At 36.2% G+C, this 144179-nt stretch overlaps 6 protein-coding genes and 1 pseudogene across 13 annotated transcripts; 4 read left to right on the forward strand and 3 right to left on the reverse strand.

Moving 5' to 3' along the window:
* The first annotated feature begins 6551 nt into the window (after positions 1 to 6551).
* LOC114278457 (interactor of constitutive active ROPs 1 pseudogene) lies at positions 6552 to 7191 on the forward strand (annotated as a pseudogene).
* A 2665-nt stretch (positions 7192 to 9856) lies between these two features.
* LOC114278492 (uncharacterized) lies at positions 9857 to 20536 on the reverse strand. Of its 3 annotated transcripts, none has more exons than XM_082891886.1 (9): positions 20167 to 20536; positions 16559 to 16771; positions 15044 to 15193; positions 14790 to 14924; positions 14295 to 14360; positions 13511 to 13561; positions 13298 to 13405; positions 11169 to 11247; positions 9857 to 10158 (listed from the first exon to the last, which is right to left on the reverse strand). In XM_082891886.1, the coding sequence occupies exons 2-9, from the start codon at positions 16754 to 16756 to the stop codon at positions 9956 to 9958; spliced, it is 990 nt and encodes a 329-aa protein (XP_082748012.1). In that variant the 5' UTR covers positions 16757 to 16771; positions 20167 to 20536; the 3' UTR covers positions 9857 to 9955. The 3 variants fall into 3 exon arrangements, with proteins under 3 accessions (XP_082748012.1, XP_082748013.1, XP_082748015.1); XM_082891887.1 differs by having other exon boundaries at positions 16559 to 16774; positions 20167 to 20532; XM_082891889.1 differs by lacking the exons at positions 13298 to 13405; positions 13511 to 13561.
* Positions 20537 to 32169: 11633 nt separating this feature from the next.
* LOC114278491 (auxin-responsive protein SAUR15) lies at positions 32170 to 32811 on the forward strand. Its single transcript, XM_028220552.2, has one exon. It carries the CDS (start codon positions 32241 to 32243, stop codon positions 32643 to 32645), a length of 405 nt encoding a protein of 134 aa, XP_028076353.2. The 5' UTR covers positions 32170 to 32240; the 3' UTR covers positions 32646 to 32811.
* Positions 32812 to 34085: 1274 nt separating this feature from the next.
* Positions 34086 to 42560, reverse strand: FAS1 (chromatin assembly factor-1 (FASCIATA1) (FAS1)). Its single transcript, XM_028220551.2, has 12 exons — positions 41233 to 42560; positions 40170 to 40269; positions 39201 to 39348; positions 38997 to 39120; positions 38127 to 38494; positions 37710 to 38030; positions 36755 to 36836; positions 36544 to 36684; positions 35846 to 36262; positions 35582 to 35719; positions 34567 to 34612; positions 34086 to 34483 (listed from the first exon to the last, which is right to left on the reverse strand). The coding sequence occupies exons 1-12, from the start codon at positions 41740 to 41742 to the stop codon at positions 34308 to 34310; spliced, it is 2571 nt and encodes an 856-aa protein (XP_028076352.2). The 5' UTR covers positions 41743 to 42560; the 3' UTR covers positions 34086 to 34307.
* A 7831-nt stretch (positions 42561 to 50391) lies between these two features.
* LOC114278488 (V-type proton ATPase subunit H) lies at positions 50392 to 70433 on the reverse strand. 4 transcript variants are annotated; one of them, XM_082891891.1, is made up of 12 exons: positions 70165 to 70433; positions 68637 to 68688; positions 66479 to 66604; positions 60630 to 60732; positions 60482 to 60554; positions 58870 to 58935; positions 58644 to 58752; positions 56098 to 56259; positions 55740 to 55865; positions 54497 to 54622; positions 53283 to 53462; positions 50392 to 50867 (listed from the first exon to the last, which is right to left on the reverse strand). In XM_082891891.1, exons 2-12 carry the CDS (start codon positions 68670 to 68672, stop codon positions 50619 to 50621), a joined length of 1356 nt encoding a protein of 451 aa, XP_082748017.1. In that variant the 5' UTR covers positions 68673 to 68688; positions 70165 to 70433; the 3' UTR covers positions 50392 to 50618. The 4 variants fall into 4 exon arrangements, with proteins under 4 accessions (XP_082748017.1, XP_082748019.1, XP_082748018.1 ...); XM_082891893.1 differs by having other exon boundaries at positions 70124 to 70433; XM_082891892.1 differs by having other exon boundaries at positions 70137 to 70430.
* Positions 70434 to 74083: 3650 nt separating this feature from the next.
* LOC114307328 (protein CYTOSOLIC ABA RECEPTOR KINASE 5) lies at positions 74084 to 76816 on the forward strand. Of its 3 annotated transcripts, XR_014342369.1 has the most exons (5): positions 74084 to 74346; positions 75443 to 75575; positions 75931 to 76079; positions 76166 to 76210; positions 76644 to 76816. XR_014342369.1 is itself a non-coding variant. In XM_082891885.1 (3 exons), the coding sequence occupies exons 1-3, from the start codon at positions 74099 to 74101 to the stop codon at positions 75946 to 75948; spliced, it is 399 nt and encodes a 132-aa protein (XP_082748011.1). In that variant the 5' UTR covers positions 74084 to 74098; the 3' UTR covers positions 75949 to 76086. The 3 variants fall into 3 exon arrangements, 2 of the variants coding, with proteins under 2 accessions (XP_082748011.1, XP_082748010.1); XM_082891885.1 differs by lacking the exons at positions 76166 to 76210; positions 76644 to 76816 and having other exon boundaries at positions 75931 to 76086; XM_082891884.1 differs by lacking the exons at positions 76166 to 76210; positions 76644 to 76816 and having other exon boundaries at positions 76019 to 76063.
* A 10921-nt stretch (positions 76817 to 87737) lies between these two features.
* Positions 87738 to 88235, forward strand: LOC114278456 (uncharacterized). The gene has a single exon (XM_028220502.2). It carries the CDS (start codon positions 87738 to 87740, stop codon positions 88233 to 88235), a length of 498 nt encoding a protein of 165 aa, XP_028076303.2.
* The last annotated feature ends 55944 nt before the right edge of the window (positions 88236 to 144179 follow it).

The raw sequence follows: 144179 nt of genomic DNA on the forward strand, positions 1-144179 counted from the left end.
GCTGTGTTGGCTCGAGCGGTCCTTCTTGTGCTCGAGTGATTCAAGAGTTGGTATTCTTCGCTCTATTCTTGGTGTCTTTACTGGTTTTTAGGGTTAACACCACTTGTTCCAAGGGTCAACCCTTGTGTGCTGCTGAATCTAGAATTAGCTGGTGAAATTTAGGGTCGACACTAGGAATTCCAAGGGTCGACTCTTGTCTACAGCAAACATAAGTGTCTCATCTTTTCTTCATGAGGGTCGACACAACTGTTTTAAGGGTTGACTCCTGTGAGGAAATTTTCAGATTTTTAATTCGATTTTAGACCCTACTTTTAGGGGTTTTGATTTATTATTTACATTAACCTTGGAGCTATTATTCTATTATTACCTTGCTACTATAAATAGGCTCCAAACACTTGTTCATTTCACTTTTCCTCCTCTTTTCTCTCTCTACATTGTGAGTTTCTCTTCTCTCTCTCTAAACTCAACCTTTTTCACTTAGATCTTTAGATCTACTCACCTACAGTGATCTTATTGGATTAAACCCATGTTTACATAAATAAACCATTTTGCTTGACTTTTGCTTGAAATTTCTTAACTCCTTTTTTAAAAATATGTATATAAATGTTGTTAAAACTTATATCTATGATGAAAGAGAAAAAACTCCCAAATTTGGTAAAACCTTAAATCCTCAATTTTAGAAGAAAACACTAAATTGAATGGAATTTCCTTTGATTCATGGAATATTGTAAAGCGATGAAAGATGTGGATATTGATATGGTAAAGGAATTGTGGCTTAGATCTTATGTTTCTTTGAATGTTGTGTTGTATTCCATTCTTTTGTAATGTTGGATGTTTGTTGATGGAATAAAATGTGATTGAATTGTTAATTGTGCATGAGTTCACGTAAGAGTCAGTTTTGGAAATGCGGTGTTGTGTTGGTACCCGCACGGGGAGTTTAACAGGTGCTCAAATGCCCTGTCTAGGCTTATCGCTAGACAAATATGGGAAAAATGTTTTTGGGTGTCCACACAGTTCTGCCATATTGTAGTCAACGAAAGTGAAAAAATGGATGGTTTTCTTGGGTGCCCACTTCCTGCCGTATAATAGTCGGCAAATGTAGGGATGGTTTTTAAAACAAAAGCAACTGGTGTTGGACTCTTATAGAGGACTCATGGTCTGTCTTCTATTGATGTGATTGTTTCATTGTTTTGTTGTAAGGAAGTGAAAGGTGATTGATATCGTGCAATTGACATGTTATTTACATAATTGATGAAGATTATGAGTATACCTAAACTCCTTAGATTATTTTGTCTTGATGAAGCCATAAGCTTGCTTAGATAATTAAATACTTAAATGTATTCCTACTAGGCAAGTTGCCCACCCCTATTTTATTTTTCAGGAAATAATGTTATACAACTATAGTAGTGACTTAAAGTAAGCTGTGTTGGGATTAACAGTTGAGAATATTTTGTTGTAAAGACATATCGATTTGTACTAGGACTATTAGATCTATTTTGTTGATGTCTTGTATACCCAAAAGGGTTCTTCTTTTGTAATTGTCATTTTGTTTGTTGAACTTGGAGTTGGGTACAACGTTTCAGGGACATGTAAACATGGAAATTGTAAATTTAAATCTTAGTTCAGTGAACAGGATGGCTTTTGGAGTAAATTGTTATATTGATTACGATGGATTCATGTATGAAACAGCAAGGCATTACAAGAGGTGATGGCTTCCATGGCAGAACAGTTGCCATTTTGGGTTGATGCAGATTGTGCGAAGGCATTTGCAACAGCAAAAGCGGTGGACTTGGCCTACGATTTGGGTTTTCAAGCTATCAGGTTGGAGGGGGATTCGATGTTTGTTATTAAGGCTATCAATGATGAATCAAATTCCTTATCAGGGTGTGGATATATCTTGCAACAAGTTGTTTTGAAATGTAAACATTTTCTTCATTTTAAGGCTACTCATGTGTATGGAAAAGGTAACATGTTGGCTCATGAGTTAGTTAGGAGGGCAAGTCTTAGTAGCGATATGCAAGTGTGGATAGAAGATGCTCCATCTCAGTTATCAATGCTTGTAGCCAGTGAGGCTGCTGTCTTTGGTGTAGTACTGTTTCTTTTGATTATACCATCGAAAAAAAAGTAGTCACCTAATGTAAGTAAAATCATAATTGCCTGGACACCCTTAATTAAGATTAATGTCATTATATAATTTTGACAAAAATTTAATTTGCAAAAAATAAAAATGAACAAAAATAGGGTCTTCAAAATCAATGCTCATGCCTGATCACCAAAAAAATGAAAATAGACTTAGAAATTCCCAATACTATCCGTCCCCCAATTGCTCCTGACAATCTCTCCATTGAGACTTTCGCCTTCCATTCGACACTCAGTCATTGAACCTGGAAGATACATAGTTTTCGGCTGTGGAAATCAAAATCAAGGCTTTTCTAGGAATGAATCCTTGATGTAGGTATTTTGGGAATGAGCCAGTCTCTTCTTTTTTTCATAAACTAATTAGGTAATCGAGTCATGAACCGTTTTCCTTATTGCTTTTTAGCATTTACTACCCCTACAAAAAACTTCATTTTTAAGATTTAGTAATGACATTGTTAGAAGTGGAACAAGAAACATGCAAGAAATCTCATTTCTACCACGCCTAATGGATGATATGTACGAATTGAATTTAATTGATATAAACATTGGATGACATCGACTTGGATTCAAATTGTCGTATTTTGTAGGAAGCTACATTATTGACACATGATTTACATTCAGTTCTATTAGAAAACAGGCTTATAATGTTGTATTAAATGCATTTATTAAACATTTTAGTCAATTTAAACTCAGAAAAGTTTATAACAAACTTATTTGTTATGGTTTGCCAAGAGGGTTCAACAATTTTCCAAACATGACATTCCATTTGATGAGCATAGCCAAAATAGATGGCCCAATGGGCCATCCAAATGATTCCTAACCAAACTTAGGCCCAGTGGCCAGACAAAAAGAAGAGATGAGCCACCTCCTTCCCTTTCGTGATTTTTGCTACATGACAACACTGCCATAGCAAGTTACAGATAAGCTGTAGGCTTACAGCCAATAAGACAGGGTGAAAAGACAGAGACATAAGAGCAATCATGAGAGGGGCACGGTGGGCGAAGAGGCAAAAAAAGGTATGAAAGATACAAGTAACTCTCTCTCTCTCTACTTCCATTCCAAGCTTCCATTCCTGCTAGATATTTATCTAACTTAACCATCGAAGGGTCCTCAAGAAGGAACCCCACCCCTTGGACTTTTGTAGGAAGCTACATTATTGACACATGATTTACAATCGGTTCCATTAGAAAACAGGCTTATAATGTTGTTTTAAATGCATTAATTAAACATTTTAGTCAATTTAAGCTGAGAAGAGTTTATAACAAACTTATTTGTTATGGTTTGCCAAGAGGGTTCAATAATTTTCCAAACATGACATTCCATTTGATAGGCATAGCCCAAATAGGTGGCCCAATGGGCCGTCCAAACGATTCCTAACCCAACTTAGGCCTAACGGCCATACAAAAATAAGAGACAAACCACCTCCTTCCCTTCCGTGATTTCTACGACATGACAACACTGCCATAGCTAGTTACAGATAAGCCGTAGGCTTATAGCTAATAAGACAGGGTGAAAAGACAGAGACATAAGACCAATCATGAAAGGGGCATGGCGGGCGAAGAGGCCAAAAAAAGGTATGAAAGATACAAGTGACTCTCTCTCTCTACTTTCTCTCCAAGCTTTCATTCCTACTAGATATCCATCTAACTTAACCATCAGAGTGTCCTCCATCCCCTGGGTCCTTCCGATCGGACTTGGTGCAGGTACTACTGGGAAGACGAAGTTCAGCCAACCCGTAGAGTATTCAGATCTTGTCTGACCCATCTCTCATCCGACAAAACTACATCATCAGTTGGCGCCATCTATGGGAAACTCTTCTGGTTGGCAGTTATGCTCATTGTCACCGGAAATAGTTTCCTTTTCACCCACCTTCAGTGTTGGAGTGAATGGTTATGACACGATCCGTGGCTTCATAACATACAACAGGAAACCCTCAAGCCGAGCCCTCCAACCCAAATAATCCATCTCCATACTTCACGGAGAACACCAATAGCATTAACCGCCTGATTGAGCAAAACCATGCCCTATTCAACGAGAACTACCAGTTTCTACCCATTCACCTCTACAAAACATCCATCAAAATCAAGATCAAGTCCAAGATAACCGTCTTCAGCAACACAATAAGGTCAACTTCTTCCACCACTCGCCCCGCGAGCACCTCTGCCAAATCCGAATGGCCTACCTATCCCTCCTCAAGATTCACAACTCAACCAAAGACCCAGCTGAGGGCAAGTTAGCAACCAAAGGGGAAGGGCCATATTGTCACGTCTAGACCACGTCCAGGCACTTACCGTCTACAAGATATGAAAGGCAGAGATCTCCTTCATTCATGGAATTTTGAGCACTTGAAGTGGTATTTTCAATAAAACGGAGCCTTTTTCTCATGTCTCGTTTATCTTACTTATTTAATTCCAATCACTTGTTGTATTTTTTCTTTACAATGCAATGTATAAGCTAACCTTGGCAGGACTTCATGAGTAATATATTCAACTTCGTTTATCTATGTTGCACATTTCCTAAGTTTAAAATCAAAAAGCCTCAACTAAACTGAGTATGAAGACCTAAATCAGACTGAGGCCAAGTTTGGCATGCTTGAAAAAAGATAAAAAGTCAAAAAGTCACTATCTTATTTAAGTCACATCATCTTATTTAAATCACATCACTTCAAACCCAACCCAAACCTAACCCATATTTCATAAAAAGTCAAAAAGTGCACTTATTTAGATCATCCCCAACAACCCCTGAGCATGAAGACCTCATCCTCAACCAGCTAGACTAAGCAAAAAGCCTCAGCCAAACTGAGCATGCCAACTAGACTGAGTTTAAAAGGCCTCAGCCAGACTGAGTTTCAAAAACCTTAGCCAGACTGAGCATGAAGACCTCAGCGAGACTGAGTTCAAAAAAAGCCTCAGCTAGACTGAGCATAAAGACCTCAGCCAGACTGAGTTTGAAAAGCCTCAGCCAGACTGAGCATGAAGACCTCAACCTCAACGAGACTAAGTTTAAAAAAAAATCCTCAGCTAGACTGAGCATGAAGATCTCAGCCAGATTGAGCATGAAGACCTCAACCTCAACCAGACTGAGTCCAAAAAGCCTTAGCCAGACTAAAATAAAAAATAAATAAAATAAATATAAAAAAAAAAAGAGCACCATGTGGGAGACCACCATGTGAAAGACCTCCACGTGGAAGACCCCATGTGGAAAACCTCTATGAGGAAGACCGCTGAGCAGAAGACCACCGCGAAAGACCCCCATGCGGAAGACCACCATGTAGAAGACCTCCATAAGGAAGGCCGCTGAGCAGAAGACCGTCGTGCAGAAGACCGCCGCGGAAGACCACCATATGGAAGACCTCCATGAGAAAAGACCGCTGAGCAGAAAACTATCGTGCGGAAGACCGCCTCAGAAGACCTCTATGTGGAAGACCATGTAGGAGACCCCCATATGGAAAACCTACCTGTGGAAGACCATGCGGAAGACCCCATGTGGAAGACCTCTATGTGGAAGACCACGCGGGAGACCACCATGTAGAAGACCTCCATGCGAAAGACCCCCATGCAGAAGATCTCTATGAAGAAGACCGCTGAGCAGAAGACCACCATGTGGAAGACCTCCATAAGGAAGACTGCCACAGAAGATCACCATGTGGAAAACCTCCATGAGGAAGACCGATCCCTACGGAAGACCGCCACGGAAGACCAACCCCCACGGGAGACCAATCCCTATACGGAAGATAAACCACCATGCAGAAGACCTCCATATAGAAAACCTCCATGCGGAAGACCACCATACGAAAGACCATCATGTGAGAGACCACCAGCTAATCAACAGCTTGAATCCCATCAATATCAAATGAAAACTAAGGAAACTGTAACTAGGCATATGCTACTTTCATGGCTAAAATATTGGCAAAAGCCTCTATCGCCACTCTATTTCGGAGCTTTTCATCGTCATTGTCCAAATGTTGAGACCAATTATTGCTCATGATATTATCATAATTGACCGACGAAGTACCTTCTTCAGCAAGACCCGTTTAACCCCTAGTGGGCGTTGGTCCGCCATAGCCCATGGAGCAATGAACAAAGCCATGAAGTGCGTTGGCGCACCCACAACCAACAACCTCACACTCTAACGTATTCCTCCCTCTCTCTACACTCAAAACCAAACCTAGAAAAATCGCAGGCTTCCATGCTTTTCAAGTACATGGGTATGTAGATATAGAGAGAGAGAAAGTGAAACAATTTTGCCTCTCTCTCTCTAAATAAGTCGTTGTGATTCAAAGGGTTGTCGTAGTGGGTCTCTTAAAATTTGAGAAAAAGAAGAGTTTTTATGGACTACTTGACAAAACATCAATCAAGCATACCATTCAAAAAATCAATTGGTGGGGCCATGTCAATTCAATAATTCCAAACATGGAGATAAGTATTGAATTTGGAAAAAGACATGAAAACCAACCAAGCACATCAGTCAACAGTCAGAAAGCTATCGGGTCCTATGGTGATCATGACAAACAACAGTCTTGCATGGGCTCCACCCAAGAGAAAGAAAAGGAACTAGAAGTGTTTGGTCAAGAAACTGAGAGTTTGAAAAATCAGTTGAACGAAGGGGCATTTGAGATGTCAACAAGCCAACCCAAGGAAGAGGAGATGGCTTCAAAGTTGAGCCAAATAGAACAAGAGCTGGAAGCAAGTAAAGCCAACGAAGTTGAGCTGAAGGAGAAGTTGGAAGCCATTGAAAGAGCAAGGAGGCATTGGAAAATGAAATGAAGAAACTGAGAGTGCAGACAGAGCAGTGGAGGAAAACAGCTGATGCTGCAGCTGTAGCGCTAGCCAGGGGTGTGGAGATGAATGGGAGAAGAATATCTGAGAGGTGTGGGTCCATAGAGAAGCCCTTTGGAGCCATTTTTGAGCCACCTGTTGGGGGGTACGCGGGCTTTGTAGGTTCACTGGGTTTGGGTGATGATTCGGATGACGATTTTGGAAGTGGGAAAAGAAAAGGTGGTTCTGCTATTAGAGTGTTTAGGAACTGTGGAAGAATAAGGGGCAAAAATGACAATCTCTCTTTGCTAATAGGACTTCGAAAATCTCTTTCGTTGTTGATGTTAATGTTGTCTTTTAGTAGGGAAATGGTTGTGTTGGTTTTAAGTTGGCATTGTGTTTATATAGTTTGATCACTTTTGGCCGTCTTGAGTCAAGTTGTCACGACCCGAACTTGCCCCTAAAAGTTTAGGCCATGACCGGCATGTACTTATGCCTCAAAGACAAATTTTCAAAATATTTAAATGACATCGGGGCCAAAAGCGGAAGCAAATCCAATAGTAATGTCCATTGAGCTTGTGCATACATGATAACTAAAATAATTAAAACAATGTAAACACACTAATATAGATATATATATATATATATCTCATGCACATATACATAAAACTTAAGTAAATACAAAATTCTAACAATACAAGGTTAAAGCCTCAACACGAAGGCGCATCTTGGGTGGCTTGACTTAGCAAGTTCACAAAATAACTCCTGAGGCTGACCTAAGAATGGTCTCCGGATTGATCACATACATAAAAATAAAATACGGAGTGAGCAAAGCTCAATGAGTAATAATAAAGTAAAGTGAATCAAGTAAATAATCTAGATTCAAAAGAAGTATAACACAATACTCTTCCACATTTACATCATTCACAACATTATCCATAATCATATTTGCAAAATGGCCTTAGGCCCACCATATAGCAAAACGGCCTCGAGCCCACATATAACAAAACGGCATCGGGCCAAATCATATATCAAAACGGCCTCATGGCCAATCATATATCAAAACGGCCTCGGGCCCAATCAAATATCATATTATAAATAATTCACATTTCATATCCATATTCCATATCATAGGTCTTGCAACTCATTCATTCGCATAAAACATAATTCCAGAACATCGCAACATTTACATATTAAAGTAAATATAAAACAACATGTCGTTACAATATTATTACTCACAATGGTTTAGGTGAGTAACAGTCTCTGTCTGCAAGTGACCTACACATAGCACACATACACAAATGGATAAATAATGTATTATTTCCTTAGTTTATCTTTTTAATCTTTGGTTCGATTCGTTTACCTCTTACGCACTTCCAAATATTGTAGAGGGATCAGATAAACACATTAACAGTTTCAGAGGGTCAAAAACAAGTAACAAAAGTGGACAGAATTGCTCTCAATTCCCGCACGTGCGGAGAGATATGCCGCACGTGCGGCCCGCACGTGCCTTTATTTCAGAATGCCAAAGTTGCTTTCCCTGTTTTCCGCACATGCGACTGTGAGCCCCGCACGTGCGATCCTGGGCTCTATTTGAGCAGTCTGAAAATCCAACAAATTCAAGCTTCCTAAACTCCATTCCAAGGTTCAATTCAAGCAAATTTCATTTCAAAACATCATATATGATCATAGTAAACATAAATCTCAAGTTCAATTAGATCACAACTCATTTACTTCGTTTCTTCATCTTTTCATAGTTTATACAACATATCTTCATATATATATATATATATATATGTATATGCATGAGCTCTAAGCATGCAAAGATGCAAGACTAAAATTAACAATAAGGCAATTGCTCATAATCTAAGTCAATGTAACTCAAAATATGAGAATCAACTCTTTAATTAAATGAATCCAAAGATCACATGCTCAATTTCATGGAATATACCCCAACCAAGACCATAATTCATAAACCCTAACTTCAATGAGTGTAAGGCTTCATCTTAAGACTTTATTCTAATCAATTTAAGAAAGATTAAGAGAAGTTTAATGGATTTTCACTTACTTTGAACTATATTCTTGATTCCCCCTTGCAATTTCTCAAGTCTTCAAGCTTTGATTTGTGCTCTCTTCTTCTTCTCTCTTTCTCTTCTCTTATTTCCCTCTCTTGGGTGACTCTCCAGATTTTTCCACTCCCCCAAATGAGAGAAGATGGACTTAAAAGGACTTTTAGTACATATATATATATATATATATATATGTATATGGCTAAACATGCTTGCCAACATGCCTTAGTAGATTAGACTGAATCAAATTTCAATTAAACCTCATAGATGACTCTAAAAATTATACTGATCAAAATTATGTATTCCGTTCTGGTTTCTGAAGCCTCTAAAGCCTTCAATTTGCAGTGCAAAGTTAACCACCCAAACATACCTTAACGAATCAGATGAAATAAATTTTCAATTAACTTTCCCAAATGGCTCTAAAAATTCTCATTAGCATATCCATGTATTTAATTTTTGTTTCTGAACCCATGAAAGTCGGCAATTTCAGTTTTAAAGTCGTAACTCAACAGATAATTTCTCAATTCAAACAGATATCATTAATTTAACACACATTAACCCATAATTACATAAAGACAATTTCTGATACACATTTTAGAGTCGTTACACAAGTACAAGGTGAACAATTTTAAGCTGAAGTTAGCTCTCCAAATCTTCTAAAATGGTTGTGTTTTTTGGGTGAGGTTTAAGATGCCACTTCTGTAACGCATGGGCAATATATTGCCTTTAAAAGGTATAAACGCTCTCATTTTATCTTTTGAGATTTTCATGTTTGATTTAACTCACTTCTTTAAAAATTAAGTTCTTGTTTTTCTTTTCTTTTTTTTTTTTTTGGTTTAATATTTTACTCAATTTTTTTATTTTTTAAATTTATCTAATTTAAATACATTGAAAAAGTACAATATTTTTTATTTTATTTTTCTTAAAAGCATTCCTTGAAACAATATTACAAAAAGAAGAAATTTTGACGTAGTCATTTACAATTGCTAACTAATCATCTTCATCGCTTTCATAGTTTTGACATAGAGACATTAGTCCAGAGCTAGAAACATTTGCTTTGCGCTCCTCCTCATGTTTTGCCGGTCCATTGCTGTTGGAGGCTAATGATGGCTTCCTAACAACAGAAACTCTGACTGACGGAGACTTGAAAATGAATCTACCGTCACCTAGTGCCCGGGAATACCCTTTGTTTTCTATCAATAACCACAGAAAAACAGAAATGAATCAGTACAATTATGAAAAATACTGTCCTCCAAATTCACATAATATCAAGTCAACAGTTACATTTATACAGAGCAGACACAATTAGAGCAAAATAATATACTACTTAATTTGCATATAATTGCTTGTTTAGCCACGGCGCAGAATGAAATGGTGCATAAGCATAATAAACAAGTTTCGTCAAATTTTGTACAGATGCAATATGCTTTAGCAGACTAATTGCAATTTCTTCACATTACTTTCATCACATTAGATTATGAAGTTAACAAATCATGAGCCCATATAGTTATCGATGTTATTTTGCACAATATTTTCAATGTGCATAGAAAATATATCGTTTAACATCCCAGACATACAAAATTAGGATTTCATTACTAGAGGAAATTTTAGCAAATGCACAAAAATTCCAACACTTGCCAAGCAACACAGAATTTATAGGGTCCATTTGGCATTGTTCTCATTATTTTTGGTTTTCAATTATTCTTTTTTTTTTTTTGTAATGGAAAATACAAAAACAAAATTATTTGTATGTCATTTTCATTGAAGTCGAAATTTTGAGAACTCAAATAAAATAAAATAAACAATTCCTGAAAATGGCGCGTTTTCAAGAAAATTCTTATTAAACATGTTTTCAGTATCGTTTTTATTTTTTCAATTCTTTAGAACATTACCAAATGGGCTCTAAAATTTATTTGCTTGCGGAGAAAAAAAAAATCCTAGCCTTTTAAGAGTTCAAAAAAAAGACTTGCCATTCAAGAATGGCCATGCACCACACACAAGAAAGGGGAAGGTGAAGGGCGTTTGGAACAAAGAGCAACTAATTATTTACGTACCCTTAAAAGTTCTAGAGAACATATAACTACAGCAGTTGCTAACTTGCTACACATGCATACTAAGGGATAACAGACAACAATCAATCAAATGGAACTTTGCAAACATTAAAAAAACAGAATCTAAGAATTATTTGAACCAACTTAACAACCTTCATTCTTGGAATTGTAACTTGTTTCCGTCAGATGATCTGTTGGCTTAGTGGGAAGTTCTTCAGAAACCTTTCTCCTCTGCACAAGAAACATAATGAACTTAGTATCAAATGCATAGAATTCATAAAGTTTACTGATTTATTCATTTTTTGTTTCAGGTACAACAGTATTTTCATTGTAAACACCAACTTTGATTTCCATGAGTGCTCCTTGAATCTGTACGATAGACCCTTACTTGGAAGCATGAAAAGAAATGTGCGTGTGGGGAGAGGAGGCAGGAGCAGAAGAAAGAGTGTCTGCCAACCTAGATTTATAAGTTTAGGAGCAGAAGTATGTATGCTGCATCAGTTTATGGCATAAAAGAAGTGTCCAATATATTCAGCTTTCAATAAAGTATCACACCATTTTTGCTAACAGCAACATGCACAGGGTTAACTAGCAATATCAGAAGAATCAAATTTGCTATCAGGAGGCTCCTTTCACACATATCGTAGAAAATTTGAAATTTCAAATCTTCCTCATGCTGAAGTTAATGCCTAGACTTTTTCTCTATGCCGTCCTGCTGTGTGTTTTTAAAAACAAATTTAGCCCAAGATAACCTTAAAGCCTACATTTAAAAGTTTAGCAAGGGGCATGGCACAAATAAAATGAATCCATCATAAAGCGTAATTATCAAAATGTTACAATTTGTAAATTGAATCTAACAATTCAGATAGTTTGAACACCATTTTCGATACGAATGACTCGTTGAATCTCATATCATAGAGATGACACGTGAAACTATGTGACACAAAATAATTTCACAATCTGTATGGTTCATTAGCCTCTCAATGTCAGAAATTGTAAAAATAGCTTTTCTGTAGTCTTTCCCTCTACTCCTAAAGTAAGCTTCCCAAAAGCCTTCAGAGTTAGAATATATTGAAGGCATTTGGAACTAGCAAATGTGGTTTCCAATTGTTTAGATATGCTAGATGTTAGAAAGTGTCTTTAGGAAGCTTTGAATGAAATAAAAAAGAAAGAACTGTTAACTTCTTCCTTGGTTTCATCCTAATGGATATCCTTCAAAACAACATAATGCGTTTAGTTAATTCAGCCATTACTAAGGGAAATAGGTAAGGAGTAATTGAAAATTCACTAGTTTCCCCTGTAGGTTGTAGGTGATCTAGAAGTAGCCACAACCCCCATCATACATGTTTTTTATCGCATCCTTATACCCTTTGGTCACACTCTTTTTCTCCAACACCAACCATATTAATTTTTAGGCACCCTATTGTAAACTTTTTCTAAATCTATTAAAAAATATATATATATATATATATGTAGATCCCTCATTTTCTCAATGTACTTTTCTATTATTCTTCTTAGTCAATATATTGTTTCTTTAGTTGATCTACAAGACATAAACTCAAATTGTTTAAAGGACATTGTCGTTGTAACCCTTAAGAGATGCTCAATCCCACAATTTCATAGTATGAATCATGAACTGAATGTCTCTATAATTGTTGCAATTTTGGATATCTCATTTTTCTCCACTCATCATGTATTTTCCTAGTCATTAGAATCTTATTAACGAACTTTGTTAACCAAGACACCCCTCCTTACCTAAGCATTTTCAAGCCTCAATAAGGATACAATTTGATCCTAATGCTTACCTAATTTCATCTTCTTCGATGCAAGTTACACCTCAAACTCTCTTAGTCAACAATAAAAACTATTTTCTCTAGTCCCATCAAAGCTATCATATTCCTCTACTCTTAGATTTTCTAAATGATTTTTATTTAACAGTTTCTAAAAATAATTTTTTCACCTTTCCTTAACCTCCTCATCCTTGACTAACACCTTCAAATCCTCACTTTTATATACCTAACCTGATTAAGTGTCTCGTTTCATTTCTCTCAAATTAGGAAATTTATATATATTATTTTCTCCATCTTTACTATCTAATCTAGAATAAAGATTGGTGTAGGCTTTTAGCTTAGCATCCCTAATTATCCTTTTAACCTCCTTATGTTATTCGCCAATTTATACCACTTAAAATCTTCATCCTTTTTTATCCTTTTGTCATTTTTCAAACCATTCATTAGATACATATTGATCATACAACCAAATTATTAGTAAAGGATCATACTTTTGAATTATTGTTTGATGTTTCAGCATTGTCAGTTGAAATCTGAGATAAATCTTCATCATCATCAAGAATATCATCATCGATCCTGCGAACGACCTCTCTTGGTGCCTGAGAAAGAATTTTGACACCAAGTAAATCTCATGAGTACAAGCTACCAGAAAACAGAGGCAGCAATATAGCAAAGTAGCAGTAGTTTGACAATGATATACTCACTCCAAATAATGATTTTATGAGTGCTTCATCCTCTTCTTCCAACTTCTTTTCCTGTTGACAAAAAAAATCCCATGACTTAGTAAGAACTGATGGTGATAAAATAGTATCCACATTCACATGTTTTGAGTTCCTATGCTGCCTTGACAAATTCACACTGCAGCTATGATGTGGTCAAATAGCTATACCTCTGGATGATTTGTTATGACATCAATTGGTCCAACAGTTTAAAGTATAGAAATACTGAAGCTCAAATTCCAGCAAAATTATAGTTTGCTTTTGAATTCGAGCCCCATCAAATTCTCGTCAGATCAGTACAGCCAGTGCCTAGCCTTAACACTGAACAGATTTTAGGTAGGCATGCCAAACCAGCCATTTAACTAACTTATCTCAAAAGAAGAAAAAGAGACAATCAAAGGCTTTAATATATATATATATATATATCTAGAACTTATTACTTGTGTTAATTTTCAGTTCAATGAGTTAAGGAGGCAACCTGAATCAAAACCTATTATGTTCAAAAGTGAGTAGGAAATTACTTGAATGCAGCCCATCCAAAAAAATGGTCAAACTACATGCTTACTTCAGGCAGTTCTGCAGGTATAAAATAGTATTGCCAGCTAAACATAAATTAAATCCCACATTAGATACTGCTGCTGCCATTCACATAAATCTAGTACATCACAAAAGTGACCAAAATGGCAATTGGGCTTCATTGTTCAAGGCCTACACAAAATGCATTTACACCCAAAAGGCTGAAATAATGAACTAGCATACATGACCTTACCTTTTCCTCAGCTGAGCGCTGCAAGACCTCCAGCATTGCATCTACACTGATAGTGGCTTGTCTTGACTGAAAAAACAGAAAGAAGACTAGTTTTAGTCTGCTTAAAATATAAATTCAAGTTCACATCTGAGTAAAATGAATAAAACAACAAACTTTCACACACTTGGCTAATGATCCCATATGTCAGGCAAATTAACATTTTAACCCAAAATAAGTTTACCAACCTATGAAGTTAACAAGGCCATGAATTCAGTAGCTGAATCATTAAGTTATTCTCAATACATCTAGAATCCCAGCCTTGGCCCTGCCTGACTCTATTGGGCATGAGTTGGGGTTAATCGGGGTTGGGGATTAATAAAACTAATCTGGTCAAGGTCGGAAATAGGGCATCCCCTCCCTGAACCCCCAGATTTTTTATATATCGATTATCAATATACCCTCTTAATATATGTTTATTATGTTCACTACGTATTAGTTATTTCACTAAGCAAGTACCCTCATGGACTTCACTTCATCCAGGGCAGCAAGGATGTCCATCTCTCTTTTTGAATCCAAGGTTCTATTCTCCAAGGATTTCATTGCATCTCCCATCTCTTCAGTTTCCCTTTTTTGTTTTTCCTTATCTGCTTCCTGACAAAGAGAGCAATGTACAAATTATATAAGAAGCCAAAACCAAAATCATGATTGCAACAAAATAAGGAGATCTAAAGATGAAATAGAAAGCTGTATATGGCATGCCAACTTAATACCTCATCCTCTGCACGCCAAGGTTCGAAATTCCGTGATGCACCCGACTCAACAACATAGTCTGAATTTTGCGGGTCGGTCTTTATTGTTAACTCAGCAGAGCACTTAGTGCATTTGAAATAAAACCTAAATATTTGGATCCCCAAGTATGTCTGCAAATAGTTTTAACATTTCAGTCAGTTCACTGAACAATAGTAATACATATCTCATAATCGAAGTCTGAAAAGGATGTATTTTACCGATCACAGAAATAAGGATAAATTGAGTGAAGATAACAATATTATAACCATAACACGGGTATCCATCTTTCAAACAGCATAATGTTGATATTTCATCCAATGCCACCTCATGCTTTTACATAGAATATGTTCAGTCAGGACATCACTTCATCAGGTTAATCCCTATGTGAAAGTAGAAAAGATAAGGTAGATGGTAAAAATCTGGCATCACAGCTTGTGTTAATCCTCTAACCTCAATTGGAGACATCTACCATTCGTCACTAGTTAGGAAATAATAGGTGACCCACAGAAACAGGGGAAGAATAATAACTTCCAATAAAGACGAAACATAGGGAGATCCTGAATTTTTGTGCAAAAAATTTCAAGTTTTTTTTTTTCCCTTCCTAGAACAAAAATAATGACTTTCTAGTTCATATGTAAAAACAAGTTCAAAAACACAAGAAGTTATGCAGACATTTTGATCAGTTAGAAATCGTGGTAGTTATGCACAATATTCTCTTTGGATAAAAACCTACAAAATAGTTTAAGGCCTGGATAATTAGTCCTTATCTAACATCAAATTAAAAAAAAAAAATTCTACGTGACTATAAACTAATTAAAATGGTTTTCCTTATCAATAATAAGCAGATTGATTTTCGATGTCAAAAACATGTATTTAAAAAACAAAGAAAAATAATCATCACAGTACCAAGTGATACCGTCCCAAAAGGTTAACAATCAACCAAATGTTAAAACAAGTAACCGGTCCCATAGAAACTAGTTTTGTAAACATCATAATTTATGGGTGGTTTGGGATGATCTAAATAAGTGCACTTTTTGACTTTTTTTGAAATATGGGTTAGGTATGAGTTGGGTTTAAAGTGATGTGTTAGAGAGGTGATGTGACTTAAATAAGATGATGTGACTTAAATAGGATAGTGACTTTTTGACTTTTTTAGATTATACCAAACAAGGCCTTAACTTAAAAATTAGAAAGATCATAAAACACATCATATCCCACTATACATTACATATGGGCAACCTATGACTAGAACGCTTGATATGCACAATCATCAGCATGGAACCAGGCCCTAAAACATACATGAACTAACAGCTATTTTGTCAAAAAAGCACAGATAGATAACGATACAAATACACAATACACAATATGTAGAGTCTCCAATTTAGAGAATTATAAAAAATTAAAAACAAAATTCTCAGATAGTGTAATCAAGGACTATGAAAGAGATTAACAATTAACAATTACGAATAAATAGATACACACACATATATGTATACCTCACCGATGACGTCTTCCTTGCGGGAGTTGAACTTGGTACCTTTGTAGATGTAATTGCCGCAGGTGCCACAGCGAATGCTCATGGGAAGCATCATTCGCACCTTCATCTGCTGGTTCTTCGGCTGCCTCCGCCTCGGAATCTTCGCCGGATCGAAGTCCGGCGGGTAGTATTTGTTCAACACCTTCCTTTCTCCCATCTCTCCTTACCAAAACTACTAACAACAAAAAAAAGTTGATAGATCAATAAATTTGCTACAAATTCAACTCTCACACACACAATGTTAAGTTATTGTTACTTGCAAATTGAGAGTTTATTTTTGTTAATTCTTTATTTCTTCATTAAGAATGATTGATAAAAAAAATATCTAAAAAATAGAAAAGGTAATATGCTAATCTTACATGTGAACCATGTTAACTTCTTACCTATTAGACCATATCATCATCATCCGAAACAACATTTTCATTAATTTAAGTTTAAATATTTCATATTTATCAGATATATTGAACATCTAAGTGTAGATATTTTTTTCCAAGTAATTTAAAAAAAGTGACCGAATCTTTACAATTCACGATTCGATTCAATTATCGATTTGGTACAAGGTTATTTTAACTCACAATTTGAATCCCGATTTGACAAACATACTTTTAGAGTACACAAAGTTACCAAGAAAGTAATGTGCCACATGATAAAATGTGGTACATCCCAGGAAAGGTTTTATCTATTACATAGTGGGAACTTGGAAGCTTGTTAATCTAATTTTGGAACTAGAATTAAATTAATCGTATTCCACACATTGAGTCCCTAATATATTGTTCCTTGGTCTCTTGCTCTAAAATAAGTCTATTGTATAAGAATTCGCCTTGCAACTCTTAATGTTTAACCTGGTAATTAGAAAAAAAACATGGACAAAACTTAGAAGCAATTTTCTAAAAGGGCTGCAACGTGGCAGCATCCATATTGGTTTGGCCTAACCCAACCCCGATCCCCCAATTACACACAAAGCATCCCAACCCATCCCTACCCCTGCCCCACCCTGCCTAAGCCAACCGCATTTAACAAGGTTGGGGTGGGTTGAACCGACATAGATGCAATTAAAAACACAGCTCTTATTCTTTTTATTTTCCTTTGACATACACGCTGCTGGATTCCAATTATATTTTATTTATAGTTGATAATACCAAAGATGCATGGATAGGTACACAATATAGACACACCAACCATGAAGTTTTCGAACAAATCAATACAAAATGTGGCAAGGATACGGCAACAAATAAATATATAGTTTTATTTGTATTCCTGAAAATAATAGCTATTTCTTCATTTTTGTATTACAAATACAATTTTTTATAAGTACAAATATCATTAACCAAAAAGGCACCAAGGAGGTGCCAAAGGTCTCATAACCTTAAAATTTATAAAACAAAACCACCAATGTATACTTCCGAAGCTACTAAAAAGGAACTACAAAATTCAAATTTTGGCTAAAAAGATTGGTATAATCTACCCAAAAACCAATTGTACAAAATAGACAAAAATGAACTCCAAATCTTAAAGAGTGGCACCTCACCTCTTTGAAGATCCTATTATTCTACTCTCCAAATGATCCACATAATAGCCAACAACACTAAGTTTTACACATTTTCCTTCCGTTTATCCACACTAGCTTCTCACATGAGAAACACAGACACGGATATGGATGTGGATGCAAACACGGACACGGACACGGATGCGGACGCGGACACAGGACAAAGTGATTTCAAAAAAATGGAGACACAGGTACGGCAAGGACACAACGATAAAATATATTTTCATATATTTTTATTTGTTATCTAGATTAATATTACATCTACAAACAATTAATATTAACAAAAATTAACTCTAATTCTATTTTTTTTTTAAATACTTTTAAATTAATTAAATAAGGGGACACTGTGTGCCCTACATGTCCCCAAAGTGTCCGCATGTCCGACGCGGATACAACACTTTTTTTTGAAGTGTCGGTGCTTCATAGCTTCTCACCAAGATTAAAGGAGACCCACCACTTCCTTTGGGAAGACCGACTCCAACCAAACCAAGAATCAAGGACCACAAAGCATTAGCCACCTCACAATGAATAAGGAGCTGACTAACCAATTATCCATCCTTCTTACACTTACACATCAAACATTAGATTTGTCGCATCTTCCTCAAATTATTAATAGTGAGAATCTTACCATGAGTTGTCGTTCAAGTAAAAAAAAAAATATTAGTAGGTATTTCACACCTCAAACACCTCTCCACAATAAAGTCCCACCACTACTACCCAACAACCTCATAAAAAGAATTGACTACAAAGCTTGCAAATTTTTCTTGGTCAGTTATAAATGGATGAAGAAGTTCAAATATGAGAGAGCTAGAGGGAGCCATTAGATCTTGCTCAACTCTCCAGTCCCATTGCTTATGGCTTTGGAGGGTTAAAATAGTTTAGACTTCTTTCCCTAAGTATAACAGCGCAGGCTTCTTTTGCTAACAATGGTTTGGGGTTGGGATTATAAGTTCAGCAATGACCTCAAGTTACAAACTATTTGGGGATACTAGAAAGTTAAATTGGACGACATTAAGTATCATAATCAAACTGTATGTTCGATAAAGTATCATTTTGTTGCTTCTCATAAAAAATGATAATAATCAGACTGTATTTTTGCAACCTGAAGGTGTTCATAGCAATGGAGAAGGATCTGAGGGATAGAGTTTGTTCTTGGAATGGGGTGGCCGATTAGCAGCCCAATTGGGATATTTTCCAAGCATGGAATCTTCCTTTGAAAATCTTGAAGAGCATTTATGGTTTTACTAGATTTTATTGTGTTCATTTTTATCTCCATTTTATTTGGCTTCGGTTCTTGCTACCCCGTTTTTTTTTAGCAATTCTTGTGTTTTGTACTCTCCACTTTTATAAGGGTTCTGACTTTGCCCATAGGGGCCTGTCGCTATTTGCTTTGTTTCTTCCTTTTCTTGGTTTATGAATCTTAAAATTACCACACAAAAAAACCCTGAAGGTGTTCACTGTGGAACAATCCCGAAGCTATGCTAGTTCAGCTCTAACATTTCTCATTGTTAAGATATGACATATATATATTTCAGCACAATCCCTAAATGCAATGGATCCCATCACCCATTATCAGCCCGATTTTGTTCAAGAGTGTGTGACCAATAAGACCATCCACAGTGGACTACCAAAGGAACTGTCATTGCCAAATTTTGACAATAGATGACAAAAGCAGTCTCCACTGGCATGCTATATTGGCTGCCAAATTATAGCAATACCAAAGCTTGTGCCAAATTTAGCACAAGCATTGGCAATGCCAAATCTGCCGGATCATCATCCCCAACTGCTTTCCTTCCTTCCTTCCCTCCTTCCCTTCTTCATCCTTTCCCAGCAAAAACTCCCCCAAACAGAAACTAATAACATATTTTTCAACAAAATTCACCAAAAACACAAACAGACTAAAAACAACAACAACAATAATCAAGCAATCTCAAACAAATCTCAACTAATCTCAAGCAATTTGAAGCAAATTTTAAGCAATTCACCATAATCAGAAAGAGGATTTTCAGAAAAATAAATACCTGAATTTCAAGATGCGTGATGAATTTCAGACGATCTCAAGCTTCGTGCGAATTCAAGGAGTCTATTTCAAGGGTTGGGGTTTCTCAGATGGATCGAAGATTGAGAGAGATCCAAAGGGTTTAGGTTTTAGAGAGAGATAAAACAGAGGGAAGAGAGAGGCAAGGAGACAGATGGAGGGATCGGCGCGAGAGTCAGGGATGATCGGGTGGATATAGAGATGGAGACAGATTGAGACAGCCCGGGAAGATAACAATTGCAATACCTGATTGGGATTTGGTTTGAGCTTTTTGTAAGCTATGCATAGCACAATCCTACTTCGACGAGGATGAGGGGTCACTGCCGTGATCCCCTCACTGCTGTTCCTGCTGTGCAGGTAAAACGGCAGCGTTTTATGAGTTATTTTCTTCTTCTTTTTTTTATTTTTGGTTTGGATAAACCGGGGGTCCTTTACTTTTTTTTTCTTTTTTTTCTTTTTTTTTTCAGAATTAAACCTTAAACCCTAAAATAAAATAAAAAATAAATTTTCAGAATTAAATCCTAAACCTTAAACTTTAAACCATAAATCTTAAAATAAAAATAATAATAATAAATTTTAAAAATTAAACCTTAAACCATAAATCCTAAACCCTAAACCCTAAAATAAAAAAATAAATTAAATAAATTTCAAGAATTAAACATTAAATCCTAAACCCTAAACCCTAAAATTAAAAAAAATAAATTTTAAAAATTAAACCCTAAATCTTAAACCCTAAATAAAAATTTTTTTTAAAAAAGTATAATTTATCACGTCAAAAAATACAGTGGAAAAAAAAAAAAAAAAAAAAAAAAACTAAAACGACACAGCAGTGACCCCACTCTCTCCTAGAAATCACATTCCTAAAGGTTAATATTTATCCTTTTAACATCCTCCTCGCAAACTAAGTGAAATATCACAACTCTTTGGACGGCTTCCCACCAAGTATCTAAACTATTTTACTTTGTCCGCCACTAACTTAGCCGTTCAACATGCAGCATTATGCAGAGTTTGCACGACGCGCTACATGCTGACATTGCGCAGCTCTTTTCCTAGTTCAGTCAAAGTTTCACTCTCAATTTTTGTTTGACCGTCTTCCCTTGTATCTCGGTCAAAGCGTTGGCCGCCTCTAGGAAGTAGCTAGGTCCAAGAATATGGGCATTTACTAGTCCAATCAAACATCTTTGACTACCCTGACCTCTGCTCGGCCCAAACCAAGCTTAGCTTGGCCAATCACACAGTTCAAACCTTAAAGCCACTTCCAACTAGTTCGACCCAATTTGGCTATACAAATTACCCTCTCAATAACTAAAGAAGAAAATTGATTATAACTAAAAAAAAATGGCATAACTGATGGTGCATATGGTGCATCCTAGGTGTGTAGGTTAGAATTTCCTTTTTTCAAAAACAGTCTGTGGATGAGTTTTTCTTTATTTTTAGTAAAAAAAATTGGGGGATTGACCAATAATAAATCTTATATTTTGAATTTGTGAGTCATGTAGTTTTTTTTTTTTTTTTTTTTTAGATCCAATTAATCCTTTTGGATATGTAATTACTTATTTGGCCATCATATTGGAATGTTGCGTTTGAAAAAAGTATAATAGGAAATTTTTTTAGTGTGTTATATCATACCCATCACATTGTATGTCATATCATACCCGCTACATTGGAGTTTCACATTTGGGAAAAGTATACTAAGGAGTTATTTGATGTGTCACATCATATCCGTCACTAGGGGTGTGTGCGGTGCAATTCAAGCAATTTGAGAGTAAAATTATAAAGCAAATGGCGGTTTGGCAGTTTGGCAAATTGTGGTTTGGGTGGTGTGAAGCTGACTAGCAGATTGAAAAATATTCTTAACAAATTATCAAGCATTTACATAATATATAATACTAATTTGCATAATATTTTTCATATATAACACAAACTAATTTTACATTATATTTTTCATACATATAACTACTAATTTGTAACAAATTTCTTATCTTAAACCTCTCTCACACTCATTTTTATTTTGATATTTCATTACAGGTTAAAAAATATATATGTATTAACTATAGTAGAGCGAAGTGGTTTTGAAAACGGATTATAAATTTTAAAATTCAAACCGCATCGGTGCAGTTTTAACGGATTGGGCAGTATTTTGCACAATCCTACCCGCCACATTAGAGTATCACATTTGAAAAAAGTATATTAAGGAGTTATTTAGTGTGTCACATTATATTACATTGGAGTGTCACATTTGAAAAAAAATTACTAAATTTTTTTTTAGTGTGTCGTATCATGCTTGTCATATTAAAGTGTCACATCATATGTGTCATATTAATAAAAGGGTATAGTCATCCATAAAAAAACTACCAAAACCAAAAACAGGATCACACAAAAAGAAATTCTTTATTGATAGGACTTAACAGATCAACAAAAAAAAACTTTGAACTAATTGAAGTATTTGTTTGTGAGATGGGATTTATTGGTAAATATTTATATTTTAATCAATTTTTTATATTCTTTTGATGTACTTAATCAAGATGAATTTAAAAAATAAAATAAATGGATTAAAGTATTAAAATAATAATAAAAAATGATGAAAATTTCAACACAAATGTGGTCATTTTTGTTCGAGTTTTTATTATTTTTAATAAAAAATTCATATTTTAGTTATACTTTTTTACTTTTTAGATGTTTCTAGTTTTGATGTATGTATAAAATATAAAAATTGATTAAAATATTAAAAAAAATTAATAAAAATAAACAAAAATCCGTTTAAAATTAATTTCTGAAAATTATAAACCATTCAAAATCAAAGAAATAACTTGTTACGGTTCGTGATGAACTAATGGATCAAAAACTTTATCCATTTATTTTTCAAAATCATTTTGCTTTTAAATTTTAGTTCATCTAAACTGATTGAGTAATGTTATATAAATAAAAAAAATTGAGTAATCAGGTGAAAAATCCAATTCTGTATTTTCTATGCTCGAAAGTCCCCTCGTTATTTTAGCATGTCCACGAGGACAAGCCTTTGTGAAATGACAAAAATACCACGTATATATATATATATATACATGGTTCTCATTTCAAAACCCTAACCAAACTATTTTCTCTCTCATTTCTTCCTCTCTCCCGACAGCTCTCTCTCTCTCTCCTTCCTCCTATGACGGCGAGCTCTCTCTCTAACTCTCACTCATCGTCGTTGCCACTTCCACTGCCAACCACCACCACAGCTACTAAACATGGCCACCACTATAGAAATACTTGCAATCCATGAAACCAGTAGAGAATGTATTTGACTGAGATCTATGATTCAACATATTAGGGAAAAGTGTGGAATGTCTGCAATCAAAGAAATACGGACAATATTATTTGAAGATATAATGTTCCATGCATTACATAGATCAAAGGAGGCTATATAAAAATAAATAAAAAAATAAAAAAAATCAAACCAAGCATATTTTTCTAAAATTCTTTTATACCTGCAAGCTTCAGTAAAGTGGAGATATTTATGTTCAGCAATAAGGTCAAGTGAAAATCTGGAAAATTTATTCACAGAGGCATTACCACTGACAACGTTCACTATGATGGTACATCTCATCGGAATGCGTCGACTCAAATATCAATTATGCAACATTGAGAGGAAGTCATTAGATTAAAGATTTTTCCTTCAACTATGGGTTTTTTCCATAATATTTTCCTTAGTAAGATTTTAACTAGACAATTTGAAAGTATCCAACATCACCCCATGAAACACAAGAATATTATACTCTTTTTCCTTCACGTAATTTTTTTTAATTTTTTCCATAATGTTTTCCTTAATAAGGTTTTAACGAGGCAATCTGAAACTATCCAACATCACCCCACAAAACACAAGAATATTATTCTCTTTTTTCTTCACCTAATTTTTTTTTTTCACTGAGTTTTTCCTTAGCAAGATTTTAACAATGCATATTTTTGTGTGTGGTCGTCTAAGGGAAGTGTTATGAATGCAAGATTGGTTTGGTGGATGACCACCGCCTTACCGACTTGCCTCACCAATCATTATTTAATGCTAATAGCAACTTAGACACCATAGTCTTATATATTTGCAAATCCCGTCCTTGGAACTACTACTATAAATATAAGCTTTTAGTTCTCAGTTGTGATATAGATAGAAGTGAAGAGAAGAAAGAGAGATATATAAGAGATTGTAGATAAATGTATGAGTGGGTTGTTTAATAAATAATCTTGGTTGGTCCTCAAGATCAATCCTTAATACTGTGTTTGGTTGGGAGATTTGGAGAGGGATTTGGAAAAAGAAATGGAAAAAGTAGGCGAAATGTAAGTAAAACATGTCTATATTTCACCTAATTTCACACACCTTTTCCCTTTCCCTTTCCAAATCCCTCCTCAAACCCCCCAACCAAACACAGCATAAAGATTTATAAAGAATAAAATATATGTTTCTAAAGAACTTATTTCTTTATTTATTTTTTTTATTTTTTATTTTTATCAGCAAAGAAAATTTCATTAAAAAACAAGAAATTAAAGGTCCAGAAAGATGACTAACATGGAGAGAGATTCGAGAAAGTAAAAACTAACCCTACTACTACTACTCGCAACCATCTAACTAACCCCCCAGCTTCACAATTTTTTTAAAACAAGAAAACAAAAAAAACCAGAAACAGAAATAAAAAAGTTAAGAACAAACTTAACTCTAACACACCAAACCCAGAACCCCCTTTCACACCAAACAGGCCAAACACCAACCACTGCTTACCAACACAACCCATGAACCGCCTTAAGGCATGTTTGATTGGGTGGATTAGAGTATGGGATTAGGATTATTAATCCGTGGGCCCAATTATACTATGTTTATTTTAACATTTTAGTTTAAGATTATTAATCCAATAGATAATTAATCCAACAAATTTGTAGGATTATTAGTAATGTGGTAGGGGTGGGATTATTAATCCAATTGGATAGTGAATACCACACTAATTTAATAGGATTATTAATACTTCACTATTAATCTTGTGAATCAAACATAACCTTATTTCTTTATTTTTGGTGTTATGTTTTTTCTTTATTCTCTTGAACATCTCTTGTCAACAATTTTTTAGTTTTATAACAATATAGGCATAATTTTATTTATTTTTATAAATAAATGGATGATTTTCATGAATAGATTTCACAGTAGTTTATGTTGTTAGCAAAAAAGTTTGTAAAACTTATATTTATTTGAACTCAGATGATAAAAAGCAAGGACGCAATGCATCTTTAATCCTTGACAGCATGGTTGTCCTCAAGCAATGGTTGAATATCTTTATACTGTAAAATTAAATCACACAGCAAAAGGTTAGATCATTGAAAATCATATTTCATGGCGATCTAAATTCCTGAGGTTGAAATCAACATATCCATCCTATCCGAGATGGTCCACCAGTGAATAAACTTGGCTGAGGTATTAACCTAATGACTCCCTTAAAAATAGAAAATAAAAAAACCTTAATTACCCTAGCTAGATTAGCAGATAAGACAGATTAATGGTAGAAAAAAACTTTTGAAGACCAGCTCAACTGATATATTACCAACAAGACAGCAATTTCACCATCAAATTACTTGCAAAATTTACCTAGTCATATCTATTCATTAATTTGACAGGAAATGAGCAACGAGAAGTGAACATTTTTGCTCTTCATTATGTAAGCAGGCTCACTTTCTAGCATGAAACAAGCTATGCATATATTGTACTTCCTCAGATAAACAAGTACTTATATTCTCCATTTGCAAGTAAGCAAGGCTGATTATAGTTGTACATGTCTGCAATAAAAGATGGAGAAAAGAAAGTCAAGTAAAAGCAAATAAGATTAAAAAAACTCCTCCATCAGATAAAAGTATAAACTACACAAAACCCAAGGAAAAGAGATCTAAATCAGTAACCTCGAGGTCATGTTTGTTAGGAGGAAGTGGAATGGATATGATTATCAATCACTTTAGATTGAGAATCATATCCCATGTTTTGAATTGGCTTAGAATGATTGACCAAATCCTATCAATTTTACAATTTAACTAATTAGTCCAACTTCTCCTTGGTCTTTCATTTTTAAACCCGCCCCCCTCTTGCGATTCAATAGTTCTCCATCTAGGGTGTCCAAATGAATTACTATATATTCAATGACAATAGTTAAGAGATTAGTTTTAATTCACCTAATCCTCATGTAATTTCTACAACAATCATAGCTATCCTTCACCGATAGCACAAAGCAGATATTTCTAAACAGATATACAATCTCCAAGACAGATAAATTATCCAAATTTTCATAAATGAAAGATTATACACATCCAATTCCACCATATATATAAATATTCATCTAATTTCATATTCCCAATACCAATTTCATTATTTATACAAAATAATTATTTGAAATATTTCAGGGCAAAACTCCATTCTCTTCCAAATCCAACCCATGTATCAAAACCAATAAATTTATCACAACACATCCTCATATCTATACTCATAACCATTTTTAATACCTTCATTTGAAAACCTCTCTTTTGATTTTAAACCAAAACCCTAGGTTTGTCTAAATTCCTTCAACTCCCAATATTTCTTACACAATCAACCAATAACTAAGTTAAAAATCATAGGAGAGTGTAGAAAGTCCTTACCTCAAGCTTAGAAGACCAAAGCAACAATGGAGAAACTTCAAAAACGCCGAAACCAAATCTTGTTTGGGCCAAAATGGAGCTCTTAAGACGCTCTACCTTTTTAACAAAGGCACATGGGTAGAAAAACCAACAGATCTAGGTGAAAATGTAGAGAGAATGTAGGTTTTAGAGAGAAAGAGACTCTAGATCTAGGGTTTTTGAAAAGTAGAGAAAGAGAGATGTAAAAAAGTGATGTAAAAAGTCACTCTTACAGATTAAAATACGCACAGTCCGCTCGAGCGTAAGAAGTGACGCTCGAACGTCAAATACAATAAGTTGTTCCGCTCAAGCAAAAGAAGTGATGCTCGAGCGCAGAATGCACACTCCCAGTAGTTTTGCAGACAATAGACCAATGCTCGAGCGCAAGAAGTGTCGCTCAAGCTGAGCCCGCTCAAGCGTAGAATACACTCTCCCAGTAGTTTTGCAAACCTGCAAAAGTACTGAGAGTTTGCAAAGCCCACTTAAATGCAAGAAGTGCCGCTCGAGTGGAGAAGCAAAAATCTAGGCAACAAAAGTTTGAAAACTAAACAACTAACCTGTCCCAAATGCAACCACAACAATCCAATAGCCAAATTTAAAGAGATACAAGGGAGGCAAGATGTGAACAACAATATAAAACCATAAAACCCGAGTCCGGGATACAACAAGAGTCGTGTCAAAACCGAAATCGCTATAACACTAAACTCTCACAAGATTGAAATGAATGTGTCTTTGCTTTCAAAGAGAGCTACAAGGATAATCTCTCAAAGATAGATATACAATATTGAAGCTCAAAAAATAAAAACTCTCAGAAGCAGATAAGCATACAGCTTAAGCTTAGTGTTTATGTTCTAAAGGAAAATGAAAAACTCAGTTACAGAACTCTTTAGAAAATACAAAAGAACGGAGAGTATGTGATTTATGAAAGATGAAGAAAAATGTTTAGTATGTTGCTTTTGATTCTGTATGTCTCTCTATCATAGTATATATCTTCTTCATTTCCCAAACCTCTATATATAACAGAGATGAGTGCTCTGTTTATTCTGATAATGCCCATTCTCTTCTTCCCATTGACAAGATGAGATGGTGATGGGTTGGGATGTTATATAATTCATTGCTCAAAGAATCTCCGCTACCCATGTGTATTTTGCCTGTTGAATGATGGGTCATCTGATGCAAAAACATTTATTTTTCTCTTCTCAGCATCTATCTGATATACTAAACTTTTTTTACAGTAGACATCCACCCGAATGTCCCCCCGGAAGTCTGGTCAAGTTCGGTCGTGAAGGATGACTACCACGGTCGTCGAGCACATTACTGGTCTGATAGCCAAAGCAATCTGGAGCTGAACTGGGTCAAAATTTCTCCATTGGTCGTCCGCCAAGACGTCCTCTCGGATGTCCGCATGGATGTCCATGCAGTAGAACAAAAACTTGGCTGAAATTTACTCCCACCGATCAACCGCCCAGTCGTCCGGCCGGTTGACCACCCAGGGTGGTTTTGACCTACTATGTTCTACTACTGCTTCTGCAATGTTCTACTGTTTCTTCTGCTTTGTTCTTTGCTTGATTTAAGCTCCATTTTGACCTCCAAAATAACATAATTAAGATAAAAAAATGAATTAAATTATAAGATTTTAATCAATTCAACAAAAAATCAAAACCTAAATCAAAATATTTGAAGAACATTCATCAAGAATCATTATATTTTGAACTCCATTTTGATCTTTAAAACAACCTGATAGATTTGAGATGAATAAATCATTTAGCATGTTTTCAATAATGATTTGCTAAATTAATCATTCTAAAGTGAATCAAAACATTAAATTGAACATCATCAAAATACAATATATCTAACAAGTAATTTTCCCTTTAAAATTTGGGAGTTGGGTTCACTACCGTTCATTTTTTAGGGAATATCAAGTAGAACAAATTTGTAAAAAATTAAGTTAATCGGACTCTTTCATCTAGTTACATTTGTATTCACTTTTATATTTAAAATCATATTTACAATTCATTTTTTTATTTACAAATGTGATTTGATGAAGGGCATATCGATATCCGATCAATTTGATTTTTTACAGGTAAATTCTACTCACTATTTTCTAAAAAATAAATAGTTCAAATTATCAAAATCGAATCCAAAACGAGTCCCATAAAGCACACAATGGCCACTGCAGTGCAACTGCACAGCAGTAACCCCAAATTCTTTTGGTAGGTCTATTTATTTATTTATTTAGAATTAAGTGACAAATTGATATATGTCAGTTCAATTTTTTTTCCTTTTTCTAAGATATGTTATAATTATAAAATAGACTTAATTTATTTTCACTCAATACATTCAATTGAGTTATCAAAGACTACCTATTTTAAGAGCTTCTTAAGATTCACACGGACTCCAATTTAATTTCACTTGATAAATTCAATTTAAGTGTTGAATTAATTTATCAAACGATTAGTTGACCACCTTAATTTTAATGATGTGGTCAATATTATAATATATGAACTTTACACTATTAAAACTAAGGGTAAATTATAAATTATAAAACTAAGTGAGAAATGACGAGTGGTGGCGAGTGGTGGCGTGGCGGGTGGTGGCAGCGGAAGACAGTGGTGGTGGGTGGGTGGCGACGGAAGACGGTAGTGGTGGGTGGTGGCGAGTGGTGGTGACGGAAGACGATGATAGCGGGGGGCGGGTGATGGGTAATAGCGGCAGGTGGTGGGTGGTGGCAGCAGAAGACAGTGATGGAGGGTGGTGGTGGAAGATGGTGGTAGAAAGTGGTAGCAGGTGGTGGTGGCGGAAGACAATGGTGGAAAGTGGTAACAGGTGGTGGCAGCGGAAGACGGTGGTGGAAAGTGGTGGTAGATGGTGGCGGGTGGTGTGATGCTGGTGGAAGACGGTGGTGGAAAGTGGTGGCAGGTAGTGGTTGCAGGTGGTGGCGAGTGGTGGCGGCAGAAGACGGTGGTGGAAAGTAGTGGCAGGTGGCAGATAGTGGCAGCGAAAGAAGGTGATGGAAAGTGGTGGCGAGTGGTAATGGCGAAAGATAGTGGTGGCGGCAGAAAACAGTGGTGGGTGGGGGCAGCAGAAGACGATGGTAGAGGGTGGTGGTGGCGAAAGACGGTGGTGGAAAATGGTGGCAAGTGGTAGCGAGTGGTGGGTGGTCAAAAAAAAAAAAACTGAAAACGTAAACTCATTTTTTGAGTTTACAAATTTTGGCCAAATTTATAAACTAAGACCACTGGTTTATAAATCAAAATATTTACCAAACAAATTTTTATAACAATTTTCAAAATTTTTATAAATATAAACTAAAAACGTAAGTGTTAACAAACGCTACCGTTGCTTTCCTCTCCCTCGACATCTCCCATCAAACCAAACCCCTGAAATAATCTACCAAGGACAGCCCAAATCCCGACCACCTCAAATTTCCACTGTAGCTACTCATACTCTTTTAGGCACCGTTTGGGAAGATAGTTTAGGAGCTTTTTTGGCTATTTTAGTCACAAAAGACAAAATATGCTATTTTAGCCACAACAAACAAAACATCACATCCAACCCATAATCATTACACTCTTCTCTCATAAAAAAAGTCAAAAAAGTCAAAAAGCCAAAAAATCTTTCCTAAACTAAGCTTTTTAACTCAGGTTAAAATAGTCAAAAAAACTAAAAAGTCAAAAAGTCAACCCACTTCTTAGATATCTTTTGAAGTTTTGAATGTTTCTGTTGTGGTGAATGAATGAATTAGATATCTAGATTAGCTATAAATTTAGAATTTTGTTAACAAAAGTAATCAAAAATCTTCTTTTTTTTTTTTTTTTTTTTTTTTTGTATTTTCAATAAATCCATTGGATTTATATTTCTTTAGCATTTAGCACCTTAGATTAATAAGTTTACATTAAAAAATGCACAAAAACAAAACTAAAAAGACACCAAATGTGGTGTAATGATTAGAACTTTTATTATTGACCATGCAATCTTTATTATTTTTAATAACATCTTTGAAATTAGAAGTCATGTTTTATTTTAAAATGAATGATATCAGTTCAACACATTATTTATACAAAATTATGTATATATTTTCTGTTAAAATAGCATTAGTCCTTAAAATATGGCAGCATTGCACTCAATAATAGAACGGTTATAACAAACCCATATGTTTCTTCCTAACTAAAACATGACTACATTAAGACACCAACACTTCAAAAAAAATAAAATAAAATAAAATAACTTAGGTATGATGGAAGTGGTTGATACTTTTTTATTCCTTTTTCTTACTTGGAACATCGGAAGCACCAATTGATTGATTAGTCAGCTATCATTTGTTAACGTTTACGTTTTTAGTGTATGTTTATAAAAATTTTATAAATTAATTTTTATTTATTTTTAAAAAAATATAAATTATAAATACGTTTGGTTTAAATAAAACGTTTGAAAAATTTTTGAAACATAAACTAAAAAAATATATTTGTTCAAGCCTAAAATATTTATATTTATTTTTATTTTTTATTATTTATGACAATGGGATCATACACATTATAATTGGAAAAAAAAATATTGAAAAAAAAAATTAATAAAAAAAAATTTGTTAGTCAAATTTTTAAATTTCTGTTTACAAATCAACGTAAACTTATTTTTTGAGTTTACATTTTTTCAACTAAGACAACCATTTATAAATCCAAAAAATTATCAAACAAATTTTTATAACAATTTTTTAAATTTTTATAAATATAAAAAACTAAAAGCGAAATGGTTACCAAACAGGCCATTTGATTTACACTACCAGATAAACTAGTTTTCTTATTATTTGAAAGCACTATCATATTCATCAGTTGTTGGTTGCGTTTCAGCATTAACGATAATTTTTATTTTTATTTTTTTTGTGCATGATTACTTGATATAAATAATAATAATAATTGAATTCTCACCATTTAAGATATGGAATGAAAATCTGTATTTTCATTTCATAAAGTTACAATACTTTAAAAAAATATAAAACTACATTTCATTATAAATTTTGTAACATTTTTTCAGCAGTTTTTTAGTTAAAATTTTAAGGTTTAGGGATGCGGATCTTGACTTGATAATGGAATAGAGTTGTCCGAAGATCAAAATTCAATGTGAACATAAAAACAAAATAACATAAAATTTGACAAGTGCACATTTTTAGAAAAATAAATAATAACGGTGTGTTTGTATGGTTTTCTGATTTCTTTGAAGCGCTCTAAACTATTTGACAAGTCAAAGTAGATGAAGACAATTCCCAAATATTAAGAAACCACCACAATCAAAGGTTGAGACATTGCTTTCAACTCACCTTCCTAATCCACCCACCTTCTCCTTGATTCAATAATAGTCAAGGAACCAGTTCCTCTCTCTCTCTCTCTCTCTCTCTCTAAAATGTTGGGAAAGAAGATTGGTTCTGTGAAAAAACTAGCCAAGAAAGTGAAAGTTACAAGTGCAGTTGAACGCGAGACATCACAATACGAATGTTTGTTAAGGGAATGCGATGAAGAGTCCTTGCCTTCTGCCACTGCCACTGTCACCGCCACAACTCCAACGGGGTTTTTGGCAATCTACGTGGGAGAGGGAGACGAGAGACAGCGATTTGTGGTGCCAACAGGGTACCTATCTCACCCTCTGTTCAAGATGTTGTTAGAGAAGTCTTCCAATGAGTATGGTTTTGAGCAGAGGAATGGGCTTCTTGTTCCATGCACTGTCACTGCTTTCCAAGAGGTGTTAAGTGCTATTGAATACGGCCAGAGCAAGTTTGATTTTGGAGAATTGGTTCAAGAGTTTATCTAGAGTGTAAAAACGTTATACTTTGCCTTATTTCTTTTTTCTTTCTTTCCTTCTACGTGGATATGAAAATAGGTTGGATAGAATTATTAATACGATTAGATTGAATGAGAAAATTAGTAATGTGCTTAGTACTAGGTTTGACATATAAAATAAGTTGGATTTGTTTGTATAGTAATATGATGGTACTAGTTAAGATTATATCTGTTAATTTACTTAAAATCCTCAATATATGAAAGGTAGTTTTGTTGTTTTTATAAAATAGAGTATAATGATACTTTCACCTCCAATTTTATAGGATTAGATTGTAAAAACCAACCTGCCATGGGATTACTAATAGGGATTCGTAATTCCATAAGACTGTCAATATTATAATATTCTTTCAAAACAAATATGATTATGTGAAATCCACTAAATTTTTAGTCTAATCCCACCACCTTTAAATTATAACAAAGCAAGCTAAATGAGTAAGACAAAGTTAATCTCAACTCATATTATTTTATTAATCATATTAGCCAATGACACCATATAAAATGATGATACTATTACACTAATATTTTCATGACAACAAGACCAAGATGATGGGATGTATCTCTATAGTAGAGAGAACACAGAATTACGCCAATCTAATATACCTTACCTTAAGACATGAAATCCACAAGACGATACAAAGTTCAATTCTACTTGTACAAAAATTAATTATAAAATCAAACATAACCTTCTTACATGAGCCAGAGAAGATTGTCACCAATTTTATAATCAATTTATAGTCACTCCCAAATAAAGGGATCATCCAAGACCAAGCAAATACTAATAGGGCTAATTTATTTTAGGCTCTTATTTACATACATGCATGGCCATTGACAATGTAAGTGTGATGTTTATTTCATCAACTCTGTTACTAACACTACCACTTTCACACCCAGACATACCCAACAAGATGCAACAGGGCTTGTGAGACCCACACAATAGTCATCCAACTTGAAAGAACATTTTGAACTTGATGAGCGTATTTAAAATTAATTTTAATAATCTGAATTATTTATTTTTCAAAATTTATTGAATAAAATATTAATACAAAATGAAAATGATCAAATTTCAATAACTAATTGTTTAAATTATATTTATATTATAAAAAATAAATAATTATTTTTAAAATTATATTTATTGGTTTTTTTTTTATATACAAATATAATTCAAACCTATAATTACCAATATCCGATTATCTTGATTTTTAATATCAACATTCAACGTAACTAGTAATATAGAAAAATCAATCCCAAAATAAATTCACTAAACTCAACTATTCTCAAATTTAGAGAATCCAAACCCTTTTACTGGTATGACCAAAGTTTTTTTACTGAATTCACTTACCATTTGACATTTCATCCATGGAATAGTACAACGCATAGATGGTGGAATCTATTGCACTAATACAATGACGACATTAAAAAAAAAATTCAATCATTACATCTTCCAATGTAAGCCAAAAAAATTGTTCCATTTCAAAAACAAATTCATAACTTCAAAAAGGTCACATAACACCAACTAATTCAATTCTTTATCTGAAACAAAAATTTGACTACTACACAGCTAACATGAGGATGTATAATTACATGGGACATAGTATGAGAGTCTGTAGTAGTTGAGTTATACCAGACCTAAAGGCTACTGATGATTGCTTGTGTAAACTTGCTGCAACTGAACAACGGCCGTGGAAGGTTTCTGGGATGACTGGGGAGAGGTTTCAGTTGGGTTTATGGCCTTGCCGTTATCGGCAGGAGGCGGCAGACACCTTTTCGAGAAGAATGTGGCTATACTCTTTCTTCTCGCACTACCCTTCTCTGCAAATACAATACAAAACAGATTTTAATTCAATTGGTCAACTAGTTCAGTCTTCCAACAGTTAGAATTTGCAAGTCCATACCAGGTGAAATTGATAAGCCAAGCTTGTCCAAAACATCTTTCTTAACCTGTATGAAAACAGGATAACTAACATCAGCAAATAACAACTAGTTTCAGCCAATATATATATAATGCAACTGCATGTCACTCAGATTTTTAAGTCAGCCCACCTTCCAAACAAATAAGTTACAACAACTTAATAGTTTTAGCTTGAACAACTTAGAAAGATGTTACAAGCATGAAAAATACTGATTGGTTGATCAATGGTTCTAAAGAAATCCCACTTTTAAGATATATCATATCAAATCACAGTTTTTTCAGTTCTACTTTAAGCCATCTCAATTCAAATTACTTTTGCTTAAATATAAAATACTGCTACACAAATAACACAATATGTGCACGAGTTCATTAACAATTAAAACGGGGTTGCAAATCCAAAAAATCTAATCATGTTAGCCCAAGCTCAGCTTAAGTTTGACTTGTTACAGACTTTCAGGCTCATGAATGTAGTCAGACAAGCTTGAGTATATTTTTAAGCGCAAATTATAAAAGGTTTGAGTATAAAATCAAGTCAAACTTAATTAAACCCATGTTTGACTCGGTTCATCTCAAGATAAAGTTCAAAAGCCAAAGATTAATCTTGTAAATAATGGCTAGTTTAATGGATTTTGTGGAGTTTTAACTTTTTGAAACTATCGACAAAAACCAGATTTGTGACGCCCATCACAAGGTAGTTTTGCCCTGTATCAAAAGTAGCATACAATTGAAGAATCTGAAGTTGATTGATTGAATCAAGTTCTATGACCTCAAAACTCAGCTAGTTTCTACTTGCCTCATTTACACCCTTAAACCCTAATCCATTTACCATCTTATTTTATATAAATATTTTTTCCCCCTACAAATTTATGTGGTCTGCTCAAATTAATACAGCACCCAGAACCTCGCCCTTCTGAAGGTGGTTTTTCCGCAAAGTATGACACCAAATCCACATTCATGTGTGAATCCTAACCTCAAACAATGAGAAGAATGACACTAACCTGCCAACGGTTATCCGCAAAGTCAGCTATCTCACGCACTTTATTTTTGAGTAGGGACTTTGAGATGGAGGGGAATTTCTGTTGCAAAGACTGTACCAACTTGTTAATACCCTGAGAGCATGATCGAATGACAGATACCTGAAAGATGTATAGTTCAGATTTGTTTCGGCTACAAAGTAGAGCGTAATATTGTCAAATATAAAAACTACACATTCAAAGATAGGGAAGATTTTCATCATCTACTACGGAACAAAATGTACTTACAATCTGAGGTAAATCTGAGTCCAAGATAGGCGTCGCAGTTGCCATTGGAGTGGTGCAGGCCTTTCTATTTGAAGTGCAAATGTCTTGATCCTTTTCTCGGATATTATTATCAATTGGTAACTCTATAGATGGACCACCAGGGAACACACGCATACTTAGAGCTTGCAAACACATCTGTTCAAGTTTTGATGTACCAGTGAGCTCTTCAGTCATCAACAATGACGACTTCTCATGCATCAGATTCAATATAATGAAGGGCTGGTTTTTCCGAAGAGCACGCTCAGTCAAGTTGTGTAAATACTTCTGCTGTCGAAAAAATGAACTCATATCGTCACTGTCCAACTCCTGCTTACAACCAGACGAACTCTTGATCTCCTCATTGAAGTAATCAGATTCTTTTCTGTCAACTTGTACTCCCTGCATGCACAATTTTACAAGTATCATTGATAGGCAGATTAAGTGATTTTCAAGAGTCTTTAATCCTCTATGATACATGATAACAGTGTGTCATGTAGCCACAAATTGAATACCTTTCATCCCAACTAACCAACCCAGCTGGTAAATTAGTCTTTAAAAATGCTCAACAGCAAGTATAAATTTCTAGTTTCAACATGATCTATCACATAGTTAAACATATTAAATTACTACAAAAATGAAATTGGTTAATATAAGATGCTGATTCACAGCAGTAGTAGTACCTCATTTTCTGAGAGATATCCATCGGGTACAAAGAAGCCATCTTCGCTATCATCTTCATCATCAGCTTTTGAATACCCTTCCTCTAAACTTTCTTCTTGGTCATCTTTATCACAATCTGATAAGCTTTCACCAGGTTCCTCCTGAAACAATAAAATATTAGTCATAGATATCCTTTTAAATACTGTAAATGAATAACAAACTCAGACATACCTCTTCCCATTCTTCATCACTATCAATATCATAATCCAAGTCTTCATCCTTCTTAAAAGGGTGTCGTGGTCCAATAACTTGGCTGAAAAGACAATAACTACATGCAATCAACATCATATACCAAATACCCAATGCAGTCAACACATTCGCCCATCTCACAAAGTAATCGGTAGATTACAGAGGAATCTATAAGCATATAACTTGCACTCGTGAAAAAAGCAATGAACAAGGACAACACTAAGCATCAAAATTTATAAGCTTACTCTTGCTCATTAAGCTTACATAGTTCTCTCTTGAACATTATAATTTTTTGGCTGAACATGACAATTAGTGAAAACAAAAGATGCTATTTAAGTACATCCCACATACAGATTCAGAATATGGTGATTAATTAGTCGTATGGACAGTAATGTTGCATAAGAAGATTGTAATTATGTTGAATAATTAGGAAAAACACAACAGCTTGTACAACTGAAGATCACTTAGTTACATTGACTTTTGACCGTTGCAATACCCTCAAGCATGGTCCCCTAGCAAGTAAATCATGCAATTCCAGTGTCACATATCCAGATTATACTAGTGTGGGCAAACACCTCAAGCTATCTCTCAAATACCCATGACTTGGACTAGAGCACCAAGATTATCATGTTTTCCACCTAGGGCTTCATTGAGACAGTAAGTAAGAGTGTTGGGGCAAGTTGATTACTATGTCTGCTTCTAGTTCCAATATTAAACAGCAAATATTATAAATAATTAGTTGAAGAAAGCACCATGAAATCATTTTTCCATCTGACTTATAGGATAACATTGACAAAACAGTGGGGTTCTATCTGGAGAGCTTCTGTAATTACATTCTCCTCAAGCAAATAGCCACAATTTTGCACTTGCAATATATAAAGAGCAATATGTACTTTAACTGCATAACAAAATATAAACTCAAGAAAAAGAAATTTACCTTTTCTTAGGCCAAATACCATAAAATGCAGGTCTACAGCTCTTATCAAACTGCAATAACTGCTTACTCGGGTAGTGCCTCTGACTGTTAGAAACAGAACTATCTGCATTTGTATCACATGATCTGCCATCAACTTTTGCTTCACCCCATCCATCAACAAGCTTCTCAATGCCCAACTCATCATCAAGGGCCATTCCTCTATTTGTACTTAGCTTGAGTTCCTTGATTACTTCTCTCTTAGGTTTTCTGCGTAAGCCCCAATGCTGTTTCCTGTTTGAACGAATTGCATGACCCAAGCAACGCCAAGAAGCCAGGTGCAACCTGCAAAGTGTAACAAATAGTCATTTGATTTCAGGAAACCAAGATTGACACATTCATTCAACAACAAAAAACAAGGAAAAAACTAAAGAAACCTACTTGCGAATATCCTCCGTGTGTATGTCATCTATTAGTGAAAGAGCACAGTCCATCGACGAAGTAACTGACTCATACATCTTTTCAATCCTGTTAAGGGATGAATCAGAAATTGTTGCTTTGGTTGAAGAGTGGTCCTTCTGGCAAGTTGAATTATTCTTGCTTCTTTTAAGAAACCGCTCCATGAGTGACGCTTGCTTTTTTAAGGAAAGTTGCTTTTTCTGTTCAGCTTCTTCCTTTTCCCTGCGTCGTTGATCTTTCTCTGCTTCCTCTTGTTGCCTCCTTAGCTGTTTCCTCAATTCAGACTCTTCTTTCTCGTGGCGCCTTTCCTCTTTTTCTGCCTCTTCTTGCAGCCGCTTTAGCTCCTTTTCCTGCAACAACATAACAAGTTCAGAAAACAAATAACTAGACAGAAAAAGGTATTTAAATTGTTAACCCAACAACGGGGCTACCCAAATCTAACTCAGAGGGAGGATAATTGAAGTACATGTGAAACCGTCCCTTTAATATTTTTCCAAAATTCATTTAACAGAAGATTTGACTTTCTTTATTTTCCAGAATAACCACCATCTTTGTTCCGAATAAATACTTTTCCACTCAAAAAGAGGATAATTGGAAGTACATGTGAAACCTTCCATTTAATATTTTCCCAAAATTCATGAAACAGAAGATTTGATTTTCTTTCTTTTCCAGAATAACCATCATCTTTGTTCCGAATAAATACTTTTCCATTGCGTACAAGCTTGTTTATTATACATTTAGGGTAAAAACACATACAATCAGTATTATTCCAAACCATGGTACAACTCTCCATAAAAGATAATTATAGCAATTTCTAAACAGCACATATAAGGTTTAGAAACTACAACTCACACTTTGCCACTTCTCTCTTTGAAGTTCTCGATCCAATCTTTTTTTCTCCTTCTCAGCTTCTCGTTTATTTCTCTCCAGTTGCTTGATTAGCTGTTTCTCTTCTCTTTTTGTTTTCTTGTCAGCCCTTGAACAATTAACAAACCGCAATTAAAGGACATATAACAAAGCAATGAAATATCGCCACGCAACTCTGAAAATACATACATGTTGGCACCATTTTTCTGCTCCATGCTTTGCACTAACAAACGGATATCCGCTTCACTTAAAATTTTACCAAGCCTTTCTGATGCTTTTGTAAGATCATGTTTATGGTTCTGATGGTTCTCTGGCATCTGTAGTGCACTGATCATTTCTGAAATGAATCACAAAATCAGTAACAATTGTATCACCTAGTAAAAATTATCATGTATAATAGGAAAGTTCTTGTTCAACCAGCCTATGCATGTGCAGTACCAAGTCATGGCAGGAACCACCAATAAAAAATGTGTACCCAGCTCATCAGATGAAAATCTTAAAACAAATATTATTACAAAGTTCTATAAAATAAAATAAAAATTGTCAGCTCTTGACATAACAGCTATACATACTAATCTAAAAGGATAACTTCAAAAAATTTCAAAATAAAATAAAATATAAAAATAAAAAGAAAAAAGAAAAGAAAAGTAATGACTGTTGGTGTCCAACACATGTCTAGCACAGATTCAAAATCTTCATTCATGCTCCTTACGCTGGAGATGTAAAGGGCAATTGATTTTAATATCATCTTCATAAATTATGTGCTCAGGTCCATAAGGACAAGCTGTAAATTTTCAACATGGTGGATTGATGTGGAAATGAAAATGGTGAAGTTATTGCAAATTATTACTAAGAAACTACTGACCAAAAACATTAAAATGTAAAGCTGAGACAATTTGGTCATAAAGTTGGGTTTGGCTGCTAATGACTGACATCACTCCATTGGCAGGGAAATTAACAATCCCCGTAATTATACGTTCAAGTTATGCCTGATAGCCGCAATAGTCCCAGCCATTATATTCCTAATATAATCACCAAATTTTTCGTAAATGCCATCGCAACATATATTTATGAACTTCTTTTAACAGATAAATCTACAATAAACTTGAACTAAAATGATCAATAAAGCAACATTTCGGAAGATAAAAGCATGCTGACCAGAAACAGCAGTAATCCTCTCGTGAATCTTTTTCCGACAAGTCCGACGATTTTTCAGTGTCTCACGCATAGATTTTGGCATTAATTTCAGATCTCTTGTCTGCATTGTAAACAAACATAAGTTCAAAAGTGAAAAACTTGAGCCCACCTACACTTGTCGAAGAACAAAAAAGACTTGTTATAAACACACAAGGCTGAAAAGCACATAGATTTAATATAGCCAATAATGGTATATGTTAAAGAGCAATAAAGATTATACCTATCAAAATAGCATCCACAGCTACCAAATAAACAACAAAAATCAAATGCACACATATACATAAAAAACTTGAAAATGACAAATCCCAAAGATAGCTGATGATCACAGTTATCTGAAAACATCAATAATTGTATGTATATTAAGGGAAAATGAGATATAGATTCAAAATTTTAAATGACCAAAGCTACCACAAAATGGCAAATTTAGTTGCATTGAAAGTTATATACACCAAAGCAATGTTAACATGAACAAAGCAAATAAATAGTAAAATGAAAAACACAGTAGCATGTACCCAATAAACATGATAACTTGAGAAGAAGCAAGGCTCAAGTACACCTATTAAAATTGCAAAAGAGATAAATAACAAAGACGACTATGGTAAATGCTAATAGATGTACCCTTGAAAAAGATGTACATATGCACCCTAGTTATATCATTTTTTTCTTTAATTATGGTCAATTTTCTTCTATAACATTACTTTACTCATGACTCGTGACTCGTGAATTCTTTAATTATGCGTCATGTTGTGTATAGTTAAGTTATGACATTTTTTAAGTTATGACTTACAATGTTATTTTCTTTATTTTCTTTTTTAGTTATAAGATTATATGATACCTTCAAAAGGGGTGTATACCATAGTGTTTCCCAAAGACTATAGATATATAGTAGACATTGAAAATTAAGAAACAATTAAGAGGAAATATACCCAACAAATGCTTCAAATGGTTGAAGAAAGACAAAGATTGAATATACCCATGAATTGAAAACACAAATATTCAAAAAAAAAAAAATAGAATTTTTCACCTCCCAACACCATAGGCAGGACTCTGTCTCATCCTCTAAGATATCAGCATCGGCATTGGGGACTCCATACAAAGATCTCTGACCAATGAAAAGCACAGTGCTCTTCACAGAAGCAACAGTGGTGGAAAACCCAGAAGCAGAGCCACTCTCTCTCGCCCTCATCTTCTCATAAATGTGATCGACCAATTTTGAGAGCGAAAGAGTGGTCTCTTCGAGCAAGTACGCAATCGCCGAATTGGTCGAACCACACTCACTCAAATCCAAATTGATTTTATCATCTGAAACCTCTTTGTAGTACTTGAACAAACCCTCCATCTCTACGCGTAAAGCATTAACTCGAGCCTCTCTGTCTTCTGTGGTCAATGTCTGGACCAGTGAAGAAGAAGAAGCTCTCTTCCTCTTCTTGAGAGACTTGTTCGCACTGTTTTCGTGATCTAGGTTGCTGTTCATTTTCTTCGATTCATCAACATGGACGACCATTGGATCTTCCATCGAACCCTGACTTTGCATGTACACTCTCAAACACAACACCAATCGACAAAAAACCTGAACAACAACAACGGATGCAGAAATTCCCCTTTGATACAAATCTAGGGTTTTCGATATTTTCCCAAGAAAATTAATGAAACAGATTTTCCGGGAAAATCAACCGTTGATCTATCCCAAGAAAACCAAAACCCAACCAGATTGAGAATTTCTTCTGGGGGAAGGAAGAAATTGAAGGAAATGAGATTGACGGTAACTTGAAATAGAAAACCCACGAAACCAAACCACTACTATTTTTTATTTTTTATTTTATTTTCTCTCTCTGAATTTCGCTTTATTATGGCGCTTTGATCGAGACTTTTCTTTTCTTTTCTTTTCTTTTCTTTTAGGTTATGTTATGTTATGATGATATTAAATACTAATAATGCGAAACATAAATGGGTTTTTGGCGCCAAGAGAGAGAAAATTGTGGGAAGTAAATTTTTTTAATTTGGGCTCGTGAAATTCTGAATTGCGGAGCGGAGCTTCTTCCAAATTCAACATCGTTTTGTGTTTCGCGCCACGTTCATTTTGGGCATCCGTTGTGGTGCATAAGCCTACCCACGCGCGTGTTTGGCGTTCCTTTCCGATGAAAGTCCCACTTTTTTGGCATCGCCCAGCTCGTCTTATTTTTTAGGATTAATTACACTAAAATGGTGTTTGGCAAGCGATTTTAGGATTAAAATAGTCAAAAAAAATAAAATAAATTATTTTAGTCATAATAAATAAAACATTATATTTAATTTAAAATCATTACATTCTTCTCTCACAAAAAAAATTTAAAAAGTTAAAAAGTCAAAAAACCTTTCTCAAACCAAACTTTTTAACTCAGGCTAAAATAGTCAAAAAAAAATTAAAAAATCAACCCACTTTTCAAACGAAGGCTAATAGTCCCTATAATTTGGGACTTGTGTCGCTTTGGTCACTGATTTTTTAATTGTAACACATTTAATATTGAATTTTGAATCTTGTTCCAAATAACGATAATTGAAAATATTATTAGATTTTTTAAGGATAAAATCGTCAATTTGATAAAATATAAATTAATTTGACAAAAATAAATGTCAAAAAAATATTTTTAATTTTTTAAAAATTGTTTTTATCCACCAATAATAAAATTATGTAAAATTAATAAAAATTACATGATTAATTTTTTAAAATTAATTTTACATGATCATCAGCCAAGCACATAATAAAAATTAATTTGGTAAAAATAAATAAATAAATGTCTAAAAAATTTATCAATTTTACATAATTTTATTTTTAGTAGGTAGAAATAAATTTTAAAAATTTAAAAATATTTGTTTGACATTTTTTTTTTGTCAAATTAGTTTATATTTTATCAAATTGACAATTTTACCCTTGAAAAATCTAATTATATATTCAATTGTCCTTATTTTGAACAAGATTCAAAATTCAAGATCAAATGTGTCACAATTGAAAAGTCAGGGACCAAAGTGACACAAACCCCAAACTATGGTGACTATTTGTATAATTTGCCCTATTTTTTAAAAATTTTAAAAAATTATTGGGTTAATTTGATATGTTAATAGGTTAGAGTTGAAATTTATGTTTTTGACTCAGCTTAGCTCGTTATTAAATTAATTATAACATATTAAAATATATTTTATTTTTTGTTTAGATCTGAACTTACTGTTGCGTGATTTAATTTATTTAAAAAAATTAATTTATACAAAAAAAATTAATTTATAATAAATATATTTATTTAAGAAATATAATGTGTAATTCAATTTTTAAAATTTTTTTTAAAGAGCTTAATATTTAGGGGAATTTTTTTTAAGGTCCTTGGTATTAAGATTTTACAGCATAAAGGACACTCAATATTTTCATAATGTCTAAAGTCCCTCAAGTTGATCTAGAGAAAATTGGTCCAGAAAAATTTCTCTCCAGAGAAATTCTAGATTTATCTCCAGAGAAATTTTGAATTTCTCTGACTTCAGAATGTGTTTTAACCAAATTTATCTTACTTCGGAATGTGTTTTAAGCAAATTTCTCTGACTTCGGAATTTATTAAATATGTTTTCATAATATGTTTTAACCAAATTTCTTTGACGATGTTGTTTCTCATGATATCAAATGTGTTTTCATAATGTGTTTTAACCAAAATTCTCTGAAGATGTTGAAAGAAGCTTTAGCAAAGCGCAACAGTGAATTGCAAGCTTCCAGGAGTATTTGGCAATGAAACTGAATTTTCTTTGGGTTGAGAATTTCTCTGGTAATTTAGCTTATAGAACGTCTTGTTCGATTATTTTTTTTCATTTGAACTGAATTTTCTCTGGTTTGAGAATTTTCTTTGGAGAATTTTCTCTGGGTTGAGAATTTCTCTAGAGAAAATTCAGTTCAGATGAAAAAAAATAATCGAAATAGGTGTTCAAAATAAAGAGAGAGAATGCTCCCCCGGTAACAATGGTGTTCTGTTATCTCCTTCTCCTAATCCATGAGTGAGATTGATCATGTGAGTTTGTTCTTTCGTAGGTTCATCTTCTCGCTTTTGAAGTTTTGGACCCGATTAAGAGGCAGAGAGATAGAGTTCTGCTTGGTTTTGCTTGCTTTGAGTTTTGTTGGTGTTGCAATGGTGTTACTACTTTTGAGGGTGCTCTAGGCTGTGTATGGAGGTATCTTCCAACCAGCTGCCATATCACTCCAGTTATGAGGTGCCGCTAGTATTTGTGTGGAGGATATTGCAGGTCTGGACAATGCCCGAGATTAGTCCATCTCTGTTCTAGGGCCGAAGTTCTACACGTCCGAGGTGGGTCTGTTGCTCTTCTTGCGCTGTGATGTAAAGAGTGGAACCAAGCAGACAGATCGTTCGCAGAGTTCATACTGTTACTTGTAAATGGATTCTCTTGTGTCTATCATCAATCAAGCATATATATATATATATATATATGTATGTATGTATGTATGTATGTTACATTTATCCTTGATTATGCAAAATTTAGGGTTCAAAAGTCTTCAAATTTGAGTTCTAAATCTATCTCAGGTTCTATATCAATTTGTTTATCACTTGTAGGCAAGGTTTTGTAGGAGATTGATTGAGAATGGAAACTGAACCCAATGTAGCAACTGAAGAGTCAAAAATCGACCTATTCGAAGACAAATTTCTCTGATATATGTTTAGGGACCTTAGACATCAAAAAATAATGTTGTGGATCTCTTCCATTACGAAAAGTGTGAGAGGGACCCTAGACTAATTTTCACTAATATTTATTATTATTTTTTAGCCGAGTTTGAAAAAATTTACAAGGCTGATATTAAGACCAAACCAAGCTTAATATATATATATATATATATATATTATCTTCTATCTAAATTTTAAAAAATAAGTATAGATTATATTTGTGATTTCAATATTTTTATTCTTGTGTCAATTTGGTCATTATAATTTCTTTTTTTTTTGTTTTTCGTATTATATAAATTTATTCTAATTAATAACATTCATTAAGAAATTAAATAGAAGTCAAGAACAAAATGATTTAATCATAAGAAAAAATGATTCGTAGCTCAAAAATCTTTCAGTTCGAATGGCCCGACTGCCCAAAACGACGTCGTTTTGGATTTTTTTTTTCCTTATTAGATCTCTAAAAACAGAGGAAGAAAAAGATAGAGGAAGAGAGAAAAAAAAGAGAGAAGAGAGAGAGCTCCACCAGAGACTGAGTTTCTTCTTCTTCTTCTTCTTTCAAGGTTTGAAATCGATCGATTTCATCGAAATCAATGGATATGGATTTCACAAAATCGATGGATGTTGATGATGATGATGTTGTTGATGATGTTGATGAAGATGTTGTTGTTGATGATGATGATATGTTTGATGATGATGATGATGTTGATGAAGACGTTGTTGTTGATGATGATGATGATGATGATGTTGATGAAGATGCTGTTGTTGATGATGATGATGTTGATGAAGATGTTGTTGTTGATGATGATGATGTGTTGATAAAGATGTTGTTGTTGATGAAGATGAATACCCAGCTTCTTTTTTCTCTCTTTGTGTTCTTCATCTTCAAAGAGGAAAGAGAGAAAAAATATAAAAAATTTCCAAAACGATGTCATTTTTTACTCGGGCCATTCGAGCTGTCTTGTTTTCGAGCTACCAACCGGAACTGTATTCATAAAATAATGAACCATTTCAACTTAGAAGTCAATTTGTCAATCATTTTGAGAAGAGTTAATCAACCATTTTTCCCTTTAATTTCAATATAATTGTTTTAAAAAAATATTATTAATTAGATTAGATTGACACAATATGAAAAATTTAAAAATAAATTGATGTTTTTAGAATTACAATGATCAAATTGACGCAAAAAATAAAGGGGAAAAAAAATTAAAGATGTTTTTGTTAAAGTTCTAGTTCATTTACACAAAAATTAAAGATGATCACTTACATGTTTTTGTTAGAGTTCTAGTTCATTGAAAGTAAATTGGCTAGTTAAGATCTATAAAATTATAAAAGAATAAGAAAAACTTGAGAGAGTTGCTAATAAGCCCCATCTAATTACTTTTAAGCTTTGTTTGGGATAAATTTCTTTAGTTTGACCTTTTGACTGTTTTAACTTGATTAAAAAAGTTTTGTTTGTGATAAACTTTTAACTTTTTTTAGTTTGGATGTGATGGTTGTGAGAAAAAAAATAAAATAATTATGATTTGGATATGACATTTTATCTTATTTTACTTTTTAACCTATTTTATTGTTTTGTATGTTAAATTAGCCCAACCAACATGCCAAATGAAGCCTTAGGACCCTCTTTCTTTCAAAACTCCACACTCGAAAAGTACTCCCCTTCTTTTCTTCTTTGAGTCCCCACCATAATTACAAATCTACCATTTGGACCCTCACGACTACAACCTTACTTCGGCAACCCCATATCTCCACCTCCGACAACCATTCCACATTTGGTGATCATCTCATTGCTCTATTCTCCTTTCATTTTCTTATCCTTCTCTTTTTGCCACTTCTTCTTCCACCGTCGTTACCACAATCTTTATTCATCTTCTTTTTTTTCTTCTTCTTCTACATCGGGATCTAAAAACCTAAGAATTAGAGTTTTCAAATTATAGTGAAAATGAAGAAAAATAAAATAAAAGTGAAATGAAGGAACAAGTCTACAGTGATGGCGAATAGCGAGAATAGATAAGGGCAACTTAGAAGAGTAAAGAAGGGGTAATAAAGGTTGGAGGTAAAATGAAAGTGGAGATGGTAGAGGTAGAGAATGTGGCCAAAGCTTGTGGCAGTAGTGAATGAGATTAGGGTTAGGATTCAAAGGTTATGGATGGGGTTAAAATATGAAATTTGTGTTAGGATAAAATGGTAATAATAAAAAAAACAAAAGAGATATGGAATGCCAAGTAATTAGGGGGACAACTATTTGCAACTACCAAAACTTTAATAAAATGGTAAAAAAGGACTTTATATCGTTAGAAACCGTAGAACTCTCTTTGTTATTTTCTTTCTATACCTCTGTGATTGTCTTTTCTACATCCATCGATGGTGTCTTAACTACATCTACCATTACTACCTCAACTGCATCAATCGTCATTATTTGTATATGCTATCTTCACTTGTAACTGTCACTGCCCCTAGTGCTATTGCCATTGCTATTGACCTTTTCATCCATCAGCGCCACATATGCTCTATTATCTAGAAACATTGTCATCATCAATCTCTCAAGTATCATTCTTGTTTCTTTTTATAATATACCTCGCCGGTGTAGATATGTATATCGCTCACCTCCACTATCGTTTCTCTATCTGTTCTATTTACTTTCTCTTTATGATCTATATATTGTTGGTTGACAGAGTTTTAGTTGTTGTTATTTGTTTTGTATATTTTCTCTTATTCTACTCTTTCTATACCTTCTTTCATAATTAGTGAAAATTTTATGAGTAAAATCAATAAAATTTCTCTAACCAAAGCCAATGAAATTCATCAACCTTGTGCAATTTCATTGGCTTTGTATCATTGGCTAACCTCGTGTTATTTGACTAGATTTGGTCAATGAAATTCAATTGACTTTCAATTTTCCAATTTGCAACTACTCTGTGAAATTTCACTGTGCTAAGACAGTGAAAAATTAATTACAATAATTTTTAGTTTTGCAAAGTCAATGAATTTTTCACTGATTTAATCTAAAAGTAAAATTTAAATAAAATTAGGAAAATTCCAATGTTATCATAATAAAAGTTCAATTGATTTTCAATTTTATAATTTTAACCATCAATTGAAATTTGTCTATTTTGAAATAGTAAAATTTCATTGACTTTCAATTTTGTAAAATTTAACTACTAGGCACCGTTTGGGAAGAAGAATATGGGGCTTTTTTGGCTATTTTAGCCACAAAAGACAATATAGGCTATTTTAGCCACAAAAAACAAAACATCATATCTAACCCATAATCATTACACTCTTCTCTCACAAAAAAGTCAAAAAAGCCAAAAAACCCTTCTCAAACCAAGCTTTTTTAGCTCAGGCTAAAATAGTAAAAAAAGCCAAAAAGTCAAAAAACCAACCCACTTCCCAAACCAACCCTAATTGACTTTTTTTTAATTATTTAAAAATAGTGAAATTTCACAATGGAAATGGTTAGCAGGGATTTTGATTGTGTTAAGTCAATAAAATTTCACTTCGTTAGAAAGTCGCTAAGAAATGGTCAACAACAATCAGTGATGGTCACCGAAAAGTTGTCACCAACAACTGGAGTTTGTAAGTGCTGATCAGAGGGAGTGGAGTAATGAAATTATACTAAGAGCAAGTTTGTTCCAAAAAACATAGTCCTTTAAGTTAATAAACATATTTGAGTAGTTCTTAAACTAATAAAATATACTAATTAAAAAAATCCAAAACAAACTACAGGAACTGAATGTAAATTGCCGCCCCCCCACTCCACACACACAAAAAAAATAAAATAAAAATGCTATGATGACAATATTTTATTACCATGTCTTATTTATCATTTCACATGTCAAAATTGCACTAATTATAAGCATAAAATCATGCAATACATTAAATTAATACAATGTTAACAAAGAATGTGCTAAATAAATTGTGATAAACCAACTAATACACGTTTATCCAAGAGGTCAGGAGGTTCAATACTTACTAAATATAAAGATTGACAATTTTTTCCTATAATAAATTTTGTTTAGTTTATTTCTTTTTTTATTATCCTAATTGTTGAGCTTATATATCTGTTGGACTATCATTGTCCTCTTATAATTCTCTTCATATTGTAGATACTCATATCAATTGGTGCTATTGGACAATGATAAATGTAATTATATGAGCGAGAAGTATATAAAAATATGCTTTCACTTGTTTTCAAAACAAATTTTTACTTTCTCATCTTTCCTTTGCCACCTTCGGCCACTACCACTACCTACCCAACATTGTCACTGGCCACCACCACCCACCGTTTGCTAGCCGAAAGCCTCCAGCCAACCACTACATACCTTTGGCCACCTTTAAAGTGATTCTTTAGCGACCGGCCAGTCACCACCCTAACTAGGAATGTAAAAAAAACTGAAAAAACCAACCAAATTAGTTAAACCAGACCAAACCGATTATATTTGGTATATTTTTTAACAAGAATCCATCTGTGCAGTTTTTAAATTTGATTTTTTTCGATTTTTGATTCGGTATCGATTTAAGCACCTTGTGCACCGATATAAACCGAAACCGACCGCTTCAACATATATTATATTTATAATATATATATATATATATATAATTTGATAATATAAATATATTAATAATTATAATAAATTATTAACATTAATTAATTAATTAACCTTATCATCTTTATAACCTAAGTTTATAAACTCTTATTATATATAATTTTAACTTAACTCATTATTCTTGAAACCTTAGTATTTTTAAACTTTTTTTTGTTTTTATTTTTGTTAATTTAGGAATTGATATCAAATGGATGGATTGAATATGTTTGAAATAGTAGACAAATAACTAATTTAATATTTTTATATAGATTAATGATTATATTTAAAAGTGACTTAAGTTTGAAAAATCCTAAACTAATTAAACCGCACCAAACTAAACTGTTTTAATTAGTTCGGTTCGGTGTAATGCGATTTGATGGGAGAAGTGACTTATATCGGTATTTGAAATAATAAAATTAACATTATTGGTTCGGTATAATTTTTTATCTAAACACCGACCATACTGAACTGATTACATCCCTAACCCTGACCTTCAACTACCTTTTGGCGACCTTGCAGCTAAGCCCTCCAACCACCTCCCACCAACAATTATTACATCTCTACCCTCCACCATCAGCCACGCCACCAGCAACTCCCCAAACATGTTAATCTATTTTTTGTTTTTATTTGTTTTCAAAACATTTTTTATACCAAACAAATTTTTGGTTTTTATTCTTTTACAAAAGCAACAACTTGTTCCCTCTTTTTTGAAAATAAAAGAGGAAACTGACGATGCTAACAAAAGAAAAGAGTGAACTGAAATAATGTAGTTGGTGAACTCAATATCCCATTGTGATGAGTGGGGCGATTGACGGATCTGCCCATGGGAATCATACAAAACCAACTTTCAAAAGAAACAAAAAGCACTGTAAAGAGACCAACTGCTAATTGAACAAGCACAAAAATACAAACATTTATTTTATTGCAAAATTTAATAGAAAGAAATGATTAATCCTAGTTCATTCACAACGAATATCTAATACAAGATATAGCCCCATATTACACATCACCAAGTTCTGATAAATAAAAGCACACAGCCAACTCCTGCATTTGCTTATTTAAGAAAGCCTTCTTAAAAAGACAAATTTTTGGAACAAGAACAAGAAGTTCCATTGAAAAAATATATTTTAAGCCTGCAAGAAGCTTGCATACTTGGCACCAAGGAAAAGCCTCTGGATACAGAGTAAGGCATTTTTGGTGACCTCAGCGTTCTCATGGTCCATCAATTTCATCACCCGCTCCTTAGCCTTGAGGTCGGTCACTATGATCCGCCCAGCTGGATAGTACTGAATAAACTGTGACAGATCAAAGCAAGCAACAGCTAGTGCCCTTGGGTCTCTTGATGTGTCCAAAATCGTAACAAGGACCCTTAGGATCTGCAGTAGTTTTATATGCAAATATTAGTTTTACCCAAATACAAAATGGGTCAAAACATAGTGATCTATAGGCATTTTACTTATTTCTTTTCTCGTCAAATAATAGAACATAGAAATTCATTACAATAACAGCATGCACACGGAGAAAGAAAGAAAAGTCATTTTGAAATAAATACGTTTGCAGCAACCATGAGATCAAAGATATTATGAGAATATTGCAAAATCCTAAACCCACAGAGATGTGAGGAGCACAAAGAAATAACTTATAAAGGATTTCCTCAGTAGTCGCTACTTTCTTTGCCAAAAATAGTAACAAATTCATGAGATTGTTGAGGTCGCACCTATTGAAGATAAAGTACAGAAGAATTGATGCTGAGGTTTGGTCATGTACAAAAACATCAATAACTGCACCACTGAAGAGTGACACTTTCCACATTGAGAATAATAGGAGACAAGGGAGACTGAAATTAACATGGGGTGAGATAACAAATAATGACATGTTGGGCTGTTAGCTTGTAGTTAAACTGAAATAATGGTCCTTGATTGAGTGGAATGATGAAACATAATTCATGTAGCCGATCCCAAGTGGTTGGGAGAAGAATTTGCTGAATTGGGGTGAGTTAAAAGCTATGCGGATTTTATCAAAAAATGAATCACAATTGAAACCCTTTCATATATGCTACGAAGCATGGGTACTCTGAAAATGTTGCCGTACTCTTACCGGGTACTGGTACTTGTACTGATAGGGCTGCATGCGTACTAGATACTCGAAATACATACTGGGTACTTTTTATACATTCTTTGACAGTTGGGTACTTTATGGGTGCTTCGTGAGTACGGGATGGGTACATCGGGAGTACACCAAGCTATGGAACATTGGTGGAGATACATTTAATTTATTAAAGAGTTATGATTTACTTGAAATTGCAAATCCTTTACTTGATGTGCCAAAGATGAAAGGTGTATTATTCAATGATGAAGTTGATGGAAGTGAAAATTGAAATTTCAAGTTCTCAAATTTTACTTCGCTTGCTTTTGGAATGAAACTTTGTTTTGTAATTTCTTCTAAATTTTACTTAGCTTTGCTTTGGTATTGGTATTGTTAAACTATAATTTCTCTTTTGATTTTGTAATTTATCCTTTCGGTTTTGGTATTGAACTTTGATTGTAGGTTGAATTTGAAACTTTAAATTATAAAAAAATAAAAAATTTATTGACGTATCCTAGCCGTATTCGTATCCTATTTTTTTTAGGTCTTGTTGTATTACCATACCCTTACCAGTATCTGTACTAGCACCCGTACTTCATAGCATTTATGAAATTAGGAAAATTCTATTCGCACACCACAGAAAATCTTAGTACACCATTTGAGCAATTCGGATATGAACTTTCGAACAAAAATCAAATGTTAGGACATAAATTTTCGAACAAAAAATAGTTGTTTGGATATAAAGTATGGAATGGAATCTATATCTAAACAATTTATTTTTTTTCCAGAAGTTTATGTCCGAACATTTGGGGTATGTTTGGTTTGTGTTTGAGAGATGTGTTTTAGAGATAAAAAGTACGAAAAGTTGTTTGGTTTGGTTTTTTTCAAAAAATGTTTTGGAAAATTATTTTGAGAGAGAGTTTTGGAAAAAGTGATTGATTTGATGTGTGTGAGAGAGAGATTTGTTTGGAAAACTTGTTTGGTTTACAAGTTTTGAGAAAATTTTTTGGGAAAATTTGTTTGGTTTGATTACTTTTAAAAACTTATTTTTAGAGAAAATTTCCCAAAATTTTTTCACAAATACAAACCAAACGAACCCTTGATTTTTGTTCAGAAGCCTATATCCAAACAACACATATGGTGTGTATTGATATTTTCTATGATTTGCAAATTACCCATGAAATTCTCAGGACTTGCCAAGTGAAACTACCCCAACTTGATCCAACATACATCCAAACAACAAATCTAATGAAGGGAAACATCAAAGGATCCCTTAGAAATGCTATCAAGTTTTGATGAGTTTGTTTGCTTCCAAGTTAAACTAGAGAAGATTTGAAACGAACTCCATAAATTTTAACACTCCATTTGGCTATTGGATATCAAGTTGGAGAGGAAAACATTTTACTGGAGACATCATATAACTCAGTTTGATACAGGAATAGGGAAGATCAAAGATTAAAGTAAAAAAGGGATTGGAAAAGAATCCCCTCTTTTTCTTTTTCTTTTACTATCTTTTTGTACAATGAATTGTGAACAAAATGGGACTCCTCTTATCATTGGACGTCTCTGAAAATTTATAAACTCACAAGAGCATGCTATCCGTGGCTCAACTGATAATGGAATGTTTTGGGAACTAGCTATTTTGGTTGGCTTTTTGTCTTTTTACGAAAAGACGTGCAAAAAAGTAGAGAGAAAAGTTGACTTACCTGGAAATCATTTTCTTCAAAGTTTGTAATGTTATCACGCCAGAATATAGGATCTTTGTGCATGGGGGACCAGTCAAGATGACCAAGGAGTACTTCCTGCTTGTACTTATCAAAAGAACTTAGTTTCTTAATGTTATCTTTCAGCCCATCTTCCAGTTGATTTAGAGCCTCCAACAGGTCCTACCAAAGCCCCAAAATTCAATTTAAAAATATTAGTGCTACGAAAAGCATATCCTCATTCACGAGTCTGCAAAGTTTGTTCAAGCAAAAGATGATGTGACCAATCATCTTCTCAGTTTGAGAGGCTATTGGAAACTGATTTAACAGGAAACTTTGAGGAAATGTAGCAATAACCTTAAAGCTTGAGAAAGCCATCCTCATCATTAGAATCCCTATCTAATTATGCAACATTGAAAATAATAATATTAAAAACTATTTCACAACATTGTTTTGGATCATATATTACGTCTGTAGATACAATGATGAAGAAATTAAATTTGTGAACTAATTGAGACGATAGTTATCCATAAATGATGAAAGAAAATAACAGCAACCCAAAATGACTAGATTTACAACTTTGTTGAATGAAGTATCCACGAAGCTTACCCTAGTTAAAAAGACAAGAAATCAAGTTTCAAAATAGTTCAGCATATGGGCATGAATGGGAACTAAATATTAGTAACTACCACCCTGCCAACTATTGTATTTGCATCCTCCAATAACCACCATGTCAAAATGCCGAATGTCAAAACTAAAGTTGGACACATATTTACCGCATTGTGACTGATAATCGTAATTGCTGGTATTGTTAAATACAACAGACAATACATTTTACATGAGAGAGAGAAGGGGGGGGGGGGGGGGGAGGAAAAAAACTTGCTACCAACACAGTACTCGGACATGAGCTCATGATACAAGAAAGGACGCATGCATAGGTTGACTAGTTTGGCCAATTTTTACAGAATCAATCGCAAAGGTTTCCACAATACAAGGTAGAACATAAATGAAACATTCAGCTCACTTTTAACTCCTCTACTAAAAGAAACGGGTGGTAAATAGGTAATAGTTTTTCTGATATGATGGGTACTCTCAATTCACTGAATTCAAGGAATACATTTCCACGATCACCCATCTTCCGTCAAAACTCAATATAAAAATAATTAATTAGTACTAGTGGAGAGAATATAAAACACTGTAAGTCATAGGTTTCTCACCTCATCACTCCACGCCTGTGCTTTCAAACTCTGAACAACTTGTGGCAGCCCAAGGTCAACCATCTGAGCACCAAAAGTCCCTTTGGGAAGCAAGTTCCGGAGAGTCAACACAACCACCCTGACAACCTAACAAACGTTGATGCAACAAATTTGTTTAATTCAGCACATACATTCTCTAGAGTAGATACAGACACATTTACTACAAACATTAAGATGAGCAAATCAGTCCAACAGTGGCCTCGTTTGGAGGTTGGCTATTTTAGTTTTTGGCTATTTTAGTAGGCTAAAATTTTTGTGTTTGGAAAGATGGTTGGATTTTTTTGTAGCAGGATGTGATGTTTGAGAGAAAAAGTGAACTGATTATGGGTTTGATATGACATTTTGTTTTATTGGCTATTTTAGCCTATTTTGTCTTTTTTTGGGATTTTCGCCAAAAAAAAGCTAAAAATCCACTTGCCAAAGTGTAATCTGGGGTAGAGTAGATTAGGAACATAAGCAAGAAAGAAAAAGATAAACACTATGTTACATGGACTCGGGTATGAATGTCGGGTTTGTATCTAGAGGTTGGATTCATCAAATCTCAAATTTACGAGTACGCGGACTCAGCAAAAAAACAATCATATTTTTATATTTTTAATTTATTATGTGAGATAAAATGGTATTATATGTAACATACAACATCAAAAAGGTGTTTTGTATTCCAACCGCCTCTTACGGAGCAAACCAATATCCTTCGCCCATTCAGGCATCAATGTCACATAACCTTTCTCTAGCCAAGAATCTCGTACCCCTGATTCCATTGATAATGAGTGTGTCCAAATAATTTGATCGGGGATAGCAAAGGTGATTTCGGTAAAGCGATGCATGAGTTGAGGCTCCCATGTCCCGCTGACCCTCCAAAATTTAAATTTAAAAAAAAAAAAAAAAAAAAAACAGTAATGCTATAAGACCTCGTCATGTTCATCCTTGCTAGCATCCCGTACAAAAAATGCAACAAATGATACATATAAGATAGTGTTAAATATAAATATATAAAAAAAGTGTCAGACACATATCTCACACCCTTGTCCGAGTGTCGACACAGGTATTTGATTTATTGTGAAGAGTCCATGTAACATAGTAACTGCTATCTGCCTATGTACTCCTTGCTCTGCTAATAGTGATAGTTACAAATATGAATATAATTAGGAAGTGGGAAAGAAATTGGGAATCAATTCAACATGCAAAACAACCAAGAACTCACCTTCTCCTTTGTGGAACCCCTCACAACATCTGTTAATCGTGCAAGGGTTCTAGAAGTAGCCAAGTATTCGATTGCAGGTTCATAATAAGACAAGAGCCAAACACAGAGGCATGTTTCATAAAGAAGCTGTTTCAAAGAAAATAAGCTCAGAATCATCAAAATCTACATAGGATGGGACAAGCACAATGGAAACATTAAAAACCCAGTTACTAGCCCAGACTCAAAAGCGCAAAGCGTGGGCAGAATGAGATGCAAAGGCCACCCCACCTCCTGACAAATGGGATTTGAAAGTGCCAACTTACACATAGAGATTGTTGGTTATTACTTATGTTGCACTAGTCCAGAAAGGCAAAGTTACCTGGATGGACTGCTGAGTGGATGCTGGAGAAATTAGAGGAATGAGCAGCTTCACCCCATCTGCCTGAACAAATGAAGATCTCGCCATGGGCTCCTTCAATAATGTAGCTAGGCAATTGATGGCTGTTGGGATACCACGACTAGGATGGGAAGGATTTTTCAGCTGCACATGTAATCATGCTCAGATATAGGTATGATGACTCATACTAAGGAAAATTATATCTTGCAACAGGAAAAAAACAATATTTGAGTGAAAATGATCAAGAGTTGAGTATAAACTCAGCTTCAAACCACTCGTCGAATATAAACATTTCAAACTTAGTTATCTCATAGAGGACTAGTTTAGATGTTGTATCATACATACTTCAAAGGTTTAGCTTAAAAATTAAATAGTGACACATTCCATTTGAAGTTGAAGAAATGCTGTCCAAGAGCATCTCCAACCCACTAATGCCTGATAGTTAAAATGTCTAGTATAACACATTTTTTTCAATGCACCAGGTATATGATTAGGGATTTTGCCTCAACTTGCATTCACTAGCTAAATATAGCTAGCTTTCAAAGGCTAGGCAAAATCCATTTGACCTTTATGATCCTTTCCCTCCATCTTTGTCGCCAACGTGGCATTCCATAAAGTGAGTAGTATTTGGATGAATAACTAAAATAAGAAGCAGAGTTGGAAACATGAAAAAGCTGATAGGCAAAATAAATAAATAAATATATATATATATATATATTATAGTAACTTTTAGACAGGTAAAATGCCTAATAGAATTAGAGATGCTGTAACTCAGTTGGCTTTTGGGTAAGTTCTGAAGAGTAGAACATGTAGTTTGTTTCTGCTAGTGGAAGAAAGGTATTAGAAGGATCAAAATGGGATTGGACAATGAATGTTGTGGTTTGTATAGTTGCGGGAATTCCAAAAAAATATTTAGCTAAAAGCTCAGTACAGCTACTAATTTAGGGCTTGAGGTGTGACAGTAAAGGATTTGAGGTGGAAAGCACATCAGGATCATTGAAGTCGGGTTTTAGGTGAAAAGACCAATTGCTGGTTGCAGTTACTGTGTAACTTCAGCAGTTCATAGAAGAAGATAAGAAACCATGTAGGTAGTGACACTTGGAAGTTGTCAACACAATCCTTCAAGAACTGCTGCTGGAAACTTTAAAGACTAATCTCCATCAACCCAAACCTTAGCTCTGATGCCTAAAGTTCAAGGAGTGATTGTTCTTCTTCTACTCTTCAATTCTGCACAGTCAACCCCAAATTTAGTAGGTTTTCCCTGTCTAAAAGCCTAACTTCATAACGCTGATCCGTTTCCCCACCTTATTAGTTGTCAAGCCTTATCCTGACACCCCAATAGGCCAATACACTGAAAGTAGCTGTCCGGAAATTCTAGTAATTTTATTCCACTTTTAAACTCTAGACCTACAGCTACAAGCTTCCCATATCATACGTCCACAGTCAATTGGAGGCAGTGATATGAAAAGAACAAGACACTAGTCACAGGTAACCTGCTAGCTAGCACTAGAAAAATTTACAAGTTGTGAAGCTCTAAAGAAACTAATGAATCTCCTGACAGAAATGAAATGCAAAAAGTACTAATTTCATATTTTCAATCTTGAAACTTATTTTAGAATGTTACACACCTATGTTACAGCTTCCTCCATAAAGAGAATTGTTTTTGGGTTCCTTTGAGGTTAATTCAACACCTTAACCCATATAATCTAACCAAAATGCACCACTTGGCTTCACTATTTGTTAAATAAATTGGTTTTACTATTTGTCGAACCAAAATCAAATAATGTCTCAACAATCAAACCAGTAGTGCTCAGGCTGTGATACCGTGAACCTCTCCCAAAACCTCCAAATGAAGTAGCAAGAAGAGAGCTAATTCCCCTAGAAGCAAACAACAAAATCCTTGAAATAGCTACTACCTCTTTGCCCAAGACCCAGTGGAGAATCCAATTATGCACACATTTATCATGAAAACTGCAAAAATGCCATAAAATTTCACAGAGAGACATAAATTGGAATGATCTTATGCATTTAAGCATAGGTTGAACATTTTCTCTCCTTTTTTTGTTTTTAATTGTTAAGTTGTTAATAACACCAACTGCTTGATTTTATTTTAACAAAATTTGTTTACTTCCATACAAAGATCCATTCCATGACTCAGGCCCCGTTTGGGAGCTTGCCTTTTTTAGTGGCTTTTAGGCTTTTTTATGAGATGAAAAAAGTTAGTGTTTGGAAAAAAAAATTTAGTTGAATAGATAGCAGTGAGGAAGAAGTGATTGGTTGATGTGTACAATGTGAACCTGTGCCAGGGGTGTTGAATTTTTCGCTCTTTTTTGTGGCTTTTTCACTTTTTAAGCCAAAAAGCCACTTCCCAAATGGGGCATTAGTCTAACTCCCTGGAAAAAGTTAGAGAAACGCATAAGTGGAAAAGTAGAAGTGTGAGGCATTAAACAAGTGTCTAACCAACTACAAAGTTGTTCATTTACATAATAGCCGCTGATCACATATAAAATAGAAAATTTCTGACTGACCTGTGCACAAAGCCATTCCACCAGACCCTTCAAAACATCATCAATGGTAGTCAATTGCTTCTTCGAAGTTGATGTTTCTCCATTTGCAAACTGGTCTTTTGGCCTAGCACTGGAATTACCCAGAAAAGAAGGGAAAAGAATGGTTACTGAAATTTGGTTACACCAAAAATTCAATCTGATTCTTAATGCTTTGAACTATACTGTGGATAGGTCATAATCCAAGTACCTCAATATAATTGAAAGTATCGTACAGCTCTTTTCTTGTATGAACCAGTTACCTTTCCAAAGCAATCTGAAAGTGGAACTATGTCAGTGCACATTGATTTGCAGAACATTAAAAAAACTAATGTCTACCAACTGAAAACATCACTCATTTTCACAAGCCATTTAAGAGGTATGTTGCATCTTCATATAACACAAGAATTATGATAGAGTGGATGAAGGGAAATAGAAAGGAACAAAACTTACACACACAACCTAAGAATATTTACAATTCAGCTACAACAATGATTTCACAATATATACAAACTTTCAGCAACTGCATTGGTTCAAGTAGCTACCTCATGAGTAATAAAGTACTTCCGTCAGCAGAAAATACGACCAGCCTTTCTGCTGGTGGCTAACTATGTGGCAGTTCCAAAGTCCAAACACACAGAAGTACAGGTAACTAGTTGACTCCACAGCATTAGGTAGGTTGACCTACTGGATATTGTAACATCAATGTAAATGGCAATCTAGGTTATGCTGGTTGACCAAATTTTAAGGGTGCAAATCAAGCTTCAGAAACAAGAATAGTCATAGATGCACACTTCAAGATCACACAGTTCATGCTTTACTTTTTCACATAACTGCATTATTCCGCAGAACATGCTTTCAAAAAATTACAATCACACTGTATTTACTCCCAGTTCATGCTCTAACAATACTGGGTGCTCAAGTCTTTTATAAAATGTGACAATACTTATTAAAATTAGCTTGTAACCACAGCCACAATAGGCAGTAAACACCTAACCTATTAGCTAAATGATAATCAGACCCTAGCCAATATTGCTGCCTATCACCTTTCAATATTTAAAGTCCATGGCCCATGTGCTTATGGCTAGTGTTGCTCAAAAGAAGAAAAAGGAACTCCTTTAGGCTTGGATTGATGAGCAAAGGAACTATCCAATTGTGCCTCTGGTAGACTAAGATAATGTGTCAAATCTGAACTGATATGATGGGGATACCTCAAAGTACACACTTGGAAAAAGAAGAAAAGAAAGAAAGCACGTGTAGACCCTACCAATGGACCAATAATTCCCTCAATAGCCAACACCTGAACAAGACTACTTTCTACTTTAGGATATGTTTGGTCAAAACCACATGACCTAGGTTAAAACACCCGCTAACTACCTTAGGAAATTGGTTAGAAATGCTACTACTAAGAATTAGGAGAATGCAATCAAGAAATTAAGGGAAAAGGAAAACAAGATAAAGAATTATCGAAGTTGCATCGACAAAAGGACCGAATTCCATGACATTGCAATATGTGATCCACCATATTTATTTCATGAGATGCTGGTTGAGGGTTTCACACAAAGGGGTGTGGGGCAAGGAAGCTGTCAACTGAAATAATAAATATAACGGCTTTTAAAAGCTAGACAATGTTCGCATCTATAGATGCGAACACCACCTGGCGACGCGCCCCCACACGCACGTGTGCCACATGCCACCGCTTGGGTTTCTTTTTATTTATGAATTTTGTGAAATATTCATGTGAAAAGTTTCATTGATGCCCCACAGCATCACATATTCAGATACACCAATATTAAAATTCGTGGACACCGAAGGATACCTACCTTACGAAAGGTTCGTAAGTATCTTCATTTGCAAGAGACTTATCATGAAATAATCTCGCTCTTTTTGGGTTTGCTGCCACGGGAAAACAATATTAAGTCAGTTAATTGAATTTCATTTGATAATTAGGATGAAATCTTTTCCAGTTACCTGTAAGCATTTCATCAATTAAAGCTAGAACATATTCTACCGTTTCTTCCTTGAATATGTCACGTAATATGCTAACGAACACACGAACATAAGCTGGACCATCCTGTCACAGTTTTTCAACTTGTCAACATCCTTGGAAGTTTATTCATGAGATTACTTCATTACATTGTAAATCAGCTATAAAAATTTCTTCTCAAGGATCTTATGACGTATTAAAAGTGCAGCCATCTAAAGAGCTTTTAGCAACAAATAAACCATTAAAGCCTGAAACAAATATGATTGACGAACAAAAGCTAGTGTGAAGCTGCTTATAACAATTTAATTTTGCAATATTAAATTGAATCCAATCTTAAGCATAACATAATATGTGTCCTGAGATGAGCTCCACAACTACAGGTAAGGATTATCCAATAAAGAAGCATTGCTTGGTGCAACTGCAAAAAAGTATACCCACCTTAGTTCACATAATCTACATTAATGGAGGTCTGAGAGGGGTGGACTGGGTACAAACCTAAATTTTAATGGAAAGTGGTTGCCCTCGGATTCGAACTCACATCCTGAAGGTTATGTTAGAATATCTTTAATATGCTATAACATTTTCTTTTCCCTAATAAGGCAGGAGAAAAAAAATCCAAAAGCTATATTGACAACATCCATATAAAACGAGTTCATACATCCACCAAACCACATATTTAATATACTTGAGCTTAAAACACAAGAAAAGCAAAAGACACTTGATAAGTAAAAACATCCCAAATATCATTCCTAGAAGATTTTGATTTAATGATAACAATATATAGAGGAATGAAGCAACGACAGACAATTTATTTTATAAGTCATCCCATCATCTAAAAGAGGTGGCGCCCTACAATTTATATTATACTAATAAATTTTCAATAAAATTGAAATTTCACTTCGGACATAAAAGAGGTGGCCCCAACCACGTGTATAATATAATAATTTTTTGGGGAAATTGCATGGACAACCTTTGAGGTTTGGAAAAAATACATGAAGCCCCACAAGTTTGGCATAATTATATTGGGCTCCATTAATGTTTTATTACATAACACGTAACTCTCTTTTCATCTATAATACATTAGTTGTACCAATGTTTTTTAAGGTGAAAAGCGAACTGAGGCGACAAGGTCTCCTGACGCCTAAGCGCGAGGCGAGGAGGCGAGGTGAGGGCTTCATCGAATTGAGGCAACCGCAAAGATATTTTTTAAAAAATAAATAGTATAGACAAAAATATAAATATTTTCAAGAACCATCATGCATTTGTCATTCCAAATACTAAATATCCATAATTAATAGAAAATATCCAATAAAGATAAATACAATCCACTAATCCAAAGGTTCTAAGAATCATCTTCAACATCAAGCAAATGAACTTCTTCTTCATTATCATTGGCTTCATCACATCCCTCCGCATCTTCTTCCTCTCCTCCATCTGAAATTGACTTTTCCTCATCAATAAGTTGTAATCTAGGTCTAGCTGCTAATTTTGAAGTTGAACGACCCCTTTCTATTGCCCTTGTTGATCTAGTTCTTTGGCTACTTTCCTCAACTCCAGCAGCTCTAGCAACATTGATCCTCTGGGGCAATTAACCAAAAAATTAATTAATGACTTGTTTCTTTTGTCCTTCCACCCATAGGCCATTAAAGAGCATCCATATGTTACCCAATTTTTTTTATGATCCTCCTTGATCTTTTTAGTGTGGTCTACATCTTTCTAAAAATAAGGAACCCGCACCTCATGGTAGCTTGGTAGTTTCATGCCAGGACTATATTGTCCAAAAGCTTCAACCATTGGCCCAAAACTATTGTAGTTCACAACATTGAAAGGTATACCCATATCATACATTCACCTCGCAAACCAAACAAAAGTCCGATCTCTCAACACCTTCTTGCTAGGATCATTATCTTCAATTCTTGTTTGCTTCCCCTTCGCTTAACAATTTTGCACTGCAACTTCCGGATTAGGGGTGAAGTACATATCCATGGGTCCCTTTTTCTTTGGTTGTTTGGAAGCAACAGATTTGGAGGAGCTACTGCCTTGTTTTCGATGGGTAGAACCTTGAGTAGGAACAGGCCTTTTACTATGTTAATTTATCTCAAGAATTTCATCATCATCATCTTCATCATTATCCATCTCATCAAAATCAGGAACCATCCTCAATTGCACCTTTGATTGACTTTTTTCAGACATAGTCTTTAATCTCATCTTTAACATGAGATGGACATTTTTTTACAAGCAACAACATCTTTATAACCACCAGCAAGATGTTGCTTGACTTGGTAAACACTGCCATTCATTTCTTTGTCACAAAAGTTGCAAATGAACTTTGAAAGGTTTTGGAGATTTACCATCTGTGCATATTGCCATGCCGGATCTTTTTTACTTTCAGTCAACTTCGACATCTAATTCTAACCAACCAAGCAATTTAATGTTAAGAAACGAAGAAACAATTAAAGTGCAAAGAAAAAAATAGTTTCAACATAAAGAAATTAAAGAACAACATATTTTTAGCAGAGGTAATCATGGAAAAATAGTGTTTCAGCAAAATTAATTGAAATTTTTTCAGCAAACTAATTGTACAATTAACACAGCAAAATAATTAAACAATTGTAAAATCAATTTAGTAAAATTAATTGAAAAAATTTTTGACAAAATAAATAAGAAGAGAAACAAAACAAGAACCAGGAAAGGTAAAAAAAAAAAAAGGAAAAAAAAAGGTCTGTTGAAAAAGAAGAAGAAGAGGGGGAAAAAAAAAAAAAGAGTTCAAAGAAGAAGAAAAGAAGAAGAAAGGAAGAAGAAGCAGGAGGAGAAGACGAAGAGAAGAAAGGAAGAAGAAGAAGCAGGTACTCACCTCCTCTTTCGACTAGAACAATGTCGGAAGCAGGTAATTTGCGAGGTTCTTGAAAGCAATTGTGGATTGGAATGATGTCGACTAGGGTTTCAACTTCTTATTTAGTAGAAAGCAATCATAAAGTGCAACGCATGTCCACAAATAGCACAAAAGTCATTCAAATTAAGGGTCCCAGATCTTTCGAACTGAAAGCAGACAAAAAATGGTGAAATGACGCTTTGCATCGCCTCTCGCGTCGACGCCTAAGCCTCGCTTCATGCGCTTCGACTTCACTTCACCATTTCGCCTCGCCTCAATGGGTATGAAGTGCTAAAAGGTCGCATCGCCTCACTTCGCGCTTAGGTGAGTGCCTCTAATATCACTAAGTTGTACAGATAGAAAAATGATGTTGTCATTATTTTTACACTTAAATATATATTTTACCTTATTTATCCTATGTCTACGCAGCATCTCCATCAGTTTTGGTCGCAAAACCTAAGGGTGCAACTCGGGTGGATTCAGTCGGGTTGGGAGGTCCAAGCCCAACCCAAGTTGTGCTAAGACATGCCTAGGCCTGAATTGTAACCCGAGATTGTTTGCCTAAGCTCAACCTGAGTTAAATCCGAAATGCCCGAGTTGCTCGAATTGTACATGAATTTCAATTTTTTTTTTCCCAACTAAATTATTAATTTATTAAAATTAGACTCTATTTACATTTTTTTTGTAAATCATTAATAACATCAAAACAAATAATTTATATAATATAAGAGAAATGGCGCTATGGTAGTCTTTATAATTTATGAGTGAATAAAAAAGGTAAGATTTTGTATTACTTGTATATAATATATATTCAATATAATTTAATAATCTAAATTACTTTAATATCATGTAATAGCTAATAATTTATACGTATATTTAATGTTTTTATATATCTATATATGTATAATTTGGGCTTTGGGTTGTTTAATGTCTTTGTCCAAGTCTACCCAAATTTAATTCGGGCTTCTCAATTTTTGCCAAAGCTCGTCCTGAATTTTTTTAGGGCTTGAACAATATATTTTTGAATTCAGTACGGGCTTTGGCAAAAATTGCACCAACCTCCACTTTAGTGGGTAAACTATGAAGCACGGATACTTCAAAAAGGGTGACGTATCCGTATTGGATACTTATCGGATATCGATACTCCTCGAATACTCGCGGATACGTATCGGATACTTCTTAAAAGTATCAGATACTTCTTAATTAATTTTTTATTAATTTTGAAGTATCGGATACTCGAAGTTATATATTACTTATAATATTTTGTTTAGTTCTTTGATAAGAGGAATATAGTGAGAGTTAAAGTAATAGAATTTGTCAAATTGATGTATCCTTGTTGTCTCTCTCACTTCTCTCTCGCTTTTTCACTCTCTCACGTTTCTTCTCTCTGCTCTCATTCTTTTTTTGGTGTTGGCATGTAAGGATGATGTTTAATTTGCATTTGCATTTGCATTTGCTTTTAGTTTTGGATGTTTTATGAATGTTTGAGCACTTTTAGGTTAATAGGAATCCCTCTCCTTATTTATTAATTTACTTTAAGTTTTATTTTCATGCATATTACATTATTAAAATTATATATAAAAAAAAAATTATGAATGTATCCCCGCTGTACCCATATCGTACTTTTTCAAATTTTGACATATTGCCATATCCACATCCCCATATCACCATATTCGTATCCGTGCTTCCTAGGCTATCATTGATGATTTAAAAAAGTATATTTGCTGAAATTTTTATTTAAGAATGATTTTTTGACTTTAGCTAAGGTCTTGTGATATTCAATGATGAAGGGGAACAAGTTGAAGCTATTGACCTTGAAGACTCTTAGTTTTATAGAAATCTTTCTTCTTTATCAAGTTGTCTTTTGCTTTAGGTTTTATTTTTATGCATACTGCATTACTAAAAATTGTTAAAATAATATTTTTTACAAACGTATCCCCGCCGTACCCGTATCCTAGTTTTTCAAATTTTGTCGTATCGCCGTATCCGTATCGTATCATATCCGTATCCGTGCTTCCTAGTGGGTAAAGCTAGGGGTGCAAACCCTGCCCAAATTGCACCCCTAGCTTTACTCACTAAAGTGGAGGTCGGTGTAATTATGCCAAATTAGTGGGGCTTGTAAAGTGGTCAATGTAATTTACCAATTTTTTTAAAGGAACTACTAACATAGTTTCTTGCCTAATGTCGTCATCATACTTTTGGAGAATTACATTCCCTTTTGGGGTGTGTACATGCACACAGTTATGACTTTAGTGGTGTTTAGTTATGCCCCATTGTGTCTTTTAGTGTTGTGGGGTGACCGAAATGTCATGTCCAAATGGTTATGAACCTAGGGGTGTTTGGTTATGATGCATAGTTGTGTTTGGTTATAACTCATAGTAGTTTTTTGTTATGAACCTAGTGTTGTTTGATTAAGACCCATAGTGATCTTGGTTACGAACCAAATCAACAGTTCAAATTCAATTTTTTTTACATCCAAAACTTAGAAGTCGATGCATATGGGTATGCACCTTTTTTCAAGGGTGTATTGTAGTCTTTCCCTAGATTTTTATCACTTCAGGGCCTTAACAAACATCGTGTTTTGTACAATATGGAAAGGTAGTTATATAACCCTATTTTGTTGTTTTTTTGTTTTGTACATGCCTATCTTAATATTGTCTGAGAATTTTATTTGCGGATGTAATGATTATTTCATTTCTATACTTTTAAAAGTGCATCTTTTAGTAACTTACATATGATACTTTAGCTATGGATGAAATAATTAGAACTTTGTTGCCAATTTTGAATGCATATAGTTTGGGCTCTGCTTACTATAATTTCTGCATCCGGCAGTGGAATGAAGGGTGTCATGACAAAAAGAACGGCAAGAGAATGACATTGGATTTGATCAAGAGTTGGTACAAAAAGTAATGACAATAATATCATCTTAAGAACTAAGGCAGGAATAGCAATGAACATTACATCATCCAGCAATGCAGCTCGGTGACTTTCTGATCTGTTATCATAACGCCTTAACAGCTGAAGGCCAGTTCCGGTGATCAATTTAGTTGTCATGTATGTCTCCCATGGGATATCCCTCTTGAGAACCTGAGTATGAGCACAGAACAACAAAATAATCAAATAGATCCTATTAGCCTCCCGTAAATGCATAAATGTTGAACACAAATTGACAAATTCAGCTATACAGACCTAAAATCTGTTAGACACCACAGGAAGTCAAGTGAAATTTTTGAAAGCAAATATTAACAAAGTGTGAATGATAAAAAGTCAAATGGATAATCAAGGAGCCATGGTATCCTAGAACCATTCATAAACGCTTTTAAAGCAAATATTAACAAAGTGTGAATGATACAAACTCAAATGGATGATCAACTATGCATGGTATCCTAGAACTATTTATAAACACAAACAGTTTCCCACCAACCCCTCAATGTCAACACCATGGTGAATCAGGGTCAGGTTATCTTATTTAAACCACAATTAGTGTTTCAAATGCTTTCAAAATTTGGTTTTTAAGGAACAATCAAAACATTTCCGAACTGACAACACCTTAAAGCGTGAGTCCAGGCAAAAACGAGAGAGCAAAAGTTCTAAATTGCTAATCAATAGTGTTAGGATTAGTCCACCCATGTGATAATGGTGGGTCCCATATAGTTATTAGGTTGATTTATACATATATTTGGGTTAGGATAGTAAAGTCCGGAATCTACTAAAAACCTAGTATGTGTTCGATTTTGGTTACCTAATTGTATGGAACTAAGATTCTCATGCGTAGACTATTATAAGTAGTCATGTGAACTATAAGACTTCTCTGAGAGAGATTGAGAGAATGGCGAGAAAAAAAATAGAGATGTAAGGAGTGAGAGAAAAAATACCGTGAGGGCACTAGGGTGATGAACGGTTCAACTACCCTTGAGCATGAGGTTCAAGTTGGGTTTTGAGCGTTTTGGCCATCTCACATGTATTCTCTATTTATTCATAGTGAAAGCTCTCTCTCCCGTGAATGTAGGTAATTTGGACCGAACTATGTAAATCTGTGTGTACTTGTTTTTCTCTTTGGTGTGTTCGTGGGTGTGCTTCCATTTGTGTTGGTGGTATATGGTATAAACCACAAGTAGCACCTTCACTACATGGATTTAACCATATTGAATCATTCTCAAGCTCTAAGCAATGGTTTTAGATGGACTTTCATTCTAGCCTATAGCTAATGACCTGACTTTGAGTCCCACCACTCCGTAATTTGTAGGAACTTTTGAAGGTTGAATAGAAACCATTCACAGCCAACACTGGTAATATGATAAAAAACAAAACAACCCAAGAAATTGTGAAGAACCAAATTTTCATAAGATAAATTTGCATGTATGACATGAATTTGCAGTAAGCCTTCATTATGTGTGAATGAAACTGCAACCCACTACACCTACACAGAAGTTGCAATTTCCTTGAACTTACTAAAGAGAATAATTGAAAACATTATCCTTGCAAACCTTTTGGAGTCTTTTGAATATACTTGTAACATAAATTAAGAGTCTAAATATCTACAAATGATTAAATACAATATAGTATTACTAATATGTAAGTTTATATAAGGTAAGCTTAAAAAAGAAAAATAATGAAAAACAAAATCTAGGATTAATTTGCCATCGTAATGTTTCTTATCAGCAAACAAGAATGTGGTCATCAAAGATGTTTCAAGTGGAAAGCAAATTCTATGTGCTTGGAATAAGAAAAAGAATTAGTCTTATGCAACTAGATATGACTGCCTGAAAGGCTTCATGCTTGATACTTGTTTTTACTCTTTGTTTACACTTCATTTGTCAGTAGCGACAATTCTAGAGATCATTCTCATGGTACAGAATTCTAACCAACAATAAAATGTTATAGGGTATTAATAGGTGACTCATTTTATATTTTCTGTGGTCTAATTCTTAAGAAAATAGAAGCCTTCATATATTACATTGTTTCTTGAGAGCCAACGATATCCAAATCCAAATCATGTAAACATATTATAACAGAAATCAAACTGATGTAAAAGTTGAATTAGGCCAAAAAAGGGCCAAATAAAAACTTAAGCTAAGAATCCAATGAACATACAAAGATGTGTATATATATAAATTACCTGCTCGGTAGTTAGCTCGGCATTATCCATTGGCATTGGAGAATTTGAGGAGCTACATGAATTGAGAGAGAGAAATTCACATCAATCTTGAGAAAGTATAGGGATTGCTCACAGATTGGTCACATAATTTAAATATGTAAAACTTATAATACTACTAAAAAGTGTCTCTGGCAACCAAGGTGAAAAAGAAAAATAGTATCTCCTGTAGCTCAAAAATATTGATACAATTTAAGATCAAATCTTACAAATAACAATCATTATCAATTTTTTTAGGGGGGACTTACGAGCCAGTCCTATTGACCAGACTTAAAAATACCTATAAGTCACGATCCTTATTTCACCTGTCAATATGCTCAAAAAGTGTTGGGGCAAAATAAGAATTTTAGGACTTACTGGTGCATTAAAAAAAAGGACAGGACTAGTAGGAATTTAAATCTATCACATAGGATTGGCCCGTAATTTACCATTAATTTTTTTTTTTTAAAGTATAATTCATTAACAAAGGGGCGCCAAGGGGGGGTCAACCTGTATAATTCATTAACAAAGGGGCGCCAAGGGGGGTCAACCTGTATACAAAAAGGTGATACCAAATGACCTCAAAGACTAATCACAAGTTGCGAGTCTTTACAAAATCCAAAAAATGGTTCAAGGATGGATTAACAATCCCAGAAACCAACTATACAAAATGGACAATAATTTACTCTTCAAAAACAAATTGATTCTCCTTTGCCAACAAAATTTCTCATATTCCTTTCACTCCAAGCCAACCACAACTACGCCAAAGGAGCTAAAAACCAAGTCTTCTTCCTCCTATTCTCCACCCAAGCACCCCTTCACAAGTAAAGGAGATCAATCCCCCACCTTGTTAGGAAACACCCAAGCTAGGCCCAACAAACCAAGGACTTAGACCCACGGATCCTGGCCACCTCGCAATGGATAAGTAGATGGCTCATGGACTCATCTTAATGCTTACACATGCAACACCCAATTGACATGAAATTGCCTGCTAATCAAGTTGCCAATGGTGAGAATCTTCCCCACCTAAGCAGCCCTCTACAATCTCACAAATCATGTAATTTAATTGCATCCCATATCATCAACACCAAAATCATTTAATTTGGTGTACAATTGGCTTATTTCCATGCTTGATTAAAACAATTAATGTGAGAGTGCTTGCAAATAACTTGGTGTTAGCTTCTCAAATTTATCTCATATATAATGTCATAAAAAATGGAATGTTCAAATAAACTAGAGAAGAAACCAGGTTGAGGGTCAGTGGGTCAATTGTTGGATGAACTATAACTGAACCATCACATTTAAAAAGCAAATCGATGGAAAATTAGCAACAAACCCAAAAGAAAGTCAGCCCTAACAACGACACCCTAACAAATGGATATAGAAAACCCACCAAATCAATGTGTATAACTGAATAAAATAAAGCAGTAGTGCTTCAACGGTTACACAAATGGAGATAGACAGACACATACACACAAGAGAAACCTTCAAGATAGTAGCTGTCGATCTGTACCGTTGCGGCCGATTTGTGCTGTTCGCAGCTTCGATTTGTGTGGGTCGCAGCTTTGTTCTGCTGTGGCCAGAGAGAGAAAGAGAGAGAGGGGGGGGGGGGGGGGGGGCGCTGTACGGTTGCGGCCGATTTGTGCTGTTCGCAGCTTCGATTTGTGTGGGTCGCAGCTTTGTTCTGCTGTGGCCAGAGAGAGAGAGAGAGAGAGAGAGGGTGTTGGGCGTTGTCTGCTCGTGATTAGCGTCGTTTTCCTTAAAAGCATTTTGTCAAACATTAACGTTTACGTTTTCAGTTTATATTTATAAAAATTTTATAAACTGATTTTTATTTATTTTTTGTTTATTTTTAGAAAAACATAAATTACAAACGCGTTTGGTAATTAACAAAATGTTTAAAATTTTTTAAAAATATAAAAAATAGTGAGAAATGGCAAGTGGTGGCAAGTGGCGGCGGAAGACGGTGGTGGAAAGTGGTAACAGTGGGTAGCTAGTGGTGGTGGGTGGTGGCGGGTGGGTGGTGGTGGTGGTGGTGGGTGGGTGGGTGACGGTGGCGGGTGGTGGGTGGTAGCGAGTGAGTGGTGGTGGCAGGTGGGTGGCGGATGGCGGGTGGTGGCGGGTGGGTGGTGGTGGTGGTGGTGGGTGGGTGGGTGACGGTGGCGGGTGGTGGGTGGTAGCGAGTGAGTGGTGGTGGCAGGTGGGTGGCGGATGGCGGGTGGTGGTGGGTGGTGGCGAGTAGGTGGTGGTGGTGGTGGGTGGGCGACGGTGATGAGTGGTGGATGGTGGTGGCAGGTGGGTGGTGGATGGCAGATGGGTGGTGGGTGGTGATGGTGGGTAGGTGGGTAACGGTGGTGGGTGGTAGCAAGTGGGTAGTGGTGGTGGTGGTGGCAAGTGGGTGCACTACTAGAAAAGTGACTTGTTGCGACTAATTTTTTGCGACTGACTATTAAACGGTCGCAAAAAATAATATTTACAACAACACCTGAGCCTTTCTTTTATTTATTTTGCCCCTTTCTTATTATACCTATGCCCTAACCCCCTTTTCACTTTCACTTTCCCGACGATTCACAAACACATCTCTCTCTCTCTCTCTCTCTCTCTCTCTCTATAAGATTGTGATGAGAAGCAGCAGACAACAATGCCGGAGCTACTAAGGTTTGATGATCACAACCAGTAGAGATCATTCGATTTCGTCATCTTCACCGTCGCATCCAACTTCAGCCTCTTGTTTTCCGCTTCTAGTAGCATCGATCATTGCTCCTTCGCTTCTGATGTTCACAGTCACGACTCTTTCGTCTCCCAACTCACTCAGGTTCCTTTTTTTTCATTTCAATTTTATCTTCCAAAAAAAAAAAAAAAAAAAAGATTACGAGTTTGATTTTTGATTGATTTGTTGTTCCTTCGAGTTGAATATTGAACTGGAAATCAAGCAATATCAGTAACTTCATAGCATGCATGCATTTTTTGATTCAATTTTGCCGACTATGCTGAGATTGTTATTATTTTGGAAATGATGGAAAATGATCTACTATTCAAGGCGATGAATTTGATTTTCAGCCCTAGAATTTGAAATTCGTCGATTTCAAAGAGTAATTTTTTTTTTATTCGATATATGTTTCTTCTAACTGTTTTTGCTCCTCGAAGTTGAGTTCAGCTTGAAATCTTAAGTTTGTAATGCATTTCTGATTTGCTTTTTTCTTCTTTTTTTGGCAATTTTCAAATAAATCCTTAATACATATTGTGGATTGCTTAATAAATAGAAGTTGAGTTTACACAGAACCAAATCATTAATACATAATCCAAATAAATCCTTGTTCAAGGACATATTGTGGATTGCAAAATCAATTCAATAAATGATACTACATTTTATATTACAGAACCCTCAGAAACCCAGGGTCGTGACCCCATTCCCTGCCCCAAAGATCATGGATCTTCCTCAGGTGAAACTTTCATCTACAATTTGAATAAACTCATATAATATATATATATGTGTGTGTGTGTGTGTGTGTGTATTATAGAATCCATAAACTGTTGCTTTCATTGTTTCTAAAAAATGTAGTTTTTTCTAGTGGGAAAGTTGATTTTTTAAAGATTTTTTAGTTGCTTTTTAGCCGAAAACAAATGGGCTTTAGCCCAGAAAAAAAAAAAAACAGCTTATTTTGCCTCCAGTTTAAGAACAAAGTTTATGATGTTTGCCTCCAGTTTAAGACTTATGTTTACCACAGCAATACAAAGAAGAGACAGAGAGAGGGGAAAATAAAATTCCTTTTTTATGACTGTAAAATGATTTACGAACATAATTTTCATATAGAAATTAATTCAGAATTGTGTAGCAGGGTCGCTTTCAAAATAATGAGTCAAAATAATGAGTGTTTTGATTTGAAATAAAAGGAGCCGAGGATGACTGGTGCTATATTATATGTGATATTTATATATTGTGTTTGAGCATTGTTTCCTCGATCCCAAGAGGTTCCATAAATTCACGGTGAAGGTTGTTAACCCTTTCAATTTTATCCATTGTGGTAAAGATGGTTGTAATTAACAGTTATTTATCAAAAAATAAATAAAATTAACAGTTATAGTTGTCAGGACTCCACAGTCTCTGGTTGCTGGATTGATGTGGCTTGGATTAAAGGATGGAAGATATTTCATGCGACATGTCTGCCAAGATTCAGATGAATTGAAGACATATGGTTGGACGTGTCACAATGGACGGGATTATGGACATCAATGCTAGTTGACCAAGATATGACCTTGATGACAAGTTTTTTGAAATCCAAAGAAGATGGCAGTGGCTATGGAGGGGACTGGGCAGTTCTAATTGATGTGCAAAGTGAGAAGTAAATATCTTTCCCACCAATCTTACATTTGTCTTATCAAATACCTCTAATAAGCATGTTTTGTTTAGTGGATATAGCCCCAAAACTGGAGATTTTCTACAAGACAACCTATAAGAAAATAGCATGTGAATTTGAGGTGGAAATTATTGGTTTGCATAAAAAGAAATGTGTGTTAGCCTTGATTAACATCCATATACCTGTCATTGACCATTTTACGGCAATTGCACACATTTTTTTCTATGTTATGGTTTTTATTTGTTTGAAATTTTACACAGTAAAGATGCTTGGAATTATTGGTTTGCATTTTTAGCAGTTTAGGCATTAATTATGGGACCTTGTAAGAGTACACTCATCAGTACTAACGATTGGGTTGTGTATTTGTGTTGCCAGTACATTTACCCATTGTTATAGTAGTAGTTTTATATTGTGGGTGCTTTGTAACAGTACTTCTATATTGTCGAAAGCAAACTTGTACTGAATGAATACTTCTCATGGGTTAAATGTGTGTTTGGAAATTTATCAAATAAGTGTATATTTTTGGGGGGAAATTTTAAAAGGTCTATATTTAGGAATTACACATCATGTCATCAGCTAACAATTGATTTTTGTAAATTAAATAGAATTTTAGGACTAAAGACGAAAACAAAGGATCATAAAAAATGTTTGGTTCTGTTGAATTATAATTGCAAACAATTTATTGAAACCCCTCAAAGAAATGAATGAATTAAATTTAATTAATGACAGCATTGATACAAACAATGACAGGATGAAGATTAGAATGTGTTCTTATCTTAGAAGTCTTATTTTTGAGAAAAATATTTATTTGTTAATAAATTCAGCAATATATAAGGATGTGGCTATTCTTAAGTTCAAAACCTATGTGCTTGCCACGTGCTTCACACTTTGAAGTATAGCCTAGGAAGCTCTCTTTAGATCTGTGCCTCGTGTCATGGTTTACAAATATGACTAAAGAAACTTGCTCGCTTCTTGGACTATGGCAGTGAGGTTCTCTTTTTTCTTTTTCTTTTTATTTTTCAAATTCAACTTTGTATACTCTGTAAGAATTGGGGCAGGGAATGGGGTCATGACCCTGGGTTTCTGAGGATGCTAAACTTGCTGGACTGGATGCAACGAGTGAGAATTGCTATTGATGCTGCAAGGGGGTTGGAATATTTGCATGAGAAGGTTCAACCTTATACTATACACAGAGATATCAGATCTAGCAATGTGCTTCTATTTGAAGACTTTAAGGCCAAAATTGCAGATTTTAACCTTTCAAATCAGGCTCCTGACATGGCTGCCCGCCTTCATTCTACTCGAGTTTTGGGAACATTTGGTTATCATGCACCAGAGTAATGCTTCTGAAACCCATGTCATATTTAATTATGTGGCAATTTTTTGTTTGGAGCTCTATATGTGTACATGGCTTTATGTTTTGCTTTCATGCTTATGTGGTTTTACTTTCATCTCACATATTTATACACCTAATGTTGTTAGTGGCCATCAGGTAATTGACTCCTACTGATCCAGAGTTTGTTAACAACCCTTTTGCATGATTCTGTTTACTCCCAACTATTCTATGAAGAAACAATATGTCCTTGATATATTTGATTTAAGTTCTTCAGGCCATGGCTTCAATCCTTTTTTGGGAAGTAAAACTCTTGATGCATATTGTTTTGCTTCTAATTTAAACTCTCACTTTACGGGGTTACTTGGAATTTGAATTGGTTTGCCAAATCGGACTGGCTATTAGGGACGCACTTAACCCTATTATGCATTTGGGGTAGAGGAGGTTTGATCCCTTGAATGGGGAATTCAAATTGTTTGTGTTTCTAACCAAAGTTGGTGACTTAAAGGATTAATATTAGGAAAAATTGGTGATAAATCCAAAGAGGGGAGCACATGGTGGGGCATTAAGGACATGGTCGGATCTTTTGTGGTCAAGAGGACAAGTTTTTTTTGTTCTTGTTGGGTGAAAAGGACATTTGTGACAGTTTAAGCCTTGCACTTTTTCTATTTGTAGTTTCTCTCCATTCTCAAACACCACCGTCGACCACCGCTGCGCAGCAGCAGCGGTGGTGGACAGATAGGTATGGGTAATATGGTCTTTCATATTGTTTTTGTTCTTATGGCCCCAAAAGTTTCAGAATTAGATCTTTGGCCCAAGTGCCCTTAATATTATTTGGGTTAGTTCTTAAGAGTACAAGAAATTTTAATTTAAAAATGAAGCTTAAGGTAAGAACTAAAATGCAAGAAAAGGGATGGCTTCCATGTTTTAAACCCCTTATCTCCTCTCCTTACACTGGTATTAATCATGACCAAAATGATGCCAAAACAGAGTATTATTGGTCTTTGTGCCAGGTTGAAGTCTGTCATATGTATAACAGAGTTCTCTTTAATAAAATAAATACAATTTTTTATTAATTTGGTGACAATCTCGTGGTGCAGATATGCAATGACTGGACAATTGACACAGAAGAGTGACGTGTATAGCTTCGGGGTGGTTCTGCTAGAGCTTATAACAGGCCGCAAGCCTGTTGATCACACTATGCCTCGTGGACAACAGAGTCTTGTTACTTGGGTGCACTTCTCTTTTTGTGCCTGCTTTCTGAACTATCCTCCCATATATATATATATATATATATATATTCTGCTCATTTATTGGTTTTCTTTTTCTTGCAACCAAGTGATCATACCCAATTTTATGCTGTAGTTGATATTGCACATGGTAATTGGATTCTAGGAGATTTCTGGGAAAGAAGTTCTGGGACCATAGAATTACTGTTTAAAGTCCCAATCTAATTTTCATGGCCTAACATGATGTGGTGATGTTGGAAAGGATGTTTGATTCTAAAACTAAGAAGGCATGCTGGATCTATAAATCTGTCTTTCCTCAGTTTCATTGGAAACATCTTACATAATGAAAAATGTTGCAGATGAGTGTGTGTCAGTGATTTTCTGAAGGTCATGAATTTGAGAAACCAAACGATGGCCAAGCTTTAAACCTTATGAATTCATGTGCAGTGGCAGTGCTTGAAGAGTTTCAGGATATAGTCTTTTCATATGGTGTTAGTGACGAGTACAGGTTCCAAATTCATTTTACTATGCTTTTCAGCTGAACCTTATAATTCTGCCCGTACATGTCTTTTATGTTAAAATTTTGGCTTTCAGCTTTGTTTTGAAGAAGGATTCTCAACTCTGTCAGAGGCATGCCAGGTTCTCTTCTGTCATTTTCTTTTATTCACATGATACTGTGCACTTAGAGGAAATTTTTGAATGACTTGCATGAAGTTTTCTAGGATTGAGATCTCTTAGATGTTATGGTTATGAAATTGTGAACAGTCCTGTTAAATTCAAACACCTTTTGTATCTGTCTAATGAGTAGCCTTGATATGTGAAAGTTATGCTGATTTGGTTGATGAGGATTTAGATAATGGCAATTTCTGATGGTTTTCGCATGGGGGTTCTCCACTTTCATCGCCACCTTGTTCCGTGCCTATTTCTGCTGTTAAAAGATTAATGACCTTTTAAAGCTAATTTTTGTGGTATCTTTAGAAGTGCATACTTTTTTCTCCATGAGTTGAGTTTGTAGATTTAAATTCTGATGCTTTATCTAATGGCATGCTTTAACATCTTGCCTTACTTTCAGGTTGAGACTGGAGGCAATCCAGGTGTCCTCTTCAAGACGCACCCTAACATCAACAAAGAGCTGTTTTCCAATGGATTGTATTTTTTTCATAAAAGAACTTTTCGCAAGTTTTTAGTTGTAATAACTCACATATGACTCCAATTTTGAGATTCAAATGGAATGCTTGATTAAACTACAATGCTATACCGTCTAAATTCTTGTCATTACTACTCTTAGACTGCTTAACTTTTTTTTTTTTTTTTTTTTGCGACGGTAACAAGATGGTCGCCAAAAATCATGTTAGTGTTTTTCTTTGTTTTTTGCGACGGAAAAATAGTGGTCGCCATAAGTAGTTTAGGGGGTCGCGAATAATTTGCGACCGTTGCTTTGCCGTCGCAAAAAGTATTTGCCACCCCCACATTCGCGACCCCCATTTGCCGTCGCATGGGCCGTCGCAAAAGGTCTTTTGCGACTGTTTTTTTATTATTTGCGACGGTTTATAGCGGTCGCAAAAAGTAATTTTTTTAGTAGTGGTGGTGGCGGGTGGGTGGTGGTGGTGAGTGGATGACGGTGGCGGTTGGTAGGTGGTGGTGGCAGGTGAGTGGCGGATGGCGGGTGGTGGTGGGTGGTGGCGGATGGGTGGTGGGTGGTGATGGTGGGTAGGTGGGTGACGATGGTGGGTGGTGGTGGCAGGTGGGTGGCGGATGACGGGTGGTGGTGGTGGTGGGTGGGTAGGTGGGTGACAGTGGCGGGTGGTAGGTGGTAGCAAGTGGGTGGTAGTGGTGGTGGTGGTGGTGGGTGGTGGGTGGTGGTAGCAGGTGGGTGGCGGGTGGCAGGTAGGTGGCGAGTGGGTGGTGGGTGATGGTGGTGGTGGTGGTGGGTGGTGGTAGCGGGTGGGTGGCAGGTGGCTGGTGGTGATGGGTGGTTGGTTGTTGCAAGTGGTGGATGGTGGTGGCAGGTGGGTGGTGAGTGGCGGTGGCAAGTAGGTGGCGGGTGGTGGTAGCGGGCGGTGGGTGGTGGCGAGTGGATGGCAGGTGGTTGGTGGCTGGTGGTGGCGAGTGGTGGTGGCAGGTGGGTGGTGAGTGGTGGTGACAGGTGGTGGTGGCGGGTGGGTGGTGGTGGCGGAAGACGGTGGTGGAAAATGGTGGCGGGTGATAGCTAGTGTTGGGTGGTTAAAAAAAAAAAAAAAAAACTGAAAACTCAAAGTGGAAACACATTTTTTGTGTTTTCATTTTTTGGCCAAATTTATAAATTGAGACTACTGATTTATAAATCAAAAATTTTACCAAACAAGTTTTTATTTTAATTTTTTTAATTTTTGTAAATATAAACAGAAAACTGAAAACGTAAGTATTATCAAACGACACCTAAGATTGCGTTGGGTAGATCTCTGTAAATATGATTTGACATTATGAGTTGTATTTTGAGTTTATGAGTTGTGGAATTATAATTTGAGTGTATAAAATTTGTTTAGATATAATTTTTGAATAAATTATTGAGTTGAGTTTTGAATTGTATGTGGGATTCAGTTTTGAAAGTTTGATGTCAAATAAAAAAATTTGTTTGGTGATGAATTTTCAAAACTTAATTCAACCTATAATTGATAATCAAACACACAACTCATAATTCGATATCCGTATTTTTTATCAACAGTCATGACCAAACTATTTTTAAAATACTCAAATAAAAAATGATTTTTTTTTTCAATTAATTGTTTTTAAGTAATTTTTTTGAATATTTTTTTTTTCAAATAATTTCTATGTCAATTATTTTATGTCAATTAATTTTTCTGTCAATTCATTTTTTAGGCTTGTATGAAAATTAAAATTATTTAAAATATTTTAAAATTATTTAGAAAATTAAACTATTAAAAATACTCTGAAAAATAAAATATTAAAAATATTTTGAAAATTAAATTATTAAGAATATTAAAAATATTCCAAAAATCAAAATATTAAAATATTTTTATGAAAATTAAAATATTAAAAATATTCCTATAAAATAAAATAAAATAAAAATAAAAATAAAAATAAAGTTATTTTTGAGTTTTGAAAAAAGTTTTGAGTTGTGTGTTTGGTTATGAGTTTTGAAAAGTAATGATTATAGTTTGAAATGAGTTTTGAGAAATGGATGTAGAATTATGATTTAAAAACTGCAACCAAATACCACACTCAAATCAGTGGTGGAACTATGTTTTGAAATCTAATCCAAACAGAGCCTAATTCGTTTTTCTATATATTTTTTGTAAAAATAATTTCAAAAATTTGTTGAAAAATATAGGTTACGTTTGATAGAATTTTAAAATTATGATTTGATAATAGAGTTGTATTTTGAGTTTATGAGTTTTGGAATTATGACTTGAGTGTACAAAATTTGTTTGGTTATGAGTTTTAAAAAGAGATTAAATTGACTGATGTGATATATAATATTGAAAAGTAAGTGTTTTGAAAAGTGGGTGTAGAATTAATTTTCTAAAACTGTAACCAAATAACACGCTCAAACTCATGGGTAGAATTAAACTTCAAAAGCTCTATCAAACAGAGCCATAATCTATCAATGTTAGGTCCGATGGATTTTTTTTTTTTTTTTTGATGAGAGGTTGGTGGATATTTTATTTTTGTTGATTTTGTGAAATTGTTTGGTGACAATTCTTTTTGTTGTTTTATAGGATATTTTATTTTTAATTTTATCCCTTAATTTATCTGTTTAATTTTTTTACTATCTATTTAATTTGTTTGACTATTTGTTGAATATTTTTTTCATCTGTTTAATTTTTTTTATCTATTCAATTTTTGAACCTATCGATTTAAATTTTATCTATCCAAACTGAATCTATTTGTTCAAAGAGAGAGAGAGAGAGAGAGAGAGAGAGAGAGTGTAGCAACCCTCACCTTACTCTTGTTATACTTGCATACATTCGTGCATGATCTTGTCTTGTTGTGTGGTTTGCAAGTTTTGCCTTGCCTTGTTTTGTTTAAGTATTGCTTGCTTGATTTTGTTCCTTGCTCGGTGTGTAGCCGAGGTCATCTTGAGCTTAGTGCACCTTTGAACCTTTGTACTTAGAACGTTTTGGAACCACTTGTTCGGCCCCCGTCTTCACCTCGGATATGTTGCCGAGATGTTTTGCACTTAGTGATCCTTGTCCTTGGGCAGGTATGGCCTAGACCGAGGTGTGGCACACCCCGGCCAAGGTGTGGCACAGCTTAGTCAAGTGTCGTCCTCCCTAACCGATGTCTTTGTTATCCTGTTGCCGAAGCTTTGACTTTAGCCGACATCATTACTTGCCGAAGTGTCTTGCCCGAGCTTGCTGCATACGCTTTGTCATAGACTTGTCTTATCAATCAATCACCTTTTGAGTTGAACCAACCCGGTAACGCCACGTGTCCGAGCTGATTGTTAAGACAGCCGGCAGACCTAGAAACAAATCATTTTGTCTCAAATCTTTGCCTTTAGAGAGAGAAGCTCTAGAGTAAGGAGGAGAAATTCTTGAGTGAGAATAGATCTTCCAAGCTTGATCTTCGAGGTTTGAACCGTTGGATTCGAGTTTTGAGGTTAGAATCTTGATCTACTTTGGTTGTTGTTATTGATCATCTAGCTGCATTGCATGATCGAATCTGTTTTGCATGTCATGCATTGATTTGAAGTTGGTTTTGGAAGAGAAAGATAGTATTCATGTGTTCTTAAAGAAAAGTCTCGTTTTGATCCGAAAGTTTGGAGCAAAAATCATGTTTTTGTGTTTGTTCTTGCATGACCTTCTTGTATGGGTACCCAGGTCCCTGTTTTGAACTCATGGCATGAAATCTCTGATTTTGTAACAAGTTATGATCTTGCATTCATCTTTCTCATGATAATGTTCATCATGTCCTTCATGTTCTTCAAAGGGAAACCCAGACTTTCCCGACTTTGCTTTTGAATAAGGCCATCGGGACCATACCTCGGCAAGGAGGTGTAGGACCTCGGCAAGGACCTGGTTGGTACCCAGTGTGTTTTCATGAGACGAGAGTAGTGTTTAAACTTCCAGCATGTTTTGCTTTGTTATTGACTTGGACCTGGTAAGAATGCCGAGATCATTTGCATGAATAAAGCTTGTTTTGAGAATGTGATTGCCGTGTGATTGTAGGACCTTGATCTTTGCTTTGAGCCTGCACCTGAAGAACTAGGTGAGTGGTATTTCTAATAAAGCTATGTTATACTGTTTTGAGAAATTTTGCTTTGCTTTATTTTGACGAAAGTATTTGTTAAGCATGAATGAATAGCCCTGTTTTGATGTATCAAGTATAAGCTTTGTTTTGTATTCACGTCGGCGATGTTATTTCTTTTACGTCGGCGAATCTTGAAAATCATGCTTCTTGGCTTGTATTCACTGTATTTTGTATATGACGGCTCAAGAAGCCTTTTGATCAAGATGTAATACGTATTTTACTTTATTGTATTCAAGTTGTAAAGATGTATGCCATATCATTGGACTTATGCACAGCTCTTATGGACTACTTGTATTTTGATTTATTGCTTCCGCATTTGTGAGCCCCTATATCCATATTCTGATTGTGTTAAAATTTTGAAAGTTGGCCTTCGGTAATTACGGATTACTGGCCATCACAGCACCAAACTACTAGGGGCGGTTTGGGGTCGTGGCAGAGAGAGAGAAAACCAATGGGCTTTATTTTAGAAAAACCTTCAAAAAAATCTTTTATTTATTCAAATTCTCAATTATTATTTTTATTGGTTTAAACAAATAGATAAACAAACAACACCAAATCTAACAAACAATAGATCACAAATTTCTTTAAACAAACAAATCACACAAACATATCACAAAGGCTCTATCTGTTTGTGTTGGATTTAAACAAACAAATACCGAGCTAAATCATCCAAATCTAGCAGATTTTTCTAACAAACAACACAAATATGCTAAGGTTTGAGAGACAAAGAAAGAGATGATTAATCTTTGTCAAACTAATGGAAGTTCTTTGAAGAAACCCTTGTAATCATCTTATGGCATTAACCATTGCTTTTCAGATTGAAGGAGATGACGATGGTGGCGGTGGCTAGGGACCAAATCGTAAAGGGAGAGAAAGAGAGAGAGAGAGAGGTGGTGGTGGTGACGTATGACTACAGTGGTGGTGTTGGATCTGGATCTGAAAACACATCTTCGGAGTCGTGTCAGTCTCATCAGCACTATAATTGGACTCCTTAGCACTAATGTTTAACCATTTGTGCATGACAATCTTAAGCAAGAAAAACGGTAAGCACGTGCAACCGAAACAAACATATTTCAGCCCAACTTCTTTGCAATTCCTTTCAAGTCATCGCAAAGAAAGCAAAACATAGAGAGAGAGAGAGAGAGTGAGAGAGAGAGAGAGAGACAAAGAAAAACGACAGCCTTACAAATCCGATGGATTCTAGAGAAAGAAATTATATACATATATATACACATATACAGAGAGAGAAAGACCTAAGCTCGGTGGTAGCGAGATAGTCCTTGGGGTGGTTCGGTCGTCGGCAGTCCCGCCAACTATCTCCTTACCGACAGCGACTTCTTTACTATCATCTCCAAGCCCAACAACATCTCTTTCAAATGATGACGTCAAAGCATCTATCAAGTTACTATACATGTGACGATGACCTCTTATAGATAGTTTTCCCTAAAATCTCTTCACCTCTTCATCGCCGCCGAAGCTGAACTCCAACCCCTCAAAGAAGTCGACGTCGAGACACAACCAGCTAAAGTGGTTGGTGGCAATAGAGGTGGTGGTGGTGGTGGATTTGAAGGAGAACTCATAGAAAAAGGAATCGACAGCCATAACGGTGGTGGTGGTGTCAATGTCAGAAGAAAAAGAAGGAAAGTTAGACAACAGAGAGCAACGAAGTAGAGAAGAGAGAGAAAAATAGAGAGATATAGAGAGAAATGGGTTTGATTAATCTATTAACTTATTGGAGAGATAAAAAGAGAGAGTGAGTTTGATTTTAACAGATAAGAAAAATGAAAAGAGAAAAAGTGGGTTTGATTTTAATAGATAAGAAAATTAGAGAGAGAGAGAGAGAAAGAGAGAGAGAGAGAGAGTATGTTTGATTTCAATAGATCACATAGGTGAATCTAATGAAGAGAGTTTGAAGAGAGATGGTTAGTTTGGTCATTTCGCAGAAGTTTCTCCTTATGAACTTAACATTTTACTGCGTGGACTTTTGGACAAAGTAAATCTAAATTTGAATATTGCCCAAGCACCCAAATAATTTTTAAAAATTCAAAAATATTTTTTAGTATTTAACTTTACTAAATTTATCTTTCAAATTTTTCATAAGACATTCTAAAACAAAATCAAACAATTTGTTGACTTCGAGAGGAAAAAAGAAGGTGAAGAATTTTGGGGCATTTGTTAGTAAATCTCATTTAAAAGACTTATGTCCCATTTAATCCTATTAAAATTTTTGTAACTCATATATTCTTATGTGATTAAAAAACGATACTATTGCCATCAATTATATAGATGGTAATCAGTAAACATGAATATTATTACGTAATATGAAAAAATAAAGAGAGAATTGGTGATAAATCCTTATTCCTACCCCTATACGTCACTAAGTACATGGTGGTTCTACTAGGGACATAAGAACATCTATTGGTTAAAAGAACATTGACATATTTTGTAACATAAATACCACCTGTATGTTTAAATTTTTATTTTAACATATCTATTCAAATATTTTTTTATCTATTCAATTTTTTTGAACATATATGTTCAAACTCTCTCTCTCTCTCTCCACCCACTTTCTCTCTCTATTTTTTGTGTAACGACTCTTTTATTAGCCAACTTCACTCCCTGTCAATTTTTCAACTATATTTTTATAGCGATCCTGGTTTAAACCCAACCCATTTATTGTTTTGGATCTGGGATTTCTTGTCTTAATGGTTGTTTATGTCTTCTTCCATCTTATTCCTTGTTGAGTTTGGTTATTAGAGTGCCTTGGTTGTGTTTGAAACATGTTAGAAGTTAGTTTTTCAAAACTGTTGCTGCCCAGATTTTGCTTGTTCGCTCGAATGAACTTTCTTGCACTCGAGCGAACTTTGAGAACTTCTAGTACTTTTGCAGGTCTACAAAACTATTAAGAGTACGGCATTCTTAGCTCAAGTAGTTTTTTTTACGCTTGAGCAGTCTTGGCTCGAGCGGTCCTTCTTAAGCTTGAGCGGTCTTTAGGAACTCTCAGTATTTTTGCAGGCCTGCAAAAGTACTAGGAGGGTGTTGTTCTTTGCTCGAGCGGTACTTTGTTCGCTCAAGTAGTCTCTTTTTTTGTGTTTGGCCGCTCGAGCGGTCTGCACGTATATTAGTTCCGAAAAGTCACTTTTTGAGCCATTTTTTCATATATCTCTCTCTCTCTCTCTAAACACTTCAAAACCCTAAATCCAGACCCTCTCTCTCTAAAACTCACCTTCAACCTCCAAATACTCTCAATCTATAGATCTCTATACCCTAGTCCCTTTGTTAAAAAGGTAGAGTTCATCTAGAGCTTCATTCTAATCGGAACAAAATTTATTTTTGACTTCCTTAAGTTTCAACTCTTGCTCTTCGTGGTCCTTGTCTATGAGGTAGGCATTTCTCCACACTTTAGTATGGTTTTTAACTTAGTTATTTGTCTTTTCAAAGAAATCGTAGGATTTGGGGATTTTTATAAAAAGCTAGGGTTTTGGTTTGAAATCAAAAGAGGGGTTTTCAAAATGGGTTCTTGAATATGAATATGGGTTTGTATATGTTGTTGAGTTGTGATGAAATGGTGGATTTTTATCCTTGGAGTTGATTTTTGAAGAAATTAGATTTTACCCTAAATTGTGAATATTTGATTTTTGTAAAGAGAAAAAGAAATTGATGTTGGTTTTATGAAATTGGAACGATGATGATGATGATGATGATGATGATGGTGGTGGTGGTGGATATGAATTATCACTCCTATCTTGAAATGTTGGAAAGTATATCTTTATTGAAAATTAATTATCTATTTAGAGATATCTGTTTTGAGCTATCAGTGGAGGATAACTATAATTGTTGTAGATATTACATGAGAATTAGGAGAATTGAAATTAATTTCTCATCCATTTGCATTGAGTATTGTAACATATTTAACACATTAAAAATGGTTATTGTTTTGAGAAAAATGGGTGAATACCTTGGTGAATCTAGGTATGGAATGTAGTTGTGGTATTATGTTGGCTTGTGTGTTCTTGGTGAAAGTTCAGAAACCCGTACAGATAGATGCCGAGCCTTCTGGTTAGTACTGGTAAAAATGTCAATTGATAGTGCTTGTAACCTACTTGCAGACACATCCTAGAGATTCCCAGTGTTGTATCCCTATTGTAAAACAAATAATTTCATGAATTGTGATATAAACTTAGCATTGTATGGTTTTGGAAAGAGATGTAAAATGTTTTGGCATTGGCATTAGCATTGCATATGCATTCACCTTATAACTCTATTAAAATTCATACATTGTGTTAGAGTTTTTCTACTAGGCTTTAGCTCACCCTATGTAGAAAACCATTTTCAGATACTGATGGTATGCCTCCATCAAGGCAGTAGCTTGTATCTATTTTTGTACAAGGCTAAGGTTTTATATGTATTGAGTTTAAACTTACTTTTGTTGTAACCAAGCACCGTCTTGGAAAGTTGTAGCCATTAGAGTATTAATTTATCTGTTTTAACTTTTATTTCATATCTCTTGCTTATGACACATGCTATAAATTCATGGTTAGGGCTTATGAATGTATAGTTGCATGTGTCATCTTTTTATAACAATTGATTTATATGAATGTAAAGATATCATATTTTGAAACGTATTATTAATTGGCAAAGATTGTGAGATGGTTTTATTGTTATATTTTGGAGGCGTTACAATTTTAAACTCAATCTCAACTCGACACAAAAACAATGTTCAATGTAAAACCCAAGTTATGTGTAGAATTATTTTATTGGATAGATTGGTAATTAAATTAATTTATATGGGTCATTTAGTAATATTAAGGAATTAGTTATGAGATGGTATTATAATTTCTATTACTTAGATGGGTAATTTTGCAATCTTGGGAAATTAGGTTAATAAGCCCACAGGTCATGGTTTTAAGCCTTGGAAAAAAAACAAAAAAACAAAACAGAGGTTGGTGAATTGCTGTGAAGGGTTTTGGAGGCAGCAAGGGTTTGAAAAAGTAAAAAAAAAATAAAAAAAACAAAGAGAGAGGTTCAAGTGATGCTGCAAAGTTTTATGTAACCTGTGGTAAGATTCAACCATTGATTGGGGTAAGATTCTTGTATCACTAATCAGTTATTAATTTTCTATTGATGAAAAAAAAAAAAAAAAAAACGCCGAAGGTTTATGTAACCTGTTTGTGCCTATTTGGTTTTGAGAGCTTGATGAATGGTCCCACATGTGGAGTGTGGTCTAGGTAAAGAGTAGAAACAGTGGAGCAATTTGGGTGGGTGTATTTTGACATTTGGGTTTTGTACATTGGGTAAGGAGTGTTTGGCTATTGAATTGGGTGGATTAATTTGGTGTCTCTTGGATTTTAAGCATATATATATATATATATATAATGGGTTCTTGTTGATGTGTGAAAGACATCAAATATTAATTTATTTGAGGTTCTATTTATTAGGTTTGTGTGATTGAATTGGTGGAGTTGGGTGTCTGGAGTTAGTGTGGTGGAATATTATTTTAAGCATTCGAGGTAAGTAACCCCCTATCACTGTTGGTTCATTTTTATTCCTATTGAATCGTTTAAAATTATAAATATTTATTTATAGCCTTCATGTTCTCTTAAAATAAAATATGGGTCAAATATAAAACAACATCGAATATTATTATGAAAATTATTTGAATATTTTGTGAAACTATTCTGAAAATTGTACCAAATGTTTATTCTGAAAATGTTGAATATTTTATTTAAAAGTTGTGTATTGTTTGAATTTTGAACATCACTCTAGTCTGAATATGATTTGGACCCTAGCTAATGTGGGTTATTTATTGGCACAAAAACTAGTTTCTTTTGGGGTTTTACCACTGGCCTAGGTGTGGTTTTGGGCCTTGTCACGGGCTAAGTGACTGTAGTCATCAAGACTTGAGTTTTGTGAATCGCATCATTGAACCATCTGAATATTGAACCATCGATTTGAACAATAAAATTTCTTTGAATTATCTCATTGTCTTTTCAACTAGAATGCATTGCTACTCTGTTTATTTTCAACTATGAAACCATCTTACAAAATAATTGCTTATTTATTGAATTGTAGCAAAAATATATTTATTGGTTATCGACTATTTTTTTTGTATACTTGATCCAGCTAGCAATAATGGTTGTTTATTTACTGGGCTGTCTAGCTTACCCTTATTTTATTTTTTTTTTCAGATTTTGAGGAGTAGAGTTGCGTGGGGTTTTTACTTGTGAGAGTGCTGAGAGTAGGACTATGATTTAAGTACTTGGATTATTATTTTGTTAGTGGATTATATTAATGGACTTGGTGGACAATTTCATATGATAAGAATTATTTATTTTTCTGGATTTTGGTATTTTGATAATTAAATATTTAATTTGAGTATTTTATATTGTTTGTTTATGTGATTGGACTCTTAGCCTTGCATGCTCACTTAAATGAGTGTGTGGCGTTGTCATGGTGCTTGGGGCGTGACAATTTTGTGGTATGAGAGCCAGTTTATAATTTTAAAGGCTGGTATAGAATAGTGGTGAGATTGGGTAGATGTAGGATTGGGAACGCTTATAATTTGGTATAATGTTAATTTTATTTACATGTTATAGGGACTTGAGAATAAAATAAGATGAGGGTTTATTATTGATGCATATAGGTTGTAATGAAACATGAGGAGACATTGGCAAATATGGCTAAGAATACACGCCAAGGTCAAATGAATCGATGGACTGGTAATAACAATCGGCGAGGGAATGTGACTAATAATGGTAGTGGTTCTCAAGCAGTCGGAGGAAATCAGGGGTAAGAGTTGGGACAACAAGAACAAGTTGCAATCCTCAATCCAGTTGGAGTAGTTCAAGTGCTTCAGACTTTGGCTGGGGTGGTGCAACAACAAACCACCATAGGGAATAACTTGACTAGACTTATGGAGCAACAACAACGGATGCAGCTAGGCGTTGGGCCATATCTGAGGCCACGTTGTAACATTACTGAGTTTAAGAAGATAGCCTTGGCATTTGATGGAGCCACCGACCCTTTGGAGGCTAAAAAATGGTTGGCAGAAATGGAAAAGTTGTTTCCCGTTTTTGAGTGTATGGATGATCAGAAGGTGACCTATGCTGCGTTTATGCTACAAGGGATAGCTAATGATTGGTGGCAAATGGAGAAGCGCATACATGAGCATGATGCCAACCCATATACATGGGAAATGTTTAAGAATGCATTTAGTGAGAAATACTTCCCTAGGAGTGTTCCTCTACAAAAACAGAGGGAATTTTCGAAGTTGGAGCAAGGGAATAAGACAATTGTAGAATATGAAGCCGAGTTGATGAAGTTGTCTAAATTTGCACCAGCATTTGTAGCAGACGAGGATAGCAGAGCACGAAAGTTCGAAGGTGGGCTAAGAACGGACATTATGCAATAGGTGATTCCTTTCGAGTTTCGTACTTTTGGAGTAGTGTTGAATAAGGCATTGCTGGTTGAGAGTGGCCTCACTAGGGCCCAATAAGAGAAAGAAGAGAAGTATAAGAAGAGACCTAGTTCTTCCAATTTCCAAACTAATAACAGCTCGAAGGGCAATGCTAAGAGACAAATGGGTTCTAGATGTAATGGGTTCTATCGGGATAGTGAGTGTCGTTGGAATACTGGGGCTTGTTTCTCCTGTGGGAAACAAGGGCACAAGATAGTTGATTACCCTAACCGGAAGGGGCATGAGGCTGAACAAAAGCCATGGGCAAATAAAAGAACAACAGACAGAGGGTCTTCAGGAAATCAAAAGAAAAATGGAGGTCATAAGCCAAAGACTCAGGGTCGAGTGTACGCACTCACGCAATAAGATGTTCAGACTTCCAACACAGTTGTGTCAGGTACTGTTTTAGTGTCTTCTGTTTATACACTTGTGTTATTTGATTCTGGCGCTACAAATTCATTTGTGTCTATGAGATTTGTTGAGAAATATGGATGGAAATGTGTCTCTAGAGAGATCGACTTATGTGTTGAAACCCCGATAGGAGGTGTTATGGTTGCTAACTTAATTTGCAAATCTCGTGTGGTTAGTATGGATAATAGGAAATTACTTGTAGACTCGACTGTTTTAGATATGTGAGACTTTGACATAATTCTTGGAATGGATTGGTTGGCAACCAATTTTGTTTTTGTTGATTGCCGAGGCAAAAGGGTAGTATTTCAGATTCCTGATCAACTAGAATTTTGTTTTGTGGGTAGTAGAGTTAACACTCCTCCTCTGGTGATCTCAGCTTTGCAAGCTAGACGGTTGTTAAGGAATGGTTGTGAGGGCTATTTAGCTTCTGTGAGAGAGACCCGTGAGACTGAATTAAAGTTAGAGAATATTCTAGTTGTGAAGGAATTTCCTGATGTTTTTCCTGAAGACTTACCGGGGTTGCCACCAGATAGAGAGATTGAGTTCGCCATCGAATTGATACCCGGCACGAGTCCTATCTCCAAGGCTCCGTATCAGATAGCCCTAGCAGAGTTGAAAGAGTTAAAGGAACAATTACAAGAGTTACTAGACAAGGGCTTTATTAGGCCTAGTGTTTCTCCTTGGGGTGCGACCATTCTATTTGTGAAAAAGAAGGATGGTAGTTTTCGCCTCTGCATTGATTATCAAGAGTTAAACAAGGTGACAATTCAAAATAAATATCCTTTGCCTAGAATAGATGACTTATTTGATCAATTGCAAGGAGCACAAGTCTTTTCTAAGATTGATCTTCGTTCTAGCTATCATCAGTTGAAGGTTAAAGTGGAGGATATACCTAAGACTATCATCAGTTGAAGGTTAAGAGGAGGATATACCTAAGACAGCCTTTCCGAACCAGGTACGGGCATTATGAATTTTTGGTGATGCCGTTTGGGTTAACCAATGCGCCTGCAGCTTTTATGGATTTAATGAACAGAGTATTTAAACATTTTTTAGTTCATTTTGTGGTAGTTTTTATTAATGACATTCTTGTGTACTCAAAGAGTAAAGAGTAGCACGAAGAGCATATGAGAATAGTGTTGTAGGTATTAAGGGAGAAAAAATTATTTTCTAAATTAAAGATGTGTGAATTTTGGCTAGAGAGTGTATCATTTTTGGGCCATGTGATATCTAAAGATGGGGTGTCTGTTGACCTCAAGAAAGTAGAGGCTGTGGTAGAGTGGAATAGGCCTACTAGTGTCACTGAAATTCGTAACTTATTGGGTTTAGCAGGATATTATAAAAGGTTTGTTGAGGGATTTTCCTGAATTTCTATGCCTTTGACTCGTTTAACACAAAAAGGGGTTAAATTTGAGTGGTTTGATGATTGTGAGAAGAGTTTCCGGGATCTAAAGAGTCGATTGGTGTCTGCTCCAGTACTTATAGTTTCGTTTGGGAATGAAGGTTTTACCATCTATAGTGGTGCATCGAAGATGGGCTTGGGTTGCGTCCTGATGCAGAATGATAAGGTAGTGGCATATGTGTCTAGGCAGTTGAAGCCATATGAGCAGAATTATCCCACGCATGATTTGAAGTTGGCTGCAGTGGTGTTAGCATTGAAAATCTGGAGGCACTACTTGTATGGGGTAAAATGTGAGATATTCATTGATCACAAAAGTCTGAAGTATATTTTCACTCAAAAAGAATTGAATATGAGGCAAAGGTTATGCTTAGAGCTATTAAAGGACTATGATTTGACTATCAATTATCATCTAGGAAAAGCAAATGCAGTGGTGGATGCCTTGAGTAGAAAGACCCCGAGTAATTTGGTTACTTTGATCACTGACCAAAAGAATATCTTGGAGGACTTGCGAAGGTTGAATATTGAGATTAGATGGTACAACCATGGAGTGCAGTTGGCAAACCTTAGAGTTCAACCCACATTGATTAATAGAATTAAAGATGCTTAGGGAAGAGATCCTCAGTTGCAAAAACTTAAGGCTGAAATGGAAATAGGGCTACAGATGGAATTTTGTAAGCATGAAGATGGAACTTTGAGATTTGGAGAGAGGTTGTGTGTGCCTAATGATTTAGAGCTCAAAAGAGAAATCCTGAGAGAAGCTCACAATTCAGGGTATACTGTACATCTAGGGAGCACTAAAATGTATAAAGACTTGAAGAGGAACTTTTAGTGGAATAATATGAAGAGAGAAATTGCTCAGTATGTTGCTCAATATTTGGTATGTCAACAAGTGATAGTTGAACATTAGAAACCTGCAGGTAAGTTATAACCTCTTCTTATTCCCGAGTAGAAGTGCGAACATATTGCCATGGATTTTGTGATAGGGTTGCCTAGAACACAAGGTGGTAACAATGCTATTTGGGTTATCGTTGATCGATTGACAAAATCCACCCACTTTCTAGCTTTTAAGGTGGGGTTCTCTTTAGAGAGGTTTGCAAAATTGTATATCAAGGAGATTGTGAAGTTGCATGGTATTCCGGTGACCATAGTGTCTGATAAAGATAGTGGATTTGTATCTATGTTTTGGAGGAGTTTACATGCAGCTTTGGGTACTAAGTTAAATTTTAACACTACATTTCATCCTCAGACTGATGGATAGTCAGAGAAAACTATTCAGACCCTGGAAGACATGTTGAGGGCTTGTGTTATTGATCTTGGAGGTTCTTGGGATGAACATTTGGCCTTAATGGAATTCTCTTATAATAACAGTTATCATGCGAGCATTTAGATGCCACCATATGAGGCTTTATATGGATGGAAGTGTAGATCACCTATTTGTTGGGATGATGTGGGTGAGAGGAAGTTGTTAGGGCCTGAGATTGTGCAACAAACAGTGGACAAGATCAATCTTATTAGAGAGCGACATTGCACTGCATAGAGTAGACAGAAAAGTTATGCAGATAACAGGAGATGCGATTTGGTGTTTGGGGTTGGAGACCATGTGTTCCTTAAGGTCTCTCCCATGAAAAGAGTAATGAGGTTTGGTGTTCGTGGTAAATTGAGTCCTAGATTTGTTGGGCCATTTGAGGTTTTAGATTGAATTGGAGAGGTTGCTTATAGACTTGCCCTACAACCTTCACTAGCTGGAGTTCATAATGTTTTTCATGTCTCAATGTTAAGGAAGTATATACCGAATCCTAGTTATGTGATTGATCATGCACCGTTGCAGTTTAAGGAGGATTTGACATATGAGGAACACCCTATACAAATTGTTGATAGGAAAGAGCGAGTTTTGAGGCATCGAGTCATTCACTAGGTTAAGGTTCAATGGAGCAATCACTCGGAAAGAGAAGCTACATTAGAACTCGAGGATGAAATGAGGCATAAGTATCCACAACTTTTTGAGACTCCAGGTATGTCAAATTTCGAGGACGAAATTTCTTTTAAGTGGGGAAGAATGTGTAGAATTATTTTATTGGATAGATTGGTAATTAAATTAATTTATATGGGTCATTTAGTAATATCAAGGAAATAGTTATGAGATGGTATTATAATTTCTATTACTTAGATGGGTAATTTTGCAATCTTGGGAAATTAGGTTAATAAGCCCACAGGTCGTGGCTTTAAGACTTGGAAAAGAAAAACAAAAAAACAAAACAGAGGCTGGTGAATTGCTGTGAAGGATTTTGGAGGCAGCAAGGGTTTGAAAAAGTGAAAAAAAAAAAACAAAGAAAGAAGTTCAAGTGATGCTGCGAAGCTTTATGTAATCTGTGGTAAGATTCAACCATTGATTGTGGTAAGATTCTTGTATCACCAACCAGTTATTAATTTTCTATTGATGAAAAAAAGAAAAAAAAGCCGAAGCTTTATGTAACCTGTATGTGCCTATTTGGTTTTGAGAGCTTGATGAATGGTCCCACATGTGGAGTGTGGTCTAGGTAAAGAGTAGAAACAGTGGAGCAATTTGGGTGGGTGTGTTTTGACATTTGGGTTTTGTACATTGGGTAAGGAGTGTTTGGCTATTGAATTGGGTGGATTGATTTTGTGTCTCTTGGATTTTAAGCATATATATATAATGGGTTCTTGTTGATGTGTGAAGGACAACAAAATATTAATTTATTTAAGGTTCTGTTTATTTGGTTTGAGTGATTGAATTGGTAGAGCTGGGTGTCTGGAGTTAGTGTGGTGGAATATTATTTTAAGCATTCGAGATAAGTAACCCTCTATAACTGTTGGTTCATTTTTATTCCTATTGAATCGTTTAAAATTATAAATATTTATTTATAGCCTTCATGTTCTCTTAAAATAAAATATGGGTCAAGTATAAAACAACATCGAATATTATTATGAAAATTATTTGAATATTTTGTGAAACTATTCTGAAAACTGTACCAAATGTTTATTCTGAAAATATCGAATATTTTATTTAAAAGTTGTGTATTGTTTGAATTTTGAATATCATTCTAGTCTGACTATGATTTGGACCCTAGCTAATGAGGGTTATTTGTTGGCACAAAAAACTAGTTTCTTTTGGGGCTTTTCCACCGGCCTAGGTGTGGTTTTGAGCCTTGTCACGGGATAAGTGACCGTAGTCATCAAGACTTGAGTTTTGTGAATCGCATCATTGAACCATCTGAATATTGAACCATCGATTTGAACAACGAAATTTCTTCGAATTACCTCATTGTCTTTTCAACTAGAATGTATTGCTACTCTGTTTATTTTCAACCATGAAACCATCTTACAAAATAATTGTTTATTTATTGAATTGTAGCAAAAATATATTTATTGGTTATCGACTATTTTTTTTGTATACTTGATCCAGCTAGCAGTGATGGTTGGTTATTTACTAGGTTGTCTAGCTTACCCTTATTTTTTTTTTCCAGATTCTGAGGAGTAGAGTTGTGCGGGGTTTTTACTTGTGGGAGTGCCGAGAGTAGGACTATGATTCAAGTACTTAGATTATTATTTTGTTAGTGGATTATATTAGTGGACTTGGTGGACAATTTCATATGATAAGAATTATTTATTTTTATGGATTTTGGCATTTTGATAATTAAAGATTTAATTTGAGTATTTTATGTTGTTGGTTTATGTGATTGGACTCTTAGCCTTGCATGCTCACTTAAATGAGTGTGCGGCGTTGTCACGGTGCTTGGGGCGTGACAGTTCAATTCACTGTTCACTATCCCACTTCACAGTTCATACTCTCTCTTTATCTTTCTCTCCACCTATATTCTTCTCTACAATCATTGAATACCTATACATATATGTATATATATGCAACGAGAGAGTTTAAGAGACAACGATCGAGATGATGAACACGAAGAAGAATCAATAAAAGAGAAGGCTTGATCAAAGCAATGCAATCAAGAACATCGACTACAACGCTTCACTATCTCCTTTTTCATCACCTTCACATCACTGGACTCGATCGCTCCATCTTTCCTCTCCATTCGTTGTCAATGGAACTAGCTTTCGAATCGAAGGAACCACTGATGGCAAGTTCAATCAGATTTTTTGCCGATGAGCTCTTTTCGGATGGAAAAAAGAAAGGGATAGATAGTAAGAATGGGAATTGAGGTAGTTGATGAGAGAAATAAAGAAAGAGAGATAAGAGTGGAGAGAGTATAAATAATGGTGTTTAGAGAACCCACCTCAATAATGGTGTTTTATATTGTACAAATAGATAAACAAATTATCATAATCATGTCCTTATGTACTTAAAAGTGTCCTTATGGATTTAATAGTTTAGCATGTGGGCTTTTAGATGAAACAAATCCAAAATTGGATTTATGGACCAGTCACCCAAAAATAAAACTATTAATTGGAGATAAAAGATTCTTCGTGAATAGGATGTTAAGATTCTCCTTTTTTTAACTATTGTATTTTGAGTTGAAATAATATATAATTATAAAAAATTACCAAAGTGTCTGCCTATAATTTTATTATGCTTCAATTTCTTTATAACTTATGTAGAGGTGGCCTACTATTAGCACCTTAATATTTGGGAGCTGGCGGTCTGATACTTGGTGGCACCTTGCACCTACATCAGGCCTGGACTGTGCATGAGGGAGGCATGCCAAAATAACAAGGTGGGCAATTAGCAGTGTCGTTCGGCAACAACACTCAATCCTTGGCCAAAGTATAGGTAGCATGGCACATGCAAGTCATTAATATGACCATGTGACACCTACGCATCAAGTAAATTATCTAAGGCTCCATATTTGAGAGGTCTCATAATTTTTATTTTTTTTATTATTTTTTTTAAGATTTAAGACGCTTAATGATATATTGTTCTATTATGAAAGACCTTTAGTAATGAGCAAATCTCACAAAGTTTGTTATTTCTATAAGTAGATGGCACTTCACATGTTCAAATTGCAATTAAATAAAAATGAAGTCTCATATTTTTTTTTCTTTATTCCCTTCTATACGTGTATTGGATCAAATAAACAAAAGGCATGTGAACTATAAAGTTCTAGATAAAATGGTCATGATTTATTTATTTTTTAATTTTTGCCCCAAAATAGTTAGGTGTGCTGGAAACCTAGCATTTTCTAACTGTATTAACCAATTTTCCCTTTAAAGTTATTATAAAAATTTAATCAATAAGTGATAAAAAATAGAATGTTATTAATAGCCCATATATTATTACTTAGGACTCTCCATTTCTTTGACCTCCCACCTACAAAAGTCAAAGTAATGAAAATTTCTAAGAACCCCTCATATAATATCAAAACTATCCTTCCTACAAAACACTACTATAAGAACTGAGCCAATTTGAAACTTTTAATTATTATGTGGGTGTTTGGGAAGTTGTTATTTTAGTAGGCTATTTTAGTTTTTGACTATTTTAGTAGGCAAAATTTTTTGTGTTTGGGAAGATGATTGGATTTTTTTGCAGTTGGATGTGATGTTTGTAAGAAAAAAAATGAAATAATTATGGGTTTGATGCGACATTTTGTCTTATTAGCTATTTTAGCCTATTTTGTCTTTTTGTGGATTTTAGCCTAAATTAGGCTAAAATCCCATTTCCCAATATTCGAGGCACATTCTAGATGTTTGGAACTGTAACGCCCTCAAAATAATAACAATAAACCCATCAGATAAGGCATGCATTTACATATAAACTAACCACATTCTTTCATTCATTAGAGTTCCATTACATAAGTATTACATGTTAACCTCATAACAAAATGCCCTACGGGCTTACAGCTTTCCAAGTTAACACTTGGTTACAACAAAGAGTTCTAACTCGTTTACACATTAAGCCCTTGGCTTGAAATTTCATGTAATAAATCAAGTAAAACGACAAAACTATGCCCGCCACAAGCCTCCCAGCTATGTCCTTGGAGGTGACATGCTTCCTGCACCTGAAAATGATATTCCCATATAGGGTGAGCCACAGCCCAGTAGAAATACACTAAACCAACCATGAACAATGACTAAAACATTAGCAATTGATAGTTGGTCAACACTGATTCAATCACATAAATTACATATTTATGTCAACGACTTACAAGTCCCAATTACTTTTCATTTTCCCTTTTTCAACAGATAAGCATGCTAGCTCTATCATCATTTCCACAGATATGTATAAAAACTATATCTCACATTCAGATAAGCATAAAAGCTATATCCACATTCTCAACAGATATGTATATCAACAATATCCACAGATAAGCATACAAGCTGTATCCACACTCTACAACAGATATGTATATCAACAATATCCACAGATAAGCATACAAGCTGTATCCACACTTCACTTCACAAAGATAAGCATATGAGCTCTATCTTCACTTCTCTAGACAAGCATATGAGCTCTGTCTACGGAGTACATCCCCTATCTCCTCCAAATACCTATCCGGTTTAGAGGTCCATCCCCTATCTTCCCCTAAACCGCGGAGTACATCCCCTATCTCCTCCTCTACACATAACGTATATAAACACATTGGTTCTATATACAATCACACAATACAAACAATTAATGTATTCTAGCAACTGTCAAGTTCCATAACACATTCCATTGATTAGTTTCAGTTTGCCTAATCAACATACATTGTCTACAACAATCACGACTATCCTCCACCGATAGCCCCAAGCAGTTATTTCTAAAACAGAAAATAAATGCGCAAATGGATATTCAATCAACATTTCATTTCCTTATTTCTCACCAATTAATTATCCCAATTAATTAAACAATGTAATTAGGCCATTTTCCATAATTACCATTTCAACCCTTAGGTCCCATTTTCTTCAATGATTCAGCAATCATTCCATTTTTTTCATGCTAAACATGCATCTAGGTTTATTATAAATAAAACCCCAACTTTTGTATAATTGCACAAAAGCCCCAAACTTTCACAAATTACCAAACCAAGCCCAACATCTCAAAATACCAAAATTTAAAGACAAAACCCATAGAGAGGAGTAGGTTATCCCTACCTCAAATTCGGAGCTCCAAGGGAGAAGAAGACAAAACTCAACGTGCTCCAAAACCCGAGATTTCCAGATTAAAAAGAAGCCCTCGACGATCAACAACCTTTTTGTAAAGGCCAAAGGTGAGTAAATCACTCCTACTAGATCAAAACCTAGAGAGAAGGTAGAGTCTAGAGTGAGAGGCTCAACAATGGTGGTTTTGGAAAAGTAAGAGAGAGAAGAGAAAGTGAAAAAGTGATTTGAAAAGTCACAATTTCGGAACTTTAACCCAGGTCTCCGCTCGAGCGTAAAACACCCCGCTCGAGCGGCCACTCACAGACTTCCGCTCGAGCGGCCAACCTCCCGCTCGAGCGCAGAATGCACTCGCCCAGCACTTTTGCAGAACCAGGCCTCCGCTCGAGCTCCCAACCCTACGCTCGAGCTCACAACACTGCACAACAAGATACTGGATGGATGTAATCTACGCTCGAGCGCCAACACCTCCGCTCGAGCGTACAAGCCAAAAATCTGGGCAACTAGTTTTGGTTTCTAAACTCAACCAACCTGTAACAAACCCGCTCAACACATCCTATAACTCAAATACAAAGTAAAAAGGATGCAAACAAGATAATAAACAACTACCAACATCCACGGACACATGTCCGGATCACGGTATAACAAGGGTAAACCCGGGATCGCTATAACCTCCCCCCCTTAAAGAATTTCGTCCCCGAAATTAAACACAAGTTTTCAAAAACAAGTTTTCCTCCATTTTAAACAATGTTACATTTTAACATTCAACAATTCGACCCATTACCGGTCATCCCATCCCTTTAACAAGAGACATATCACAATATGTAAACAACATATGTATTTTCAACATGCATTAACATTATGCACTATCTTTCCAATTTTAACAATATATTCAACACATATAGTGTCACATTCAACTTCCATATGAGGCAAGTTCCAAACATACTTCCAATAATCAAAACATTTTCAATGTTTCACAACTTAAGACATATATAGAAGCTCTTAAGTTCAACAAAATGTAAAATTTAAATACAAGATTACATATCAACAAACAAGTCCGGATATTTCTCTCGGACTTCCAACTCACGTTCCCAAGTGGCTTCTTCCACTCCGTGATGTTTCCACAAGACTTTCACCAAAGGAATGGTCTTACCACGCAGGACCTGATCCCGCCTATCCAAGACCCGAACCGGTCTCTCCTCATACGAGGCATCCTCATCTACCTCTAAATCAGTCCAATCCAGCACATGTGATGGATCTGGCTCATACTTCCGAAGCATACTCACATGAAACACGTCATGTACTCCGGACAACTGCGGCGGTAAGGCTAACCGATAAGCAACCTCACCTATCCTCTCAAGGATCTCAAAAGGACCAATAAACCGAGGGGATAACTTTCCACTCTTCCCAAACCTCATCAGGCCTCGTCTAGGTGATATCTTCAAAAGGACATGATCACCTACCTCAAACGCCAAAGGCCTCCTCCTACGGTCGGCATAACTCTTTTGTCGACTCTGGGCTGTAACAAGCCTCCTACGGATAAGCTCAACTTTCTCCGTCGTCTCCCTAACCAACTCCGGACCCAATAAAGGTACATCACCCACCTCGGCCCAACAAACTGGAGACCTACACGGTCGGCCATACAAGGCCTCAAACGGTGCCATACCGATGCTAGACTGAAAACTGTTGTTGTAGGCAAACTCTACCAATGGCAAGTGCCTCTCCCACGTCCCACTGAAGTCCAGGACACAACCCTGAAGCATATCCTCAAGGATCTGAATAGTACGCTCGGACTGTCCGTCAGTCTGAGGATGATAAGCCGTACTAAAGGTCAACTTAGTGCCCAAGGCACTCTGCAAACTCTGCCACAACCTAGCAGTAAAACGAGGATCTCTATCTGAGACGATCGTCACTGGGACCCCGTGCAATCTCACTACGTCCCGAATATACAAGTCGGCAAGATGATCTACCGAATCTCTCACGCGCATAGGAATAAAGTGCGCCGACTTAGTCAACCGGTCTACAACCACCCAAATAGCATCACTACCCCGTTGAGTCCTCGGAAGACCTACAACGAAGTCCATAGTGACATGCTCCCACTTCCACTCGGCAATAGGCAAAGGTTGCAACAAACCCGCTGGCCTCTGATGCTCGGCCTTCACTTGCTGGCAAGTAAGGCATTTCGATACGAAAACAGCCACATCTCTTTTCATACCCCGCCACCAAAACTGGCGACCCAAATCCTGATACATCTTAGTACCTCCCGGATGCACCGCAAGGCGCGAATGGTGAAACTCTCGGAGTACTTCCTCTCGGCAAGACTCCGATACAAACAAACGGTTTCGGTATCTCACACTCAGGTCGGGATACACCGTCAAACCCTTCTCAACTTTCCCACTGGAGATCTTCTCTCGGAGGGATTCTACCTCAAGGTCACCTCTCTGTGCCTCTAACACTCTAATCACAAGTGTAGGCTGCGCAACAACAGAAAACAAGGCCGCAGCCTCAACAGATTCGCCCAGTAGCAAATCAAACTCGCCAAGTGCTCCCAACATCTCCCATTCCCGGATGGCTATACAAGCTACATCACTAATGGTTTTCCTACTAAGGGCATCGGCCACAACATTGGCCTTTCCCGGATGATAATGTAACTCAAAATCATAATCCTCGATGAACTCCATCCATCTCCTCTGCCTCAGATTCAAGTCTCTCTGTGTAAACAGATACTTCAAACTCTTATGATCCGAGAATACCTCGAACCTCTCACCATAAAGGTAGTGCCTCCAGATTTTCAAGGCAAAGATCACAGCTGCTAACTCTAGGTCGTGTGTAGGGTAATTCTTCTCGTGTATTTTCAACTGACGTGAGCCATAAGCTACCACTTTTCCCTCTTGCATCAACACACAACCCAAACCCTCTCGTGAGGCATCACAATAAACCGCATAACCCAACCCTCTCTCCGGAATAATCAACACCGGAGCGGTAGTCAATCTAACTTTCAGCTCTTGGAACGACTTTTCACAAGTCTCACTCCACACAAACTTGACTCCCTTCCGAGTCAGTCTAGTCAACGGTGACGCTAACCTGGAGAAATCTTTCACAAACCGACGGTAATACCCAGCTAATCCCAGAAAACTGCGGATCTCGAACACACTCTTAGGCTGTGCCCAATCTTGCACTGCCTCAACCTTGGATGTATCAACAGACACCCCTTCTCCGGATACCACGTGGCCTAAGAATTTGACTTCCCTCAGCCAGAACTCACACTTCCCAAACTTGGCATACAGCCTATGGGCTCTAAGCAATTCAAGCACCACTCTCAAGTGTGCCTCGTGCTCCTCCTCAGAAGGCGAATAGATAAGAATGTCGTCCACGAAGACGACCACAAATCGGTCTAAGAACTCCCGGAAAATCCGGTTCATCAAGTCCATAAAGACTGCCGGTGCATTGGTAAGCCCGAATGGCATCACCAGAAACTCGTAATGGCCATACCGCGTACGGAATGCCGTCTTAGGAATATCTTCCTCCCTGACCCTCAACTGATGGTAACCCGATCTCAAGTCTATCTTAGAGAAACAACGGGAACCCTTCAACTGGTCAAACAAATCATCTATACGGGGCATAGGATACTTATTCTTAACCGTAGCCCGATTCAACTTCCGGTAGTCTATACACAATCTCAAAGCACCATCTTTCTTTTTAACAAAGAGGGCCGGTGCTCCCCACGGTGAAACACTAGGGCGAACAAAGCCCTTATCGAGCAATTCCTGGAGCTGAACTTTCAACTCAACCAACTCTGCTGGAGCAAAACGGTAAGGTGCCATAGAAATCGGCGCCGTACCAGGCACTAAATCAATAGAGAACTCTATCTCTCGGTGAGGTGGCAAACTAACAAGATCTTCGGGAAAAACATCCGAATACTCACAAACCACCCTCGGCAACACAATCAGTGTCTCATCACACTTACTACTCTCAAAGCTAGCAAGTAGACCACTAAGCTCACTTCGCCCTCGCGAATCATACCCCGGTGGCAAAACACTACCAACCCGGTCTCCCAAGAAATGGAACCACTCCCCGCTCAAGGTACACAATGTAACCCTTTGGCGGTAGCAATCAATAACAGCCCGGTATGACGATAACCAGTCCATAACCAAAATAACATCAAAACCCTTCATGGGCATGACAACAAACGGAAAAGGAAGCCTATAATCGGCGACCTCAATATCACATCCTCTAACACCCTGTTTCAGGATCAACTCACCACCCAAAGGCGATACCACACAAATAGGAGATGCTAACTGTGCTAACTCCAATTCCAAAACAGATGCAAATGCAGCAGATACAAAAGAATGAGATGCACCCGTGTCTATCAACACATTAGCAACCGAGTTGCAAAACAGAAAAGTACCTCTCACTACTGATGGAGCTGGTACTAAATCCTGCGCGGTAACAGCATACACGCGCCCCGTAGGCCCCTGGTCTACCTGCTCACCTCTCGGAGCAAAAGACTGCTGCACAGACTGGGATGACGAAGCTCCCGGATTGGCCCTCGAGGCCTGCACAGACTGAGCTGGCTGAAAACCCTGCGTCTGCCTAGAACCAGACGCTCCCGAAGTGGCACCCAACTGTGGGCAAAACCTCTTCATGTGCCCAGGTTGTCCACACTGATAACAAGTCAAGAGCTGCCCCCTGCCCAAACTCTGACTCGGCGGTCTAGCTGAAGAAGAAGCAGCTTTCTGACCCCCACCCTTCTGCGGGCAAACCGAAACCTTGTGACCCAGCTGGCCACACTTGTAACAAGTGAATTCTCCCTGACTGCCTCTCCCCGAGCCTACACTAGGCACTGGAAAGGTCGATCTAGAGACTGCACCCTGAGACTGCTGAGGGTTATTACCCTTCTGTCTCCTGCCATCACTCTGACTATCCTGGCTCCTCTTGGAGCCTCTCTGACCCTCATCCTCCTCCTGCATCATAAGCTCCATATGAGCTGCAGCATCCACTAGGTGTCTATAGTCTCGAATATAAGACCCACCAACTCTCAACTTGAGGCCCCGCCTCAACTTCCGCTCAAACTCATAGCAACGGCGTTCCTCAGACGCCACCAGTTCAGGTGCAAACCTAGACAGACTGGTAAAAGTAGCCTCAAACTCGGCCACTGACAAGCCCTGCTGATTAAGCCGGCTAAACTGATCCCTCAGCTTCTCCCTAGCTGCTGCTGATAAAAACCTCTCATGAAAAGCATTCACAAACGCCTCCCAAGTACCACCAACACGAGCTTTCTCGTACTTCCACCATTGACCCGCATCTCCCTTCAGCTGGAAGGATGCCAAGGTCACTTTCAGCGCTCCGTCCTCGATGCCAAGCATCTCAAACGTCTTCGTTGTCTGTTCGAGCCATTCATCTGCCTTAAGCGGCTCTTTAGGATCCCCGATAAACTCGTCCGGATTACACCGGAAGAACTCCCTCTTCAAGAAGGAAGGCCCTGTCTCAGCTGCCTGATTCCCAGCTCTAAGAATACCTAAAGCTCCTGCTATCTCTCTGGCCAAGGCACCCATAGCCTGCTGACCCACTGGCTCGGCCACATTGGCCTGCCCAACTCCCTCCTGCACTGCCGGAATCTCACCCTGTGACGGTACTTCCTGCCTTGCAGGTCTACCACGCCTAACACCTCTTCCTCGTCCTGACATCCTAATAAAGGTAACACAGAACGTTAGCACATTCATAGGTGTGCCGAAACTAATCACTCACGTCCTAATGCATGGACAACTGTAATTCACTCCACATAAGCACATAAACACATAAGCACTTACGAATTTCATTTCCGGATAATGATAGTCCCAAGACGTTACTAGAGTTCCGGTTAGAAACAACATTGATCAAGTGCTTTTCCAACAAGACTCCCAGAAACTCAAGGATCCAATCAACATCCTAGAAATTAAATCCCATACCCACATAGTCACATAAGCATGTCATCAATTAAGCACATAGCATATGATACTACATCTAAGTCTCTATCAAGCGAGACAAACCCATTGTGATCCTAATCACTTCCCACGTACCCAAAGTATTCGAACCCGGTACGCTTTGATACCAAGTTGTAACACCCTCAAAATAATAACAATAAACCCATCAGATAAGGCATGCATTTACATATAAACTAACCACATTCTTTCATTCATTAGAGTTCCATTACATAAGTATTACATGTTAACCTCATAACAAAATGCCCTACGGGCTTACAGCTTTCCAAGTTAACACTTGGTTACAACAAAGAGTTCTAACTCGTTTACACATTAAGCCCTTGGCTTGAAATTTCATGTAATAAATCAAGTAAAACGACAAAACTATGCCCGCCACAAGCCTCCCAGCTATGTCCTTGGAGGTGGCATGCTTCCTGCACCTGAAAATGATATTCCCATATAGGGTGAGCCACAGCCCAGTAGAAATACACTAAACCAACCATGAACAATGACTAAAACATTAGCAATTGATAGTTGGTCAACACTGATTCAATCACATAAATTACATATTTATGTCAACGACTTACAAGTCCCAATTACTTTTCATTTTCCCTTTTTCAACAGATAAGCATGCTAGCTCTATCATCATTTCCACAGATATGTATAAAAACTATATCTCACATTCAGATAAGCATAAAAGCTATATCCACATTCTCAACAGATATGTATATCAACAATATCCACAGATAAGCATACAAGCTGTATCCACACTCTACAACAGATATGTATATCAACAATATCCACAGATAAGCATACAAGCTGTATCCACACTTCACTTCACAAAGATAAGCATATGAGCTCTATCTTCACTTCTCTAGACAAGCATATGAGCTCTGTCTACGGAGTACATCCCCTATCTCCTCCAAATACCTATCCGGTTTAGAGGTCCATCCCCTATCTTCCCCTAAACCGCGGAGTACATCCCCTATCTCCTCCTCTACACATAACGTATATAAACACATTGGTTCTATATACAATCACACAATGCAAACAATTAATGTATTCTAGCAACTGTCAAGTTCCATAACACATTCCATTGATTAGTTTCAGTTTGCCTAATCAACATACATTGTCTACAACAATCACGACTATCCTCCACCGATAGCCCCAAGCAGTTATTTCTAAAACAGAAAATAAATGCGCAAATGGATATTCAATCAACATTTCATTTCCTCATTTCTCACCAATTAATTATCCCAATTAATTAAACAATGTAATTAGGCCATTTTCCATAATTACCATTTCAACCCTTAGGTCCCATTTTCTTCAATGATTCAGCAATCATTCCATTTTTTTCATGCTAAACATGCATCTAGGTTTATTATAAATAAAACCCCAACTTTTGTATAATTGCACAAAAGCCCCAAACTTTCACAAATTACCAAACCAAGCCCAACATCTCAAAATACCAAAATTTAAAGACAAAACCCATAGAGAGGAGTAGGTTATCCCTACCTCAAATTCGGAGCTCCAAGGGAGAAGAAGACAAAACTCAACGTGCTCCAAAACCCGAGATTTCCAGATTAAAAAGAAGCCCTCGACGATCAACAACCTTTTTGTAAAGGCCAAAGGTGAGTAAATCACTCCTACTAGATCAAAACCTAGAGAGAAGGTAGAGTCTAGAGTGAGAGGCTCAACAATGGTGGTTTTGGAAAAGTAAGAGAGAGAAGAGAAAGTGAAAAAGTGATTTGAAAAGTCACAATTTCGGAACTTTAACCCAGGTCTCCGCTCGAGCGTAAAACACCCCGCTCGAGCGGCCACTCACAGACTTCCGCTCGAGCGGCCAACCTCCCGCTCGAGCGCAGAATGCACTCGCCCAGCACTTTTGCAGAACCAGGCCTCCGCTCGAGCTCCCAACCCTACGCTCGAGCTCACAACACTGCACAACAAGATACTGGATGGATGTAATCTACGCTCGAGCGCCAACACCTCCGCTCGAGCGTACAAGCCAAAAATCTGGGCAACTAGTTTTGGTTTCTAAACTCAACCAACCTGTAACAAACCCGCTCAACACATCCTATAACTCAAATACAAAGTAAAAAGGATGCAAACAAGATAATAAACAACTACCAACATCCACGGACACATGTCCGGATCACGGTATAACAAGGGTAAACCCGGGATCGCTATAACCTCCCCCCCTTAAAGAATTTCGTCCCCGAAATTAAACACAAGTTTTCAAAAACAAGTTTTCCTCCATTTTAAACAATGTTACATTTTAACATTCAACAATTCGACCCATTACCGGTCATCCCATCCCTTTAACAAGAGACATATCACAATATGTAAACAACATATGTATTTTCAACATGCATTAACATTATGCACTATCTTTCCAATTTTAACAATATATTCAACACATATAGTGTCACATTCAACTTCCATATGAGGCAAGTTCCAAACATACTTCCAATAATCAAAACATTTTCAATGTTTCACAACTTAAGACATATATAGAAGCTCTTAAGTTCAACAAAATGTAAAATTTAAATACAAGATTACATATCAACAAACAAGTCCGGATATTTCTCTCGGACTTCCAACTCACGTTCCCAAGTGGCTTCTTCCACTCCGTGATATTTCCACAAGACTTTCACCAAAGGAATGGTCTTACCACGCAGGACCTGATCCCGCCTATCCAAGACCCGAACCGGTCTCTCCTCATACGAGGCATCCTCATCTACCTCTAAATCAGTCCAATCCAGCACATGTGATGGATCTGGCTCATACTTCCGAAGCATACTCACATGAAACACGTCATGTACTCCGGACAACTGCGGCGGTAAGGCTAACCGATAAGCAACCTCACCTATCCTCTCAAGGATCTCAAAAGGACCAATAAACCGAGGGGATAACTTTCCACTCTTCCCAAACCTCATCAGGCCTCGTCTAGGTGATATCTTCAAAAGGACATGATCACCTACCTCAAACGCCAAAGGCCTCCTCCTACGGTCGGCATAACTCTTTTGTCGACTCTGGGCTGTAACAAGCCTCCTACGGATAAGCTCAACTTTCTCCGTCGTCTCCCTAACCAACTCCGGACCCAATAAAGGTACATCACCCACCTCGGCCCAACAAACTGGAGACCTACACGGTCGGCCATACAAGGCCTCAAACGGTGCCATACCGATGCTAGACTGAAAACTGTTGTTGTAGGCAAACTCTACCAATGGCAAGTGCCTCTCCCACGTCCCACTGAAGTCCAGGACACAACCCTGAAGCATATCCTCAAGGATCTGAATAGTACGCTCGGACTGTCCGTCAGTCTGAGGATGATAAGCCGTACTAAAGGTCAACTTAGTGCCCAAGGCACTCTGCAAACTCTGCCACAACCTAGCAGTAAAACGAGGATCTCTATCTGAGACGATCGTCACTGGGACCCCGTGCAATCTCACTACGTCCCGAATATACAAGTCGGCAAGATGATCTACCGAATCTCTCACGCGCATAGGAATAAAGTGCGCCGACTTAGTCAACCGGTCTACAACCACCCAAATAGCATCACTACCCCGTTGAGTCCTCGGAAGACCTACAACGAAGTCCATAGTGACATGCTCCCACTTCCACTCGGCAATAGGCAAAGGTTGCAACAAACCCGCTGGCCTCTGATGCTCGGCCTTCACTTGCTGGCAAGTAAGGCATTTCGATACGAAAACAGCCACATCTCTTTTCATACCCCGCCACCAAAACTGGCGACCCAAATCCTGATACATCTTAGTACCTCCCGGATGCACCGCAAGGCGCGAATGGTGAAACTCTCGGAGTACTTCCTCTCGGCAAGACTCCGATACAAACAAACGGTTTCGGTATCTCACACTCAGGTCGGGATACACCGTCAAACCCTTCTCAACTTTCCCACTGGAGATCTTCTCTCGGAGGGATTCTACCTCAAGGTCACCTCTCTGTGCCTCTAACACTCTAATCACAAGTGTAGGCTGCGCAACAACAGAAAACAAGGCCGCAGCCTCAACAGATTCGCCCAGTAGCAAATCAAACTCGCCAAGTGCTCCCAACATCTCCCATTCCCGGATGGCTATACAAGCTACATCACTAATGGTTTTCCTACTAAGGGCATCGGCCACAACATTGGCCTTTCCCGGATGATAATGTAACTCAAAATCATAATCCTCGATGAACTCCATCCATCTCCTCTGCCTCAGATTCAAGTCTCTCTGTGTAAACAGATACTTCAAACTCTTATGATCCGAGAATACCTCGAACCTCTCACCATAAAGGTAGTGCCTCCAGATTTTCAAGGCAAAGATCACAGCTGCTAACTCTAGGTCGTGTGTAGGGTAATTCTTCTCGTGTATTTTCAACTGACGTGAGCCATAAGCTACCACTTTTCCCTCTTGCATCAACACACAACCCAAACCCTCTCGTGAGGCATCACAATAAACCGCATAACCCAACCCTCTCTCCGGAATAATCAACACCGGAGCGGTAGTCAATCTAACTTTCAGCTCTTGGAACGACTTTTCACAAGTCTCACTCCACACAAACTTGACTCCCTTCCGAGTCAGTCTAGTCAACGGTGACGCTAACCTGGAGAAATCTTTCACAAACCGACGGTAATACCCAGCTAATCCCAGAAAACTGCGGATCTCGAACACACTCTTAGGCTGTGCCCAATCTTGCACTGCCTCAACCTTGGATGTATCAACAGACACCCCTTCTCCGGATACCACGTGGCCTAAGAATTTGACTTCCCTCAGCCAGAACTCACACTTCCCAAACTTGGCATACAGCCTATGGGCTCTAAGCAATTCAAGCACCACTCTCAAGTGTGCCTCGTGCTCCTCCTCAGAAGGCGAATAGATAAGAATGTCGTCCACGAAGACGACCACAAATCGGTCTAAGAACTCCCGGAAAATCCGGTTCATCAAGTCCATAAAGACTGCCGGTGCATTGGTAAGCCCGAATGGCATCACCAGAAACTCGTAATGGCCATACCGCGTACGGAATGCCGTCTTAGGAATATCTTCCTCCCTGACCCTCAACTGATGGTAACCCGATCTCAAGTCTATCTTAGAGAAACAACGGGAACCCTTCAACTGGTCAAACAAATCATCTATACGGGGCATAGGATACTTATTCTTAACCGTAGCCCGATTCAACTTCCGGTAGTCTATACACAATCTCAAAGCACCATCTTTCTTTTTAACAAAGAGGGCCGGTGCTCCCCACGGTGAAACACTAGGGCGAACAAAGCCCTTATCGAGCAATTCCTGGAGCTGAACTTTCAACTCAACCAACTCTGCTGGAGCAAAACGGTAAGGTGCCATAGAAATCGGCGCCGTACCAGGCACTAAATCAATAGAGAACTCTATCTCTCGGTGAGGTGGCAAACTAACAAGATCTTCGGGAAAAACATCCGAATACTCACAAACCACCCTCGGCAACACAATCAGTGTCTCATCACACTTACTACTCTCAAAGCTAGCAAGTAGACCACTAAGCTCACTTCGCCCTCGCGAATCATACCCCGGTGGCAAAACACTACCAACCCGGTCTCCCAAGAAATGGAACCACTCCCCGCTCAAGGTACACAATGTAACCCTTTGGCGGTAGCAATCAATAACAGCCCGGTATGACGATAACCAGTCCATAACCAAAATAACATCAAAACCCTTCATGGGCATGACAACAAACGGAAAAGGAAGCCTATAATCGGCGACCTCAATATCACATCCTCTAACACCCTGTTTCAGGATCAACTCACCACCCAAAGGCGATACCACACAAATAGGAGATGCTAACTGTGCTAACTCCAATTCCAAAACAGATGCAAATGCAGCAGATACAAAAGAATGAGATGCACCCGTGTCTATCAACACATTAGCAACCGAGTTGCAAAACAGAAAAGTACCTCTCACTACTGATGGAGCTGGTACTAAATCCTGCGCGGTAACAGCATACACGCGCCCCGTAGGCCCCTGGTCTACCTGCTCACCTCTCGGAGCAAAAGACTGCTGCACAGACTGGGATGACGAAGCTCCCGGATTGGCCCTCGAGGCCTGCACAGACTGAGCTGGCTGAAAACCCTGCGTCTGCCTAGAACCAGACGCTCCCGAAGTGGCACCCAACTGTGGGCAAAACCTCTTCATGTGCCCAGGTTGTCCACACTGATAACAAGTCAAGAGCTGCCCCCTGCCCAAACTCTGACTCGGCGGTCTAGCTGAAGAAGAAGCAGCTTTCTGACCCCCACCCTTCTGCGGGCAAACCGAAACCTTGTGACCCAGCTGGCCACACTTGTAACAAGTGAATTCTCCCTGACTGCCTCTCCCCGAGCCTACACTAGGCACTGGAAAGGTCGATCTAGAGACTGCACCCTGAGACTGCTGAGGGTTATTACCCTTCTGTCTCCTGCCATCACTCTGACTATCCTGGCTCCTCTTGGAGCCTCTCTGACCCTCATCCTCCTCCTGCATCATAAGCTCCATATGAGCTGCAGCATCCACTAGGTGTCTATAGTCTCGAATATAAGACCCACCAACTCTCAACTTGAGGCCCCGCCTCAACTTCCGCTCAAACTCATAGCAACGGCGTTCCTCAGACGCCACCAGTTCAGGTGCAAACCTAGACAGACTGGTAAAAGTAGCCTCAAACTCGGCCACTGACAAGCCCTGCTGATTAAGCCGGCTAAACTGATCCCTCAGCTTCTCCCTAGCTGCTGCTGATAAAAACCTCTCATGAAAAGCATTCACAAACGCCTCCCAAGTACCACCAACACGAGCTTTCTCGTACTTCCACCATTGACCCGCATCTCCCTTCAGCTGGAAGGATGCCAAGGTCACTTTCAGCGCTCCGTCCTCGATGCCAAGCATCTCAAACGTCTTCGTTGTCTGTTCGAGCCATTCATCTGCCTTAAGCGGCTCTTTAGGATCCCCGATAAACTCGTCCGGATTACACCGGAAGAACTCCCTCTTCAAGAAGGAAGGCCCTGTCTCAGCTGCCTGATTCCCAGCTCTAAGAATACCTAAAGCTCCTGCTATCTCTCTGGCCAAGGCACCCATAGCCTGCTGACCCACTGGCTCGGCCACATTGGCCTGCCCAACTCCCTCCTGCACTGCCGGAATCTCACCCTGTGACGGTACTTCCTGCCTTGCAGGTCTACCACGCCTAGCACCTCTTCCTCGTCCTGACATCCTAATAAAGGTAACACAGAACGTTAGCACATTCATAGGTGTGCCGAAACTAATCACTCACGTCCTAATGCATGGACAACTGTAATTCACTCCACATAAGCACATAAACACATAAGCACTTACGAATTTCATTTCCGGATAATGATAGTCCCAAGACGTTACTAGAGTTCCGGTTAGAAACAACATTGATCAAGTGCTTTTCCAACAAGACTCCCAGAAACTCAAGGATCCAATCAACATCCTAGAAATTAAATCCCATACCCACATAGTCACATAAGCATGTCATCAATTAAGCACATAGCATATGATACTACATCTAAGTCTCTATCAAGCGAGACAAACCCATTGTGATCCTAATCACTTCCCACGTACCCAAAGTATTCGAACCCGGTACGCTTTGATACCAAGTTGTAACACCCTCAAAATAATAACAATAAACCCATCAGATAAGGCATGCATTTACATATAAACTAACCACATTCTTTCATTCATTAGAGTTCCATTACATAAGTATTACATGTTAACCTCATAACAAAATGCCCTACGGGCTTACAGCTTTCCAAGTTAACACTTGGTTACAACAAAGAGTTCTAACTCGTTTACACATTAAGCCCTTGGCTTGAAATTTCATGTAATAAATCAAGTAAAACGACAAAACTATGCCCGCCACAAGCCTCCCAGCTATGTCCTTGGAGGTGGCATGCTTCCTGCACCTGAAAATGATATTCCCATATAGGGTGAGCCACAGCCCAGTAGAAATACACTAAACCAACCATGAACAATGACTAAAACATTAGCAATTGATAGTTGGTCAACACTGATTCAATCACATAAATTACATATTTATGTCAACGACTTACAAGTCCCAATTACTTTTCATTTTCCCTTTTTCAACAGATAAGCATGCTAGCTCTATCATCATTTCCACAGATATGTATAAAAACTATATCTCACATTCAGATAAGCATAAAAGCTATATCCACATTCTCAACAGATATGTATATCAACAATATCCACAGATAAGCATACAAGCTGTATCCACACTCTACAACAGATATGTATATCAACAATATCCACAGATAAGCATACAAGCTGTATCCACACTTCACTTCACAAAGATAAGCATATGAGCTCTATCTTCACTTCTCTAGACAAGCATATGAGCTCTGTCTACGGAGTACATCCCCTATCTCCTCCAAATACCTATCCGGTTTAGAGGTCCATCCCCTATCTTCCCCTAAACCGCGGAGTACATCCCCTATCTCCTCCTCTACACATAACGTATATAAACACATTGGTTCTATATACAATCACACAATACAAACAATTAATGTATTCTAGCAACTGTCAAGTTCCATAACACATTCCATTGATTAGTTTCAGTTTGCCTAATCAACATACATTGTCTACAACAATCACGACTATCCTCCACCGATAGCCCCAAGCAGTTATTTCTAAAACAGAAAATAAATGCGCAAATGGATATTCAATCAACATTTCATTTCCTCATTTCTCACCAATTAATTATCCCAATTAATTAAACAATGTAATTAGGCCATTTTCCATAATTACCATTTCAACCCTTAGGTCCCATTTTCTTCAATGATTCAGCAATCATTCCATTTTTTTCATGCTAAACATGCATCTAGGTTTATTATAAATAAAACCCCAACTTTTGTATAATTGCACAAAAGCCCCAAACTTTCACAAATTACCAAACCAAGCCCAACATCTCAAAATACCAAAATTTAAAGACAAAACCCATAGAGAGGAGTAGGTTATCCCTACCTCAAATTCGGAGCTCCAAGGGAGAAGAAGACAAAACTCAACGTGCTCCAAAACCCGAGATTTCCAGATTAAAAAGAAGCCCTCGACGATCAACAACCTTTTTGTAAAGGCCAAAGGTGAGTAAATCACTCCTACTAGATCAAAACCTAGAGAGAAGGTAGAGTCTAGAGTGAGAGGCTCAACAATGGTGGTTTTGGAAAAGTAAGAGAGAGAAGAGAAAGTGAAAAAGTGATTTGAAAAGTCACAATTTCGGAACTTTAACCCAGGTCTCCGCTCGAGCGTAAAACACCCCGCTCGAGCGGCCACTCACAGACTTCCGCTCGAGCGGCCAACCTCCCGCTCGAGCGCAGAATGCACTCGCCCAGCACTTTTGCAGAACCAGGCCTCCGCTCGAGCTCCCAACCCTACGCTCGAGCTCACAACACTGCACAACAAGATACTGGATGGATGTAATCTACGCTCGAGCGCCAACACCTCCGCTCGAGCGTACAAGCCAAAAATCTGGGCAACTAGTTTTGGTTTCTAAACTCAACCAACCTGTAACAAACCCGCTCAACACATCCTATAACTCAAATACAAAGTAAAAAGGATGCAAACAAGATAATAAACAACTACCAACATCCACGGACACATGTCCGGATCACGGTATAACAAGGGTAAACCCGGGATCGCTATAGGAACCTTGATTGATGTCCTAACATAGTGTATGGACAAGATTGGATCAAAAGTCTCAAATTTGAATATTAATTTTTTAATAGTCTACACTCTTTTGTTCTCTTTTCTCTCTACACTTTGAATTTTGATGTGAGGTCGGAACCATTAAAAAGCTTACTTCTAAGTATGAAATCTTCCTAGAAGGGTATTCAGTGAATATGACAATTCGCCCTCTCCGTTTTGTTCACAATATGCAGTGTGAAATGAGTGAGTGTCCAAATCTGACAAATCCGTAGAAAATCCACTAATCAAACGAAATGTCAAACAAAGACCACATCACTAGACTTGAAGTTGCTACCTAATCTTTTTAGGAAAATTATGAAACCCTGACTTTTACCAATGTAGGCCATTGCTTGTCATGACTAGAAAGTCCAGTCCAAGAGTTTAGGTATGAGAGGGAAAGGTCGTGAATTGAGTAACCTTGCTCACCTGATCAAAGATCCGTCTCTACCAATTCTTGATATAAGATTCATTACCAAAATATTTACATATCCCGATTATTAACACTAACCTTACTATGTGAAGCAAACAAGTATAGAGTATCACTTACTTTGGAAAGCTTTTATCTCTTTCGTAATGAAAATGATTTTGTTGAAAGTTTTCTAGGAAAAACGATAGAAAACCCTCATGAAAGAGATAGAGACACTCTCAACTTGGGCGAAATGCACTCCAATCAACGAGCAAACATAAGGGTGTCAATTTGGCCAGCGAGCTCGCGGCCCACCCGAAACTCGTATGTGGCCTGGGTAGACCCAACCCGGTTAGGCTCGGCCAGGCTTGAGTCCGAGCCCAACCCGGGACACTGGGCCTGGGCCCTGTGTTCTGGAGCTCAGCCTGGGCCGACTTGAAAATTTTACGTCCCAACTGGCACGACCCGTTCAATGTACAACGATAACAAATTTAAAAAAAAAAAAAATTTTGAAACGATCATTTAATCATTAATTCCACAATGCCAGATTTTTATTTTATTTTTTATATAAATTATGCCCTCCCTCCCCCAATTCCTATAAACATCACCCATCTCTCATTTTTATTTCTCACAAACAAATCTCTCTCTCAAATTCTCAACTTTCTCAAATAATTAATTAATTATCCACCCAAAAAACTCTCTCAATTAATTTTGAAGTCTCATCCTTAAATGGCAATTGCAATTGTGCAAGAAAAAACTTTTATTAGAAGAAGCTAATTTTGTATCGCATTCACCAGTTGATAACATTAATTATTTGAATTAATATTTATTAGTTACTCATTTTTTTACATTAATTATTTCTTAACATATATTAGTTGTTATTGTTTACTCATTATTTTAATTAATTGTTAGTTCATATATATATTATTTTACTTACATTACTATGAATCTTAATATTCCTAATGTTTATGTCAATATTGATGCTATACATAACAGGAATCTGTTGATTCTCCTTCTAATGTACCTAATATCCCTCTTCCAACAGAACATCATCATTTAGGGGCACAGCAAGTAGTGTTTGGGAGCATTTTGAAAGAGTATCGGTAAATAATCCTGATGGTACAATTACAATTAAAGCAAAATATAAATATTGTTCACATTTACTTAGTGCTACATCTGCAGGGGAACTAGTCATCTAAAAAGGCATGCTAGCAAATATTTTCAAAGTCAATAATCTGATATTAAAACTCAAATGCAATCAAGGGCTTTATCGGCTGGTAATTTGTAAATATTTTCATATGATCCTATACATGCACAAAATTATGAAGTTAATTATATTACTACTAATGAATATCCTAATTTTTTAGAAATAATTTGCGGAGGTTTTGTACCACAATATCAAAGTTTTCCAAGAAATACAATTAGAAATTGATTTTCAAAGAAATTTGAGGATATTACAAGTGAATTATTTGACATTTTCAAAAATTTGAATGGAAGAGTTTGTTTAACATCTGATTTGTATCAATGTATCACTGTACATTTTATTGATAATGATTGAAAATTAAATAAAAAAATCATTTCATTTAGATTAGTTGAACTTCTATACACTGGTTACTCACTTGGGGTAGAAATAAGAAATGTATTATATGAGTGGACTTTGCAAAATAAATATGTGATGCCCTCAAATTAATTAAATTAATACATTTCTCATAACCTGATAAATCCAAAATCTCTCAAAGCCTTATATTCTTGTCTTAGTAATAATAACATTTACGTAGTTCAAGAAACTAGAGAATAAAAATAATAACGCCTTAATGGCGTACAAACATCAAGGCAAGGCCTTGTTACAACAAAATGGATATGCGGTCCCAAACATATACGCTTAAAGCTTTCATGTAATACATCCATGAGCCTTTGTGCTCTAACAAAACAAAGAAGTCCACCTCCTTCTCATAGGGGTGATTGCACATCATCAATTCTTGAAATTGTTAGATAGGAATGGGTTAGATGCCCAGTAGAAATACTTTTAACAAAGTATCTAATTATTTGAAAATTCATATGGCATTATCACAACCAAAACATTTTCTTGTTTAACTCATGTTAGGAGTTTAAGCAACAAAACTTAGATATTATAATTTCTATGAAAATCACATTTCAACACCTGGGGGTAAATGCACCATGAAGTCCCTAAAGAGAGTCCCAAATCACATACACAAGTCACTTTCATTTAAAATTGCCCATACATTTACCGACTATTATACGGTAGGACGTGGGCACCGAAAATCATCCATTTTCCCACTTTTACCGACTATATTACGGCAAGACCAGTGGACACTCAAAAACTATTTCCTACATTCGCCCGGTGATAAGCTTAGACAGGGCAATTGGGCACCTTGACTCCTCGCGCAGGTACCAACAACGCACAACTCTTTTAAAAAATCGACTCCCTACTTGGACTTCTATACTATTTACCACCCCCTTAAACAACCTTTTCAATATTTTCACAAATTCCAAGAATTTATACACTCATGAGAATGAGTGTAAATATCACCATTCAAATATTTCAACTATTATGGAGACATAATCTTTATATTTCAAAGGAAATTCTCAAAAGCTTTCAATTTCAAGAGTCTCATATCAAAATACATCTCAATCTCACAATTCAATCTTAAATTTAATGAATTGACAGTTAATTCCATTTAATTATATCATTGTTCAATTTCATGAATTAGGGTTTTCATCAAATTTGGAGCTTTTGCCCTTCCATTATGTGAAATGCTATTTTTAAACTAAAGTTTTCACAATCCACAAACATTAATATAATTTTTGAGAAAATATAGGAGAAATTTCATTTTTTGAAATCAAAACCCAATTTTTGTAACCTCAAACATCAATCATAAAACCAATGTCACAATAATACCAATAAACATCCTCAAAGTAAAAATAATCAAAGTTAAAAGTAATCCTACGTCCAAGATGAGAGTAGAGATGCTAGATCAAAAGGATTCTTTCGAAAATCCAAAATCCAATCAGTTAAAAATGTTGATCTTCACTTGTTCTTCATCTTTATTGCAAGATCTGTTGTGGATTGTTGGTGAAAAATGGATGAAATCAAGATTTTGAGGGTTAGGATTTCGGGTATGTAGGAGAGAGAGAGAAGAGAGAAAGAAAGAATAAAGATTTTGGGCCAAAAACTCATTTTAAAGTGCCTGATATTGAGCAGACTGCTTGAGCGGTCAAAGCTTGGCTTGAGTGGTGAAAAAAAGCTCCCATAATCTCTAAAATTAGCGTAGACCGCTCAAGCTCGAGCGATGAAAAGTTTGCTCGAGCGAACCTGCTTCAAGAATAGATATTCAAATTTCAAATAGGTATAACTCTCTTGTTCGGACTTCGTTTTAGGTTGTTCTTATGTCCACATCGAAGCCCCGAAAATAAGCTTTCCAATGGTTCTAGCCTCACATCCAAGTTCAAAGTGTGGAAAGAAAAAAGGGTAAAAGAGTAAAAACTACTGAGGGGACAGTTATCCGAATCAATGTTTTTGGTCCAATTTAACTTTACCATTATGATACCACCTCAATCAATATTCCAAAATGAACCAAAGAGACTCCAAGTACAATAAATAGAGTGCCAAAAACAAACCCACTAGTCCAATAAGTATAGGTGTTACAATCTCCACACCTTAGGAAATTTCATCCCCAAAATTAAACACTTCAAGATCTAAAGTTTAGAAAACTCCAAATGAAACAAAGATTGAACTAAGACTCTCACCAACTAACCATGAATAACTTCTACTCAACAACAAGTTCTTAGATGATTCCCCCAATGCAAAAGACTTCGCGTAATGAATAAGAAATAACTCCCATGAAAGAAGATAAGACAACCCAATGACATCAGGGGTAGAACAATTCCCAATATAATTACAATCACCACACTAGAATCTAGTTTGAAATATAAGGATAATTCTCGTATTTTCAAGATCTACATAAATATTCTAACCCACCCCATAGAATACGAATAACAACACTCAAGTGGTGAGTCTTTCCTTTAACTCATCCACAAGGATTACCAAGGCCCACTTAACTCAGACAGGCGACTCCCATTACGTATGGATCCACATTTAGCAAGAATAAACAAAATGGTCACGAGTATCTCTAACAAGCCACAAAAACTTATCGATTACACGAAACTAAAGGTCAAGGGTAAATGTCTCACTAACATACCCTACAGTACTCCTGTCTCAAACAGATCAAACTCAAGGGGGTAACTCTCAGTTATCTAACAACCTAAAATTTTAGAAAGATAAACTCTCACATCACATTCGCACTCCAAAGAAACAACTACCGGTCGCTTAGCAACCAAAAATTTCAAACGATTATCTCATACTACTACACAAGTCCTCATTCCCTTTTCATGAGAAGAAAAGACTCTAATAAGAGTTTCATCTGCCAATCATGGCCTTCGACAAACACAACCCATTAAAACCAAAGCACCACGAACTACATTCTTACAACACAACTAATATTCCATGCCCACACATTTATTCAATTGCATTTTTGAAATATTTAAGAACCAAAAACACTCGAAAATAATATTTCCTGACTTTTGAAATTAAAACAGATTATTCTTGGTGGAAAACTTTATATATATAAAAAAATATATATGTTTTAGACGCATACAAGTGATTTGTAAAAGTGAAAAGTTTGAAAAGGAAATTTATTTATTTATCTATTTACATTGAAGTTGTTAAGGATTATACACATCATAAAACTCCAAACGCCCTTTTTACGACTATTTCTCCTTTACTCACAGGTTCATCCATAACGACAAATGCTCAATTTTGGCAAAAACAAGGTCATGCTCAATGGGAGAACTCCGTTCTCAACTTTTTTCTCAAACATATTTCAACTAGTGACTCTCAAATGTTACCCAACCAATAATCCCATCACTATAGTGATGCCACAATCCATTTACAATTATTCAAGCAATAACCACACATAACAACCACTATAATAAGGTTAAATAACACAAACGAATAGACTAAACATCACAAGTTTGGGAAGTCACATCCCATTCATGACCACTACTAGAATCTATCAATTACTCATTATTTATCTTATGTTTGCATCACAATTTTCACAATTAACCCCATTTTGGGGATCACACACAATCAACTAGAAACTATTACCAAGCAATTTGCACGACTTGTCACTCCCTTGAGTGATACACACACACTCACCAAACAACCAATTCTCATTCACATACCTCATTTTTAAAATTCAGATAAGTTCTGAGTTGCTTCTCTGTCAACCTATCTTAATGCTACAACAATAATTAACACACTACCTAAGGAAACCTTCCACACTTGCATCATCTACATATACTTGTACAACATACTACATTCCTTGAAATCAAAGCCATGATACTAATTCTGAAGATGTAATACGACTCCACACCACACTAAGATTATGTTGTATCACAAAATCAAACCTGAATTCAATACCGTTTGATAACACGAACTTACTCAATGACATATATTCACATCGTTAATAAAAAAATTATTCTCATATTACAATAAAATCTCTCTAAACAAATTCAATATACATCTCTCACCAAGTTAATACTACTCATCTAATACAAAATTCTAACAAAATCATATTTTTAGTACTTCAATCCAATCACTACTAAAGCTGTTCCACCCCTAAAAATAATTTAACTCGAGAAGTCATTCACCACAGCTTACCAAATGAAAATAAAATCTACGCCTCACAACTACTCAAGGCACAAAACAACAACACCAACTACCATATCAAACCCATACACAACTCAAGACACAAGGTTATACCCACAAATGCTCATAGTGGTAGTTATTTTGAAATCTCCTCCGAAGTCTCTAATCAGTTCACTTGTACTCAAACTATAAATTTACCACCACAGGTTATAATGCCACTTATTCAGTCGAATAGATTTTCTTTATCAACAACGATCATTCCAAAACAATCTCTAACCACATAACAAAAGTACTTCGTACCAATTTATTTCCTGATGAGGAGTCTGCCAAATAACTTCTTATAAGATGATACCATCACAAAACACCAAGGAATAAAATGAAAATAAGGAATCACCCTCTATTAGGAAAAACTAAATATCTTTTAATTAGGAAAACCACATACCACTCAAGGTCCAATACACCCAAAATTAAACCCAATAATAATATTAGATCAACATACCAACAACAAAAATTCTTACCACTCCTATAGCAAAACAAAGGATCAATATAATGGGTTCACAACTCTCACACCAAGGTTACAAAACAATTTTATAGATAAAGGACAAGGAATACAAAATAAATGTCCATTTTAGTTCTCTGAACTGCACTATCACAACACAGATCAAACTTAACCCAACACAATCATGTGTACTCCCGATTTACATAATTTTTTTTGACATATAGTTAAGGGTAGCTATGAAAATTAACATTAATGTCTCATGGTGAATCAAGCATAAATTCCTATAAAAATACTCAAATCATAGTCATATCAACCATCTCAAGGCACTTAATCATAATCTCTATAAAATCACAACATTCTCACAAGATTATTTCAAAAATTTCTCTAAAGACATTTGTTTGCTAATATAATTCCTGAGACACCAATCACATCATATCCCCAAACACTTACGACCAACTCTGAGAGAATTGACTCCACCAAACTTGAAAATATTTAAAACTTGGCTACACATCCCAAAATGTCTACTCACAAGCCACTATTTTCACTACTAGAAATTCTATCAAATGGTGCAATCCCATTCAAATTTAGTATCATCCCAATCTATTCCAAAATTCTCTACCTAATTCGTTCACTTATTATTTACAACAAAATTCTGAATAAAACAAACTCTCTAAGAAACACGTCCCTTACTACACTGTACAATTTCTAACATGCCAAGACTACGTTCATTCCCCAAATATGTACCAAAATAATTGGCGTAAGGTCCAACATTAACCTCACAAGTAATCAATCAAGCAAATGAATCAACCTGACTATAAATAACTTCGACCATCCCAAAAAATTTCACACTTCAAAATATTTCCTTTTACGACGCTCTTACAAGGTCTTTCATGCTAAGACCACACATATTTCTAAATACATACCAAGATAATTGGCCTAAGACCCACACAATCCTCATAAATAGTCAATCGAACAATTAGAGTAATCCAACCATAATTAACTTAGTCCATCCCAAAGAAATTTAGAACTAGCTTTACTTATTCTGACAATATCACTCTAAGACATTTTACTTTAGGTCACTCCACTTATCATTGAAGCCTCAACACTGTACTACTACAACTAGTCTAATTTCTAACTCGCTCTACCTCCAAAATCCTTTATATAGCTCACTTCCACAATTTGATGTAAGACCTCAAAAATAGCTACTCCTAATGACAAATCATTTACTATGCATCATAGTCTCCGCCATTTGAAGGTCACACTTACACACACAATTCTATAAAACCATTTAGCTTACGATCCAATGTAAATCCTAAATCACCTTGACCCATCTGTCAGGCCTGAACAACCTCTCATACTGCTTTTTCCTAGGGGGAAACATCCTCAAGGTAGAGACAAAATCAACTCACAATTTAATACTCCGCACAAGTTTCCACACGTCGCACATGAGTTAAACATACACCTATACATGTATTTACACTACATAAAGCAAACCACATAAACATATAATCATATAGAGCACATACGGATCACTCTTCTATGATATCAACTTGTCCCACGACGCTCAAAGACTTCCAAGTGGAAAAATCATTGCTCGGGTGCCTTTCCAAAATGATTTCGATGAATGCAATAGGTGCAAGTGGTATCCTAGAAGCTTAACCCTATACTCACATAGCCACATAAACACACAAAGCATGCAAAGCACATAAGTGCCCCATCCTAGCCTAGTAAACCTATTGTGACCAACGTCACTTCCCACGAGCCCAAGGTATTCAAACCTGGTTAGCTTTAATACCAATCTGTGATGCCCCCAAATTAATTAAATTAATACATTTCTCATAACCTGATAAATCCAAAATCTCTCCAAGCCAAACAAAAATGTTAATCTCTAAAGTCCACTTTTCCATTGAATTATATATCAAATACTACAATTTTTATATTCTTGTCTTAGTAATCATAACATTTACATAGTTCAAGAAGCTAGAGAATAAAAATAATAATGCCTTAATGGCGTACAAACATCAAGGCAAGGCCTTGTTACAACAAAATGGACATGCGGTCCTAAACATATACGCTCGAAGCTTCCACGTAATACATCCATGAACCTTTGTGCTCTAACAAAACAAAGAAGTCCACCTCCTTCTCATAGGGGTGATTGTACATCATCAATTCTTGAAATTGTTAGATAGGAATGGGCTAGATGCCTAGTAGAAATACTTTTAATAAAGTATCTAATTATTTGAAAATCCATATGGCCTTATCACAACCAAAACATTTTCTTGTTCAACTCATGTTAACAGTTTAAGCAACAAAACTTAGATATTATAATTTCCATGAAAATCACATTTCAACACCCGGGGGTAAATGCACCATGAAGTCCCTAAAGAGAGCCCCAAATCACATACACAAGTCACTTTCATTAAAAACTGCCCCCACATTTACCGACTATTATATGGAAGGACTTGGGCACCCAAAATCATCCATTTTCCCACTTTTACCGACTACAATACGGCAGGGCCAGTGGACACCCAAAAACATTTTCCCACATTCGTCCGGTGATAAGCTCAAACAGGACAATTGGGCACCTTGACTCCCCACGTGGGTACCAAGACTCCCCACGTGGGTACCAACAACACACAACACTTTTCAAAAACTAACTCCCTACCTGGACTCCTATGCTATTTACCACACCCTTAAACCATTTTTCCAATATTTCCACAAATTCCAAAAATTATACATCCATGAGAACAAGGGTAAATATCACCATTCAAATAATTGAACTATTATGGAGACATAATCTTCATATTTCAAAGGAAATTCTCAAAAGCTTTCAATTTCAAGAGTCTCATATCAAAATACATCTCAATCTCACAATTCAATCTTAAATTTAATGAATTGAAAGTTAATTCCAATTAATTATGTCATTATTCAATTTCAAGAATTAGGGTTTTCATCAAATTTGGGGCTTTTGCCCTTCCATTATGTAAAATGCTATTTTTCAACTGAAGTCTTCATAATCCACAAACATTAATATAAATTTTGAGAAAATGTAGGAGAAATTCCATTTTTAGAAATCAAAACCCAATTTTTGTAACCTCAAACATCAATCACAAAATCAATGTCACAATAATACCAATAAACATCCTCAAAGTAAAAAGATACAAAGTTAAAAGTAATCCTACCTCCAAGATGAGAATAGAGATGCTAGATCAAGAGGATTCTTTCGAAAATCCAACTTCAATCGGTTAAAAATGTTGATCTTCACTTGTCCTTCATCTTTATTGCAAGATCCATGGTGGATTGTTGGTTAAAAATGGATGAAATCAAGGTTTTAAGGACTAGGGTTTTGGGTATGGAGGAGAGGGAGAGAAGAGAGGAAGAAAGAATAATGATTTTGGGTCGAAAACTCATTTTAAAGTGCCTGATATTGACTAGACTGCTCGAGCGGTGAAAATAAGCTTCCAGAATCTCTGAAATTCACGCAGACCACTCGAGCAATGAAAAGTGCACTCGAGCGAACCTGCTTCCAACATAGATATTCAAATTTCAAACAGGTATAACTCTCTCGTCCGGACTCCGTTTGACGTCGTTCTTGTGTCCAAATCGAAGCCTCGGAAACAAGATTTCCAATAGTTCTAGCCTCACATCCAAATTCAAAGTGTGAAAAAAAGGGTAAAAAATTAAGGACTACTCAGGGGACAATTATCCAAATTAATGTTTTTGGTCCAATCTAATTTTACTATCATGATACCACCTCAATCAATATTCCAAAATCAATCAAACAGACTCTAAGTACAACAAATAAAGTGCCAAAAGCAAACCCACTAGTCCAATAAGTACAGGTGTTACAAAATATTTACCATTAGTTTAGATAATACAACATATTACAATCAGACTGTAGCACATTTGAAATGAACTTTACAATTACTTGTAGATGGTGATTTATTTCATGTTCGTTGTTGCACTCATATTTTAAACTTGATTGTTAAAGAAGCTATGTGTCACGCCCTCAAAATAAACCCATTATATATATATCATTGACATGCATTATTTAAAGAAAACAATTTATTAATTCATTCATCAGAGTATTACTAAATAAAAGCATTACATGTAACATCAAATTAAATGCCCTACGGGCTAACATCTTTCCAAGCCAACACTTGGACACAAAAATATGAGTTCTAACTTAATACAAGTAAAGCCCTAGGCTTGAATGTTTACATGTACTAACAAATAGAAACAATTAACTAAAGATAGTCTTCTTCAAATCCAAAAGCCAAATCCTCCCAAGCTAAGTCCTTGGAGGTAGCTTATCACCTGAACCTGAAAATGATGTTCCCATAAAGGGTGAGCCACAGCCCAGTAGAAAAATACTAAACCAAATATAAGCATTGAATAAAGCTATAGCATTCAATAGATGGTTAACCAAGATAGTCAATTATAACTTAATACAGTCTCATGACACTAACGTCTATGACATGTTTCAATTCCCATTATTATCAATAAGGCTCAGAACCTGGCCAAACTTACAACAGTGAACTATATAACATATTCACATTACTTCCAATATCAACAACACAGATGAGACTCAGGCTCATATCAAAACACTTCATACTTCCCGTTTGATACACATTTTAGTGCTGTATCAATAACATGTAAAAACACTTCAATATAATAAGCACACATAATAGTGATGCTAATGGAGTCCATCCCCTATCTCCTCCCAAACAAAATCCGGTTTAGAGGTCCATCCCCTATCTTTCCCTAAACCGTAGAGTACATCCCCTATCTCCTCCCAAACAATATGCATATGCAATGCTCAATCAATACATGTATTTTCTGTATTAATTCAATAGTCTAAATTTATGACTTAAACAAATTGATTAGTTTCAATTTTCCCTAATCCACATGCAATGTCTACAACAAACACGACTATCCTCCACCGATAGCCCAAAACAGTTATTTCTAGGCTGGAAATAAATATATCAACAATTCAATAGGCGAGTGATTTAAATTATCCAACTACACCATTTAATCAATGAATTCCTTAATTTCATGAATTTAACCAAATTCCCCAATTTCCTTAAATTAATTATACAAATTAATTTATTAATACAACTAGAGTTTTTCCTAAAATTACCAAAGTACCCCCAACATATCAAAATACCAAAACTTAGAACAAAACTTATAAGGTGGAGTAGAAAATCCCTACCTCGAAGAAAATAACCCGAATGGAGAAGACGGCGATGATGACCCAAAACCAAAGTGCTCCGAAACTACAAACTCTCAGATTAAAACGAAGCTCTCGACTCACTCTATCTTTTTAATAAAGCAACTAGGGTAGAAACACCCTAAAAGGTGATGAAACCTAAGAAAGAAGGTGAGTAAAGGGAGAGAGAACTCGGAACTAGGGTTTTAGGATCAAAAGAATGTGAAAAAAAAGTTTTAAAAACCGTTGCTGCGTATATAAACCCGACAGGCTCGCTCGAGCGAACACTTGGTCGCTCGAGCGACCAGACACACGAAACCCTCGCTCGAGCGAAGAAAAGCTCGCTCGAGCCAAGAATGCAATGCTTCAGGTCTGCAACCCAGGAGCACGCTCGAGCGACAGAATGCTCGCTCGAGCGAAGGAAATCTCGCTCGAGCGAAGAAACACTGCCCTCAGGCCTATACTAGACGCAATCGCTTGCTCGAGCGAAGAAAATCTGGCTCGAGCCACCAGACACAAAAACAACCCTCGCCCGAGCGACCAAGTCCTCGCTCGAGCGACCAACCCAAAAACTGGACAGCAACACTTGGTTTCCGAACCCAACCAACCTGAAACAACCCTGCCCAACACATCCTATAACTCCAAATGAGAAAATAAAGGACGACAACAACCATTATACAATGACAGAATCTACGGAACCTAAGTCCGGATACCATAATCAAATGGGAAAAGACTGGGGTCGCTATACTATGCATGTATATGAGACTTCTGTACTAGTAATAAAACATGCAGTTGTTACTATTATGTCTTCTGCTAATCGAATTTTAGAATATAAGAAAATTTGTCAACGAAAAGGTATGCCATTTAAAAAATTAATTTTAGATATAGACAGCAAGTGGAGTTCAATGTATAATCTGTTAAAGAGAGCTTGTCAACAAAGAAAAGTAATAAATTTATTTTTTACAACAATATCAATAGAAGTATTGACTCTCACAGAACTTAATTGGCGCCAAATAACCTTATATAGAGATTCTCCAAAAGTTTTTGATACTGCAACAAAATTATTTTCTTATATATATATATATATATTCCTATTTTACCATTTGTTTTACATATATTAACAAAAATAATGTAAGTTTTCACAAAACATATGGGGTAATGAATATTATATAACCATTATTACTGCAATGAAAGAAAAATTTGATAAATATTTTGATCCGTTGTCTCATCTTTTAGGTTTAGCTATCGTAATTGATCCCAAGTGTAAAGAAATTAGTTTACAAAAATTTTTAGATTGTATTTTTGCTGATAAAAAACAACTTGCCCCTCTTATGAAAACATCCACAAAATTATTTGAAGAATATAAGGAAGCTGTATTTGCAAATACACCAACACACACTATACCAACCTCATCCCGAGGTGGAAGATTAAGTGTTTCTTTAGCAATAAAAAGTATAATATCTCAACATACAAACGTAAGTAGTTCTGAATTATAACATTATTTGGATAGCTTACCAGTGGAAACAATGATTTTGATAGTTTGAATTGGTGAAAACAAAATCAAAGTATGTGGTCTGTACTTTCACAAATGGCCCGCAATATGCTAATCGTTCCTATTTTTACAATTATTTTTGAAATAGCTTTTAGTGCAGGTGGACGGGGGTTGAGCAATTACTGTGCTAGACTTTCACCCCAAATGGTTGAGGCACTGATGATATCGGGAGATCACCTGCATGTGCTTATGAGAAGACAAAATTATAGTGAAAATGAGAGAATTCAAAGCAATTTAGATGATACATCATCGGGCAACGTAAGTGAATTGTCTATCTCCTCCGATGATTAATCAATAATTTTTTTTCACTATTTCATTTCGTAATGTATCTATTAGATTATTGAGGTGGAGTATAATGCAAATGATTGGTAGGCTAGTAGGTGCCAACCTAGTTGAGATGTATTTGATCTATAGTGATGCAATTTCTCTACCATCTTCAATAATCTATAACTATTTTATTTAATGATACAAATTTTTGTAATATTTTATTTCATTTTGAAATAAAAATTATTCATTAAATAAATGTTATCTATTTAATTTAATGATTGTAATAATTCATTTCATTTTAATATATATAAAATTATTCATTTCAAAAGAAGAAAATTACATGATTTCATACTTTTTTAGTCATAAAAAAAAAACACAAGTCATACATAATTAAATACCATAACATAAAACATAACCAAACATCTCATTAATCTTCACTAAATTACTCTAGTACAATTTTCTTTTGTTTTTTATCTCTCATAAATAATCTATATATATAATATCTATCATTTATTTTTTCGCAAAACAAAAAGGCCCACCAAGCTCGGGCCGGAGCCCAGGCCCGTCGTCCCGGCCTGAGGCCCTAATTTGAGTGGGCCTGGGCTAAACTTTTTAGCCCGTGGGATGGCCCGACCCAAAAAATGATGGAAGCCCGTGAGGCCTGTAGGCGGGCCGACCCAGCTTGGGCCCAAATTACACCCCTAGAGATATCTTAAGTAAGCACATAACCTTATGATAGCGTATTGGACATAATAAAAAAAAAATGCACAAGTGAGATGTAAAGATAAGAAAGAAGTTCACCTAGTACACATTAGCACCAAGCCAAGTTAAAAAATAGGTAAAAAAACATGCATTATCCTATATAAAAAGATCTAAAATGCGGGGTATTAAGAGAAGAAGAAGCTCACTTAGTACTCTTCAGCACCACGTCAAGTGTAACACCCTGCCAAAATCGTATAGGATATAATCCACAACCCTAATAGCAAAATGCCCAACAGAGGCCATCTCTCCCATTGAACTAACATTCAACACTTTACAATATTCCAATGTACATTTCCCATAACAAACCCAGTTCAAGAAGCTAGATGGCATTACATCAAAATGAGCCTCAAGGGCGTACAAGAAATAAAATAAAATAGTAATATGAGGTCTTAGTACAAGCAGGGAGTCTTGATAATGAAACATCTCTAAGTCTTAATCCAAGAGGTCGACAAGTTCTACTCCAAGCATCACTGTGGTGGTACTTCATAATTTATTGGAAAAAAAATGAAATAGGGTTGAGCTATATGCCCAGTAGGAACACATTTAACCAAGTATTTAATCACTTGAATAAGATTATGGTATCCTAGTAACAAAACATTACAAAGGAGTTTGTTTTCATATGTAATCTTTATCAATCAAATAGATACATGACAACCAAACAGTAACAATTAGATTTCATGTCTCCAAGCACAGCAATTAAACAATCACGTCCATAGAAAGCATGCCACGAGTCCCTTCTAAGAGTCCAATTCAACACACCCTTTGCCTTTTTGTTTTAAAAATCACCCCCACATTTGCCGACTATTATATGGCAGGGAGTGGGCACCCAAAGAAAACCATCCGTTTTTCCACTTTTGTCGATTACAATACAGCAAGACTAGACACCCAAATTTTTTTTTCCCACATTCGTCCAGCGGTAAGCCTAGACAGGGCATTTGGGCACCTTTAACCTTCCCCTCGCGGGTACCAACACAACACCACATTTTCAAAATCGACTCTTATCTGGACTCATGCACAATTCCCAATTCTATCCTTTTTCCATTCCATCATCAAGCATCCAACAACACAAGAGATGAAACACCACATAACATTCAAAGAAAAATTACATCCAAGCCATAATTCCTTTACCATATCAACATCTATGTCTTTCATCCCTTTACTATTTGTAATGCTCCATGAATTAAAGAAAATTCTATTCAAATTAGTGTTTTTTACCCAAATTTGAATAGTTAGGGTTTCACCAAATTTGGGAGTTTTTCTCTTTCATCATAGATATGGGTTTTAATAGCATTTATATACATATTTTGTAAAAAGATTTAAAAAATTTCAGGCAATATCAAGTAAAATGGTTCATTCATGTGAATATGGGTTTAATCCAACAAGATCTTCAAACTAACTCATAAGTCACAACAATGCCATGAAATCTCTTCAAAATAAAGAAATACTAGGGTAAAAGTATCCCTATCTCAACAATCAAGCAAGATAGCAAAGCTTCTATGATAATGTTTCGCTAACTCACAATCCAATTAGTAGACATTGATAATCTTCAAGTGTTCTTCACTCTAAGCAAGAGATTTTGGGTTGGATTTTAAGTGAGTGAGACGTATTCAAAGGTAGAAACTTAGGGTTTCTTAGAGAGAGGAAAAGGGGAAGGAAGATAGAAAGGAAAAAGTGAGATTGATCTAGAATCGTCATTTTTAAGTTGTTGATATCGCGCAGTCCGCTCGAGCGTCACTTCTCACGCTTGAGCGTAAGACATAAACTTGGAGGCCCGCTCGAGCGACGAATCCCTCGCTCGAGCATAAAATGACAAGTCCTAGAAGTTTTGCAAAGCTATAGTGAAACAACCGGGAACCAACATTCTTCACTCAAGTGCCATTTTTTGCGCTCGAGCATCCTGCCTACAAACTCACAAGATACTGAGAGTTAAAATTTTTCACTCGAGCGTATCATTCTCCACTCGAGCGGACCCAGAAACAAAAGCGTTACACAAGCGCAAAAAGGGTTATAAAAATGATTGATTATAGACGCATAGATTTAAGAAAATGCAATTAAACTCATAAAAAGAATAGTATGGGCTCGCTTGTCACTAAAATGTCATGTGAATCACCTTAAGCATAGGAATACATACAATCCACGTTGTAGCAACATCTAATAAAATATAATGAATCGAACCCAAATCCATGAGCTAAACTATGATCATGGATATGAAACATTGATAAAAGATAATAAAATGAAAGAAAACAAAATAAGCTAAATAAATAAGAAAGTATAAGTAAATAAAAGGGAAGAGAGACAACTACAATTCAAGGAACTATATAGAAAAATGAAGTAAGCTAACAAGAGAGTCAAAGAAGTTAAATGAAACAAATAAACAAGTAAGAGATATAAATAAGCAATATGAAAAGGGAAAACTAGCACATGAGAAAAGAGATAAAGGATAATGAATTTAATATTTATTTCCTTATAGAAGAATTTCAATCAAAATCTCTTTATAAAAGGAAATGAAGACTCGAAATTATGAAAATGTTATTTGGAAGCAAGCAAATCTTAAACATTATCTATAACCATTACCATAGTGCTAAAACATTCTAATAAAGAAGGATTGGCTGGAATCTAATTGTAACGAGCGAAAATGAATGTGAGAGCCCAAATCCATAAAAAAAGAGATTGTAGGGTAGATTCCAACATTCCTTTGGAAGTTAAAATAAAGAACAAGAAAAGATAAGTATTTTATACAAGGATAAGTAAAAATGGAAAAGAAAGTTAAGATGACAACAAAAAGAAAGCTATCATCATAGAAGGTGGAACAACAATACTATATCCACCGAATATTGGCTTGTCCGAATTGCCCCAATTTGTGCATGTTGGTCGATCGGCCAGTCATTCGGGAGGATGTCGATTGATACATTGGATGGAAAATGTGATAGCCGTAGTTGACAAGGGTGACACCGGTCGTCCGACCAGTCATCCTGCCACGTCATTCGAGCGGAGTCGGACTACCTCTATATCGATGGACCAAGCAATTTTCGAAGAAGGAAATAGCCTATCCTCTATATCACGAGAATAAACATATGTTGTTCAAACCCATGTTAAGGAGAGATTGGAGAGAATAGTCCTAACCATCTCTAATGTAATCTAGAAAATAATCTAATAAGGAAAGAAAGAAAGATAAAATAGAAGCAATCTACTCTTTGTATCATGACTATGGGCATGAAATGCCTAAATTCATGTGATAAGGGAGATGTGGGGTGAGAAAATAGATTTCAACCATTTTAATAGAAAGTTTCAAAATAGCTAATCTAAGAGAAGGAAGAACTCAAAGGAAACCAAAAAAAAAAAAAATCTACTTCTCTACTCATCAAACTGAGCGTGAAAATGCTCAAATCCATGTGATGATAGATTGAGAGAATAGATTCCATTTTCTAAGGGGAAGCCATTCTTGGCTTCCAAGAAAGCTACTATATTAAACAAGGAAAGAAATGATAAATTCAATGAAAATGGAAGAGATCTAGTTTTCTACATCCTACAAATAGGTATAATGCCCAAATTCATGTAAAACGGGTTGAGAGAATAAATTTTATCCACCTTCAAAGAGGAAGCACATGCTTGGCTTCCAAGAAAGTGTAAGAAAGCAATAGAATATAAAGACAATGAACCTAAAGCATTAAAACTAGGATTTGGCTAGAATCCACTATACAAGATATTTAATCAAATGAAAGACAAGGATTTGGCAAGAATCCACTATACAAGTCTTTATTCAACTAGAAAATGAAAGAAAAAAAAGTAATAAATAGTTTTTAGCTAAAGAAAATAAGAGAGAAAGTGTTAAGAAAATGAAAGCAATACAATCTAACACAAGATATGGGGGGTTTAGCAAGAACCCCCAAGTAACATGAGGCTCAATGCATCAATAATATCTCAATAGAAGCAATATATAAGTAGTTTTGGGAGAAAAAGAAAGAAAAGAAAAGAAAAGAAAAAAAAGTAGAGAGTAACTCTTTTGCTCAAGCATATGGAGGAAGGGACTCAAGCGATTAAATTACCTTATTCAAGCTTCCCTCAAACTTCTAATGGAGTGTTGGTTCTTCAAGCTTTAGCTATGGATGAAGAGAGAAGAGAAGTTATATATGTATATATGAGAGAAAGAGAGAGTGGCCAAAGATCAAAGATCCTTATCTCTACCCCAAATGGGTGTATTTATAGGCCCCCAACCATTTGGAATGTGCCTTATCACATAATTTTTCAAGAATGCCGCGTATGACATCTTTTAAGATGCTAGGGGGACCATCTTTTAGAAACTGCCTCGTGCCACACAAACTATGTAGCCGCAGCTTTAAGCAGCGCCCATAGGAAAACACAAAAACCTATGGCTAAATGGTTTTGTTGTGGCTAGCCACTAAAAACTGTGGCTCAACTATTTATAGAGGATTCTCCTTCATTTCACGCATTTCAGCTTTGTCCTTACTTATTTTCTAGATAAAACAAGATTTTTTATTTTTTTATTTTTTATAAACATAAAGCTTAGACTTAGTTGAATGATTGAAACAACATCTCTTTCTATGAAAATCTTTTGAAAAATCATTTTAAATGTCTCAAAAACATTTTGGCAAAAACATGTTTAAGGTGGGGTATTCTATCTCCATCCAAAGACTTATTTTGAAGATAACAAAGCAATGCATTTTTGTTCTAATCATCGAGAAGCTTAGGAAGATGCCAAAGTCTATCAAAATGGGTTTATAAACTGGGATTTCAATTTAGACACAATTTGCCCAAAACAAAGTTTGGACGAGAGAGTTACGCATGTTTGAAGTTCGAGCACCAAAATTGTCAGTATAGTTTGCTCGAGCGGTCTGAAGACCTGAACAACCCTAATTTTCAAAAAAACAATAGATACTTTGTGATGTCCCGGGGTTGTTGACTTGACTCTGTTATACTTTCTTAGGCTATTTGTTTTACCCATGGAGTTTAGTGTGTTGTAGTGATTGCGGTTCATACCTTGTGTAACCTCTTTTAATGCTTTTCTGAGTAAGAAATTTTGAGTTTCGGGCATAAGGATGAAATGAATGGATGTAGAAACACCTTAGTGAAGTTGTGCCCACATCAGGCATAATTACATGTGTGGGCCTGCTTGCCGCACGTGCGGATTAGTGCAGTGTGTGAGAGGTGCAGGGAAAGGAGCTTTCCCATGTGCGGTGGGGAGTGCCCGAATGTGCGGCGATGAGGGCCAGATTTCGATTTCGCTCATGCAACAAACTGCACATATGGCCAGAGGCACCACATGTGCGGTGCTGCACATGCAGCTAGGGGCACCGCACGTGCGGCCAAGGGCTCCATAAGTGTGGCCTTTCGTGTTTTTGCCTCATTTTTGGTGCCCTGTTCTCCTATTAGCTGACCCCAACCGTTATTTTATCCCATTCTTTCATCTCTCTCTCTTTACTTTCTTTTCTCTTAATTCCCTCTAAAATACACCCAAACCCTCACAAATCTCTCAATCGAAACAAATCTAGGAAGTTTTTATACTAGTTATTTGTACCAAAATGATGAACGTGTTGAGGGCTACATTTTGACCGATCGAATTAAAATTATGGAGAGTTTGAATTTGGGGGTTTTCCTTCTTGATTCTATTTTTCTCTCTAAGAGGTAGGGATTTTTTTAATTTTTCTTAACGTAATCTTTATAGATGAATCTATGGTATTTTATTGCATAAATCTTAGGAATTTTGTAGAAATTTCAAAGTATATATGATTGGAAATGAGGGCTTGGTTTGTAATGTACATATCTTAATGTACTCCCTATCAAAAGTGGTTTTATTTGAGTATTGAGGTATGAGGAAGTTTGTAATAGAAAACTCCTAAATTTGTTTTAAGAAAAACCTAATTTTCTATAATTTCATGAAATTGGAGATTTATAATTATTTTGGAAATTTAGTATTGTTATTTTAAAGAATGGTGAGAATCAACAGTTTGTATTTGGAGCAATTTATTGAGATTTTGAGAAAAGTTCTACTCTAGATACTTATTAAATTCGTTAAGATTGATGTAGGGAAATTGGTTAGTTTATAATGGCGATTGTGGTGTCAATTATTTAGAAATTGTATAATTGGTTAATAAATGGAAATGGTACAGATATTCTGTTTGTGAGTTAAATTAGGAGTGTGTAAATCTAGAGATTTATGAAGTTGGTTAAAGCTTCATTTCAGAATAAATGTGAAGATAAACAAACATTTGAAAACCATTAGAATTCATGAGAGTTTTGAGAACACACACAAAAAAAAATAAAAAATAAAAAATAAAAAAATAAATAAAAAAGGAAAGAAAAAAAAAGAAAAAGGAAATGATATATGGTTATGAAGTTATGTTTATGCTCATTGTTTCTTTTGGTAATATATGTCAGTGAGGCTTGGTTTAATCAGATCCAAATCTTATGTGTTATGTACCTTTATGGGTTTACTTGGGAAATCGAAAACGTTTGGTTGATATTGTTATCTGTGATGAAAGTTCTATATGGAGGTTTCACTTTCCTTCTAGCTATCACCTGATAAAGCATGGCGCATTGAGATAGGTTCTGTTTCCTTTTGGTTGGCGCCCGATAAAGTGTGTGCATTGTTGAGCTATATAGAGGTTCCATGTCCTTTCATCTAGTAACTAGTAAAATGTGGCACATTGAGATATGTTCCAGTGTCCTTCTGGTTAGTGCCTGATAAACTGTTTGCATCGTGGAGCTATATAGAGGTTCCATTTCCTTCTGTCTAGTAATTGGTAAAGCATACAACATTGAGATAGGTTTCAGTTTCCTTTCGGTTAGTGCCCAATAAATTGTGTTGTGGTGGTTTGACGAAGCCCGAAATTGATGTATGTGATTGTGATATTTTATTTTAAGTATATGTGTAATTGTATTGAGATATAGGGATGCAGTGGAAATGTAGTAGGTGCACTTAATTACCCTTTTAGGCATATGGCTAGGATATATGGAAATGATATTAGTATTATTCATGGATTAGTAGATAGTTTGTCAAGATCACATTCGATTTATATTTCATTGTGGATAGTAGAACTATTGAGTGGTTGTCTTGAGACTTCTTTCAATTTACTTATTATTATGCACTGTTAGGTGTTTGTATTTGGATTTAATTTCGATGAAATCCTTCAATTTGAAAAAAGAATGAAATAAAATGTTAAAGAACGGTGTTTCCGGGAAAAATATATACATATACATTTATATATATCAGATAGTGAAAGAGAATATTATTTATATATATATATATATATATTATGTGGAACATCATGATCATATGCATGTGTAGGATTATATTGATTAGAATTACTGAGATTCTTACAAGACTATATGTTCATCTCACGTTGTTTAACATTTTTGTAGACACCCTATTTTGACTACCCTTAAGACTTGGGCGCTTTACTCTGAACACTCGATGATGAAATGTTATGTTGTGCAATCGTTTGAATCTTCAGCAAAAGAATTTGGTTAAAGCTTTAAAACCTAAACCTTGCACCCCATTTTGACCAAAATCTTATTTTTTCTAGCCTGACCACTCAGAGAGCAGCAGGCCAATAGATGGTCGGCATGCCATTTTCATTGGGCTGGTCGTACATCTTCATGGCTGGTCAGCCATGTTTAGCAAAAGCAGATATTTTGCAGCAGGAGCCAGCTGCTCCCATGTACATGTTTTGGACCAGTTGTCTCTTTTGAAGATATTTCTGATGTGAGAAGTTGAAAGTCTATAAATACAACACCCCCTCTTTCATGGTTTGGGGTTAGAAAAAAATCTCTAAAAGCCTAAAGCTTGTCCAACACACTTCTCTCCTCTCTTGCAATATAGATACACAATACACCATATAAGCTTGAACTTGAAGCTCTTTGCTGAGATTTTGAACACAATTTCAGATACAAGAGAGTGTTTAGCTTGAGGTTTGTGACTAAGAAGATCACCCTCTCTTTCAAGAGATGAACTTTGAACTCTTCCATCATTTTCTCACTCTTTTTATTCTTGTATTTACATAGCAATTTCAGAGTTATTTTTCAACTTCAAATGTGGATAAAATCTCATTAAAAGTGAGTGTGCTAGCCACCCTTCCATTGGCTAGCTCACTAGTTGTGTACCCTTCATTTTCTTTCACTTTTCTTACTTTCTTTTCACTTCATTTGGTTAAATTCCAGCACATTTTAGTACTGTTTTAGATTGTTTTTGTGTGTTATGAATTGAATATGGGCTTATAAAAGGGTCCTAGTCCTCCCCGTTACATGCGCTCTTACTTCCTATGCTTCACATATCATATTTGTATTGTTGTAAATCCTCATGGATCTGGCATGTTTAGGACATAGTAGCCATTTGAGTTGATTGTTTTTACCTTGTTATAGCTTAACTTGGAACCTTGTGGTCATGGGAGGATTAGAGCTTAGGCTTAGCCATCTTGCCACAAGTTTGCTTATCTAGTGGTAAATTTCTTGCTTTCGTATTATTCTTGTCTACCTTGAACCTAGGTAGTAGCTTCCGTATTCAAAGTGTTGAAAAACTCTCTTATCAATCATTTTCGAAACATGGAAAGGGATGCCTTATCCTTGTTCCATGAAAAGAGGAGTTGTCAACAACTTTGGCAAGTTGTGTGTTTAAGCTTTGTTAGATAGCTTGTTTCTTGTTCTTTTTTTCCTTACTTGCTTTGTTGCTTCTAGAGAGCTCTTTCTTGAGAAGTCTTGAAAACTCTCTTCTAGTTCCACTTTGAAGCATGGAAATGGGTGTTTCATCCTTATTCCAGGAGTAGGGAGATGAGTTGACAACAATTTTTGAGTTGTTATGTTTCATTTTAGTTGCTCTATGATCATCACATACTATCTACTGATGTTTGATGATTTGTGGAGCATGTCTACCTCTTCCTTGAATAATTTCATGATAGGAAGGAGCTAAGGAAAATAACACTTTATGTGTCTAGCCAAGTCTACTCCTATTGCTTTTAATGATCATCATGCAACAAACTTTCTATGATTGATGATTTGGGAAGAAAACCTACTCTCTCCTTGAAAATCCTCATGACCGGAGGGAGCAGGAAGGATGAACAGCTTTTGGAAACCCTCTGTCTTGCTCTGTTCCAGTTCTACTGTAGTAGGGTATTCCTCAGAAACAGTGGCTGGCCGACCATTATTTTGCATGGCCAACCATCTTATTAGGCTGGCTGGCCAAGCATGTTGTACGGTAGTGGTAATTTTACAACAGAGCAGAACAAATACTGAGGTCAAAACAGAACTATTTTTTGGCTATAAATAGGGCAGGTTTGGGCAGCAAACATAGAGGTTTTCGGTGGATGTTCTCGCTTGTGCGCATGCGACTCTTAACCTAACATTCAAGTCCTTTAGATTAGTAACTTTGAGATTCATATTTTGTAATAATTAGTTAGTAATTAGTTAATTAGTTCATTCATTTGTGTTTGTAATAATTAGTTGATTAGGCCATTCAAACCCTCTTGTGTGAGGCCAAATTTGTAATATGTTATGTATGTCTTCCAACCCCCATTTCTTTCTCTCTTTTATTTACATGCTTACCATAGTTTTACAAAGCATCACGTTTTCCCCCCATCATTCTCATGCCTCGCATCCATTTTAGCACGCATCAAAATTCAGCTCATCATATATAGTGTTTTTACTACTTCCTAATGATTATGTGAGCTACCTCATGCTTTGAGTTGCTTTACATGTCATATTAGTAGCTGTTTAATAGTTTCATTTTGTATGTGTTGCATTAGTCATGTGCATTTTTGGGATCATACATTTTGCTAACTATCTTCCTTTCTTCAGCTTGCCTCGTTTGAGTACCAAGTGAGCATTTTTTGCTTTAACATATTGCATGTGTGTCTTTGTGTTGCCATGTCAAGCATACTACCATGAAGCTACATGCTTATGTGAAATACCTCTTTGAATGCCTATGGATGAAGGCTATTTCGCTTAAGTTGGAATGACTTTGATTATTGTACATATGAGCTCGCTTTTCTTTTGAGTTGCACATATTCAAAACTCTTTTCAAGAAAGCATGAAATCAAAGCATTCTAAAGTAAGTGATGCAGTCCATACTTTTTTGCTTCACATAGTAATGTTAGTATATTAAAAATCAGAACATGAGAATATAATGTCCATAAAATTCACATCATGACTTAGTAGTGGCTGATAATTAATCGGGTGAGTAGGGTGATCAATTCACGACCTTCCCCTCTTATACCTAAGTTCATGAACCAAGACACTTTGGTTATGATGGACAAGTGGCCTTTGGCACGAGTCATGGGTTTTCTAAATTTTTCAAAAATATTTAGGTTGCGACTCTGAAATCTGGCAATACAGTCCATTTTTGGCATCTCTAATGATTAATGGATTTTCTAGGATTTGTTGGATTTGGACTCCCATTCATTTTTCTGTTTCACATTACATTTGTGGAACTAGATTTAGAACCACGGGAGTTCGAGCTGTAGGGCTATCGCATTTGAGGACACTAAACCCCTCCGAGGAGCGTGAAAAACCAGCTACAGTTCTGGCGATTCTGCTGGGGATATTAGAGAACTTCACTTGGACTTCATGATGTGAAATTTATTTACATATATATGTTCATTGCATCGCATTTGCATTGGTGCTCTTAAGTCACTGTATTTACCATTTGATATCTTGGACGACTTGCCGGAGGCTTGCTAAAAGGTTAGTCAGATGTAGGTAATGTCACGTTGGGAACACAACCCCTGGATCTAGGTTACTGTTGTACTGCTTGATTCTTTTTTCACTTTTCGGTGTTAGGTGTGAGAGGTATATTAGGTAACCTTGCTAAGGGACTCTTTTGACCAATTGGCCTAGCGCATATAGTAAAGCTCAAGTGATTGTTCCAACATAGGACAGGATGCTCACCCATATTCAGGATATTGTGAAACTACTTGGTTGAAGTAGTGAAACTCTAGGTCATGCCAAAGCTAGGACAGGGTAACCCTATCCTCTCATAGGGGTGTTTTGGCTCTTTTTACCTATTATGTGCTCTACAGTGGATCTGTACAGGGGTGCTTCATATCAGGGGTTCAGTTATATCAGTTTTGTAGGGCAGAATTCAAGGGCGAGTACAATCCTTCAGTTATGAACATATCTGTTCTAATGCAATTTTGGCTGAGGTGTTGTCTGATTTCTAATTTTTACTTTTCTTTATTTCTTTTGCTAGGTAGTCCTAAAACCATAGCTTTAGAAAGTTCTGGTATCCCCCAAGTGCTCTGGACCCATGTCGGAGATCTAGTGCAAGGACAACCAATGTTTGCTTCACTGTCACCAGTTGCAAGGCGAAGAAAGGTCAGACGGCGTTCATCAGTTCCATTATTTTAGCAATCACCTATAGCTTGACTTTTCGTGCTTCTTTCAGATATAATAGCCCTACAGTTTGGACTCCCGTGGTTCTGAATCTGATTTCACAAGTGCAATGTGAAATAGATAAATACAAAAGAGTCCAAATCCAACAAATCTTTTGGAAAATCGATTTTTAATCAAAATGCCAAAAATGGACTGCTTTGCTAGATATAGAGTCACCACCTAAATATTTTTTGAAAAATTTAGGAAACCCGGGACTCGTGCCAAAAGCCACTTATCTGTCATCACCAAAGTGTCTCGGCTTAAGAACTTAGGTACGGGAAGGAAAGGTCATGAATTGAGCACCCTACTCACTCGATCAAAGATCGGTCTCTACTAATCATGATGTGATTTTTATTTACATTATATGCTCTTGTTCCGATTATTAGGCTAATGTTACTATATGATGCACACGAGTATAGACTAATTTGTAAAAATTGTAACATTTTGGTTTTTGTTTGTTTTGAAAATTGTTTCAAATATGTACCACTTGAAAAAGTGATCTCATATGCACATTGATCAAATTATCCCAATTCAAGCAATTAGCCTTCATCTACAGGCATTCAAACAAGTATATCACTTAAGTACTTAGCCTCATGGCAAACATGCTAAACATGGAAACAATCACACTCATGCAATATGCTAAAGCAATAAAATGCTCACCTGGTACTCCAAGGCGAGCCAAAACAAGCAAAATAATTAGAAAACATGCATGTCCCTAATTAATTCAATATGACTAATGCAACACATGGAAGATGCAATTAATAGGCTTGGCTACTAATATAACATGTGAATCAACTTGATAGTTTGATGTTTCAACATGTTTTCAATGAAGTATGCAAACTACAATGCTTAGTTAGAATGATGAGCCGAACCTTATGCATGTAAAACAAATGGATGCAAACATGGGAAATGCTAAATGAAACATGATTTTCTATTCTATCCATCACAAGCACATAAAATAAAATGGAGAAAGACGTGGGGTTGGCAAACATACACAAATATTACATATTGACCCTCGCACAAGAGGGTCCGAATGAGTGAACTAGCTAATTACTACGAATTAACCAATCTATTACAACCCAAATGAAATAAATTAACTATGCTAGCTAATTATTACAACACCACAAATTAACTAACTACTTTAGCTAATTAATTAAGTACAACACAAAACTAACTAGCTATTCTAACTAAACTAACTAATTAGTTACAAGTTCGCTACTTTAAGGACATACTGCTATTACAACATTATTTTAACGAATCCCGAGAATCGAGGGATGGTTCATGCATGGATGTGGATTTCTACCCGAAAATGCTCTCCATTTTGTTATTGGAATACTTCTGCTGCACAGTCAGGAGATTGCTTTGATTTTTCACCTCAATTTCTGCTCTGTTCTATAGGAAACAATACACTGCCTTGTTGGAAAAAGTGGCCGGCATGCCAAAAGTAGTGGTTGGCCGGCCACTGATAGTGGCCTGCTGCCCAGTAAAGATGGCCTGCCGGCCACTGATGTTGGATTTCTCCTACTGCAATAGAAAATAAACAGAGCACAAACAGAGTATTCTCAGGGGATGCTTGTCCACCCTGCCTCTCCTTATCATCAAACAGCTCAAATGAGAGGTAGGCTTGATTCGCAAACCATCAATCGATGCAATTTCATTGCGTGATGACTTATGAACCAAGGGATACAATTTTGATAAATGCACAATTAAAGACTCATGAACCTCCTCCCTATCATGATATTGATCAATGGAAGCGGTTGACATTGAAACTTGAACCATTTTCATCACTAGTTAGTATGAAATGCTTCAAGACTCAACAGGTTTAATTAACGTCCGATTGAACCCCTAAACCATTTTATCATCTAGCTCCATTTTATTTTAATTTATTACCTCTTTTAAATTACCTTTCCATTCATTAGTCATTTTAGTCCAAAAATGAGCATTAAGTCCACTAAATAGAGAGGAGTGTCAAACATAGGGTTGTTTTGGGCATGAGAGAGATGTCATGCCGTTGGTGATGAACCTCCAAAGAGATTAAACCATTAAGCACAATGATCTCTATCTCAAGCTTAAACAAACAATCAGTTTGAAACGACTCTCAAAGCAAGGAAGAAGCCAATAAATGAGAGAAGGTGCAGAGGTGATTAGAGGTGAACACAAGTATGGAAAACTTGAAATAAATGCTATCGACTCAAATAGGTTGGTGGCTAAGGCCTAAACCACCAAGCCTATGAGGACCATTACACTACAAGCATGTAATACAAAGCATAAATGAAACTAACACACAAAAACAGTCCTAAGTTAGCTCAAAACAGTGCTAGAATTAAGGTAAAAACAGCTAAGAAAGGAAGCTAAAACAAAGAGAGCAATTAAACTAGTTATTAAGCACAAGGAGAGGAGACTACCCCCTTCATTTTTGGGACTTCAAAACATGACTTTTAGCCTCTGAAAATCTTTGAAAATCAGTGGTAAAAGCTCAAAAAAGACAATGAAAATGTGGAAAATATAAGGGTAAAAGCCTAGGAAGCAATGGTCAAAGAGGGGTGGTCCACTCCTCTACCCTTAATGGCTTTAGACCACAAGTTTCAGCCCATAACAGGGTAAAAACAACCTAAAAATAGTAGGAAAAGAGAGTAAATAAATACGGTAAGAAAGCTAAGAATTATACCTCTTGAAGAGGAGTACCTTTTTGAGTTACAACCAACAACTCCACACCCTTAAGAGCTAAAATACAAGCTCAAACATCTCAGCAAAGAACCCTCAATGTTTGGTTTAAAGTGTCTAAGCAAAGGGTATAGAAGTTGCAATGGAGACAGAGAATTGTAGAGAGAGAGAAATGTCTTCCGAAATTTTGTTCCAAAATTTTTTAACCCTAAATTATGAGAGAGGGTCAAGTATATATAGAAAATTTGGTTTGGCTCTCGGAATATCAGTATACATACAGCTTGTATCATGCATGCACCTGTGGAGACAGCTGGCACAGTTGGCAAAAAGATCTGAAATTTTATACAAGTGGCCGACAGGCCACTAATAGTACCAATAGTGGGCGGCTGGAGTCACAAGTGGGTTTGCGGGCATAAGTGGTCGGTAGACCACTAAAAGGGGTTGCCTGGCTACTAATAGTGGGTGGCTGGAGTCACTAGTGGGTCTGTAGGTCCTTAGATGGTTAGGCTTGAAAAACTACTGTTTTGGTGCAAAACAAGGCACAAGGTTTGTACGCTCAAAACTGAGGTTCCTGCTGAGGACATCGAGCATTTGGACAAGCGTATGCATTCATCATCAGATGAGCAATCGGTGGCACCCAAGTCGTAAAGGAGGTCAAAAATGGGGTGTCCACATCACCCCTCCGATCACCTGTACTCAGCTCACCCCAAGCACAATCCGTCTACAACAATTAGTAGATTGCCTCTAGCACGACCTGGCCCGTCAAACCGAGGTCACAAATAGGTTGTAACAACAATAATAGTAGCTGACTGCGGCTTCTGCTCCGCATACACCTCACATGGCTACTCCTATGCCCTGATACCACTGCCAATGCTACAACCCAGAATCCATCGGCCAAGGGTGTTCTTGTTTTTCCCATCCAGGCAGATCTAATCCCAGTTTAGATGTTTAGAGCTCTAGCTCACCAGCTTGAGGCACCTTTTGAGTTCGAGTTTGACTCGACCCTACTCAAAGTCAACAAACTTGAAAAACTATTCAAGAAGGTGTAGGGGGTTAACTCTATTTTGGATATTGAGGACGTGTATGCTGAGTCTGCTGTTACTCTGCCGAAGGTTCAAGATGCCGTATATTGACCGTTTTGATGGTTCTTGAGACCCAATGGTACATCTGCACCTTTTTTCCTGATATTCTGAGACCTATGGGTTTGACCAGAATTCAGAAGTTGTCGTTATTTGGAAAGACCATGTCTGGTACAGCTGCAAATGGTACACTAAATTACAGGACTCTATGAAACAGAGCTAGGAGGAGTTGTTTGAATCTTTCGTTGCGTAGTATTCCTACAACATGTAGATTGAGGTCATAACTCGTGATCTCGAGGCAATGTGTTAGGAATTGAATGAGGGCTTCTCAGAATTTGTGACTAGGTAGAGGGTCAAGGCATTGATGATGACTGCCTGACCCTCAGAAAAGGACGAAATCCGGATGGTTGTCAGAAACCTTCACAGGAAATTGCTTCAAAAGATGATCGTTCTCCCTTTGTTCATATTCAAGAACCTCCATGAAATGGGAGTTCAGATTGAAGATGTGATGAAGTAGGGGATCATCATAGATGAGAAGGAGCAGGCCAAGAAGCCTTTCATTCGCAGTTCCAATGCTACTGGAGGTAGCACAACTGCGAGGCCTTCAGAGGTTAGTGTTGTCACCACTACCAAGACTGCCGATCCCTTCACCAGTATAAGCCCACAAACAACCTACCTAGCTCGAGCTTAACTCAGAACTTTCGCTTCTATTCACATGAGCCCAACCCGCGCACTAAAAGTCCTAATGGAAAGAGGGTTTCTTAAACCTCTTGATCCTTGATCCCTTCCTGACCCACTCTTAGCTAAGTGCAACCCTACCCAATATTGTATATACCATCAATAGCAAGGCCATTTGTAGCTGGTTTTTTGTGCTCCTCGGAGGGGTTTAGTCTCCTCGAGTATGATAGCTCTACAGTTCGACTCTCATGGTTCTAAATCTGGTTTCACAAGTGCAATGTGAAACAGAAGAATGAGAGTCCAAATTTGGCAAATCCTAGAAAATCCGTTAATCATCAGAGATACCAAAAATGGATTGCATTACGATATTTCAAAGTTACCACCTAAATATTTTTGGAAAATTTACGAAACCTGTGACTCATGCCAAAAGCCACTTGTTCATCGTAACCAAAGTTGTCTCGGTTCGGGAACATAGGTATGAGAAGGGAAGGTCATGAATTGAGCACCCCCTCACCCGATCAAAAATCGGCCTCTACTAATCATGATGTGAATTTTATGGACATTATATGCTCATGTTCTGATTTTTAATATACTAACATTACTATGTGAAGCAAACAAGTATACACCATGTCACTTACTTTGGAATGCTTTGATTTCATGCATTTTGAAAGAGTTTTTGAATATATACAACTCAAAGAAAAAGCGAGCTCATATATACAATAATCAAAGTCATTCCAACTTAAGCGAAATAACCTTCATCCATAGGCATTCAAAGAGGTATTTCAAATAAGCACGTAGCCTCATGGTAGTATGCTTGACATGGCAACACAAAGACACACATGTAATATGCTAAAGCAAAAAATGCTCGCTTAGTACTTCGAGGTAAGCCAAAGAAAAAGAAAGCAATTAGAAAAATGTATGACCCTATCAATGCACATAACTAATGAAACACATACTAGAATACAACTATTAGGTTCGACTTATTATGTCATATGGATTAACTCAAAGGATACGGTAACACACGTATTCAAGCAAATAGGAAATGACAATGATATTAAAAAAAAATGATGAACCGAACCTTAATGCATGCAAAAATGGATGCAAAGCATGACAATGATATGAAATGAAAACATGATA

Source organism: Camellia sinensis, chromosome 10 (genome assembly GCF_055761805.1).
Source record: "Camellia sinensis isolate YWXY chromosome 10, ASM5576180v1, whole genome shotgun sequence".
Lineage (NCBI taxonomy): Eukaryota > Viridiplantae > Streptophyta > Magnoliopsida > Ericales > Theaceae > Camellia > Camellia sinensis.

What these genes read in the sequence shown, in the direction of transcription:
- LOC114278492 (XM_082891886.1), bottom strand. Translation starts at nt 16,756, where the DNA reads ATGGGAGAAAGGAAGGTGTTGAACAAATACTACCCGCCGGACTTCGAT. An exon ending in AGGAAGACGTCATCGGTGAG is followed by an intron (nt 15,194 to 16,558) that starts GTATACATATAT and finishes AACTATTTGCAG; the next exon opens with ACATACTTGGGGATCCAAAT. An exon ending in TTACAATTCCAAGAATGAAG is followed by an intron (nt 10,159 to 11,168) that starts GTTGTTAAGTTG and finishes GGTTATTGATAG; the next exon opens with AAAACAAAGGGTATTCCCGG.
- LOC114278491 (XM_028220552.2), top strand. Translation starts at nt 32,241, where the DNA reads ATGTTGGGAAAGAAGATTGGTTCTGTGAAAAAACTAGCCAAGAAAGTG.
- FAS1 (XM_028220551.2), bottom strand. Translation starts at nt 41,742, where the DNA reads ATGCAAAGTCAGGGTTCGATGGAAGATCCAATGGTCGTCCATGTTGAT. An exon ending in CACACGGAGGATATTCGCAA is followed by an intron (nt 38,031 to 38,126) that starts GTAGGTTTCTTT and finishes TACACTTTGCAG; the next exon opens with GTTGCACCTGGCTTCTTGGC. An exon ending in GGTATTTGGCCTAAGAAAAG is followed by an intron (nt 36,837 to 37,709) that starts GTAAATTTCTTT and finishes TTGTCTTTTCAG; the next exon opens with CCAAGTTATTGGACCACGAC.
- LOC114278488 (XM_082891890.1), bottom strand. Translation starts at nt 70,121, where the DNA reads ATGTGTCTGTCTATCTCCATTTGTGTAACCGTTGAAGCACTACTGCTT. An exon ending in CAGTTATACACATTGATTTG is followed by an intron (nt 68,689 to 70,044) that starts GTGGGTTTTCTA and finishes CAATTCATGTAG; the next exon opens with CTCCTCAAATTCTCCAATGC. An exon ending in GAGCTGCATTGCTGGATGAT is followed by an intron (nt 60,733 to 66,478) that starts GTAATGTTCATT and finishes AAACTGTGACAG; the next exon opens with GATGGTCCAGCTTATGTTCG.
- LOC114307328 (XM_082891884.1), top strand. Translation starts at nt 74,099, where the DNA reads ATGCTAAACTTGCTGGACTGGATGCAACGAGTGAGAATTGCTATTGAT. An exon ending in TTTGGTTATCATGCACCAGA is followed by an intron (nt 74,347 to 75,442) that starts GTAATGCTTCTG and finishes CTCGTGGTGCAG; the next exon opens with ATATGCAATGACTGGACAAT. An exon ending in AACAGAGTCTTGTTACTTGG is followed by an intron (nt 75,576 to 76,018) that starts GTGCACTTCTCT and finishes ATTCATGTGCAG; the next exon opens with TGGCAGTGCTTGAAGAGTTT.
- LOC114278456 (XM_028220502.2), top strand. Translation starts at nt 87,738, where the DNA reads ATGGAGCAACAACAACGGATGCAGCTAGGCGTTGGGCCATATCTGAGG.